Source organism: Taudactylus pleione, unplaced genomic scaffold (genome assembly GCF_031769625.1).
Source record: "Taudactylus pleione unplaced genomic scaffold, aTauple2 ptg000186l, whole genome shotgun sequence".
NCBI lineage: Eukaryota > Metazoa > Chordata > Amphibia > Anura > Myobatrachidae > Taudactylus > Taudactylus pleione.
Window position 1 is genome coordinate 2,089,900 of NW_028284588.1, and position 122,601 is coordinate 2,212,500.

Genomic DNA, 122,601 nt, shown 5'->3' on the forward strand with positions numbered 1-122,601 from the left:
AATCAAATTTGTCAATCAAAAACCACCACCAAAAACAAAACACAAAAAATTAAAATAAAAAAGGAACACAAAAACCACCACCACAAAAAATTTTAAACACAAAAAACAAACACCAAAAAGAAAGGAACACAAAAAGAACCACCAAAAAGAAATGAACACAAAAAACAAACACCAAAAAGAAAGTAACACAAAAAAGAACCACCAAAAAGAAATGAATACAAAAAACAAACACCAAAAAGAAAGGAACACAAAAAAACCAACCCCCCCCAAAAAAGTAAATAAACCCCCCCCCAAAATAAAAAAACTCACACAAGAACCTCTCAAACAACACACACAAGCACCTCTCAAACAACACACACAAGCACCTCTCAATCAACTTCAAACAAGCACCTCTCAATCAACACACACAAGCACCTCTCAAACAACACACACAAGCACCTCTCAATCAACTTTAAACAAGCACCTCTCAAACAACACACATAAGCACCTCTCAATCAACTTCAAACAAGCACCTCTCAATCAACACACACAAGCACCTCTCAAACAACACACACAAGCACCTCTCAATCAACTGCAAACTATTTAAGTACTATCAAACACCTACTGCACCACCAAACACTCCAACTACAACCCACAAGTAAGGGAACATTTGGCTTTGCCTTAAATAAAGAAACCAAACCCCAATTATTGAAACATGCAGGAAAGGTGTGCATTTGTAGTTAGGGAAATAAGGATGCACAGGTAACCAATCCAGGGATGCGCTCACATCTAGCACAACCCATGCAGTGATTACGGAATGCAGGAAAGGTGTGCATTTGTAGTTAGGGAAATAAGGATGCATGGGTAACCAATCCAGGGATGCGCTCACATCTAGCACAACCCACGCAGTGATTACGGAATGCAGGAAAGGTGTGCATTTGTAGTTAGGTAATTAAGGATGCACGGGTAACCAATCCAGGATGCGCTCACATCTAGCGCAACCCACGCAGTGATTACGGAATGCAGCAAAGGTGTGCATTTGTAGTTAGGGAAATAAGGATGCACGTGTAACCTATCCAGGGATGCGCTCACATCTAGCACAACCCACGCAGTGATTACGGAATGCAGGAAAGGTGTGCATTTGTAGTTAGGGAAATAAGGATGCACGGGTGACCAATCCAGGGATGCGATCACATCTATAAAAAAGTCTGCACAAGCAGTATTATTCATGCTCTCTCACAGGTTAGCAGAATGTCAACCGAGGAGCATGGTGATCAGAGGCCAACAGAGCCAGGTAAGAGCAAATCACATTTTTTACACAACACAAGAACTGGTCATATTTCCCTAAAAAAAAATAATTTTTTTTTTACTATTTTAAAAATTGTTGTAGGTGCTGGGAATCAAAGTCCACCAGTAGAGGAGGAGGAGGTGGGCCCAAGCAGGCCAAGGCCAAGAAACCCTCCATTTTCACGGATCGAGTTTGAGACATTGGTGACCATGACAATGGAGAACCTAGTCAATGCACCCATAAATATGGGGGCTGGAGCCAAAGACAGGATTTGGGAGGAGATATCCAGGGCTGTTAAGTGTGTGGGGATAACCTACAGAACACAGAAAGTCGTAAAAAAACGGTAAGAAAATGATATTGTGAGTGTACTGAAGTCCAAAGCTTGATCTTATTTAAAAAAACTAACACTTTAAATTTCAAAAATAACATTGACAGCTGGGCGGATTTCAAGTACCAACTGAAGAGGAAGCTACGGAGTAGGGTGGACCATGCTGTGGGGACAGGTGGTGGTCCCATCCCTGAGGAGCTGGCCTTGACAAGGTTGGAGACGTTGGCTCAGGGATGCATGACGGAAGAGGAGATAGTCGGTGTGTCCACTATGGACACTGACATGGCCGACTTCAATGCTCCACATGTGCAAGAAGGTAATTTAATTTTGTTAGACAAAAAGTATAAAGCTGAAACATCTTTGGGTTTTTTGGGGGGAAAAACAAATAACATTTTTTTTTTTATATTCCAGACTCAGAGGAGGTAGTGCCTGCTCCTGAGGTCAGGTCTGGGTCCAGCACAGATGGAGACTCTGCAGGGGAGGATCCAAGTACTCCATATGGGGTCCCTGTGCAGTCTACTCCAGGGCAACCATCAGCCCGAGCAGTGCCTCTCCTCTCCAGGTTGGTCTCCCAAACTCAGGATAACACATGTGTTCTTCTGAGGATGGAGACCACTCTAGTGAGGGTGGCGGTGGCCCTGGAGACCATTGCTGGGGCCCTAGATCGTTTGGCCAATACCCAGGAGCAGGCCAACCCACCTGCCATGATGGAGCGAGACTCCCTTCCTCCCAGGACCACCACCTCTGGCAGCCCAACAGCCACCCCCGCAAGTATGGAGAGCCCTATGCCTAGGCCAGAGGAAATCCCATCTACCTCTGGCAAGGCCAGTCGGCGTGTTACACGCCAGTTGGCTGTCCGTAGCTTACCTCTTCCTCCGAGCTGGCCCAAACGACGCAAGTAACCCTTGCCTGTAATTCCGCCCTCACCTGTTGTCCAGTCCCCATATTTCTTGTCACCAATGTCTCAAGCTCTTTTATTTTTTTTAACAAAAAATGTTTTTTTTTTTTTTTTTTTAACATTATTTTAATTATATACAACTGTTGCCTAAACAATTATTATTTACATTGTGATGAAAGGCAAATTTCAACAAAATAAAAAAAATTCATACCAAAAATGTCTATCTTTAACTATATCAATGTATACAAGGTTTAAAAAGTGTGGTATCTGAAAAGGCTGCTACGCAAAACACAATGCTAGATGTTTTAAAAACTGTTTTATCCAAAAACTGTTTCAAAAGCACAAATAAACATTTGTGTTACGAATTCCCTAATCCACACGCAAGTGAAATGAGTTACAAGGTAATTAGCAGTGTTAATAGTTACAATGCAGCAATCTTAGCTGCTTGGTTTGTGTGGTTCCAAATCGAAACATCGCAGGTAACATCAGATTAATGATTGTACTGTTGTGGCTTACGGACGCTTCTTGCCTACCTTAGCCTGGACGATCAGCCTGTTTGTAGAGTGACGTTTTCATGCATCCGCAATTCTTGGTCGTACGAAGCACTCCCCTAAAATGCCTGGAAACGCTGAAGAACGCCTCCGTTTCCAGACTCCCACAAACGGTCTTTCCTGTCAATCAACTTTATCAATCCACTTCCCAGTCTACTCCAGGGACCCTGTGCAGTTGCCCTGGAGTAGACTGCACAGGGTCCCCTTATGGAGTACTTGGATCCTCCCCTGCAGAGTCTCCATCTGTGCTGGACTCAGACCTGACCTCAGGAGCAGGCACTACCTCCTCTGAGTCTGGAATATAAAAAAAAAATGTTATTTGTTTTTCCCCCCAAAAAAACCAAAGACGTTTCAGCTTTATACTTTTTGTTTAACAAAATTAAATTACCTTCTTGCACATGTGGAGCATTGAAGTCGGCCATGTCGGTGTCCATAGTGGACACGCCGACTATCTCCTCTTCCATCACACATCCCTGAGCCAACGTCTCCAACCTTGTGGAAGCCCTACGACCCAGTGTCGGAAGCCCTATGACCCACAGTATTTTTGATCGGTAGAGCTCGTACACACATGCGCACTGCTAGCCGTGCGCAGGCGCAGAAAGAAAAACATCGTATGCGTATGACCGTGCGGCCGCAACGACCGACTCTGAATGAGGTCCAGAGTATCGTATATCCACATTGGAGGATTGTAGTGCTCATGTTCCTCCTTTGTATCTTGGATGGCAGTGTGCCAGCAAAAACTTACTGATATTGAAGAGGCGCCACCACCGCAATAATATTAATTTAGTTTGCTTGTCTGAGAAAGCAGCAGGTGCTAATCCTGAGCATTTCCTGGAATCCTGGTTAACTACTGCTTTTGGACGTGACACCATTACTCCACAGTTTGCTATTAAACGCAATCACTGTATACCAACTCAGCCTTTTCCTCCAAGGTTTACACTAAGAACATTTATTGCAAAATGTCTGCATTATAAAGACCAGGATGCAAGTTGCATTTTTTCAATATTTCTCTGCTGAGGTCCAAAAGTCCCATTCCCAGTTTATTCAAATAAAGAGACATCTGCATTACCTCTAGCTTACCTACTCCATGCTATTTCCTGCTCATTCACAGGTGGTTTTCAGGAGGCCATACTCACTTCTTTTACTCTTCTCATGAGGCAGCAACATAGCTTCATCTGCAGTCCCATGGCCAGGGTGCCCTATCAGACTATGGGTTCTATTTATCAAGCAGTGAAAAGCATGTAGAAGTGGACCAGTGGAGAAGTTGCCCATAGCAACCAATCAGCTCCTACCTATTATTATATAGACTGTACTTGATAAATGCTACTTCAGAGCTGATTGGTTGCTATGGGCAATTGCTCCACACTTTTCACTGCTTGATAAATAGACCCCTGAGGGGCAGCTGTATAAAGCTCTTGGAAGTGATAAAGTGGAGAGTGATAAATGAACAACCAATAAGCTCCCGCCTTTCATTTTTAAAACATAGCTTGTAACATGACAGTTAGGGACTGAGTGGCTTTGTTTATCACTCTCCACTTTATCACTTTCCAGAGCTTCATGCATCTGCCCCTGACTCTTGTGTACTGTACTTAAGTATTATCCTTATTTGCTCTTTAATGCTGCCTCTTTGTGAGACTACAGGTTCTATGAACTATAATTGATTATTTTATTACTGCTATGCCCAGATGTTCACCGGTATTCCATAATCCACTACCCTGTGCTCTCTATTATGCTGTTAGATTATCCTATGTTCTGTTTGTTTATTTCGTCAGTTAGGATATTTCTTTTTTTGTCATTGGGAGTTTCTGAGTTAACTTTAGGGTAAATGGGTGTAGTTGCCCCCTCCTTAAAGGTTGTTTAAAGTATTGGGTAGTTTAGATTAAGGGATTTATTTACTGGTAGGGTATAGGCATACCTCTTTGGATGTTGGTGTGAGGGATGGTGGATGCAAGATTTTCTTTCATGTCTGTTTTGTTGCTTTACATGTTTTTATAATTAAAAATGTTGGATGGGAATTTTGGCTTCTGTAGAATGGTTAGCAGAGCATATTATCCCTTTTATTACAGGGGAGAGGGTGTTGTGGCCGTTACTTCCCATTTATCTGCTTCTATCTCAAAGTTGAAGGTTCTATCTTGGAAACTTTGGGGTCTGAACGATACTGTTAAGCATTACTTAGTTCTCCAGCAGGTCAAGGCCCAAACCCCACGTATAGTTTGTTTATTAGATACCCACTTGGTAGGCAGCAGGAACCTTTTTCAGTGAGTGGACTGGACTTTCCACTCCACCTTCTACTCCAATTCTGAGGTGTCCCTGTTTTAATTCATCCAAGTGCTTTGTTTGTCATATAGTACAGGTGGATCCTCTGGGCCACTTTGTTTACCTTTCAGGCACCATTCATGCTTCCCCTCTTGTCTTACTGGCTATGTATATCACTCCCTCTTTTATTTGTGATGTTCTCTATAAATGCTGTGAGTGTCTTACTGATTTTACTGCTGTTCCTGTTATATGTATTGATGATTTTAATTCAGTGTTAGACAAGGCTTTGGATAGATGGAGGGAAGATGCTAGATCCCCTGGTGGTAAGCCTTCCTCCTTCTCTTGCTTGATCTTGGAGATAAGTTTGATAGATGCTTGATAGAGGTGCCCAAATATCCAGTGTTACTCCTGTTTTCATTGTCTCAATGCATATTTCAGGATTGATATGGCCTTAGTCTATCTGGGCCTGATTCAGAACCGCTCGTAAGTGGCCGCTCGTTCGCTCCGAACGATGTTCGCACAACTGCGCATGCGTATGGGTTGTAATAGCATACGTGAACCAGTCATTGCGGTCGGAAATTGTGTGCTCGCAAAATAGCGAATGCCTGCTAATTTGAGTGACAGAATGAGGCGTTTGTGGGTGGTAACAGGGGAAGGTGCTTGAAAACGGGGAGTGGAGATCCGAACGCAGGCGTGCCTAACGGTCAAAACGGGCATTTTAAGGGTGTGCATAATTAACAAAGCAGCATCATCGACCACGTCACTTGGTTGTCTTTTAGCCTGAACTGCTCGCATGATTGCGGAAGGAAAATGCTACCACAAGCACTGCGAGCAGTTCAGACACCTTTCGATGTACTCGATTAATCTAATAAATAGCGGAGATGACGTAGGATGCGAGCGGCCAGGGGGCGTTTTTAAAAAAATAGCGAGCGCATGTTTCGTTCGCTCATTCAGACATAGAGGCGTCAACAGACCGCAAAGAGCGAGCACTCTATTTAAATATCCGGCCCCTTTTTCTGAATGAGTGAGCGCAAATAGCGTCCGGCTCTAAATCAGGTGTCTGGGACCACTCTCCTCTGCTGCTGGCACTGAACCTACACTTTATGTCAGATAGAGACCTGTAATGATAGCCTCAAACTCCTACATAAGTAGAAATTGGCTAGAGGGAATATCCCTCGGCCAATTCATAAGGCACAGGAGAAATTGTTCTGAAAACAGGGTATTTGAGGAACAATTGAATGAAATGTCTAAAAAAAATTTCAAGTAAAGACTATTCCAGTGAATATATTAGTAAGACTAAAGAGAAAATGTAAAATATTGAAATAAAACAGTTGTTAATACCTAAAGTGACTAATAACTTTGACTGGGCTTTTATATCTCAATATGGACCATACTATAGAAAAAGAATGACCTGAAGAAAACTGGCATTTATTAAAACAGGATCCTATATTAAAAAATAGGATTTTGGATCATCCAACCTTCATACTGTATATAGAAAATCTGTAAACTTCATAAATAAATTAATAAGAAGTGCATTGCCAGATACAACTGTAAGAAGTAGCGTGCGCACTCCTGGTTTTCACAGATATGTGATGTGCTGGATGTGAAGGACAGTAAAATCTAATGCTAATTATGTGGGTAAAACCACTAGAGCTTCTAAACATGCTTGGCTGAACATATTTACAATATAAGCAGGGGGTATGGCAACCACACAGTTTCCCATTTTAAAACCACACTTAGATGTTGCAATAAAGAATTTTTGGGGGATGCAGTCCATCCAAAATACTTGGAGATCCATAGATCTGGAAATATGGCTTTCCAGAGTAGAAATTAAGTGAATCTATGCATTAAAAATACTCACACCCCAAAGTCTTAATGGGGATTTCAAACTAAAGTGGTTTTTAGAGTAATTGATAAAATTATGAGCATCCTTATGTATTTACTGCAAATCATGGATATATGTTGCTTAGTCATTTTAATTGTTGTATACTTTTTTATGTTTATTTGTATAATTATCCATGGAACGGAACCTCATTTTGAAATAACAGCCGGCATAAAAGCCAGAACATTTTCAGGAATCAATACGGCTTTTGAAACAGAATATCCACTCGAAACACACAAAGCAGACGCAAGTGACTACTGCAGGGATATTGGAAACCACAATATTTATGTTCTGCCAGATGTGATACTTCTTTTTAACATCTATGATGTGGTAGGTGAACCACCTTGAACTGCATGACCCTGCTGTGATTCCTTGGTTATTGATATGCTTGTACATTTATGTTTTATATGAGTGCATAATGTATTTTCCAGTAAATTAGTTTTAGGAACAATTGAACTATTATTTCGATTCTCACTGTTTATACATCAATCTGGAGAAACAATAAGAACATGCCACATTTGATCCAGTGGTCCATTTGATGTTGATAGACCTTGTGAAACTGCCTGTTATACAACTGTCCAATAAGGGAAAACCCATGGGGGAAGGGATTTCTATCCCCCTTCATTTCACCTATTATTAATGGCTTGTGGGATCTAAGAAACATCTTTCTATTTCTCCAGTACAAGAGGATTTTGAATTTCAATTGTTATACATACATGTTTTTTTTTATTTGTGTTTTTTTCACAGGTAAACTATTGAGAATATGTTGAGTGCCTAAAAAATTAGAACTCATTACTATATATACTACACGTACTTTAAAGGCATTTTTTGAGGTACCCTGATTTCCCACATTGCACATCTTAAGGTTTTTCAGAGGAAGGAGGCAGATTTTGAACGTAGATGACAAGCACTTGAGGATGTTTATACTGGTATTGGCCTTCCGGTATATAGTGTTGAATGACTAATTTTCTGCTGGATAAATTGAACCGTTGCCTTCTCTTCTCATGATTGTTATTTGCAGGTGGACCAAGCTGGTAGATTTATGGCTTACATGGCTATGGCAGATGCTGTTCTGGGCTGTTCATGTGGACACCCCATTCCTTGCTGCTGTGTTTCACACCCACTTTGTTTATGTTAATAGGTCTTGGGCCCACTATTCCCCTTCCGAATTGCGATCCTACCCTGACCAAATTATCCTTCTGACCCTGTCCAGTTCTAGTAAACTGTATCTGTAAGCTGTATCTCCAGAAGAAGTTGAGGATGCTATTAAGTCTTTCCCTTTGCATAAAGCGTCAGGGGTTGATGGGCTTTTCCACCTGGGATTCTTTGTCTCTTGGAGGTATTTGCAGCCCTCTTAGAAGTGGGTTATCTTCCCTCATCTATAGCTGAAGCTTTAATAGAGGTTATCCCTAAACTGGGCTTATCAAGACTATTATCTTCCCATTTCTATATTATCAACTGATGTCAAATTCTTGCCAAAGTTTTAGCTCTGAGATTGAACAATGTCATACCTGAATTTATTCATCCCGATCAAATTGGTTTCATGCCTGGGAGGTCAACTGCTATTAACCTCTGACACCTTTACACCTATCTACAGGTGGAGATGGTTGATGCCTTGCTTGTGTCCTTGGAAGCAGCATTCTTTTATGTTGATAGGGCTGCTCATTATCCCCATTATTGTTTGCAACTGAGCCGTTAGCTTGTGAAAAAAGTCATATGACCACGCTCGAGTAAAAAACAGCTTATTTATAAAATCAATATGGTGTAATTGGTGAATAAGCACTAAGAAAATATCTAATGTAATTATGTCAAATGGATAATATAGTATTAAGAAGGTAAGTAAAAATAAATAAACTCAGATAATATAAAATATAAAAATGGAGGTAAAATATTTAATCTAAAAAGAAGTGAAAGATAAAAGTCAAAAAGCTATAAATAAATGCTATGGTGAGTTAAAAAACTAACACTAATCGAACCTGAAAAGAAAACAGTTAGCAATGGAGTATCAGTATTTAATGTAAATAGCTCTCTTTGAGAGTCCTGATGGGGCCAGCCATATGCAGATGTTACAACCTAACTGCCCCTACCTTACCGCTGTTGAAGTCTTCTTAGCAGCAGGCTGGGGAGCGGTGTCGGATCTCCCTCTATCGGTGCCTTCCTCTACACTGCGTCTCCGGTGTGCCTGGCCAGACGGCCGATGGTGACGTCACCGGAGCAGGCAGAGACTCAGCAGGGGTGAGTGGCTGCAGGTGCGATGTTTCTCCAGGATCTCCTTTATGTCTCCACTTCTTTGTGTGAATTTTATTATATTTAATGTAAATATCAAAGTCCAGGAAAGTCTTTACTTGTTGTTGTAGTGAATTCCAGGTTGATGTTGTTATTATTGATATATTTAATGAGTTTTTGCAGGCTTTCGTCAGATCCTTCCTCCAAAAGTTTGGGACAGGCACCTTTTGCACCTAGTTACGTGAATCTGTTCCTTTCCAAATGGGAGGACCAATGTATCTGGAAGGATACAAACAGAACATTATTTGCTGGAAGAGATATATAGATGATATCTTCTTTATCTGCGAAGGACCTGACGAAAGCCTGCAAAAATTCAATATATCAATAATAACATCATCAACCTGGAATTCACTACAAAAACAAGCAAAGACTCAGTAACTTTCCTGGACCTTGAGATTTACATTAAAAATAATAAAATTCACACAAAGACAGATATAAAAGTGGAGGCAGAAAGGAGATCCTGGAGAAACATCCCACCCGCAGTCACTCACCCCTGCTGAGTACCAGCCCACTCCGGTGATGGCACTATTGACTGTCTGGCCAGGCACACCAGAGATATGGCAAAGAGGAAGGCACCGATAGAGGGAGACCCAACACCGCTCCCCAGCCTGCTGCTAAGAAGAGTTCAACAGTGGTAAGCTAGGGACAGTTAGGTTGTAACATCTACATATGGCTGGCCCCACCAGGAGACTCCTCCACCAATTCTCAAAGAGAGCTATTTACATTAAATACCATTACTCCATTGCTAACTTTTTTCTTTTCAGGTACCATCAGTGTTAGTGCTTTGTTTTTTTAACTCACCATAGCGTTATTTATTTATAGTTTTTTATCTTTCACTTCTTTTTAGATTAAATGTTTTACCTCCATTTTTATTCTTTATATTACCTGATTTTATTTATTTTTATGACCCTTCTTATTACTATATTATCCATTTGACATAATTACATTAGATTTTTTTATTGGTGCTTATTCACCAATTACACATTAGCTTGTGCTATCAGGGCTTCCCACAAGATCTCTGGATTGATGGTTTCTGGTTGTGAAGACAAAATTGCTCTGTTTGCTGATGATGTTGTTCTTAACATGCATGAAACATTCTTTACCATCTCTTTTGGAAAAGGCAGACCTTTTTGGATCCATTTTGGGTTAGGATTAACTATGACAAATCTGTAGTCTTCCCCTTCTCCCTACTGTCCCCATGCCAGCTTCCTGTGCTCTCCCCCTGTGTTGGTGTAAATACCTCAGTTATGTAATAAGTGAATCTGGTTAAAATGGTTACCCAACCTAAGTTTTTATATGTGTTACAGCATCCTTCAGTTTATCTTCCCTTACCCCTTTTTGTTACTATTACCAATATGTAACCTCTTTTATATGGAGACACAAGTGGGCTTGTATAGCCTCTAAAATGCTATGTAGGGTTCAGGATGAGTGGGGTGTGGTCCTGCCTGATATGTGGCATTTTTACCTTGCTGCCTAGCTTGTGCATCTGTTCTACTGTGTTGTTCCTCTAGATCAAGGGGATACATGAGGGCATACTTGAGTGGGCTGCATTAGCGTATACTCCATTACAATTTCTACTACTTTCTCTAACCCAAACGCGTAGAGTTTGGCTGGTGGCTGTGAGGATCCTGTGGGAGTCTGCGGTTGACTCTGCTCTTTATTATGAGCCAACTCTGCCTTTGCTTAGCTTTGCTCCTTAGAAGGGAAATCTTTGTAGATGACTTATAAGGTGGATGCTCTGGGACAGTTATATCAGAATGGTAGTTTATACTCCTTGCTCAGATGTCACTGACTTTTGACACCCCCTTCCTTTTGATCTGGCGGATTCCCTGAAGTCATATTTACAACTGTATGTTAATAACCTCCTAGTCTTAGCTAGAGTATGTATCACCCAAACTTGGAGGCCTCCACAAGCTCCCTCCTTTACTTCCTGGGATTCCTTTGTTAATGTTACATTTATGTATCTCAAATGACAATGTCCTCTCAAATTTTACTGGGTCTGGGCCCTTGACTCTCCCTCTGCTGGCTTTTAATATCATACTTCTATTATGCTTTTTGGGTGTCTCCGCTGCCTCGCTATGCCTGCCTTCTGTGAATATACAATTCAGCAGTTTTCAGATGCTTATTTCTCCTATATTACAGTATTTTTCTCCAACTCCTGTAATCTCGTCCATACCCAGTGTGATGCTGTTCTGTGTCTATTTATTGTCATGCTTATCTTAATATTTTAATAGATTTTAATATGTTTAGTTAATTTTAGTGTTACTATTTTTAATTTGTTCAAACCTGAATCTCAATATAAACACTCAATTAAAGAAAATAGTAATAACCAGATTATGCTAAGAATTTTCTTCAAATAAAGCAACATATGACTAACAATGAATGCATTAAAAATGGCAAAAAGTAAAAAAAACTAAAAAAAACCCCTAGAAAATAATGCCTTTTAACCATCAGTCTTGATGGTATAAAACAAATATATTTTGGTCATCAAGTTGCGAGAATCCGCACAGGAAAGTGTGTAGATTGTTTAGATTGTTAGTGGGTAAATAACCTCTAGTTTAACGTTATTTAACCAATGTGCCATGGCACAACAGTGGTTTCCAAGAGTGCCGCCAGAGAAGTGCCGCCAAAGATGCCCACAGTTGAACTCCTAACTTTGGGCCCGGGCAGCGCTGGGCTCTTCCAGATGGCTCAGCTGCTGCCTGGTCCGTGACCAATAGAGACACATACAGTGCTCACTGCTGAGCAGTGAGTGTGATAGTTTGCACCCACTTCTGCTGCTGAAGGACAGGGAGCTCCTTTCTTTACCATGGACACATAGGAGCAAATGTGTACTATTTTGTTTTCTGTGGGGACCAGTGTAATTGTTGTTTTTATGTGAGGACAATGTGTATTATTTTGCGTTCTGTGGGAACAATGTGTATTATTTTGCGTTCTGTGGGAACAATGTGTTTTATTTTGCTTTTGTGGGGGACATTGTGAATGTTTTTTTTATGTGGGGGCCAATTATTTTGCTTTGTGTGGGGGACAATGTGATTGTTTTTTTTTATGTGGGGCCAATGTGTTTTATTTTGTTTTCTGCAGGAGCCAATGTGATTGTCTTCTTCTGTGGGGGCCAGTGTATGTGATTTTTTTTTCCCTTTGGGGACCAATGTGCGTGTAATTCTCCGTGGGGGACTGATGATGTCCCTTGACAATTTTAAAATCTTGTTCGTGTGCACGAGTTGAAGAAAGTTAAAAACTACTACTCTAGTTCCTCCTCTGTAATTAGTACATCAAAGATATAAATAGATAGGGGAACCGTTCCCTGTTGATCAATGAAAACACAGCAGTATTTAATTTAGATATGTCAAATAATCCCCATTAGGTTTCATAGTGGGAGTTGTAGTGTAATAATGAAACTAGCATACATTTCTCGGCAGAATTAATTCTGTAAGTCAATCTTCCCTTGCTGATGTAAAGTTGTTAGTAAATGGGTTAAAAATTTGTATATAGATGTATAGGTTATCGTTTCTAAAGCAGAATGATCTGTGTAGTATCTGAGATCTGGGTGGAGGTTGGATCTCTGCAGTTATGTCTCAGGCAGTTCTGAAGATAGAGGGCCTGATTCAACAAGGATCTCAATTGCAAAGCAGCATGCAGGCAGCTTTGCAATTGCGATACTTACTATTATGCAAATGTAGCAGGAGGTGTATGACACCCCCTGCTGCATTTGTTATCCCAACACTGCGACAGAGGTCACAGGCTGGGATCATCATCACAACCATCGGCGGTCGAGATGATGGATGGCGCTGGGGCCTCTGGCCAGCTGTGTAAGCCAACACCTTACTCAGGCTGGCCAGCTTACGAGCCCAGAACACTGCATTCATCAATGCAGATCCTGGGCTGGCCACTCCTGGAAAATGGGGTGGACACGCCCCCATTTCTGTGAATGACATCCACTCCCTAAATGCCTTTGCCTGTTTGACAGGCAGGAGCATGCAAGGGTCTGCGTATGACTATGCAGGACCCATTCTGCAAACTCGCAGAATAAATCCTGTGCACGGCCATATTCCTGATAATCAGGAATCTGTGATCAGCAGTGCACATGTGTGCACAACTGAATCAGGCCCAGAGACCACTGTTTGAGTTTGAACTCTATCTGAATCTCCTGAGGTAGTGTCTTAGGGGTATATTTACTAAATTGTGGGTTTTTAGAAGTGGAGTTGATGCCGATAGCAACCATTCGGATTCTAGCTATTATCTTCTAGAAGTTTCTAGATGGATGTTATTAGAATGTATTTGGTTGCTATTGGCATCATCTCCACTTCTAAAAACCTGCACTTTGGTAAATATACCCCTTAATGCAAATCGCAGACACATTAATTGGGGTCTGTAAAAAGTGCTGGTTTAGGTCAATGGGAGGTAAGAGCAACAAGAGCAGGGTACCAGCTAACACATTCCATCATATGCAACAGCTTTCTCATAGACAACAGTGGTATTTGTGTTACTGTGGGATTTAAAAAGTCTTAATAATCACTGAAAAATCCTCTACCACTGTCCATAGTGTTAAGTTTGTTAGGTAGACAAGATTAAGATCAGTCAAAAAATGACCGCCAAAGGAGATATGACTTCTATTAAATATACAATATACAAAGAATAAATTGTAATGAAATAGACTAATTTTTAGGATGGACCTGGGGAAAATGGTATCCACATTTGAGGCAGTGGATTTTGTACAGTTTTATTCACAGGCATTCCAGATCAAACGGATTTTGAAAAGCAACAGGTCTCTTTTAGCGCTTGACCAGTGGCTGAAAGACAAAAAAAAATTCTCAACAGGGGTTGCCTCACCTCCATTTGAGGCTTGGATGGTAGTGATGCAGATTCCAGCCTTGGTGGGCGGGGAACCGTTGTATGACAATTTGGACTACAGGTTCAACTTACTGGAGATCAGAATGATTTTACACAGTAATATTCAGATGCCAGTAATGGCAAGTAAGATCAATTAAGGTTCACATAAAAAATGCCACAGCTTACATTGATAACCAAGCGAGCACCAACAGTGAACTGGCCATGAGTAAGCAAGATGAGCAAATCAAGCATTGGTTGGAGCAAAACTTTCAAGCCATCGTAGTGGTAAGGAAGCAGCTTCCTCAGCAGATAAACCCTTTTTAACAGCTGGGGACAACCATATGTCAACCTGATGGTATCTTGGTTGAACCACTAGTTAGAGTTCTCCTCCAGCATCATGGTTCTGCAGGTGTTTCTGATAGATGTCCTGTTGGTTCTTTGGAGGTATTGCCTGAAATACCATTTCCCTCTGGTAACAGTGCTTCCATAGGTCTCGAAGAATGTAAGGAGAGAAGATGTTACAGTGTTTCGAGAAACAGTGGACTTGCCAAGACTATCATTATCAATCGACCAGTGTGGAGTTTGACTCGATCTCTTAAATCAGTGCCTCTTTGATCTTCAGAAATTACCTCGCCTGGCTTAAAAGATGTAGTTGTTGAAGCAACGATACTAACAGCTAGAGGCTTTTCTGACAATATAGGGCCTGATTCAGAGCCGGATGCTATTTGCGGTCGTTCGTTCTGAAAAAAAGGGTGGCTATACAAATGAATAGTTCGCTCTTTGCGGTCTGTTCACGCCTCTAGGTCTGAACGAGCAAACAAAACTGGCGGTCGATTTTTGTGGTCGCATCCTACGTCATGTCCGCTATTTATTAGATTAATCGAGTACATCGACCAACGTATGAACTGCTCGCTATTCTTGTGGTTGGCTTTTCCTACCGCAATCATGCGAGCAGTTCTGACTATAAAATAACCCAGTGACATGGTCAATGATGCTGCTGTATTAAAAACGCCCATAAAACGCCCATTTTGACCTTTAAGCACGCCTGCGTTCGGATCTCCACTCCCCGTTTTCAAGCACCTTCCCCTGTTACCACCCACATATGCCTCCTCCTGTCACTCAAAATAGCAGGCATTCGCTATTTAGCAAACAAACGATTTTCGGCCGCACTGACTGGTTTGCGCATGCGTATTACTATCCGTACGCATGCGCAGTTGGGCAAACATTGCTCAGAACGAACGAGCGGCCGCTTACGAGCGGATCTGAATCAGGCCCATAGTTCAGACCATGCTCAATGCTCGAAAACATGTTACAGCCAGGACTTTCCAAACTGCTTCATTTGGACCAGTTGCTGCTGTTTTGCAAGATGGTATGAAAAGGGATGGAAATCTCCAGCACTCAACCCTTTCAGTTTTCTGTCACTGAAAACTGACTCTATTTCATGAAGAGCAGACTTTCTTACAGGGAATGATGCTAGTTCAGCTTCCATACATAGTCAGGTGCATAAATATTGGGAAATTGACAGAATTTTCATATTTTGTCCTCTATTCACCACCACAATGGCTTTGAAATGAAACAAACAAGATGTGCTTTACCTGCAGACTTTCAGATTTAATTTGAGGGTAATTACATCCAAATCAGGTGAACGGTGTAGGAATTACATCGGTTTCTATATGTGCCTCCCACTTTTTAAGGGGCCAAAAGTAATGGGACAAACAAAACAATCCTAAATCTAACTTTCACTTTTTAATACTTTGTTGCAAATCCTTTGCAGGCAATTACAGCCTGAAGTCTGGAACGCATAAACATCACCAGACGCTGGGTTTCATCCCTGGTGATGCTCTGCCAGGCCTCTACTACAAATGTCTTCAGTTCCTGCTTGTTCTTGGGGCATTTTCCCTTCAGTTTTGTCTTCATCAAGTGAAATGCATGCTCAATCAGATTCAGGTCAGGGGATTGACTTGGCCATTGCATAACATTTCACTTTTTAGCCTTAAAAAACTCTTTGGTTGCTTTTGCAGTATGCTTCGGGTCATTGTCCATCTGCACTGTGAAGCGCCGTCCAATGAGTTCTGAAGCATTTGACTGAATATGAGCATATAATATTACATGAAACACTTCAGAATTCATTCTGCTGCTTTTGTCAGCAGTCACATCATCAATAAATACAAGGGAACCAGTTCCATTGGCAGCCATACATGTCCACGCCATGACACTACCACCACCATGCTTCAGTGATGAGGTGATATGTTTTGGATCATGAGCAGTTCCTTTCCTTCTCTTCTCTTCCCATCACTCTGGTACAAGTTGATCTTTGTCTCATCTGTCCATAGGATGTTGTTCCAGAACTGTAATGTCTTTTTTAGATGTTGTTTGGCAAACTCTAATCTGGTCTTCCTGTTTTTGTGGCTCACCAATGGTTTGCATCTTGTGCTGAACCCTCTATAGTCACTCTTGTGAAGTCTTCTCTTGATTGTTGACTTTGACACATATACATCTACCTCCTGGAGAGTGTTCTTGATTTGGCCAACTGTTGTGAAGGGGTTTTTCTTCACCAGGGAAATAATTCTTTTGTTATCCACCACAGTTGTTTCCCATGGTCTTCCGGGTCTTTTGGTGTTGCTGAGCTCTCTGGTGCATTCTTTCTTTTTAAGAATGTTCCAAACAGTTGATTTGGCCACACCTAATGTTTTTGCTATCTCTCTGATGAGTTTGTTTTGATTTTTCAGCCTAATGATGGCTTGCTTCACTGATAGTGACAGCTCTTTGGATCTCATATTGAGAGTTGACAGCAACTGATTCCAAATGCAAATGTCACACCTAGAATCAACTCCAGACCTTTTACCTGCTTAATTGATAATGAAATAACGAGGGAATAGCCCACACCTGTCCATGAAATAGCTTTTGAGTTGATAGTCCCATTACTTTTGGCGCCTTAAAAAGTGGGAGGCACATATTGAAACTGATGTAATTCCTACACTGTTCACCCGATTTGGATGTAATTACCCGCAAATTAAATCTGAAAGTCTGCAGTTAAAGCACATCTTGTTTGTTTATTTTCAAAACCATTGTGGTGGTGAATAGAGGCCAAAATATGAAAATTCTGTCAATGTCCCAATATTTATGGACCTGACTGTATTTTCCTATAACTTCTTCAGATCTCAACCTGGTACTAATGGCTCTACAGCACCATCCTTTCGATCTGTTGAATTCAGTAGTGTTTGGTTTAGTTTCCTAGAAGGTTCCTTCAGGTTAGCTAGGTCCATCTTGGAGAGTTTCAGAATTTGAGTATCTAGCTGGTTGGTCTCCTTTCCTCATTTAACATTATGACTGGACTTTGATAGAACTAAGCCTTTTTTTTAGCCAAAAGTGTTCTCTCTGGTTTAATAGAATCATCTTTGTCTCTGGATGAAAGGAGCTCTCTTTCTTTTTAGGACATTTCTGTGCTTTGCAGAGGAATAAGGATGCACAGGATAGATGACCTGTTTATACTGTACACTGCCCATCAGAGAGGTGGACCTGCTTCCAAACAGACTATTGCCAGGTAGATTCATTTAGTGATTTGTCTGGCATCCCTTTGTGTATGTTTGTTTCTGAACCTATGAGATTCCACCAGATTAGTGGTTACATCATTGGTGTCAAGACACAGGTCCTCTGCTGAGTACTTGTGCTTGGTAGCCACCTGGCCATCACTGGATACCAAGCACAGGTTTCACACTATTTCACCCAGTGATGAAAACATTGGACATATTGTGCTGTGCATCATGACTTATGTACCCTCCCTTTGAAAAAACTTTGGGACATCCCCATATTTCTTTCTCCAGTATCCTAAAATGGATGAACAGAGAAAATTGGATTTTTTTTGTACTTACGTTAAATCCTTTTTCTCGTATTCCATTTGGGCACACATGGGACACCCTCCCTTTTTATGTTACTGTTAACTTTATTAGGATTTTTCTCCTCACTGGAGAACAGTGTTTTTCTCTGCTCCCTTTCATTCTCTACTCCTGTCCTTTCCTTTGGGGCTTTGTGGAGGAAAAACAGCAACAGATTCAACTTTAGATTATTCAAAATTCTTATTTTAATTTTTATTGCCTTGAAACTTGCCATGCAGCACCGAGCAACTGTTCTATGTGGACATGCCAAATTTCAGCTCATGTCCAGTACCTTTTGGTGTGTAGCCCCTCAAACACCATGCCCCCATCACAAAATTATAATGTCAGAATGCTTATTCAATAGTACACACAGACTAGGCACTAATGAATCTAATATCCGTCAGACATCAAATTCAAAAACACACTACTACGGACTGCAGCTAACTAAAATGAGTAGCTGACCTTCATAAAAAATAAAACAGATAAACTAGAGACAACTAAGGAGCGCTGTTCAAAGGCAGTGGATATTTTAAAAACAAATTTATTATAGTCAAAACAATTTTTGTATGAATAAATATACAGTATATTGATTATTAATACCAAACTTATGATCATCTGCAAATATCTTAAGAGATCTTCATACATAAATACCTGCAAGTAAAAATATTGAATAGACACAGCACCTACATTGAAGAATCATAGACAGGCTTAATCAGCACTTCTTAGTATAGTTTTATTTCAGTCAGAAATCAGGACAGCTGGTCATATCTAAAACCACTAAACTTTTAGGGGTAAATTTACTAAAGTGAGAGTTTTTAGAAGTGAGTTTTAAAAGTGATGTTGCCCATAGCAACCAATCAGATTCTACTTAACATTTAACTAGCACCTTCTAGAAGATAATATCTAGAATGTGATTGGTTGCTATGGGCAACATCACTTTTAAAACTCACTTCTAAAAACTCTCACTTTAGTAATTTAACCCTTATAGTTTACCATTTGATAGTGCAAAAGTCAGTTGTCTGCAGATTCATTTGTTAGATGAATAAAAAGCAAGTCAGCAGGTGATTAGTGTTAATTCCAACAGTAAAAAGTCACTCTCTTCACTTAGCTGCACTGCTCAAAGCAAATAACCTCCAATAGGTCTTATCAAGGCAATAAATATTTGTTAATATAGGGACAGATTCAGCAGGGATTGCAATTGCAACTGCATACACAGATCGGCCGATGGTGTATGCACCACAGTGTGCGTGAGCAGGTTAGAATTGTGATCACACTGCAATCATGCATGCAGATAGAAAGCCATTGAGTGAGTAACGGGACTTCAGCATTTGGGTGGTGATGACAGCAGGGCCGGCCCAAGCCTAATTTTTTTGGTAAGCAGAAAAAGATTTTGTCGTACCACCACAGAATAATCATGACTATCTGTTCTTTTGTAAGGCCTGTCTCAGACAGGCTTGTGTTGATAAAGGGAAGGCGGCGCTAAGATGAGCTGTGTGTAGGGTGATTTGCAGGTCAACCAAAACACAGGGCCTGATTCAGACCCGGTCGCGAGTGCTGAGCGCTCGCAAACGGGTCGATGTTTGGCCACTGGGCATGCACACGACAGAGCCAGCTCCGTCGTGCGCATGCATGAGACCCGGCTAGCAACGGGTGCTCCGTCGCTCTGGGTCTCGCACCAAAGGGTGAGTGACAAAGGTGAGTGACAGCTCGCCACGTTTGGTGGGCGGGCCGGAGGGGTGGCCAGCCAAACAGAGGCATTCCCAATGGAATGCTTGCCATTTGGGGGTGGCCCCACTGACATCACCAGTGATGTCAGTGGGAGAGCTTCTGGCTCTGTCAGAGCCGAAAGCTCTCTGGGACTTGCTGCCACAAGACCCTACCACAAGGGTCTCGTCGCAAGCCCGATGAGACCATCAACCTGAGACCATCAACCTGGCCACTCGCTATAGCTGTGGGTGGTCACCCACAGCTATGCGAGCGGCCAGGAGGCGGCTCCAAAAAAAAAAAATCTCCTGATTAAGAACAAGCGCTCTGAATCAGGCCCACAGTGTCTTCAAAAATTGTATTGCGATCACTGCGGTTGGTACACAGCCCCGGCCATAAGTGTCGGGGTATGACATGCCCCATTTACAAAATGTGCGTTGGAAGTTTTGCGGGGCATTTGTGTTATATACAAAACATTAAACCTGTGGATACTACAAAAAATATTTTTTTTAATGATTTCGAATGTATGCAGGAGACGGGTCTACACATACCAAATTACTGTTACGCATTAACACTAGCGTATGAACAATCCTGGGAGTTTCAGAGCATTGCTTGTATCGAAGAATTTGTAAAAACATTCATGAGACCCAAATTTGAGGGGTACACATCCATAGCCCATAATGCCGGGCGTTATGATGGGTACTTTGTAATGCTCCAGCTGATTAAGGACAAATGTAAAACCGATGTGCTGGCGCAAGGCGGTAAACTCATGTGCATAATGGTGCTTGATTTAAAGATAAGATTTAACGACTCTTTAAATTTCTTGCCCATGCATCTCAGTCATTTACCAAAAGTAATGGGGTTTGAGTACTCAAAAGGACATTTCCCAAATTTTTTTAACACTGCCGCCAACCAAAATTATATAGGCGTCATGCTGGATACTCAGCATTTCGGCATGCAATATATGATGGAATCAGAGTTGGTTGAATTCAAAGAGTGGTATGAGAAATACAAGCATAAGCCATTTAACTTCCATGATGAACTTAAACGCTATTGCAAGGAGGATATGGTAATATTACAGAGGGCTTATAAGACGTTCCAAGATCCCGTTTTATCAATGACTGAACAGGATGTTGTTGTATATAAGAAAAAGGGCCCGGTCATTGTTAAGAGGCACGTTGCCCCTTTCAACTGGCCACATTAGCATCAGTTTGCATGGTCATGTTCCGATGTAAATTTTTTAATTTAATAGGAAAACACGTTGGCGCTTGTACCAGGCGATAACTATCACAAGACTCAGAAGCGTTACTCAACACCGACCATACATTGGCTAATGTACATAGCGCATACAGAGGGCGTAGACATAAGACACGCATTACAAGGGGGTGAGAAGAAAGTCGGTAGCTACTGCCTGGACGGTTATGCCATTATCAATGGTGTACAAATGGTGTTTGAGTTCCAAGGTTGTTTTTATCACGGTTGTAGTGCTTGTTACAACGCCGATGATGAAAACAAAGTGACTCAAACGACCTACAGACAGTTGAGTCACAAGACGCAGGTGAGAATGAACTTTCTTAAATTGTGTGGCTTTCATGTGCGTGTTATGTGGGAGTGCGAATGGAAAATTTTTTTACAAGAGGATGCGCATCTACAAAAGTTTAAGGGCAAAGACTTGCCCGAACCCATGGACCCACGAACTGCGCTTTACGGCGGCCTTACAAACACCATAAAGCTGTATCACAAAACGCAACAGGACGAGCGCATACACTACTATGATTTTACCAGTCTGTACCCATTTGTCAACTAAACCAAATCATATCCTGTAAAACACCCCAGGATCATTTATAAAGATTTTGGCAATATCACAACATATTTTGGTATCGCTAAAGTAAGGATTTTTCTTTCCGGTTCTACCGGTTAAAATGCTCGGTAAAGTAATGTTTCCTTTATGTTGCACATGCGCCGAATCACGACAGGCAGAGCCGTGCAAACATGAGGATGAGGAATGAGCCCTCGTCGGTACGTGGTGTACCGTAGAGTTAAATTTAGCCATTGACAAGGGTTACAAAGTGTGTAAAATCTATGAGGTGTGGTATTTTGATAATCAATCTGATAATTTATTTTCAGGGTACATTAAATTACACCTCAGGGACAAACAAGAGGCGTCCGGTTATCCCGAATGGTGTACAGACTCTGAGAAACGCCAAGCGTATATAGATGCCTATAAAAAAAAATTAAGGGGTGTCTTTATGACTGGATCATATTCATATCAATCCTGCTAAACGCCATATATCAAAACTATTTTTGAACTCATTGTGGGGAAAATTTGCCCACAGACATAACTTGCCCAACACAGCGATAGTATCAGACCCCGACAAACTTTTTGAATATGCGTTTTTGCCCCACTATGTGGTGTCTGCTTTAGACTTCATAGATGCCGTGATGGTAAATTGAAATATGCCAAAGATCATTATACCAACTCGCATATTTATAATATTGTTATAGCTGCAATAACAACTGCATATGCCCATATTGAGCTGTACAATGTGCTGGATAGGCTGCAAGAGCGTGGTCTTTACCACGATACAGACTCTCTAATTTTTTTCAGCAGGCCCGGTGATTGGAATCCGCCATTGGGTGATTATCTAGGCAAGCTGACTAACGAAATCCCGGCTGGTGCGCACATAACAGAGTTTGTCTCAGCGGGGCCCAAGTCATACAGATATCGCTTAAATAACGGGAAGACCAATTTAAAAGTTAAAGGAATCACGCTCAACATTGATAATGCGCAACATGTCAACTTTGACAGCCTGAAAGAACTGGTCTTAGATTATCCTTTAAACCCCGAAGGCGACGACCAGAAAAAAATTGTGATTTGCCAGCCCGGTACAGTGCGCTTTAAAAGGAATTTGCAGATTGAAACGCGAGTGCTGCAGAAAACGCAAAAGTGCGTTTACACTAAACGGAGGCTTACAGATAACTTCACAATGCTTCAGTTTGGGTTTTAAGATGGATATCAGGCTGCAACATCCCTTTTCATGTATTTTAGCAGGCCCCTCCAATTCGGGTAAAAGTTATTTTGTGAAAATGTTGTTGCACAATTCTGTCGCACGTTCCCGATAATATTGTTTGGTTTTACGCTTGCTGGCAATCAATGTATGATCATCTGCTGCACGATTACCCCGGTATGCATTTTTTAGAGGGCCTACCTGAGACTTTTAACGGTTACCAATTTTTTCCCCCCGGTTAATTTAGCTGTGGTTGATGATCTGATGGAGTTGGCTTAGTAATAATTTGGAGATTGAGAAAGCTTTCACAAAGTATGTACACCATAGAAATCTCAGTATCATGTACTTTGTGCAAAATGTGTTTTGTCAGGGTAAAAAGAGCAGAACTATACATTTAAATACACAATACATGGTTCTTTTAAAAATTCCTAGGGATAAATTGCAAGTGACGACGCTGGCTAGGCAGATGTATCCCGTTAAATCGATGTTTTTTTGGAGGCTTTTGAAGATGCGACCAGTGCTCCTTATGGGTATTTACTGGTTGATTTAAGAAAAAACATGCTTGATGAGTACCATTTAGGATTCAGGATATTCCCACCCGGATACACCGGTAGTGTACGTCTTTAAAAAGCATACTTCTAAAAAGCTGTAATTCTACAACTTTTAGTCATTCACCATAGAGCCACCATTAGCAAGCATGTCAGCGTGTTTATGTCGTAAGTGGGCGCTTTTAAAAGCGTTAAAAAAGGCGACACCGACTCCATTGAATGCAATTTTATCCACGGCTTCAAACGATTTGGTGACGTCCATTTGTGAGATTGTGCTCAACATGGTAAAAGGTAAAATACCGTTGTCAAGACAGTTGAATTACCTTAAAAAGAAGTTCAACCTTATAAAATTGCTTTGTAATAAGAAATGCACCATTGGAAAAAGAAGCGGTTGGTGAAACAGTCCGGCGGATTTATTGGCTCGTTGCTTGGTTTTGCTATACCGTTAATAACGGGGCTTCTGACTAATCGTTGATGGAATACACTGAGAAAATGTATATGGTGCCTCAGCAGCAGATAGAGCGCTTGTGCTACAAACCCGGGTAACTATAATATACGTAAAACAGCGGTGCAAGGCCTAGATGCAAAAATCATAAGCATACTACAGAATAATGATTTATCGGCATATAAGGCTAAACAATTCACAGCCGCTTTGCAGAAATATCTGGTGTTGAGTAAACAGTCTGAGAGATGTCAACTTTAACTCTCTTAATGCCCAAAAAGCCAGCTGTTCCTCAAACGACTAACTCTGGTCAGTCAGACGGTTCTGACCCCGTTTATCAAGAAGTTTTGGATGGTGATAATGACAGGTATAGGAAAAACAGTGAGATACTTTTGAGTAAAATGACCGGGTCTAAACACATCACAAACTAGAACGTTAAAGGCGAGTTTCTGTATAAAGGTAACACTGTACAGGGTTCCAACATGCTGGATTTAATAAGAAGCATCAAGCAAAGCCACAGCGTGTTGAGCCATAAAATGCCTAATGGCTGGGCCGAGATTATGCAAGTCATGGCGGAATTAAATATACCGTCCACCGTGGTTGACAATGCGTCCAATAGGCTGCACCTAGACCATGTAAAGGCAGAAACATATACCAATGGTGATGGCTATTTATCAACGCCACCGGCGCTACAATTGCATAAAAAAAGACGCTTAAATGTTTTAAGCACCCCCTGGATAACAACGACTCACAGTTACTTAATGCCTAGGGAAAGAACTGTAGAAATGTTTCAGGATTCACTGTGGTTGAGTCTATAATCTATTTGTATTGTATATTGTTTTTAAGCATCTGTATTGTAATAAAGTTTAAAAATGTTTGTTTATTATAGCAATGAATTATTGTACATAAAACGCTTCAAACGTCGTTCTGATTACAATTGCTATGATATTGCAACGACGATGTATCTGTAAATATACTCTTTATGTTACAATAAAATATGTTTATGATTTAGAACAGCCTGTTTTGTTCTTTGTTTCTGATCTGTGTTTATGGAAGAAGCTCACAACAACATAATGTTTAAAACCATTGTTTATTATAGTTATGTAACATTGTACATAAAATGTTTCAAACGCAGGGATGATTACAAGTTACACATTTCTGTATACATTTATCCGTATAGCGGCTTAAACAATGCCTTTTCGGGAGACGCCTTACAAACACTGCAACTAAACGGTCATTACATTTTGTATCATTACTAAATCGGACAGAATTTCCTTATATTTGTAGTTTTTACACATCAAAAATATAAAGTAAATACAATATTGTCCGCATACAACGCTTGAAAAGCCTTGGTTGTTTTGATGACAAATGCTTTTTGAATTAAAATGTAAAAACTTTATGATATTCTTTGGGAAAAAAACGCTGTCCAGCACAAGTCCATAAGAATCAAAGAAATAACAAATCCCCGCTTCATTACAATAGACGGCCAAACAGTGTTCACCGGGCTTTCCGCTACTGTGCTTATTGATTACGAATGTACAGAGGTAATGCGTCAGTTTCTCGGTAGGCAACATATCACACGCATAGTTTCCTTTAAAATAATGGTGCGTGCTTGGTTCTGCGTACAGAATACAATTTATTTGTAGCGTTTTCATTTTCTTTTTAATCACGTAATGATAATCGTTAAAAGATTTGATAAAATATTAAAATAGTTTCTTTCACTTATAGGTAATCATACAGCACATCGCGCCTTTGATTAATCTCAATGATATTATCAAATAGAGCATAAATGATCTAGTTGACTGTATGATCCAACGCTTCTGCGAAGCAGAATTTGGCGCGTAGATTTCCCATTCTTATCAGGGAAAGGTGTTCTCCGCACTCCTGCTTCTGCGACAGATCAAAAGCAAATAGCGTGTAGCTGTTGAGGTACTCTTCACGGTCGACCAGTATTCCGGCATCAGAGTTCTGCTTATTTGTGATCTGTATGAGCGACATATACTCTCTTACAGCATTACCATGTTCAAAGTCTGGTTGAAATGGTTTTGCTGGGTGCTGAATTCCATACAGATAAAGGGATGCAAAGTTCACATTTTTATGTTCAAAACAAAGGGGGTTCCGATCAAGGGCTCCTGAAAATGCTTAGTTGTCCACAAACCCAACTATGACCGTTTTCAGCACTTGACCTAAAAATAGATTTTCTATATTAAATACTCTACTGCCTACGGGTACGCTGTAAATTTTCATTCCGACGCGGCCAATCGCGTATTTTGTGTTGACATTTAGCAGGGCGTGCGCGTGCTCAATCTGCACGGCCAGTGAGCCCTGCACTCTTTTCACAAACAGTGACGCTGCGATGATCTGTATTTTAAAGGCATCCGCTTCAGCAGACATTAAACAGAATGAGTCTTCATTTCTGAAGAGCTTAATCTTCAGGTCAACGGCGTTTAAAATTAGTTTGTTGGTGGAAATGGTCAGTGAAGCGGTCCTAGAAATTCAACCATGCGACTCCTGCGCATTTTCTGAAACCAGTATTCGGCCCATACAGCACCTTGTTATTATGTTCTTCAGCCACATCTTTGCAAAATAAACCTGTGGTGTGCTTTGTTGACAATTCGTTGGAGAAATAATTCAATATAGTCTCAATGTACGCGCCGTAGGCGTAAAGATTGTTGGATTGTGATATGAGCCTGTCGCCCAAAGTAACATCCACTTGGCTGAATAAAATCGCTATGGGGTAATTAATAAGGGTGACCCATGCTCCTTGGGCTATCGCCGTGTTATCGGTTCGTACGATTTTACACGTCACATACAGCAGGGTGCTGTTCAGATCATAGTATTGTTCGCCGCTGGCCGCTCTATGAAATTCAAGCGGCGCTGTGTCGGATAATGCTGCTAAAGGTTGAGCATTGACGTATAGACTTTTCCTTATGCTAGCTTGTGTCGGGGGCACGTCAAATAGATCCAGCTCTGTTTTTGCACATTCGACGGACTCGGAGTGTATGAAAGACATGTTGTTTTAAAAATATCACCAACACCGCGCTTCGGTTTTCTCTTCTTCTTCTTTAAGTTGCGTTGTCTCCGGATTTTATTTATAAAGGGGATGCCCAAGGAGGAAGTGCTATCGTGTGCTTCTGTTTTCTTTTAGACACACCTTTTTTGTATATATTATCCCTGAACCATCTTGATTGGTTTAGGTCGCCTCGTGTATTTTATTCACAACGGCCTTTGTGGCTTCTCCAATAACATCTTTTGCGATATTACGCTCTGCAGTCTTCACGTGCAGTTTAGCTAACTCTAGACCTCTCCGTAAAAGAGGCACTGCTTTTCTGAAAAGGCTTCGAAAAATGCAGCCTAAACTGCATCCGTACATGTAAGCGCTGCTGTGAAAACCAGGTAATCCATTACCGGCTTGCGTTTTATAATATTGCGTGTAGAGCGCCGGATCGCCATAATTTTTAACAGCGACCATTCTATATGATTAATAAAAATTGTTTTTGCGATGTCAAGTGTCATTTTACGATCGCTTTCCCAAACTTAAATGCTATGTTCTCCATCGGTTTGTTCTTTATCTCTACGGTAATCGTTTCAAAATGCGCATTGCACAAAGGTACGTAATCAGGCTTCTCATATCGAATTATGACCATTTCGTTGTTATGACCCTTAATTTCAACAATACGTAGCAAAGGTACATAGCTATCATGGACCCTCTTGTGTTCGATAATGTCTGTGTACACATACAGCGTATATTGTCCTCCGTTGATGTCAGCGCATGGCTTTAAAAGCCTAATTTTAGGTTGTAAACCCCATTATTCTTGTAAGCTTAACTCTGGCTGTGAGCTGGTACATCGGCTTATTGTGGAAGGATACGGCGCATTTGAGGGGATTGTACCATAGTTTTAACCCTCCATCCAGTTTATGACGATCAATTTCAGCACTGAATGCTTCGAGTAGCGCATCGATTGTTTCATAAAAACCAGGTTTAATGCACACCCTCGTGACATCCGTGTTCGGCCCATCCCACCTTATTTTCAACACACAAACGCATATATCAATTGTATTCCATGTGTGCGAGTGTTGTATTTCTGTAAGAGCTACATCTCATTCGCCTCTTAAGTGTATCGACTTTGCAAATTTTGTTGTATAGTTAGAAATCTGATTTTGCAGGAATGTGTCCGCTGAGGCGTTGCTGGGCAATGACATGTAGAATGGCTTGTCATCTATCTCTCTTTGTTTAGAGCGTGATGCGCTTTATATATCTTTTATCTCAGATGCTGCGACCCAACTGTTAAATTTTGCGGGGTAACCACGCCACTTGACCAACGCATATTTCCGACCACCAACCGTCTTATTTTTAAAAATCTTTTCCACTTTGTAAATTCTGTTATAGTTTTTGGGAATGTTTTGAAGTTCTTCGGGGTAAAAACTGCCTGTTATAACTTTGCAGTACAGATCAGCCAATGTATAAAGCACCTTAAGTCTATTAGTGTTCACATCCTGTATGATGAATATTTCCTCAGAATAATTGTGTTCATAGCCTTTCTGAAATAGATCCTTATATTTGAAGATGCGTACGTGCTCACCGACGGCTAATCGAGGCTGTATTTTATTAGTTTTAAAGTATTCATCATACATCGTCTTAAAAATACTCACAGCATTAGAGGCATTCACATCACACGGTGCACACTTAATCATTCTGATACATGTTATTATAGCTGTATATGAAGTCCTGTAAAACATCTATATATCTGTAAGTATTCTGCGCTGTGAAATAGCGCCACATCCGTGTTTTTAAAGTCCTGTTGAATCTTTCTATAGCCCCTGCCTTCACATCATTATTGGTTGTAAAATTATGTATATCGTATTTTTCAAACAGTTTTTCTAGGATTTTGTTTAGAAACTCTTTACAGCGGTCGGTTTGCAGCTTCTTTGGTATACTGAAATATTTTTTCAAAAGCATTAGCGACGGTTGCAGCATTCTTAGATGTTAGGCTTACAGCCCACGGCCTCTTACGGAATATATTGATAATTAATATATACTTAAAACCATTGTTGTACTCTGCAAGGTCTATGAGCGATACCAAGTCGCATTGCCATTGCTGATTTATATCCGATACACATATCATATTAATTTTATAGTTTTTCCTAGCTGGTTTATGTAACTGTCGAAGCTGGATTATTGGCTGAGACAAGATCAGTTTAAAATTGAATCGCAGCGACACCATCTTGCGACTGGCCGCAAGACGCCATTTTTCGAATGGCCGCCTAAGCGCCATTTTAGATAAACTCACACTTTAGTACATGTGGCGATAATACTATTAGCATCATGCGATTGCATCTGTGACCATCGCCATAAGTTACGGCGATTCACCAAAAGCCCATTTCATGACTTTACGTAGTTTGGGTGCTCTGGATAAAGTGTATATTATTATAATTCTCCTAAAGGATATATTGCATTAGCTAAACAGAGCAAATGGCCACGTGATAACTAGCCTGTGTAGACAAGCTTCCTGAATATAACGTCTGCTCTCACTCCAGGTGGCCCTGCTTGAATACACACCTTACATTAGCAGGCTTCCTGCAATAAAATACCTTCAAAGCCAAGAGTGTTATCTTAGGTTTGGGTCTTGTAGCTGGGCTAATTAGCATCTACACAAGAGTCTGGGAGAACAAAGGACTTTAGTTTTGAGCCTGGGAAGGGTGGGGGCTGCTGAGAGAGGGGGGCGTGGAACTATAAGGCTCAGCATTCCACACTGCTAGGTGTTCACTTGGTTTAAGTGAGATCTAAGTGCACCATTTCTCATACACACATTAACATGCACAATTGCGCTGGTAACTAATCGCATATTAGCAAATGCATAAGATCCTATATGAAAATGCTGTTCATTAGCTTTATGCGCATGCATCTGCTCCAAGTTAACTAGCGTCTTTACATCAAACCCCACATACTCACACATTACATATTCACATACAAGGTTCCATAAGCTTTAAGGTATAAGATTTAAGTTTGTGCATTTAGTATATATGCTGTGAAATAAAGATTATTTGGTAACTAAGGTTTTATACATGCTAAGTAAGCCGTGTTTGGTTTTGTACTGATGCGTACTCTTTCAACAGAATTCCGGTATTATCGGTGTGGAGATCCCATCATGCATTCTCAACTTATGGACCGCAGAGACTTCTAGCAACAAAATGTATATTATATGAACAACTGTTAGAATGTTGCATGGGGCGGGAAACCAGAGACCCTCAGTTGTTGGAGGCTGGGTTGTGTCTATTTGAATCAGCCTGTTAAATGCTCTGTAACAGATGCATCCCCCTTGAGGACCAATGGCATCAGCAATAAACTTCTCTATTGTGTTGTCTATTTCTGGGGGGTATAAATATGTGTGCTCCAACACTGGGTCTTAGTCTTCGTGCTGAATGCTGATTGAAGGGTTTCTTGCTGATGCCTAACATCCGGTCCGGAAGCACTGCGTATGTATACTGTACTTTGGTCTGTATAATTCCTTTGCGCCGAATTGTGTATGGATCAATAGCGTGTAACTGACTGTACTTTTACTTGAATAATACTTTGTGCTTTGGAACCAGACGTTCCAAGTCTGGAGTCTTTATTTACTGTATAAACTGCGTACGCAAATTAGCGTCATCCTTAGAAGGTATAGGCAGGATATTAGAAGGTATAGGAAGGAGTGTATAGAGGTTCTAATCCAGTATCATTGTAACGTATACGCATCTTGTTTTTGCATCCATTTTTTAATTTCCGTTCTTTTAAACGCGCCTTTATCGGCCTTATAATGTTTATCAAAACCGCTATACATGCTGGGGTTCAATACCGTGTAAGACGCCTTTTTCATCACTTTTTTCGGTTAGCGGCGTGGCATGATGCACTGGTTCTTTTGTTTGTAGCCATAGCAGACTGCTAGATAAAGATTTATTCACTTTTATAGATATCTCTCTTGAATCGAATAACAATATTCAGTGCTTGTAACCCTATTTTATAAACCAACACATTATTGGGACACCATAACATCTTACTGATGATGCTTCATCTAACAACGTTCATTACACAGCATGCTTTTTATTTCCTGATTAAACAGCAACAACTTTCGAGGGAAAACTCATTTACATAACATGTTATATAAAACACTATAGCAGTTATATAACATTTTATATAAAACCCTATCAAAAAGATATAAACTCAAATAAAATGTATATTCATTTAATATTAAACGCTATAAATTCATATAAAATGAAATCAAACACTATCAAAAGGGGAGGAAAAGTGGGAGTGCCAGGAGGAGGGGTTTGGGACATGGTTGGGGGCGTGGTACCTGTCAAATTAAGTTTCACGAAAAAGGGTTCTCTATCTACTATGACGACATCCTAAACATAACCCACACCGATAAAACCCCTTTGATTTATGGTTGACATTATTTTTATTTTCCGTAATGCATTCCTCAATAAAGTTGTACTCAATGACGTAGCCTTTCTATATATACATTTTGGTTTGGTTGGAATTAGGGAGCCAATAATTGAATCCTTCTTTAAAATGCTCTGGTGTTTTTTCAAGGTTTTTTCAATTGTCTTGTGTTGACAACTATATGTCGTAATAAACCCCCAATCATAAGGCTTATACTCCTTAGTTTGTTTAACCCTAGGTTTGTCCTCCAGAAGTTTTTCTCTGGGAATTTAATCAATATCCTTGATAACTTTTTCAATTAGGTCGGGTTTGTACCCACATGCTAAAAATCTATTTTGAAATTCTATAGCCTGTAACTTGTAGTTGTCATTTTTGGTGCAATTATGTTTAAGACATCTCAATTGACTCCCTGGAATCGAAGTTTAACCAATGTTGATGGCGACAACTGTCAACTTGGATGTACAATTGTGAGTTGGTTGGCTTAGTGTAATTCATATTATTTATAGTTTATCATGTATCATCCGGGACATGCAGGAACATGGGCTCTGAAAGGAGCCTGTCCCTGCAATGTTTTCAGAGGCCTGCCAGCCAGTGCAGGGGGTGGTGCGCATGTGCTGTCCCGTGGACTGCACATGCACATCCGCCATAGCCAGAGAGGGTTGCAGCGGATCTCTTTGCCAGCTAATAGTGCGTGCTGTAGCCCATAGGCTACAGCAGCTAATGTCATCCACAGATGGCGTTAGCTGCGGGGACCAATAACTGGAATGAATTCATTCCGGACATTGGTACATTTGGCAGCATTGCATCCCTCATAGAAACCTATAGAGGATGCGGCTGCCAGTGGTAATGGAGGGGTCCCTGCTTAATACATATGGGGGATACTTAGTATTTGAGCTAAACCCTAGAAAATGGGTGTTTACGGAGATTTTACCTAAAATACACTTTGATAAATGGGGTCCCCAATGTTTTAACAGTTGAATTTATTTTAATTAGTTGATATGTTTTTAATGTGTTCTTTTTAAATTTGAGTTTAATGTTTTACCAGTTGAATTATTTTAATTAGTTGATATGTTTTTAATGTTCTAAAAGAAGAGATATGGTAAGAACTTACCTTTGTTATCTCTCTTTTTATGAAGTCCATAGGGTCCACAGGATACCTTGGGGTATAGGCGATGATGGGAATCATTGGGCGCCACTTAAATCTGTCCTCCCAGGATGCACCGCGCCCTCTCCTATACTCCGCCCCCAGGCCAAGGCACCTCAGTTACAAAACAAGCCATAGGCCAGAGGAGGAGAAAAAGAGATTAAAATCTGGAACATGTGAGAATCACATTTTCACACAGGAGATGGAAAACCGGTGACCAGAGTGAAGCCCATCTGAAGCACAGGTGTGACAGGTTGGGAGTCCTGTGGACCGTATGGACTTCATAGAAGAAAGATAACAAAAGTAAGTTCCTACCATATATCTTCTTTTATACATCAGGATCCATAGGATACCTTGGGGATGTCCCAAAGCAGTCCCCTTTAAGGGTGGGGATGCTCCTCTGCTGAAAGGAGAATCCACTGCCCAAGGGAAGCATTCTGAGAGGTGAAAGTATTAAAAGCATAATACCTCACAAAGGTATGGATAGAAGACCATGTGGCCACCTTGCAAAGCTGAACAGCTGAGGTTCCATGGCAAGCTGCCCACGAAGGACCCATAGACCAAGTAGTATGAGCAGTAACAGAGGGCAGTACTGGAAGGCCCTCATGAGTGTAAGCATGCCAATCCACCTAGCCAAAGTTTGCTTATTGGCTGGCCATCCCTTCTTGTGGAATCCATAAAGTAGAAACATGGAGTCTGACTTCCGAAGGGTACTGGTACGCTCCACATAAATACTGAGAGCACGTACCACATCCAATGAGGCCTCACCTGCTGAGATGTCTGGAGAATTAAAGGCTGGTACTATAATTTCCTCATTAATGTGGAAACTAGACACCACCTTAGGAAAGATCCCAGGGCGAGTCTGAAGCACCACCCTGTCCTGGTGAAAAATCAAAGGTTGACAAGAAAGAGCCCCCAAAGTTTGACACCCTTCAGGTGCAAGCAATAGCCAGAAGAAATACAGTCTTAGCGCTGTAAGCCATTTGAAATCCACTGAGCTCAGTGGTTCAAATGAAGGTCCTTGCAGAGCCCTTAGGACCACAGCCAAATCCCAAGGAGCCACTGGAGGGACAAAGGGAGGCTGAATGCAAAGGACACCTTGCATAAAAGTGTGGACATCAGAGAGAGGAGCAATCCTATGCTGGAACCACACCGATAGGGCAGAGACATGAACTTTCAATGAGGCAAGGTGGAGACCGTGATCTAAACCTTGCTGCAGGAAAGCCAAAAGTCTGGATATGCGAAACACTTGGGGATCATAACCTCTGGGACGACACCAATCAAAGTAGTTATGCCACACCTCGTGGTAAATCCTGGCAGAAGCAGGTTTCCGAGCTCTGAGCATGGTGTTAACCACAGAGCTGGAAAAACCCTTGGACCTTAGGAGGGATATCTCAAGAGCCACGCCGCCAGAGGTCTGGGTAAAGTCAAGGACCTTGAGACAACAGGTCCAGACATTGAGGCAACATCAACGGAGTGCTGATGGAGAGACACTGAAGATCAGAATACCAGTGACGTCTGGGCCATGCTGGAGCCACCAGCAGGATCGTGCCTCCTTCTTGCTTGAACTTCCGAAGTACTTGAGGAAGAAGGGAGACTGGAGGAAACAGGTACGCAAACTGGAAGGTCCACTCGACTGACAGAGCATCCACTAGGAGAGCCTTGGCGTCTCTTGTTCTGGACCCATACATTGGCAGTTTGAGATTGTATCGGGAGGCCATGAGGTCTACCTCTGGAAGGCCCCACTTGTCCATGAGGAGCTGAAACACTTCTTGGTAAAGAGACCATTCCCTGGATGCACGTCATGACGGCTGAGGAAATACGCTTCCAAATTGAGTAATCCTGGTATGAACACTGCCAATATGGCTGGGAGATTGCCTTCTTCCCAAGTCAGAATGCGTGACACCTCTGTCATTGCTGCCTGACTTTGCATTCCGCCATGACGGTTGATGTAAGCCACCGTCGTGGCGTTGTCTGACTGAACCTGCACGGGCTTTCCATGAAGAATTAGTCTGGCCTGTTGCAAGGCTCTAAAGACCGCCCAAAGTTCCAATATGCTTCTGCTGTCCACCTTTCTTGAAAGAAGTGTGGACCTGTCGCTGCGCCCCAACCCCAGAGACAGGCGTCCGTTGTCAGGAGGACCCAGTCCGGAATCAAAAAGGGGTGCCCCTTGGTGAGATGACCCATCTGAAGCCACCAAGCAAGAGACAGACGCACCTCTGGAGAGAGCACCATCATTTGTGCTTTTATCGATGGGGTAATCCGTCCCACCTGCAGAGGATCAAGCTCTGCAGAGACTGGGAGTGAAACTGGGCATACTCCACCATGTCGAATGTCGAAACCATGGAGCCCAGTAATTGCTTTGTTGAGTGAATGTACACTCGGCAACTGTGTAGGCTCTTGCATACCCACGTCTGCAAATTGGAGATCTTGTCTGTCATCAGAAACATCCTTTGTTGTTGAGAATCCAGTAGAGCCCCGAGATGGAGCATCCTCTGGGAAGGAGTTAGGGAGGACTTCTTCCAGTTGATCAGCCAGCTGTGAGTCTGCAGTACAGAGATCGTAAGCTGTAGATGGTGAAGTACCTCTTGAGACCTGGCTAGCAGCAGAAGGTCATCCAGGTAGGGTAACAGGCGGACTCCATACAGCCACAGATGGGCTGCCATTACAGCCATAATTTTCATAAACACCCGAGGTGCAGTAGAAAGGCCAAACAGCAGGGCCTGAAACTGGAATTGATGTTGTAGTACGGCAATACTGAGAAAACGCTGGTGAGCCGAAGCAATCGGAATATGCAGGTATACATCCTGAATATCCAGATACACCATAAAATCCCCAGGTTCCATAGCCTGTGTAAATGTTTCATTTAGAACCAAAACACCCTGAGGAATTTGTTCAGGGACTTGAGGTTGAGGATAGGCAGAAATGAACCATTCGGTTTTTGAACCAGAAAGAGGTTTGAATAATAACGGGACAGGCACTATGACCCCTGCTTGCAGCAAAGAGTGTACCACTTCCTGGATTTGGATGGCCTTGTCCCAGTTTGACTGGAGGCCTGTGCTGAAGAACTGATGGGGAGGCCTTCTGCGAAAAGAGAGGGTGTACCCGTGAGAGACCACTTCTCTTACCCAAGTGTCTATAGTGGTTTGACACCAGCACTGGGTGACCTGAAGAAGTTGGCCTCCCACCCTGGGGTCCCCCATGGAGGATCCCATCCCATCAGGCTGAGGGCTTATCGTCAGACTTGGCAGCCAGACGTCTAGTACTCCATGCCTGCTTCTTGGGCTTGGTAACCTTTTTGGTGCCTGACAGCCTAGGGAAGGACTGAATTAACATCTGCTTGGTCATACCATAGGGGGAAACATCTAAGAAAGTTAAAGGAGACAATGTGTAGTAATATTTAAAACCACCAGGATATTGACAATCAAGATGGATTAACTGCTTTAGATTAGTAAACCCAACTCACTTCTTTATATTCAAGATGGAAATATGAAGAAGATTGAATATAAAGAAGTGAGTTGGGTATGTTAATCTCCTAAAGAAGATCACCTATAACCTTTATTTCGAGTATAAAGATACCTTTTAGTACATTTACTCCCCACTAATGATGTGAGTAGGCTATGACAGATTAATCTAAAGCAGTTATCTCTCTATATTATAAACAAGGGATGTATTATTTTTTTAAATATAGTTTTTTTATTAATTTTTCAAAATATTATGTCGTACATCTTACATATGTAGAAGATACATTACTAAAAACAGTAATATGAAATAGAAAGCATTATAAGGAATAATCTTCATATTCTCACGCCAGTAACGATAATAATAATGCCATCTAGGGATTTAGATATCCAATAAACAGTCATTATATTGTGACATACCTGGCTAACAGCCTTAATACAGGCGTTTCTTAACATATATAAATTGTACATATAAAATATTACAAAAAAGAAGAGAAAAAATACAAAAAAGAATGAAACAATATATAGTATGTACTTCAATGTAGCAATGATGGGAGGGGAATAGGGGAATGACAAGGAAGGAAAACATATAGGGGTAAAGGGGGGGATGTTCAGTAGTTTTGCGAGTTAGGTTTGAATTCATACACCATCTGAGGTGATTAGGAGTCAATACAGTATGAGATATTTGGAGGATACAGCCTACCTATCAGAGTATTGCGACATTGGGTATCTGTCAATCCGTAGTCAGCCGTTTTATTATTAACCAATCCATATCTTCAAATATTTTAGAGATGTGGTTTTGAGTTGAGGTGTCTAAAGTGTTTATATATCTTTCCCATTTTGTATAAAAATTTCTGACATTTTTGTTAACATCTGGGAGTGTGGAACGCCTGTCAAAATAAATCAACTGTAACATTTTCTGTTTGAGTTCGCACAAGGATGGGGTAGATTTTGATGTCCAATGGATCAGTATTAATTTTTTTGCTAGGGTGACCATAATCGTGAATTCCAGTTTCTAAACATAAGCATGCTAATGAATCAGGATGCACGTTGATTGAAAATATGGAATTAATGAAATTAACAACCTTGTTCCAAAATTTTTTGATTTTACCACAGTGCCACATACAATGCATAAAATTAGCTGAAAGCACTTTGCATTTTAAACAGGTACTGGTTTCTTCCTGTGACATATATTTACGCTGTGCAGGGGATAAATATGCTCTGTGGATAGTGCGTATGTGTACTTCCTGTAAATATGCAGATTGTAGTCTTCTAAGAGTACTATCATAGTGTGAGGTCAAGTCTGAAATTGAGGTTAATTGAGGGATATCATCCTTCCATCTATCTCCCAGATGATCCCATTGTTTATGGGGTAGATGTGTTAAAAGGTGGGGATATAAGTATTTAGTTCTATAGGAATTACTTTTGAGAAATTGCAATAGGGATATTAGAAGATCTCTTGGTCAAGGAGGGAGGGGCAATAGAAAGGGAGGAGATATAATGCCTAGCTTGCAAATACATATAGAAGCATTGATTTGGGATGTGATATAATTGTTGAAGCTCGCTGAAGGAGATCAGATTGCCTCCAGGATCAAATACCTTGAAGGCACATGTGAGACCCCTGTTTCTCCAAAGCAGAAAGTTAGAATTGGATAAGGAGGGAGTGAATGCAAGATTGCCCCAAAGCGGAACATATGGAGAGGAGAGATAATGTCTGTTAAGCTTTTTGTTAATAGATATCCAGGGTAAATAGGTGTCTTGAAATATAATGTGTTGTTGAATATGGGGTGGGATGTCTGATTTTTTGGTGCGCAATAGGGAGCTTGGTGAAAAAGGGGCAAAAAGATTTCTGTCCAATTGGCGATCTGTATATGTATTTTTTTCCAGTAGCCCGTCACCGATGTACCTGAAGAAAACTGATAGTGAATAGGATGTTAGATCTGGGGCGCCTAAACCACCATTAGAACGAGTTGCTGTTAGTTTTTTCCATGCAATTCTGGGAGTTTGTTCTGCCAAACAAAGTGGGAAATAAGATTATGGAGTTTGGAAATGTCAAATTTTGTTAGTGAGATAGGCAACATTTGTATAATATAGAAAATTTTGGGAAATATTATACTTTTGACAACCGCTAAGCGGCCCAGGAGTGATAATGGGAGGGATCTCCAGCTATCTATCAGATCAGATAGTTTGGTCATTAGAGGGGTAAAATTTGCCTTGTAAAGGATTGACAAATTTGAGGTTATGTTAACACCTAAATATCGGAATTGTGATTGAGTGAATTTAAAAGGGAGCATATTTAAGATAGAAGTGGAAAGATTATGAGGTCCAATTATAAAGAGGATTTTAGATTTGGTAACATTAATCCTGTATCCGGAGATATCGTCAAATGACGCGATAATGTCCATGACTGCCGTAAGAGAGTGCTCGGGATCAGTCAGAAATAGGAGCATATCGTCTGCAAAGAGGGATATGCGAAGATCACTATCACCAATTGAAATTCCCCATATATTTCCTGAGGAGCGGGTTGCAATTGCTAATGGCTCTATCGCTATGTCAAATAAGAGAGGGGATAAGGGGCATCCCTGTCAAGTACCTCTGTATATCTGGAAAGGGGAGGAAATATATCCATTACATGAGACTTGGGAGTGAGAGGAGGAATATAGAGTACAGGGAAGGTCAATGAAAAGAAGTGGGAATCAAAATTTTTGCAATGTTGTGAAGAGATGAGGCCATAGTATGAGATCAAAAGCCTTTTCAGCGTCTAGGGATATTATAGCACTAGGTTCAGATTCGGGGTGAGAATTAATATGTTGGATAGCCGATATTACTCTCCTGACATTTACCACTGAATGTCTACCCGGTATAAATCCTGTCTGATCAGGGTGAATAATATGTGGTAGGATAATCTTCAATCTCTCAGACAGGATTTTTGTAAATAATTTGTAATCAACATTCAGAAGAGATATGGGTCTGTATGAGCTGGGTGAAGAGAGGTCTCTCCCTGGCTTGGGGAGAACTTTTATTATTACAGAGTTAAAATATAAAGGTATAGTATTAGACTGCATAATATTATTGAAAAAGGAAGTTAAAGGGAGGACTATTTTAGGTGTTAATAATTTGTAAAATTCTCCTGATAGGCCATCTGGGCCCGGAGCTTTAGTTGGTTTAAGTTGTTGGATTGCTTTCGTAACCTCTTCTTCAGTGATTGGCATTAGCAGGAGATTTCCAAATCAGAAGGAATTTTTGGAATATCACTCCATGGGATGCCTGTGTGGTGCAGTAGGGGTGTAGGGGAGCAATGTTCCTCAGTGGGAGGAGGTGGGGTAGGGGAGGGGGTGGAAGGGGTGAAAATGGAAGTATCGCTACTGGGTGAAAGTGAGAGTAGAGTATAGAGATTGATAAAATTATTTCATGACATCAGTGATCTGACTACTGGATTGTGTGAGAGTGTCATCTGGGAGTTTTAGGGGGTGGACCACCATTGGAGGGCAGGTACCAGTGAGAATATTAGTGAGTAATTTGCAAGTTTTGTTACCGAATTTATGAAATTTGTAATTTATATTGTAGATATATCTATCACCTTTTGTTTTAAGAAATTAATCGAAGTGAAGTTTAGCAGTTTGGTAATCGTGTTTCGTAGAAGTGTTAGGGCGTATCTTAAATTGTTGATATGTAGTTGTAAGCTCTTGCTGGAGCTTCAGGTAGGTGTCTGAGTAGTGTTTAAGTAGGGATGAGACATAAGAAATGATATTACCCCGAAGGACAGCATTGGAAGTTTGCCAGTAGAGTGCAGGGTTAGATTCGGCAAAAGATATATTATTCATCCTGTATTCTTCCATTGAAGTCTCTAATGCTTTGCAGAATTTTAATGATTGAGCTAAGTGTGAGGGAAAGCGCCATTACTTATAAGTACTCTTGTCTACTGATAATTGCAATAGAAACCAGACCAGTGCATGGTCTGAGAGGAATACAGGTTCTATATTAGAGGAGAGAACTCTAGGGAAAAGAACTTCTGAAATGAATGTGTAATCTATCCTAGATAGAGTGTGATGCGCCGCTGAGAGGCATGTATACTCTCTTCCAATTGGATTAAGTGTTCTCCATATGTCTAAAATATGAAGTTTCTTGGAGAAAAGAGGGACTCCTAATTTTGGGAGTGAGGATGGGCCCGATGTATTTTGTGATTTATCTAGATATTGAGAAGAAATGAGATTAAGGTTCCCACAAACTATTAAAGAGGCAGGATCAAAGAGCATTAGTTTGACCAACAGAGATCTAAAAAAGGACCTTTGGTATATGTTGGGGGCATATATATTGCATAGAGTAAATTTAGTGGTTTGTAGTTTCACCTCAGCTATTACATATCTGCCGCCTAGATCTGCATCAATGGATAGGATTTCTATTTGCATGTGTTTTTTTGCCAGAATCACTACGCCTCTGGATTTAGAGTTATAGGGGGCGGCCGCCACCAGAGACCAATTTAACATTTGTAATTTCTTAATCTCATCTTGGACAAGATGGGTTTCTTGTAAAAAGGCTAAATCTATACCTTGTTTGTTTAGGTACATGAGGACTTTACGTCTTTTGACCGGTGAATTAATACCTCCGACATTAAACGTGCCTATTTTAACCTTATCCATAAGCTAAAGAGCTGTTAGACATAAAAGCCTACAATTACTGAATCTAGATTCAAAGAAATAGGGTTGGGATAGAACAAAGGGGAAGAGACAAAACAAGACAGATTCTAAGGGGGGGACATGAGCAGAGAGCACCGAGAATTGGCGCAACAAATAAAAGAAATATAGACTTCAGGTAAGTCAACTGAATACCTATGTGGTAAACCATAACTGTCGGTATGAGCTGATCTATCGACTGCATTCCGGCCACAAATGTTGAATTTAACTGAGAGGTACCATCGGTGATGTCAAATGAAAAATCATGACCAGAGTATAGGGTAGTCCTGGTAATTCCAAGCGTGTTAACAATAGAATATAAAATACAAAAAAGTAAAAAATATTTTTACATTTCTCTTATCAAGAGAAATTATAGCATGTAACATTAACATTGGATGGGTAATACAAAAAACAGAACCCCATGGGTCAAACCTAAGCAGCAGGACCTATACGGGGAGGTTTTGCAGGATAGTTGTGCAGGATGAGGGCATGAGGAGACTCTCAGGTGGTCTGATCCTGATGATCAGATATGTCATGATTTAAATCATGAAATTTCTCTTTCAAGTAGGTATCTGCGGCAGCAGGATCTGTGAAATCTTGATATGCACCATCTTCAAATATACGGAGTTTCACTGGATATATAAGGGCGAACTTGAATTTGTTCTGAGATAACACTTTGCACGCTGGAGCAAATGCCTTCCGGGCTTTAGATAGTTCAGCTGAAAAGTCTTGAAAAATATAAATGCGATGTCCTTCCCAAATGAGAGGAATCTTCTTGCGAGAGGCTGACCAAATGATAGATTTGTGTACATAGTTTAAGCATTTGAACAAAGTGACCCTTGGATGAGAGGATGAATTAGAAGGTGCCTGTCCCACCCTATGCACTCTCTCTATGACCAGATCTGCGCATTATCTTTCTATTTCCAGTAATGCTGGCAGAGTATTGTGTACAAAGTGTGCGAGGGAAGAGTTTTTAACAGATTCCGGAATGCCGACCACCCTTATGTTATTGCGGCGGGACCTGTTTTCTAGGTCTTCAATTTTGTTCCATAACTGGAAGTTTTCCTTTTGCTGTTTATGCACGGAGTGTGTAAGGAGAGAAATATCATGGGAATTTGCCTCAATTTTTTCCTCAGCCTCTGTTACTTTAACAGAGAGATGCTGAAGTTGGTCTGTGATGTCAGTCACTGCTTGATGTAAGAGCGGGGCCATAGCTGTTTTAATGGCCTCCACGAGGTCACCATATGTAATGGGGGAATCTAAAGCCCTTTGTACCTGTGGGGTGTCAGCGTGATCCACCAGAGAAGCTGCCGACTTCTTAGCTGCTGGAGACACAGCCGTTGTCTCAGCGTCTGGCGCCATGTTGGGATCGGCGCGTCGCTTCTCCTGTCTCTGGTATAGCTACGGCGGGGGTTGTTTCAGAAGCTGCTGCTGAGCCAGGTACTTATCCATGCCTGTCACAAGAGGCAATGATCAATTGCCGAGTTGTTATGGAGGCTGGAGGTGCAGCCGAGAGAAGGAATAAGCCAAGTTATCAGCGGAGACCAGCTACAGAGCTGCTCACTCTGTCATACCGGAACCGGAAGTCAGGGATGTATTATCAAATATAATTTTATTAGCGATGGAGGTTTAGTCTATTCCAATTCTGTATTGTATTTTATTGTTGTGAATTGTGGTGAGATACTTTTGGAATACTGACAGAACTTTTGGAAGCTTGTTCGTGTGCCCTATTAATTATCTCCTCGTAGGTTTTACTTTATATATTAGGGAAGGACTGAGCCTTAGGTTTTTTCTGGGGACAATAGGGCCAAAAGGACGAGGTCCCAGACCTCAAGGTAGCAGGAGCCGAGGAGAGACTGGCAGATTTTGCAGCTGCCAAAGTGTCCACAATTTTATCTAAAGCCAAACCAAACAAGACTTGACTGTTGTAAGGTAAACACTCCAGCCATTTCTTAGATTCAGCATCCGCTCTCCAAGAGCGTAACCATAGAGAGCGATGTGCTGAAATAGCAGCAGCTGAAATCCTGGATATTAAGAGGATGATGTCTAAAGCAGCCTCATACTTGCTCACTGGTAGCATCTGAGTGAAACGATGCCTCCAGAGAATCCGCCCATCGTTTCCTGGCTCTGGCAATCCAGCAGATGGCCATGGCCGGCCTGGAGGCCCCTCCTGAAAGGGAATAAATGGACTTTAAGCATACTTCCACTTTCCTGTCCAAAACATCTTTCAAAGAGGACATGGACGGCATGGGCAGAGTCACACTCTTAACCAGGTGTGTCACATGCAAATCCACCTGAGGAGGAGTCTAGAATTTAGAGAAATAATCCCCCGCAAAGGGATAAGCATGAGCCAGACGTCTTTGAGGCTAGAAGCGCTTCCCAGGAAATTTCCAAGCCTCCTCCAAATGATCCACTAGTTGATCAGACAGAGGAAATATTGCAGCAGTACCCTTAACATCCTTGAAAAAGGCTTGTTTGGACTTATGATCTCATTCAGAGCCGCTCGCAAGCGCTGTGCGCTCACTAGCGGCCCGATGTTTGCGCACTGTGCATGCACCATGTCATTTTGCGAACCCCATAGCGACTGAACTTCAGTCGCTCAGCGGGGCTCACACTGGATGCGCAAACATTGGCTCTGAATGAGCTCCTTAGTTGCTGGAGGTTCCCTGTCCTCAATCACCATGACCACACGTACCGCCTGTATTAGGCCGGAGACATATATTTTTGACTTAGGCTCTACGTCCCAATGGGGAGTTTCAGAGTCAGACATGTCATGAATCTCACCATCATCCGACATCATGTCATCATCATAATGAGAAGACTCAGACGACAGTAGTGGTCTCTTAGCAGGTCGAAGCGGTGATTTACTCAGTAAAATCTCTGTCAGGTTTTGCATCGTGGTAGACAGAGAATTTACTCAAATAGGCTCCGGAGAAACATGAGGAGGTGCTGTCTGCTGAGGGAGGCCTTGCGCCACCATTATCTGCTGGGTAACCCCTGTACGGGAGATGGGACCACTGCCTGCTGTGTTAACCCCAACTGGAGAAATGCAGGGGGAGCCGCCGAACGTCCCACAATGTTTTGTAATGCCTGTGCAAAACAAAGCCAGGGAGGTTCCTGCACAGAGGTAGAGACAGTAGGTGGACCTGAGAGGGCATAACATGTTGCGCATAAGCCCCCAGTAACCACATCCCCTTCCCCTATTCCTGCCTTACATTTGGAGAAGGAAAGCAGGACAGGGGCAACATTTTGCACAGACTCATCACTACCAGACATGTTAAGGATGGCATGCACACTGTATGTGACCCACCACACAGAAACAAAAGTTGCAACTGTGAGGTAAATTCTCACCCTGACAGCACTGGTACCGTGAGGGCTGGTGAGAAGAGGAGGTATAGGGAAAGTAAAATGGCTGACAGAGGAAAGAAAGTACAGTCAGACAGCGCTAGTATAAGTCACACACATTGCAGAAGAATTCCACCTGCACTAATGGCACTACCATCAACTAAACAGACACAGAGGGCCCGATTCAGACCCGTTCACTAAGCAGCAAGCGCACACTATGGGCGATTGTCACCAGTCTGCACATGCGGCAAAATACACATGCACGAACCAGTCACTGCTTCCGGGAATCATGCGCTCGTAGTACATAGACTGGATGCTACTTTAAGTGACAGTGCCGTTTTTGGGTTGTAACAGGGGAATGTGCTTGTGAACGCAGGCGTGTCTGGATGTCTTAACGGCATTTTATGGGTGTGCATAATTAGCATGGAGGCGTCATTGTACAAGTCACTTGGTTGTATTTCAGCCTGCAGTGATTGCAGTGCTTGCGGTAGGGTAGGGTCGACCTCAAGGGCAGCGAACAGCTCTGATGGCTCTCAATAGTTCTGATTAATCATACACTTCCTGGAGATGACTTGTGTTAAGAAAAAAAAGTGGGCATCTTTAGACCGGCGTGCATTCGTTCTGCTGTCACCCTCTAAGACATAGAGGGCGTCCTTACACAAGACAGTGCGATCGTGGTATTTGCATACCTGGCCCCTTTTGGCTGCGAGAGAGCGCAGCTTAGCGTCTGGGTCTGAATCGATCCCAGAGTCTGATAGGAATAGTGCTACATACACTGAACTTCTTGAAAAGAGGTATGCAGGGGGATCCAGGCTCCGCATCACTGATGAGACCAGAGCTAGTGCCAGAGAAAATGGCCGCTGGAGAGCTCAGAGCAGGTGGACCCAGGGGAGGAGCGCTGTCACAGCCCACCAGACCACAGTGGAAAGGCGCTGTATGCAGTGGGGGACGAGCCGGCTGTAAGACAGGGAAGGCATCCTCCCCTGGCCTGCAATTAACCCCTGGAGCATTCCCAAAAACTCCAGCCCCGATGTCCCTGGTGGTCTAGTAGAAGCGCAAAACTCAGTGCCTGGCTCCACTCGCGGCCGTCCCCAGGGAGCCCCCAACCCGGGAGACAAAATGGACTGTGTATCAGCGGACATCCACTGTGGGCGCCTGCTGCTTACCTGAATCTCCCGTCGTGCCTGGCCACAGTCCAGGGATCCTACGGGTTCCCGTTGGACTGTCCGTGCTGTCCACTACTGAAGACAGAAGAAAGCAATCTTCTGGGGCTGTTTTAGCCCCCTCTGTGCAGTGACCCGACTCCGGCCGGGCACCTACGAAACTGAGGTGCCTTGGCCTGGGGGCAAGTTATAGGAGAGGGCCCCAGTGCATCCTGGGAGAACAGATTTAACTGTGTGGTGCCCGATGACTCCCATCATCGCCTATACCTCAAGGTATCCTGTGGATCCCTATGGACCCTGATGTAGAAATACATTTTTAAACCTGTGTCAGTTTATTTTCATAGTACATTTTTTTTATTTAAACAATTGGGGGACAACTTGCATTGTGCTACACTGTCATAGCATTGGCTGGGGCAATGGGTACATTGCGGGTGTGGTGTATATTAACCATTGATGGGCTAGTACGTTGGTGGCATAGGGTACATTGGGGGTGCAGTGGCTAATACACAGTGGGGGTGCAGTGGTTATTTTGCATTGGTGGGGCAGGGGTTAATACACATTGGTGGGGCTGGGGTTAATATGCATTGGTGGGGCAGGGGTTAATATACTTTGGGGGTGCAGTGGTTAGTACACATTGGGATGCAGTATTTAATACACATTGGTGGGACAAGGGTTAATATGCATTGTGGGGCAGGGGTAAATACACATTGGAGGTGCGGTGGTTAATACACATTGGTGGGGCTGGGGTTAATACACATTGGGGGTGCAGTGGTTAATATGCATTGGTGGGGCAGTGGTTAATATGCATTGGTGGGACAGTGGTTAATACACATTGGGGGTGTAGTGTTATTATGCAGTGGTGGTGTAGGGCTTATATGCATTGAGGGTGCAGGGGTACATAGGTGGTTCAGGGTGTACTTAGTAGAATACAGGCGATTACTCACTTTTTATATTTAAACCTCCGCAAGAGACGATGCTGCTGCTGCTTCTCTTCACTCCATCGTCTGTCACAAAATGGAAGAGGGGAGTGGCCAGGGACATCGTAAATCGCACATTGCAATCATACATCAAGCAAAACACTGTACGATGTGTGTCACATCCTACACTATAGGTCGAAATCTTACTGCAGGTTCAGTCGATCTGTGATGCCGATACACGATGCCGGGGATGCACATTGCCATCTTAATCGTACTGGAATACGCCACCTTTTTACACGTTTGGTCATTACGAATGATCGAAAATGGCCAAAACCGTGTAAAAAAATCACTCGAATTTTGCTGAAGCGAAGTGAGTTTACAAAAAACAAACCTCGATTCTTAGTAAATTTACCCCTAAGTATCTTACCACAGACTTGGTGTGGAGTTTGCATGACAAGATATGGAAACATACATTTTATCCTGGAGCAGAGACCTGACTATTGTCACTTCTGTGGACTGCTTGTTGCATACTTATGATGCTACTCTTACATTTTTTTGCTGCTCCTGGCTACAAGAGGTACACATCAAAACTATTAATAGAGCATATTTCTCACAGGCTCGCAGGAGCTTTATGGTGCAATAGGTGACGGGTGATTGCTTAAAATATAGGTGCCCGAATGCTACGTTTTTTCATAATTTCTGGACATGCCCTAAGAGCGCAAAGTTCTGGGGTAAGGTAATGATCTTGATTAACGCTGTTTTTCACCTGAAACATTATAGTGATCCCCTGGCCTTATTATGTGCTAAATTCACAAACTGGAACTTGGGCCCTCATAAATCTCGCATGGTCCCATTACTGACTGTCATTGTCACAGTTGCTAAAAACTAATTTTATGTGCTTGGACCTCCCCTTCTCCTCCTTTTTTGGGAATGGTTAAGACTATTATGCTCCAGACCCTGTATTATGATAGACGAGCAGTTTTCCCTGCACTGGAAGCAGGGGATACATCCTTTTATAAAAAATGGGGTGCATATATTGAATCACTCGACTCCTCTACACAAGCTCAGATTTTGAAGGTGTTTGAGACTACCTCATGGTATTTACTCAGTTATCTTGAATGATACATAAATTCCTATGTATTATATTTCCTTTTGATCAATTGTAAACCTGGATGTTCCTATATATAGTAGGGGTGAGCGGGTTCGGATTTCTGAAATCCGAACCCCCCCGAGCCCCCCCGATCCGAGTCCGATCCGAGTCAGGCTCGACTTTTCCCGCCTGACTCGGATCTGAAATCGAGGCAAAACGTCATCATCCCGCCTTCCGAGTCTCGCGGGTTTTGGATCCTATATAAGGTACCCGCGTCGGCGCCATTTTCTCACTCGGCTGTGGACAGTGAAGAGGGAGGGTGGGAGTTAGGGCTGTGTAGTGTAGTGTAGTGTAGTGTAGTGTAGTGCTGCTGTTGTCCACTACTTCAAAGTCCATAGGGGCTGGCTGTGTTGTGCTGTGCTGCTGTTGTTAATAGGGGCTGTGTCCACTACTTCAAAGTCCATAGGGGCTGGCTGGACTGTGTTGTGCAGTCAGTTCTCCATAGGGGCTGTGTCCACTCCAAAGTCCTGTGCAGTGTCCCAGTCCTAAAGGAGTGCTGTAGTGTTGTCCAGGGGGTGCTCTGTCCATCAGGGGTGCTCCCCCCAAGTGCTAAAAAAATAATATATTTTCTGTGTTTGTGAATTGTGTGCGCAGTAGCCGCACGTGCATCAACAAAGTAGTGCCAAGCGTGCGCCTGTGTCATAAGTAAAGGGCCGGCTGGCTTGACCGTTAAAGGGTGCTGTAACCCCCAAAGTACACTCCAGTCCAAACCAAAAAAAAAATTATTTTCTGTGTTTGTGAATTGTGTGCGCAGTAGCCGCACGTGCATCAACAAAGTAGTGCCAAGCGTGCGCCTGTGTCATAAGTAAAGGGCCGGCTGGCTTGACCGTTAAAGGGTGCTGTAACCCCCGAAAGTACACTCCAGTCCAAACCAAAAAAAAATTATTTTCTGTGTTTGTGAATTGTGTGCGCAGTAGCCGCACGTGCATCAACAAAGTAGTGCCAAGCGTGCGCCTGTGTCATAAGTAAAGGGCCGGCTGGCTTGACCGTTAAAGGGTGCTGTAACCCCCGAAAGTACACTCCAGTCCAAACCAAAAAAAAATTATTTTCTGTGTTTGTGAATTGTGTGCGCAGTAGCCGCACGTGCATCAACAAAGTAGTGCCAAGCGTGCGCCTGTGTCATAAGTAAAGGGCCGGCTGGCTTGACCGTTAAGGGTGCTGTAACCCCCGAAAGTACACTCCAGTCCAAACCAAAAAAAAAATTATTTTCTGTGTTTGTGAATTGTGTGCGCAGTAGCCGCACGTGCATCAATAAAGTAGTGCCAAGCGTGCGCCTGTGTCATAAGTAAAGGGCCGGCTGGCTTGACCGTTAAAGGGTGCTGTAACCCACAAAGTACACTCCAGTCCAAACCAAAAAAAAAATTATTTTCTGTGTTTAGCCGCACGTATATATCAAATCGATATAACATAAATGGAGGACCAAACTTTCTCTGATAAAAATAAAATAGAGAAAGATCAAGAACCACTTCCTCCTAGTGCTGAAGCTGCTGCCACTAGTCATGACACAGACGATAACATGCCATCAACGTCGTCTGCCAAGGCCGATGCCCAATGTCATAGTAGAGGGCACATACAATCCCAAATGGCAAAGTTCAGGAAAATGACCTTGAAAAAGACATTTAAATCAGCTGAAGAGAAACGTAAACTTGCCAATATGCCATTTACGACACGGAGTGGCAAGGAACGGCTAAGGTCGATCCCTAGTATGTTCATGACTAGTGGTTCAGCTTCACATGACGATGGAAGCCCTCCTCCCACTAAAAAAATCAAAAGAGTTAAGCTGGCAAAAGCACAGCGAAGAACTGTGCTTTCTAAGAAGATATCACAAATCCCCAAGGAGAGTCCAAGTGTGGTGGTGGTTGCGATGCCTGACCTTCCCAGCACTGGACGGGAAGAGGTGGCTCTTTCCACCATTTGCACGCCCCCTGCAAGTGCTGAAAGGAGCACCCACAGTCCACTTGCTGATATGCAAATTGAAGATGTCACTGTTGAAGTACAACAGGATGAGGATACTGGTGTAGCTGGCGCTGAGGAGGAAGTTGGCGAGGAGGATTCTGATGGTGATGTGGTTTGTTTAAATCAGGCTCCGGGGGAGACAGTTGTTGTCCGTGGGATGAAAAAGCCCATCACGGTCATGCCTGGGCAGAAGACCAAACATTCCACCTCTTTGGTCTGGCAATATTTCTATCCAAATCCGGACAACAACTGTCTTGCCATATGTACCATATGTAAAGGTGAAATAAGTAGGGGTAGGGACGTCAACCACCTAGGAACATCCTCCCTTATACGGCACCTGCAGCGCGTTCATAAAAAGTTACTGTCAAGTTCAGAAACTTTGGCTAAGACCGTAAGCAGTCCAGGGACACCTAAATCCTGTTGTCCTGTTGTATCCAAGCGCCTGCAAACCACACCGTCAACTCCCTCCTCGTCAATTTCCTCCTTAGTCAGGATCGGAAGTAGTCCTGCAGGCCATGTCACTGGCATGACTGACTCTCCTATCCGGGATTCCTCTGGAGGATCCTGCATTGCTACGCCTACTGCTGCCGCTGCTGCTGTTGCTGCTGCTGGGAGTCGTTCATCATCCCAGAGAGGAAGTAGGAACACCACTACTTTTACTAAACAATTGACCCTCCAACAGTCCTTAGCGAGGAGGATGAAGTACGACAGCAGTCATCCTGAAGCAAAACGTATAACTGAGGCCTTGACTGCTATGTTGGTGTTAGACGTGCCTCCGGTATCCGCCATTAGTGCAGTGGGATTTAGACAATTGATGGAGGTAGTGTGTCCCCGGTTCCAAATCCCGTCTAGATTCCACTTCACTAGGCAGGCGATACCGAGACTGTACAGAAACGTCAGAAAAAGTGTCCTCAGTGTCCTGAAAAATGCCGTTGTACACAATGTCCACTTAACCACGGACATGTGGACAAGTGGAACAGGGCAGACTAAGGACTATATGACTGTGACAGCCCACTGGGTAGATGTATCACCTTACACAGCAACAGCAGCAGCGTCACCAGTAGCAGCATCTCAGAAATGCCAGCTCGTTACAAGGCAGGCTACGCTGTGTATCACCGGTTTCAGTAAGAGGCACACCGCCGACAACCTCTTAGAGAAACTGAGGGAAATCATCGCCCAGTGGCTTACCCCACTTAGACTCTCCTGGGGATTTGTGATATCTGACAACGCCACCAATATTGTGCGGGCATTACATCTGGGCAAATTCCAGCACGTCCCATGTTTTGCTCACACAATAAACTTGGTGGTGCAGAATTTTCTGAAAAGCGACAGGGGCGTGCAGGAGACGCTTTGGGTGGCCCGAAAAATTTCTGCCCACTTTTGCCATTCAGCGACTGCGTGCCGAAGACTGGAGCGCCAGCAAACACTCTTGAACCTGCCCCGCCATCACCTGAAGCAAGAGGTTGTGACGCGGTGGAACTCAACCCTCTATATGCTTCAGAGGATGGAGGAGCAGCAAAAGGCCATACAAGCCTATACATCCACCTATGACATAGGCAAAGGAGGGGGTATGCACCTGACTCAAGCGCAGTGGAGAATGATTTCCGTGTTGTGCAAGGTTCTCCAGCCCTTCGAACTTGCCACACGTGAAGTCAGTTCAGACACTGCCAGCTTGAGTCAGGTCATTCCCCTCATCAGGCTTTTGCAGAAGCAGCTGGAGAAAGTGAAGGAGGAGCTAAGACGGAGCGATTCCGCTCGGCATGTGGGACTTGTGGATGAAGCCCTTCATTCGCTTTGCCAGGATTCCAGGGTGGTCAATCTGTTGAAATCAGACCACTACGTTTTGGCCACCGTGCTCGATCCTAGGTTTAAAGCCTATGTGGTGTCTCTCTTTCCGGCCGACACAAGCCTGCAGAGGTGCAAAGACCTGCTGGTGAACACACTGTCAGCTGAAGCGGAACGTGACACGTCAACGGCTCCTTCTTCATTTTCTCCTGCAACTGGGGCTGCCAGGAAAAAACTTAGGTATCCTAAGCAACCCGCTGGCGGTGATGCAGGGCAGGCAGGACCAAGTTTGGACATCTGGTCCGGACTGAAGGACCTGGCAACAATTTCTGACATGTCTACTGTCACTGCATATGATACTGTCACCATTGACAGAATGGTGGAGGATTACATCGGTGACAGCATCCAAGTAGGCATGGCAGACAGTCCATACCTGTACTGGCAGGAAAAAGAGGCAATTTGGAGGCCCCTGTACAAACTGGCTCTATTTTACCTGAGTTGCCCCCCCTCCAGTGTGTACTCCGAAAGAGTGTTTAGTGCAGCCGGGAACCTTGTCAGCGAAAGGCGTAGGAGGTTGCTTCCACAGAATGTGGAGAAGATGATGTTCATCAAAATGAATTATCAGCTCTTCCAGGGAGACCAGCCTCCAGAAGGTACAGAGGGACCTGTGGTGGTGGATTCAAGTGGGGACGAGTTAATACTTTGTGAGGATGAGGATGTACACACTGAAGAGGGTGAGGAATCGGTGGATGAGGAGGATGAGGATGACATCTTGCCTCCATAGAGCCAGTTTGTGCAGGGACACATTAATTGCCAGCTTGTTTTGTGGGGGCCCAAACGAACCAATCATTTCAGCCACAGTTGTGTGGCAGACCCTGGCGCTGAAATGATTGGTTTGTTAAAGTGTGCATGTCCTGTTTATACAACATAAGGGTGGGTGGGAGGGCCCAAGGACAATTCCATCTTGCACCTCTTTTTTTTCTTTGCATTATGTACAGTTTGGGGCCTAGTTTTTCAAACTGCCATCCTGTCTGCCACTGCAGTTTCACGCCTAGATGGGTCACGTGTTTGTGCCGCCCACTCGTGTCGCTTAGCATAGTCATCCAGCTACCTCGGTGCAACGTTTTGGACATAAAAACACTATTGTGAGGTGTGAGGTGTTCAGAATAGACTGGAAATGAGTGGAAATTAAGGTTATTGAGGTTAATAATAGCATAGGAGCAGAAAAACCTACAAATTCTGTGATTTTAGCTGTTTTTATGCTTTTTTAAAAAAAAATACAGATCCAAAACACAAAACCCAGAACCCAAAACACGGAAGGGTGGTTTTGGCAAAACCAATCCAGATCCAAAACACGAAGAAAGATCCAGATCCAAAACCAAAACACGAAAAGTGGCCGGTGCACACCCCTAATATATAGTATGTTTGCTCAGGGGACATGCTCTGTACATCACCCTGATATTGTCCACATATTCTCTCCTCATTGATTCTACTGCGGCGCTGCCTTTCTTACTTTCTCCCCCCCCCCTCCTTTGTTCTAATATTTTTATTTTTTGTTGTTATTTTTATGTTTTGATCCAGATATTCATATGTACTGTTTTACTTTTCTTTGGAAATTATAATATTGTCCATGGGTTATTTTTGTAGTGTTATACAACTATTATTCAAACTGGGACTATAGTTCTACCTCCCTAATGTATTTTTAGCAGCTGAATCTACACACCAGTTTGCTTTTTCCATGTTACCTTTGTATATATTGCACATTGTAATTTACTGTTATTGATATCTGCCTGTAACATTTTCTTTTTTTTCTATCACTTGATACTTGAAAATCGAAAATAAACAGATCTTTAAAAAAAAAATTATTTTTCTCTGATTCATGCTGGGGGACACTGGAAAATGGAGTTGTAGAAGGGACTGCAGGAGCTGACACTTAACTAACTAATCTTGTAGCTTTAACACTAAGCTCCGTCCCTCTGCAAACCCATGATGTCAGTACAACTTCAAAAGTGCCTGGTAAGGAGAAACTGTTATAACCCAAAAAAAAACAGAATGCAACACTGAGCATGAGGGAGAGAATGCATTGTCCCCCAGCATGAATCAGAGAAAATTATTCAATGGTAAGTACACAAAAATCCTCTTTTCTCTTTCTTCAATGCTGTGGGACTCTGGACCATGGGACATTCAACAGCCGCCCCCAGGAGATGGAACGCTCAAGATGTATGACCGCAGAACTGTATGCCTGAAGTGGATGTCGCCAGAGGCTAAAACATGAAACCTGTAAAACCGAGCGAATGTGTAGACAGAGGACCAGGTAATTGCACAGCAGACCTGTTCAGCCGAGGCAGACCTGTTCAGTCGAGGCCCCGTGGCGTGCTGCCCAGAAGGTTGCCACTGCCCGAGTAGAATGAGCCGACACCTTGGCAGGTGCCGGTCGCCCCGCATCTGAATAGGCCTCAGATATGACAGAGTGGATCCAACGTGCAATGGTCTGCTTCGTAGCTGGCCAGCCACATTTCTGAGCATCGTAGAGAACCAGTAGGGAATCTGAATGATGGAGGGCAGAAGTTCTGTCCAAGTAGATCTGCAGGGACCAGACGACGTCCAACAGAGCCAGATCGTCCCGGTCCCGGGAAGTCTCCGATGGGGAAAACACAGGAAAGACAATTTCCTGGTTCAAATGGAAAGCCGAAACAACCTTCAGTTGGAATGAAGGAAATGTTCAGAGAACTGCCCAATCATCGTGGAAAAATGAGGAATGGCGGTTTGCAAGACAAGGCCCCCAACTCGGAAACCCGCCGCCAAGTTGAGGCAACGGCCATAAGGAAAACCAATTTCCACGTGATGTATTTAAGGTCCATGGAATCCAAAGGCTCAAAGGGAGCTTGCTTAAGACTAAGGTAGGATCCCATGGAGCCACTGGCGGCTAAAACAGAGGTTGAACCCCCGCAACACCCCTTGCAAAAAGATCCAAACCTCTGGCAGAAGGGCCAGGAGCCGCTGAAAATAAATAGAAAGAGACAAAATCTGCACTTTCAGGGAGTGAAGCCGCAAAATGGCCCACAAACCTCCCTGAAGAAAAGCTAGAAAATGCGTAAGGTGAAATTGGGTGTGTGAACCTCGCGCACAAGATGTAGATCTTCCAGAACATGCTGTAATTGCGCAACAAAACCGGTTTCCAGGCCTGCAACATGGGGCCTAATTCAGCTTTAGGAATAGAGTACTGTATAGCAAGTAACTGTGAACCTGGACAAACCATATTGCAATGCAAGGGAGCAAATACATACATTTTTTTGCATATGGGGTAAATACTGACTGCTTTTGCATGTAACCCACAAATGCTGGACAAATTTATTTTTATAATGCAATTTAGATTTCGGTTTGGACACACCAACATTCCCTGGATCACCAGTCGGAGAGATTCCATGCAGAAAAAGTCCACCCACAGTCTGGTGTTCAAGGCCCGTAGATTCAAGATCGGGCGATAGGTGCTATTGGGCTTCCGAACAATAAAGAGGTTTGGGGAGAATTCCTTACCAACACTGGAACCAGAAAATAACTCCTTCCGAAAGCAGAGAACTGATAGCCTGGTCCAAGGCCCCCCTCTTCTCTGTGTCCCGGGGAGGAGAAGATGCGAAAAAGCCATTGCGGCGGCGAACCCCTGTGGTCGATGACATATCCTCGGAACACAATGCCCTGCACCCAGGCATTGATCATCTATGCCGCTCTCTGGTCCCTGAACTGGAACAGGAGTCCGCCTACCCCCGACAGGACCGGGTGGGCAGATACCCCATCAGGCGCTAGGCTTCTCAGGAGCTTTGGCTCCCTGTGGTTACAAAAAAACCTTCCCAAGGACCTGAACCCCTGCTGGGGAAAAAACGGTCTTGGGCAGACTGACTTCAAGTAAACGGTCCCCCTCAAAAGGAGGAGCAAAGAGCACGAAACCGTGGTCCCCGCTGTTTTTGGGCTACCACGGAGCCTGGGCACCCCAGGTAGCCTCGGCAATAATGGTGTCTAACTCAGTGCCAAACAGAACCCTTCCCCGCCAATAAGGAGAGATTGCAAGATTGGATTTGGCGTACGCATCCCATGCACCAAAGCTCCCTCCGAGCCAAGACGGCCGTAGCCGAATCCCTGGAGGCCACCTGAGAGCTGTCCGGGGTTGGCATCACACACATATTAGGCCACCCGCGAAGCTGTTCTATGAAATCCAGTAAATCTAGCATCTCTGGACAAGTCACTCTGAAGACCAGCAACTATTTTGTCGGCCCACATCTCCATGGCACGAGCAACCCACGCTGAGGCCAGCAAAGGGCGAATAAAGACCCCAGGGCCAATAAAATTGGACTTAAGGCAACCTTCCAATTTCTTATCCAGTGGATCCTTGAAGGACGTCGAACCCTGAACCGGAAGCGCAGTGTGCTTAGCCAAACGTGCCACTGCCACATCAACCTTGGGAGGTTGCACCCACTTGGTGATATGGTCTGGCGGAAGTGAGTAAAGGAGCACAAACTTGCGATGTACGGAGAACTTCTTATCTGGGGTCTTCCACAGGATCTGAGAGATCCGAGGAAGCAGGGAAAGTAACCATCTTCTTGCACCTACACTTGAACGGTCCCACCGCTTGCGCTTGGCTGTCCAAGTCCAGCGACTGCAGCACCACCGTATTAAAGTCTTCCACACCTTGACCCAAAGAGGACTCCAGATCTGCCCCCTCGGGGATAAACTCCCCCTCCAGAAGTTCAGCCTCCCATTCTTCGGAATCCAAAACACCCCCTGGAAGAAAGACGCTTATGTGCCTCGCGCAGCTTAAGAACTGTTCAATTTAAAAGGAAACTTTCTCGAATCCCGCTTTTCACTCCATGGTACAAAGCCAGGGTGGGTCAGGTTCCGGCTGGGGGACTACCCCGTCTGCTGCTGGCGATCCAGTTCCATGTATGGCAGAAACAGGCACGGCAGCCCGACAAGCCTGTTCCTTCAGCTGAAGCAGCATAAACTGCACAAAGTCGACGAGTGATCACCCCATCGCCTGTGCCCATGCTGGCTTGTCCGGGCAGATGCAGTGCCACCTGATGCCTGCACGGCACTAGGCCCCAACCGCTAGTCTGTGGACAGTGGGCCTGATTCAGAGCCGGACGCTCTGACCAGAGCGCTCGCTCTGAATCAGGGCCCTCCTACTTAAAAATGGAGCGGCCTCTTGGACGCTCGCATAGCTGTGGGTGACCACCCACAGCTTATGCGAGCGTCCATGATGATGGTCACGATGGTCAAGACCATCGCGACCATCAGGCTTGCGATGAGACTCTGCGGTAGGGTCTCGCTGCCGCAAGCCCTGGAGTGATTTTGGCTCTATCAGAGCCAAAATCACTCCCACTGACATCACTAGTGATGTCAATGGGGCCGGACCCAGACGGTAGGCGTTCCCATGGGAACGCCTCCGTCTGGCAGCCACGCCCCCAGAACACCCACCAAAGGGGGCATGCTGTCGCTCACCATCAACAACATGCCCCCTTTGGTGCGAGACCCGGAGCGACAGCTTGGCTGTCGCTATCCAGGTCTCGCGCATGCGCAGGATGGGGCTCCCTCCATCGTGCGCATGCGCATTTTGGTACCATCGACCCACTTGCAAGTGTCCTGCGCTCGCGAGCGGGTCTGAATGAAACCCAGTGTCCTTGAGTCCAACTGTCTACACGGTAACTTTACATTACACTGGGCACAAGTAAAGTATAACGCCATAGTGGTGGACTTAGCCCTGACAGATATTGCTTTGTCTGTCATAGTTGCCACACGGTCCTGCAAAAGAAGACATGGACGCAGGTAGCCAGTAAAAACAGATGTCACTGGGAAACTGTACAAATTCCACACAGACAATTATAAAATACAAATACTTAGCCTTTCTAGGAAAGGCTATTAGTAGCAGAGTAGATGAGCTTGTGGACCCTTTGTGCTTCAATCTTCACCAGCAGAGGTGGCTGCTTCAGGCCTGTAGCATCCTATGCAGCCAAATAACCTGTACCATTGGCTGCTGTGTAGCAGGGGAGAGAGCAGCGCGGATAGGCTCCACCCCCTGCATTGTGCTACCGGCCTCCGTCTATCAAGTGTTACTCCACCCCCTGGGGAAAACACTTGGTATAACCTGTTGACAGGCAGCCTGTGTATGGCACGCACCCTGTAGGAGCCGCCCTCAGAAAGCCCAGCTAGATGGCGCCGCCATCCTGGCCAGTGCTGAAGCCCTGCACCCTCTACCAGGTTGCGTGTGCACATTGTCCCGTGCCCAGACGGTCTCTGATGAGACCATAGTGTTATGGAGGGTGCCGCCGGTCAGCGCATCCCTCCTGACGTCCAACAGAGCCCGACAAGCTGCAGCTCCAGCAACCGTTGCACTCTCACTGTAGCTTAAATAAGAAAGTAACAGATATATTTACAAATAAAAAAATAATAATCCCTAGCTACAATCCAAAACGTGCCTAACTCCACGGCACTTAAACTACACTGAGGTCATGGGGTTACAGAGGGGAGAAACTTACTGTTAAAGCTACAGGTTTAGTTAGTTAACTACTTGCCTGGCACAGTCGTATCAGATATGACCATACCAGAGTGGGCTTTCCCTGACATGGTCGTATCTGACACGACCAGTGAGAAACACACAGTGGGTGGCTTGCTGGAAATTAACTTCCAGCAGCCGCCCACTTCAGAGGGACCTGCCAGTCCCTCTACACTTGCGGCTCCCCCTCCTTTGTGTCCCGATCACTGCTGGCCACAGTGATCGGGCCCTGGCGGCACCCCCCTAGAAGCAGCAACCACGGCTAATGTAGCCGCGGCTACTGCTGTGACCCGATCACTGTGGCCAGCAGTGATCGGGCAGCCGGACCATCAGAAGCAGTAGCGGCGGCTCTGGTAGCCGCCGCCGCTGCTATGTCTCTGGGCCGCTAGTGGGACACCCACCCGCTGCGGCTCTGGAACACAGTGATCAGTTAGATCACTGTGTACGAGCAGCAGCAGCGGAGGCTCTGGTAGCCACTGCCACTGCTATATCTCCGGGCCGCTCACGGGTGTCCCACCTGCTTCGGCTCCGGAACAGTGATCAGTGAGATCACTGTGCAGCAGCAGCGGCGGCTCTGGTAGCCGCCGCTTTTGCTATGTCTCCGGGCTGCTAGCGGGACACCCACCCGCTGCGGCTCCGGAATATAGTCACTGTGATCAATGAGATCACTGAGTAGGAGCAGCAGCAGCGGCTCTGATAGCTGCAGCTGCTGCCATGTCCTCGGCCGCCCCCGCCCACTCTTTTCCGGCCTCAGCTCCGCCTCCCCAAGTGCCCCGATCACTGCTGGCCACAGTGATCGGGCAATATATATATATATATATTTACAGTTGTAAAAAAAAAAAAAAAAATATATATATATATATATATATAGCAAATAAATCCAGGGGTGCACTCACCAGTCTTCATACAGAAAAATATTTATTGCGTCCACAAAAACACATAGCAGCATCAACGTTTCGGTCCCATGTTTGGACCTTTGTCAAGATACATTTCAAAGTAGCAAGCACCCTATTATATACCCACCCTCATCTTAAGACCCACCCTCTAATTACCTTAATGAATCACCTATGCTGCACCTATCAAGATGCAACAAATATCAAAGTGCACATAAGTGAACTGCAGTATAGGGCATAACTCTAGCAATTCCTACCTTTATAATGCAAAAGACCCCCTAGCGTCTGACACTGTCCTCCGAGTGTTACTGAAACATCGTGGTAGCGTGCGCTCCACCACCATAAACATCTTGTCTGTGGAGCGCGCAGCATCTCATCCCCTTGGCAACCAATGACTACTTCCTAAATACACGTCCGTAAACACAGCTATCTCCTGCGCACTTAACATAATGGGGTGTGTTAACTAACTACTTCCCCATTGGCTACCACTCTCACAGCCTAGTTCGTAACAAAGCTAGGGAAATATACATATCCACACACCCGAGTGTGAGAAAACTAGTCCATATAGTCAGTGTCTTGTCAATGCATATCTATATAGGTAGATTCATAAAGGCAATTAGCGGGTCATAACAGCATGAAATATACATACAGACAAACAACATATAAACACAGAGACAATTAAACATAAAACTAATTATATGGTCATGGACTAATAGACAGAGCCAAAAAATTGAAAAAAACTACAAAAAATGTAAAAAAGAAAAAAAAAAAAAATCCATAACCATGATGACATTATTTCTGATGGTGCACCCCATTGTATATTCAATTAAGGAAAACTCCATAGTGTATGGCATCATTTAGTCCACGAGGAGATATTGTACCCAATTTGTGTGTCCACATAGCTTCTTTCTGCAGCAATATTTTTGCCCTATCGCCACCCCTTCTCAACGGGGTACACGATCAATCAGCATACATTTAAGAGCTGCCAGGGGATGGTGTGCCTCAAAGAAATGTCTGGCCACAGGTTTGTCCGAGACTCCATTGGGTAAGGCTGCTCTAATAGTCGATCTGTGGTTCGGCATCCTCTCACGGAATGGCCTTATCTCTTAAACGAAATTTACCAATATCCCAGTTCCTACGGGTACTTCGGAATAATTCAGACTCATTAACAACAGAGATACAGTTGAGAGAAATGTATGAGAGATTTATCCAAAGGGGATATGATGACAAAAACATCAATATTTGCCTTGAGAAAGCGAAAAGTATTTTTCAAAAGGGAAATCTTTGTAGACGGCATGACCCAAATCCTTTCGTCATCACGACGATGTTTGACACCGCAGGACCGGCGGTGCGTAGTGCGATACAGAAACATTGGCATGTGGTCGCCTCAGATCCAGGACTAAGAGAACAACTACCCAAGAAACCGCTAATAAGTTATAAACGGAGTCGAAACCTGAAGGATATATTGATGAGACCAGATCTGGATAGCAGGCAAAATGCCCAGGGTTGGCTACAACAACCAAAATTAGGTTGTTTTCGTTGTATTAATTGCACAACTTGCAGGAGTATGTCCGTGGGACAATTTTTTCATCATCCTCATACTGGGCGTAAGATCTTCATTAAACATCGACTGACCTGCACTTCTGACCATGTGGTATACCTGCTGATATGCCCCTGTTCTTTATACTATGTGGGCAAGACGATAAGGCCATTCCGTGAGAGGATGGCGAACCACAGATCGACTATTAGAGCAGCCTTATCCAATGGAGTCTCGGACAAACCTGTGGCCAGACATTTCTTTGAGGCACACCATCCCCTGGCAGCTCTTAAATGTATGCTGATTGATCGTGTACCCCCGTTGAGAAGGAGTGGCGATAGGGCAAAAATGATGCTGCAGAAAGAAGCTATGTGGACACACAAATCTCCTCATGGACTAAATGATGCCATACACTATGGAGTTTTCCTTAATTGAATATACAATGGGGTGCACCATCAGAAATAATTTCATCATGGTTATGGATTTTTTTATTTTTTTGTAGTTTTTTTAAATTTTTTGGCTCTGTCTATTAGTCTATGACCATATAATTAGTCTTATGTTTAATTGTCTCTGTGTTTATATGTTGTTTGTCTGTATATTTCATGCGGTTATGACCCGCTAATTGCCTTTATGAATCTACCTATCTAGATATGCATTGACAAGACACTGACTATATGGACTAGTTTTCTCACACTCGGGTGTGGATATGTATATTTCCCCAGCTTTGTTACGAACTAGGCTGTGAGAGTGGTAGCCAATGGGGAATTAGTTAGTTAACACACCCCATTATGTTAAGTGCAGACGTGTATGTAGGAAGTAGTCATTGGTTGCCAAGGGGATGAGAAGCTGTGCGCTCCACAGACAGGATGTTTATGGTGGTGGAGCGCACGCTACCACGATGTCTCAGTAACACTCGGAGGACAGTGTCAGACGCTAGGGGGTCTTTTGCATTATAAACGTAGGAATTGCCAGAGTTATGCCCTATACTGCTGTTCACTTATGTGCACTTTGATATTTGTTGCATCTTGATAGGTGCAGCATAGGTGATTCATTAAGGTAATTAGAGGGTGGGTCTTAAGATGAGGGTGGGTATATAATAGGGTGCTTGTTACTTTGAAATGTATCTTGACAAAGGTCCAAACATGGGACCGAAACGTTGATGCTGCTATGTGTTTTTGTGGACGCAATAAATATTTTTCTGTATGAAGACTGGTGAGTGCACCCCTGGATTTATTTGCTTTTTAAATTACATTTTTTTGCCCTATTTGGGTAGACATCCCAGCACATTGTGGATCTTAGACGTGAGTGTGGACCAACTTGGAGACTATAAATATATATATATATATATACACACATATGTATGTATATATATACAGTCAGGTGCATAAATATTGGGACGTTGACAGATTTTTCATATTTTGGCCTCTATTCACCACCACAATGGCTTTGAAATGAAACAAACAAGATGTGCTTTAACTGCAGACTTTCAGATTTAATTTGAGGGTAATTACATCCAAATCAGGTGAACGGTGTAGGAATTACAACGGTTTCTATATGTGCATCCCACTTTTTAAGGGGCCAAAAGTAATGGGACTAGCAACTCAAAAGCTATTTCATGGACAGGTGTGGGCTATTCCCTCGTTATTTCATTATCAATTAAGCAGGTAAAAGGTCTGGAGTTAATTCTAGGTGTGACATTTGCATTTGGAATCAGTTGCTGTCGACTCTCAATATGAGATCCAAAGAGCTGTCACTATCAGTGAAGCAAGCCATCATTAGGCTGAAAAATCAAAACAAACCCATCAGAGAGATAGCAAAAACATTAGGTGTGGCCAAATCAACTGTTTGGAACATTCTTAAAAAGAAAGAACGCACCGGAGAGCTCAGCAACACCAAAAGACCCGGAAGACCACGGAAAACAACTGTGGTGGATGACAGAAGAATTATTTCCCTGGTGAAGAAAAACCCCTTTACAACAGTTGGCCAAATCAAGAACACTCTCCAGGAGGTAGGTGTATATGTGTCAAAGTCAACAATCAAGAGAAGACTTCACAAGAGTGAATATAGAGGGTTCACCACAAGATGTAAACCATTGGTGAGCCTCAAAAAAGGAAGACCAGATTAGAGTTTGCCAAACAACATCTAAAAAAGCCATTACAGTTCTGGAACAACATCCTATGGACATATGAGACAAAGATCAACTTGTACCAGAGTGATGGGAAGAGAAGAGTATGTAGAAGGAAAGGAACTGCTCATGAACCAAAACATACCACCTCATCAGTGAAGCATGGTGGTGGTAGTGTCATGGCGTGGGCATGTATGGCTGCCATTGGAACTGGTTCCCTTGTATTTATTGATGATGTGACTGCTGACAAAAGCAGCAGAATGAATTCTGAAGTGTTTCAGGCAATATTATATGCTCATATTCAGTCAAATGCTTCAGAACTCATTGGACGGCGCTTCACAGTGCAGATGGACAATGACCCAAAGCATACTGCAAAAGCAACCAAAGAGTTTTTTAAGGCTAAAAAGTGGAATGTTATGCAATGGCCAAGTCAATCCCCTGACCTGAATCCGATTAAGCATGCATTTCACTTGATGAAGACAAAACTGAAGTGAAAATGCCCCAAGAACAAGTAGGAACTGAAGACATTTGCAGTAGAGGCCTGGCAGAGCATCACCAGGGATGAAACCCAGCGTCTGGTGATGTCTATGCTTTCCAGACTTCAGGCTGTAATTGCCTGATTTGCAACAAAGTATTAAAAAGTGAAAGTTAGATTTAGGCTTGTTTAGTTTGTCCCATTACTTTTGGCCCCTTAAAAAGTTGGAGGCACATATAGAAACCGTTGTAATTCCTACACCGTTCACCTGATTTGGATGTAATTACCCTCAAATTAAATCTGAAAGTCTGTAGTTAAAGCACATCTTGTTTGTTTCATTTCAAAGCCATTGTGGTGGTGAATAGAGGCCAAAATATGAAAATTCGGTCAATGTCCCAATATTTATGCACCTGACTGTATATACATATACATATTGTGTGTGTATATATATATATATATATGTGTGTGTATATATATATATATACACACACACATATGTATATATATACACATATGTATGTATACACATATATATATATACATATGTTATTTGTATATATATGCATATATATACATATGTGTATATATGTATATATATACATACATATGTTGTGTGTGTGTGTGTATATATACATATATATAAAATGTGTGTGTATATACACGTGTTTATATATATATATAATATATATGTGTGTGTGTGTATATATATATATATATACACACACACACACACACACGTGTGTGTGTAAGAAGCAGTTATATATATATATATATATATATATATATATATATATCTCGATGGATATTGCAGAGCCTCTGATTAGGGATGGCAACCGACCATCGATGGTTTACAAACCATCGATGGTCTGGCTGAAAACAAGTGGTTTGTCATTGCTGGTGGCCATCAATGTTGCACCATCGATGGTAACCCTCAATAAATGTTTGGGAAACATCGGCAGTTGTGGTCTACACGATCTCCTCGACCAATCGCGAAACAATTGATGGCTTCTAACGATGGTTGAACCATCGATGCTACAGCCATCAATGGCCATCACTACAGTATAACATAAAAATTGCTATTTTTATGTTATACTGTGTTTTAAAAAAAATATTTTTTTCAAATAAAATAGTGATGGATAAGTTTAAAATTATGTTCGTGACCTAATTCAATCATAAAAGAAACCGACAATTTTGGAGCGGTTTTTGGAAAAAGAATTTGTCAGTTAAGTGGCTAAGTGCCAGCTCCTGCAGTCCCAGGTACAACCCTATGGTCTAGTGTCCCCACGCATTACTTGCTCCCATTTACGGTTACAGGACTTTCTTCGGGCTGCACCCACTCTATGGAATGCCTTACCACACACAATAAGACTTACCTCTACTCTTCAATCCTTCAAGCGTTCCCTGAAAACTCACCTCTTCAGACAAGCTTATCAGATTCCAGAACCGACCACATAACCTTCATAGCTTCCATGTCTTATCACATCCCCTCTCACAGTCCACACATAACCTCACATATTGTCTTTCTTTCACATACTCCTGACATTTTGCCGACATTCCTATGTGACTGGATCATGCAGCCCACCAAGAAACTCTGCATTCTGGCCAGACCAAATTGCAATATATATAGCACCTATCCTTGTGTATCAATGCCTGTTTCCCTATAGATTGTAAGCTTGCAAGCAGGGCCCTCTTACCTCTATGTCTGTCTGTTATTACCCTGTTTTGTTCTATCAATGTTTCCAATTGTAAAGCGCAACGGAATATGCTGCGCTATATAAGAAACTGTTAATAAATAAATAAATAAATAGTGTCCCCCAACATCGAAGAAAGAGAAAATGGGAACAATTTGTTTTTCAGAATTAAGAAAATAGCAAAATACAGAAGTTGAGGTGGCATGTCGGTCTACCAGTCCCATTTTCTAAACATCAAATTTAAAAAGAAAGTACAATTTCGCCCAATACAAAGATGTCTGCCGAATGCTTCACACCCATAGTGTATGATGTCACTGCAGCCAGACTGCTATTAGTTACTGCTTCCTATTTCACCAGTTTCCTCTTAATGTCCTACTCGGTACCCGTAGCGGCGTCACTAGCAGCAGTACGGGCAGTTATAGGAGCCCTCTTCCTCTACACGTGTTAACTGCTGGGGCTCAGTGACCCCGCCAGCCTAGTAACTGCAGTCCCCGCCCCCCTGTTACTGAGGTGAGTACGTAGCGCTAGGTGTTGCTGTGTGGTACCCTGAGCTCACACGTGTCACCCACCCTGTGCCCTCTCTCTCAGCAGCAGTAGTGCGAGTCCATCCCGGACCACACCAGTCCCTCTGCAGCCATACTCACACGGCGCTGCGTCAGTGGTGTCTGCCAGGTGATGGGGCGCAGGAACCGGCGCAACCGTCAGAGGGACCAGCGCCCTGCAGTGCAGCGCACCCCGGCAGAGGAGGAGGAGCGGCGCCGGGCTTGGGAGCAGGCGGTAAGTGCGACTCTGGGGAGAATTACTTCTAGCTTCACAGTAACAACTTTAGGAGGCAGCGCTGAGGAGCAGCGGGGATGTGAAATGACAGAAGTTGTGCTTGCCCAGCGGCGGTAATACAGTCCTGCTTTACACTAGTGTTACTGTCCATTTGTGGTGTTTCAATGTCATATTTATGAATGATTGGGTTTTCAGATCTGATGCTTATAATTTCTTATTTCTACAATGAGTAATTATCAACGCGATTTACCATTGAAAATGTAGCAACCCTGTCTCGTATAGGAATTGTGTGATAGGTATCCCTTAATGGTTATTGTTAATGCCATCTAAAGATGGTGCTGTAATACACACGCAGTCTCTCACCCTAGAGAGAGGAATGTTGCAGCTATATATAGTTTATATTGCGGATTCTGCAGTGCTTAACTGACAGTGGACCTGATTCAGACCCTCTCGCTAGGATGCGAACGCTCGTAGCTATCCGATATTTGGAATCTGTGCTTGCATTGCAATGCGCGAACCACTGCGAAAGATCGTGAAGCATTCGCTTGCCCGGCATAGACAGCCCAACTGAATGAGTGACAGGAGAAGCTGTTTGTGGGTGGTAACAGGGACAGGCCACTAGAAATGGGGGAGTGGAGGTGCGAACGCAGGCATGCCTGAGTGTGTCAATGCCGTTTCAGAGGTGTACATAATTTAGAGGCAGCATCATAGTACACGTCACTTGGTTGAATTTCACACTGAAGTGATCACAGTGCTTGTGGTAAGTGCTGCGATTGCATCCGATGGTGCTCGATTTACCATTGGTTTCATGCACTTCCAGGAGATGAAGTGGGCGTCTTATGAATGGCTGGTGGGCATTCACAAAGTGATCGCACGCCAAGACATAGTGGGCATGCTAATGCCTTGCCGTGCGATCGCCTGCCTTGCTGGGCGTGTGCATTGGATTTGCATACACAGGGTGTGAGCCAACGCATCTAGCAAGCGGGTCTGCATGACCTCCAGTATTCGTAGAACGTAATGAAAGCTGCATGCAAAACTTAAAACGGTGCCAAAAAATACTTTTCTAGACTTTGACAATCATTAAAATGCTTATGGAAATGATACCATGTTCAGACAGCATTAACTTTCAAAGTTGAAGGGGTCAATTCGTGGAGAAGTACATGAATACCCGCAATTGAATTGACACCATAACAGACACACTAGCAAGAATGTTTTGGTGGTAACGTTTAATGTATTTTATGGCTTATATGTGTTTGTGTCTCTAAGGCGTGGGAAGGTGGCTATGCTGAAATCATCAAAGAAAACAAACTTTTTGAACACTATTACCAAGAACTGAAGATTGTACCAGAGGGAGAGTGGGAGCAGTTTATGTCTGCTCTCAGGGAGCCTCTCCCTGCCACAATCAGAATCACTGGATACAAAAGGTACATGCAGCTTTTCAGTGCTGCTTGGCTAAGATGAACATAGGAACTACAGTGCAGTTTTGTTTTTTAATGTTCCAGCACAATAACTGTTGGTGCTTTGGCTCTGAATATTGCAGCTTCTGGCATCTGATGGTTGGCAAAAGTAAGGGCTGATAGATCCTTTGCTTGGGCTTATTCTGGGTACATACTATATGATGTGTGACCTAGTGACAGTGCGATGCGATGTAACAATACATTGCGCATGCTGTACACATTGCACTTTCCGGTGTACGACAATGTGCTGTGTCGTTTCATGCTGTGTGCAACTGCAGCACGTCGTTCATTGCATCATCCCAACTGCCAGGCAGATGGGATGATGCAATGAGTGACAGATTGGGCATACACACTATATGATGTGTGCAATATATCGCAGTCTGTGATGGAATGATATATCTCAAGGCACATACACACTTAACGATTCGCTCCATGAATGTGCAGCCCAGTCTATGTTAAAGCGCAGCATGTTTGGCCTTCCAACCTTGAAGGGGACCTAACATTACCCTTAATTTCAAGACTGGCAAAAACAGCCCCAATAAAGACTAACACCTTTACCTCATAAACCCCAATGTGTCCACATACCCCTCATTTGATACCATATTCCACTCTGACTTCCCATAAAATGTCCTCACATGTACTCTGAAACTTCTCTACATGTCACTCAGAACTTCCCATATACTATTCACATTCCTACTAGACCATGCCACTTGCACCTGCACAACATATCTATAAATACTTACCTGCCCGTATGGAGGCTGCATATGAAGGTGAAAGATGATGTGGTGCAGATTACACTGCTGTTACTACTTTTTTGATTCATTGTGCTGTGTAACCTCTGTGTATACAGATGAGGTAATGGGATATGGAGGCTGGCAGCTCCTATTTAGTCTTATTCTCTGCTGTTACAAAGCACACAGAAAGTGAGATAGTATGCACAGAGCTGGGGGACACCATTTAGTGTTAGGCCAGTAGTGCCAACTGCTGGGTTACAAGGTGTGGGGAATGAGCCAAACAAGTGCTTTATAGAATTCTGTTATTTATCAGTACATGCGGTATATTTTCACAAATATTCCATGTCTGAAAATGTTTAATGGGAAAGCTTTAATTCTATTACCTCAGAAAATCAGTGTTAGATACTTTTGTAATGTTGCATAAATATACTGTAATATTGGCTGTAGCAATGGTTATTAAGAACAGATGATTGTACCTATGGAAGTTTGTGCTTTTATTTGTATTTAGTCATGCCAAAGAAATACTACATTGTCTGAAGGAAAAGTACTTCAAAGAACTACAAGATATAGAGGTTGATGGTCAGAAGATAGAAGCTCCCCAGCCGCTCAGCTGGTAAGAAACATTTCTGTCAGGTAGTTTGCTATCTCGTCCCACATAATAATAATTTTAATTATTTTTTTTCTTTTTCTTAAAGATGCTAATTTCTTATATAATTTTGAATGTTTTGTTAACTTTCCTGCTTTCTTACTTAGATAAATAAGCCTACTTAAATATAATAAACTTGCCCGTATAAAATGATGCTAATGTGGCAACTTGTGAGGTGGAAACTACAGGAAATGTCAATGAGCACTGAAAAACCTATTACAGGTTGAGTCTCCCATATCCAAATATTCCGAAATACTAAAATTTTTTGGCATGACTGAGATAATGAAATCTTTTGATTTTTTTTTTTTATTTTTTTTTTTTTTTTGATGGTTCAATGTACACAAACTTTGTCTAAGACCCAAATTATAAAAAATATTGTATACAATTGCCTTCAGGCTGTGTGTATAAGGTGTATATGAAACATAAATGAATTTCATGTATGTGCACAAACTTTGAGTCACAAAATTATTGAATATATTGTATACAATTACCTGTAGGCTGTATGTATAAGGTGTATATAACACAAATGCATTCTGTGTGTATATTTGGGCCCTATTCCCAAGATATTTCATTATGGTATGCAAATATTCCAAAATATGGAATATTCCGTTATCCAAAATACCCAAGCATTTTGGATATGGGAGACTGAACCTGTACTTCACATTCTCCTCCATTTGTAATTTATTATAATCTAATGAGCTCTTTGCAATGAATTTAATAAAAAAAAAAAAACGCACAAAAAAAAATTCCAACTAAACTGTGTTTCCAGGTCATCTTTTCTTAATTGGAGAATATACGTTAAGAGAGTCCATCTCTTTTTACTTTTATTAGTGCGCTGCCGTAAAATTTGGGGGGTGTGAGATATGAACTCTGAACCACTTGAAACATTTGCTTCTCTCCCCAGGTACCCTGATGAGCTCGCCTGGCACACAAATCTGAGCAGAAAGATAATCCGCAAGTCCCCAGAGCTTGAAAAGTTTCATCAGTTTCTTGTTCACGAGACTGAATCGGTATGTAGCTGTATTTAATCAGATGCTTGACTTTTTGTTTTACACTCTTTTTTTTCTGTTCTTTTTATGAGTTGTAGAGCTGTAATTGCTTAAAATTCTCATTAGTGTAATCAGTTTTGTGAACTTATGTGAAAATTTGTCATATACCTTGTCAACAAGCAAACTTATTAAAGGTTCCTTTTGGTTCACTTTTTGAACTCTGTGATCACCCTGCTTCTTATATGTACTCTGCACAACTTTGTATGTTGCTATATAAAAATAATAAAGGATGGGCTAGTGTTATGTTTGTGCTCTTTATTTTTTTATTTAACCCTTTTGCTGGGAATGACAAGTCCCACTCTTCATCCGCACGTGTACTAAAACTGTGGATGATGGTGGGACTCGTCATCCTCTTTAAAGAGTAGGGGTAAAAAAAATAAAACTAACCTTCCCCACGGTCCAGATGACCAATGGGGACACTAGCAGCTGCCACGTCTTCAACTCTGAGCTGTATAAAAAAAAATTAGAATAAATAAGTTGGGGGGAACTTAAGTCCCTCACCCTCCTCCACCATATAAGTTACAAAGATGGGGTCACCCTTGTTTGAAGATCTCTCCCCAACCTGGCATCCGTAAAATCAGGGGTCTCCTACTAGCTATTTGGTGATTACCAAACAATTATCTTATATAGGTGATGGGCACTACGTGACACCAGCAACTGTGTTGGCACCCATGTTTGAAAGAGAGGAGTCCACTCTTTCAAATTATGTGGCACACTAGTAGCTGTTGCAGACAATATTACCCTGTACTATGGAAAACAGAGTTTTCCGATTATGGGAGGGAGGGCACTCGCGCCTAAAATTACATCTGTAAATGTAGTGTCACCTATATATAAATTAGGGGAATCCACTCTTTCAAAATATGTTCCTCCTTGGCAGCTGTTGTCTGGTGATCACCAGACAGTATCACCCAGCTCTACAGGATTTCTTTTTTTTTTTTTTCCATAGATGGGGAACATTGTGCTCCCCTTCAATCTCCACCATACTGGCCCGCACACACATGTGGAACCCTGGTCTTAAAAGAGGGAGGTCTAATCTGTCACTGCCTGCGCCTCCTTAGTAGTTATTGTCTGATGGTCACCAAACAATGAAACGGTACACGCAAAAATCTAATTTTCCAAAGATCTATAGCCCATATCAACCCCATCTTGTCACATAAAAAAAAGTGGTCCCTCATTTAATGCAGTAGGTTGTCCATATTCTCACAACACATAGGAAGCAGATAAATTGAGACAGTGGAGGAAAAAAAAAAAAACTCCAGGCAACTAAGGGGTTAAAGTGATGTATTCAGAATGACTAAATTAAACAAAGTGGTTTTCAATGCTCTCATAGGTATTAAAGCATTTTGTATTTTAAAAAGTGCCATTTTGTTACATTATTAATTTTTAATAAAACAATGGTTTGGGTATGCCAGGTTTTTTTTTTTTTTTTTTCCTCTAAAAATAGTTTTTTCATTTGCAACGATTTGCCTATGGTGAACTTTTGTTCTGTAGCTGATATTTAATTTTATTTATAAGCAGTATGGCTCTTATCACATGGTAACCTATGCAATGCATTTTCACTGCTAAATAAGTTTTCTTTTAATTCACTGAGCATTTATAATTTGAATGTGTAGCCTTTAATCTAGGTTGTTTTCTTAATTAGGTTATGTAGAAGAATGATTGATATTTTGTACTAAGTTTGTTGTTTGTATTGTTACCCACTAATGTGTTCCAGGGCAATATCAGTCGTCAAGAGGCAGTTAGTATGATCCCACCTGTTCTTCTGAATGTCCTGCCACATCACAAGGTGAGATACAGTTAATTTACGAGAGATAGATTTAGCTTTACATTTGAAGTTCCTTTTTCCAGGGCCATCCGGTCAAGGTCCACTCGGGTAATGCTACCCCTACATAAATCATCAAGCTGACACAAGGAGCCAGCAAGCAATGCAGAAAGTGAGCAGAATCTTGCGGTGGACTAAACTGTTTCTCTCAACCCTGACAGCAGTTTACATCCCTGGGGTAGATAACTGGGGGACAGATTATCTCAGCAATCAAGACATCCACCCCGAGGAGTGGTCCATTCACCAGGAAGTATTCCATCAACTGGTGAATTGTTGAAGTCTTCTATCTATAGACCTGATGGCCTCACGGCTCAACTAGAAACTTCCCTGCTACCGTTCCAGGACTCAAGATCCGGGTGTGCACTATCTATTCCTTGGACCTTCCCACTGACGTATGTCTTCCTCCTCAATATTCCCTTCTACCTCAAGTGATTCGCAAATTGAAACAGGACGGATGGACCTCCATTCTCGTAGCTCCAAATTGGGCGTGGCATGCCGATCTCGCATGCCTGTTGATAGTTGCTCTGTGGTGGTTTTCTCTCCCAGGGCCCTTGCCTTCTTCCAGATCTAGAACGTCTGACTTTGAGTGGCTGTTAAGACAGCCCTCCTGAGGGCCAGAGGTTTTTCGAATGCTGTGATCAGTGACTTGCAGAAATTAAAACCGGAAATTTTTCTGTATGCCTAAAATTTTGTTTTTCTTACAGACAGGTTTAGAATTGGGCCTTTGTCATCTCTGAAAGTCCAAATTTCTGTACTTTCACTTTATTTTCAGAGACGCTTGGAGACTATTCTGGCAATTCAGACCTTTTTATAAGGGTCCTTCATATTCAGCCCGCGTTTGTGCCTCCACTCGAGCCATGAGATTTGGTCTTGGTTCTCTGGGCTTTACAACGTTCTACCTTTTGAGCCTTTGGTGTCTGTGGAACTCAAATGGCTTCTGAGGAATACTGTTTTTCCTTTTGGCCATTTCTTCGGCCGTCCAGTTTCAGAAGTGTGCTTTATCACGTAGATCCCCGTTCCTGATTTTTCATTCAGACTGGGCATTTTACAAATTACTCACTCTTTTTCCTTCTGAAGGTGGTCTCCAAAGTTCATACATATGTGTCCACATATATCTATCCTCCTTTCGTGTTAAACAGCCCTTCTGCGACTCTGTAGCGCCAACTGTCTTTTTGTGCAACTTTTTCCCTTTAAAATGCATCTTATTCGCAAAGCAAATAGGATGCACGAGCAGCTTATGCTGTTTAAAATATGCCTATATTCTGTGTGCGGCTGTATCTGCATGTGAAATGCTACGTTAGTGTCACAGCCGCTGACACTAACGTAGCATTTTGAGGCCTCCTGGGCTGCTTGGCTTGGGACTTCGCCAGAGCAGATTTGCAGGGCCGACACTTGGTCCTTGAGTCACACTTTTTTTTTTTTATTCTTTTCTACCGGTTTGGCTCCTTTGCATCCAAAGAGGCTGGTTTTGGACGAAGGAGGGTCCTCAGCAGCTCAGAAGCGTTCCCTACGTTAGTGGACCGCTTTGGGAAGTCCCCCATGGATGAGCGAGAAGGCAAGATTTTGGTTCTTAAATGGTAAATCTGTTCTCTGATGCCATTGGGAACACTGGACGCCCTCCTGTTCGCTTCTGGTTTTTCTGGGTTGTGTTTAAGTTTTGCGTGCAAGGTCACCTGAACCTCATGTGTGAATGTGTTTGTGTACCTGGTTTCTCCTTCTGCTCTTCTCTCCTCGGCCTTTGATAGATATAAACTGACTTTTCTGTGCAGGGGTGGGGTTTAAGGGAGGAGGAGCCTGAGATGCACTAAATGTTAACACCTTAGTGTCCAGACTCCTCCTGCACCAGCTATACCCATGGGCTCTCCAGTGCCCCCCATGGCATCAAAGAAACAGATATAACAGGTAAGAACCAAAATCTTGTGTTTGCACCATCCACCTGTTCAATTTTTTACCAAGATGCCCAGTCCACGCTGAGGGAAAGAAAACTCACACCATGATGCTGCCACCCTGATGTTTCTCTGTTGTGTTGGTGTTTGCTGAAGCATGGTCAGTGTTAAGTTTGTGCCTAATATAGAGTTTTGAATTTGGGTCTAAAAAGTTCCAAATTTGTCTACTCTTACCACAGAGCCTTATCCCACATTTTTGCTGGTTACTCTGTTTTCTGGCAAACTCCAGACCTGCTTTAAGGTGTTATTGTTGTTTTTTTTTTCTTCAGTAATCGCTTCTCTCTAGTCGATCTACTATACAGGCCAGTTGTATGCAGAGCTCTTGATTTGGGTGATTGGTGCCCCTTCACTCCAGCCTAAGCCATTGAACTCTGTAGCTCCTTCAAAGTGATAGTTTGCCTCTGGCGTCTCTCACAAGTCTCCTCCTTGCTCTGGGACTGAGTTTTGAGGGATGGCCTTGTCTAGGCAGTGCCTGTATGATATGGTGGGGCTTCCATTGCCTGACAACTGATCCCACAGTGGTCACAAGGATATTCAAGCACTTGGATATTATTTTATTATCATCAATTATTTATATGCGCCACAAGTGTTCCGCAGCACCTTACAAAGTACGTAAACAGGTTTATTTACAGTGACTTACAGTACAATACAATACAGGACATGGATAATATACATTGCTACATTTGTGACCATAACACCCAGATAAGAACAATGCAAAGCAACCAAGTGTTAGGTGCCCTAGTAGAGAGTAAGAAGTAGATGAAAGTAGAGTAAGGAGAGAAGCACAAGAGGGGAGAGGGCCCTGCTCCTAAGAGCTTACATTCTAAAGGGGAGGGACAGACAAACAGGTGTGACACAGATGGGGTAGGCAGGGAGGAAGGAGTATGTAGCAGCAACTAATTTTGTAGCTTTTCCTATCTTGCCCGTGTCTGACTTTCATTTTCTAAGAATGCTCTGGTCTTAATTTTCACAGCTTTCCTTTTAGATTCACTGTATAACCAATGGAATTTGAATTTAGGTTTTCTATCCATTAAACCTGACCTTGATATTGTTAGGGCGGTATTTTTCATCCGTGTAAACTTGGAGATGCCACGGCACAGGGGCTGTATAATTATGCCAGCAGCATTGTTCTGTTTTTGAGCCTACTGTCTCACAATAATGTCAAACAATATGTAGGAGTGTCACCTGTAATATAGTCAAATCTGACTCTTAAGTGGGCTGAATATGCGTGTAAGTATATCTAGACAAAAAGGTACAATATTAAAAACAAATACTGTAGAATTAACTAAGTGGAAAGAAAACTGCTCTTTTGCCTAATGTAGTTATATAATAACTTAGAAACCACAAGTTACACCTGTCTCTATCTTGCCTAGATCTTGGATATGTGTGCAGCCCCAGGATCTAAAACAAAGCAAATTATTGAAATGTTGCATGCAGATATGGACGTTCCATTTCCTGGTATGTTCAGTTTGTAATTAGGATTCCCTGTTGATTGTTTCATAGTCTAAATTATTACATTGTTTGTCCATATTTCTGTGTGTGTGTGTGTGTGTATATATATATATATATTATAAATTTCCAGATTTTCTGCTAAATACCATTGCCACATACAGTTACTAACCAATGGTGTGCGTCTTTTCTATAACAATATATTAGCGGTGTGATCTTGAATACTGCTCTCCTGTGATATACTTATAACTGTGCTTATTGTTCTGGACCTTGACTGTATTGAGCGTATGTACTCAAACCTCCCATGTAAAGCATTTTTTAGGAAGAATAATCTTTTGTGCAGAAACCCAAGAGACTAAATAGTGTAGACACCATAATTTTTCAAAGGCCAGTTAGTAGCATCTACCGTTTAAATCGTTGTGTTCATCTTTAGTGTGTGTTTGAGTCTATAGAAATATTATAGAAAAAAATATCCGGATACAAAAAGTAAATGCTGTTTGCATGGGGGAAATGTAAAAGCTAATAGATATTTTACATTTATCATATGGGAATAAATATGGAATGTAAGTTTATTCCCCCATAGAAAAATTGGAATGCAAAGAATTACTAATTAAATCAGTATAGTCTGTATAAAAGATCTATACTAAAATATAATTTTAAATAAAGTCCGTATAAAATTGTAACCTTTGTCAGTAATATTGTCTAACAGATTCTTAGGGGTCCATTTATCATTCTATGATAAATGGATTAAATGATATTCTTAGGGGTCCATTTATCATTCTACCGGTGTGACCGGTACCCTGGCCAGAAACCAACTGGACCACCTCGCGTTGGTTGGGGTGTCCGACTGTATAACCGGACAAATATATATAAAATTCATTGGTCTGTTTGTTTATTTAAGATGTTGAGAATGAAGTCTATTCTGCTATCAAATATCTGAAAATATATAGTAGATGTTTGTTTAAAAATGGTGCAAGTCTGTTTCATCATAATTAATAAAGTTGGATGTTGAATTAACTTTTTTTTTCTCTGCCCAATGTTAATATTGGACTTTTAGGGAGAGCTTTCGTATTACCTTTCTTGCACCCCTTCCCCCTAATCCCCCCCGCCCCTCGTTCGCTTCACAAGTGAACTATAAAAGGGTTATTTCTAATAAAAATGTTACGGTGTACCCATGGCAATATTATAGTCATCTGTTTTACTGAACATTTTATTGAAAGTTTGTAAGTACGTGTTTTAATTAAAACTTCATGAAGGTGTTATGTCAACTCAATTACTGTCTGCAATGGAGAAAGTGTACACGTCTTGAATGGTACTAGTATTGACTTTGATGTGCCTTTTTAATTTTTTATCTTAGAGGGCTTTGTCATTGCCAATGATGTGGACAATAAGCGCTGTTACCTGTTAGTCCACCAAGCTAAACAATTGAATAGTCCTTGTGTTATGGTTGTGAACCACGATGCATCCAGCATCCCCCGGCTCCTGGTTGAAAACAGTGGTGCTCGAGAAGTGCTGTTCTATGACAGGATACTGTGTGATGTGCCATGCAGGTAATTATCTTTGTGGTCATGTACGGTGTGAAATTACTACTTTTGTTTTTTATTTACTGATTTGAAAACTGTCTTGCACAAGAATAAATGAAAACGAATTGAAGAAAAACTCTATTGAATGTTATGTAAACTTGTATATTGTAGTGTTGCTTCTAGGGTGGCTCTCAGACAGGGGCACTTTGCTGCATGCCAGAAAAGGATGCGTAGGTGCTAGAAAAGGAGGCGTGTCCTTGAAACGCACCCATGTTTCATCACTGTAGGGGGCGTGCCTAGAATGCACGGAGATGCTGGGCTGCACCCAAGCTCTTCCAGAGTATGAATAGATGCTGTGCGCAGAGCTGACAGCCGGAGTGAGCTGAGCCAGCTCTACAGCTGTCGGTGTGTCTATCCTAGCAGGACGCTTGAAAAGGGGCACAGCGCATTTTGACTTCTAAAAAAGGGGCAGCCTAGCGGGTACACAAATATTGGTTAGTATTTTCATATTTTAGTTTAAAAATAAATAAATAAATAATGCTTTAGCAAACTGATGAAGGTTTTAATGAAGAGGTTATGCGTTTGACTAGCTCGTTCTCCCTTACATATTAAAGAGCACTAGGACAAAGCATTAAATCTAATGGAATTCTTCTGTTTTAAGTAAATTACAGCATGCAAAAACTGTGTAGTGGTTAGCATTGCTACAGTGGTGAGTTTACAAGGGCTCTTATCTGTATGTAGCATGTATGTTCTCTCCCAGATTGTGTGGATTGCCTCAGGGTACTCCATTTTATATGAATGTTTACATCTGCTGGATTATTCAGGGAATGTGCTAATATTCTGCGATACAATGACCTCTCCACATATTGCTGCCAACTTGTTGGTGAGGGAAGTGCTACTTGTTATATGTGCACTGTGATGATGTCAGGAGGGGTTAGGCAATATGTTATAGACCAGTGTTTGACAGACAGCATGGAGTAGTAATGTGATGCTTCTATAGAACTTGTGCATGGAGATTTGGCATCAAAAACTATTTCTATATGTAAAGGTGGGTACACATTAGACAATATTTCGCCAAAGCTGATCAGGCCGACATATTGTCAAAATCTCCTAATGTGTACCCTCTGTCAGGCTATGCACGCTTTCGTTTGGTCTTCTGTCACATCGTCAGGTCAGTCCTACATGCAGCTCAATCTGACAATGCGATGCGGCTGATTCTGACACTGTCGGGCACTAGATCGTCTAATGTGTACTTGGCCGCCCAAACTGTTGGCCAGTCCCCCGTCCAGTCATCCATCGCATCGCTGGGTACACACCGTTTAGAGCCAAGAACTGTAAAGCTGGGTACACACTAAAGTGTAATGTTACATTCTGGCAAAAAAGTTAAATTTTAACAGGGACCTGCAATCAGGGTAGGCAGGTTGTCTTGCTCCTGAGATTTGATATAAAAATGATTAGAATAATGCAAACGAGATATTTATAACTTATAAACATCTTTTGTTTATTGTAGTAATTTTTATAGTTAACACTCAACAGCTTTGTGGCGCTCTCTGGGGTATGCAGTAGGGAAGCCACCGGTACCGATATGCCAACGCCTGTCATTAGACATACGCCGGGAGCCCGACGCCCGGCATCCTGATCACAGGGGCACCGAGTGCGGATAGCCGTGGGGGGAGGAGGGTTAGGTTTAGGGTTCCCATGGGGGACTTAGGGCTAGGCACCTCCCCAGGGGGTTAGGTCTAGGCTAGGGGAAGGGGGGGGCACTCCCGGGGGGGACTTAGGGTTAGGCACTCCCCCCGGGGGACTTAGGTTTAGGAACTTAGAGGGGGCATTAGGGTTAGGCACTGGGGGGGGAAGGTTAGGGTTAGGCACCCCTAAGGGAGGGTTAGGGGATATAATTAGGTTAGTATATACTTACCTTTGATGATTGGGATTTCCTCCTCTGCCGGGATGCCGCTGTCCGGATTACATGTGCATACTCAAGCAACGTATGGACTAAAAGTTGTGGGTGAGATCAGTGTCATTTCTACTGAACAGAAATAAATTTTCTGTATTTTGTATTCTTTGGTACAATCATTTTATGTACATGTATAAATTTGTATATTTTTGATATCTAGACGATTGCTATACTTTTGTTTTTATAATTTTTATGTTCTAACATTTCTAGCACTACTTTTTGTTTGTGTATATGTATTGGTAGGGAGTGACTATCCCGCTTTTAGTAGCTGCTTGGGCAACATACTCATATCCGCGCCTGTGCAGCATCAGTTGGTGCTTTTTTCTGTTTTGTCGTTTCTGTATAGTCAAACACTGATTGCAGAGCTGGGGGTGGGGCCACACCACGGGCAGTAAGCTGCACAGAAAAAGAGCTTAAATAGACATGCCTCTGAGTATGGGGGGCGTGCCTTGAGTATTGATGGACACCTTGGATGTGTCATGTGACCAGGAAGTGTTTAGTGATCAGAGCTCAGTCAGCTGCAGCAAGAGGAGACACTGATGCAGGTAGGAGAATCAATGGACACTGAAGCTTAGTGTAGTGAGGGGAGAGTTACAGTGAGTAGGGGGTGAGACAGGCTTCGAGCACTTAGACCCATCTCCATGTCTGCCTCCCCAGCCATTGACCTCACCACACGTCACTGCATTTTAAATGTAAGATTTGGCTATATGTGATGCATTAAAGTGTGGCTTTGCAGTTTGTACTTGCTGCAGATTTTGGGCCTGTTTTATGCATGAGCTCCTGATAATTTGACTATAACCTCTTACGAGCAGGGAAATTATCACCCTACACTATACTTGTCTCCAGTGTGCTCTGTCAGTGTTTGATGTTTTCTGTCTGACCTTCCCAGAATACTTGGCCATTGAGGGCTAATATTATTAACATACCTCAATATTTCACTGTTTCCATTATGAGTTTCTACATGCAGTTTATTAGACAGAACAGTACTGAAGAAATAAGATATATTATGTGGTATACTTCACATCAGAGTATTTTTTATAAAATATTACAAATGTCTACAGCAATTAAGAATGTAGCATGTTCTGTGTGTTGATGCTTGCTTGTTGTCCACTGTTGCCAACTTCAGCTCTTTCCTTCACCTTCCCACTCCACTCCAACCCTCCTCCATCTCTGCCCTCGATGGTCATCTTGGATGTGAAATAGTTGACATCTCATCCCTCCTCTCCCTTCGCTAGGAATGAAGTCTGTGTTCTCCTCATTCTGAACATATCACTCCACTACTTGGACCCTGTTCCTTTTCATCTTCATTCTCTCTCTCTCCTGGAGCATGCTCTCATCTTACTCCTATTTTCAACCTGTCCATCTCATCCGGTAATGTCACCCCTGATTCCACCAAAACCCTTAACCACGCACTGAATGTCTGCCCACTTGATTACTGTAACCTCCTAGCTAGTCTCATACCCATCTTTTTCCACTTTTAGTCTATCATGAATGCTACTAAAGTCTAATAAATCTGGGACAAGTTTGGGCACGCTAACCAAGACCTTAGAAGGCTTTAGCTGCTTTACGCGGCTAAACACGGTCTATTTAGGTACGAAAAAAAACAATTGAATATCACACCATTAGTTTAGAGGGGGGGGATCTGGTGCACATAAACACCCTCAGCCACTTGCTTCACTGGCTCCTCATCCTTCTCAGAAAACAGTTCAAACTCCTCACTCTGTCAACTCCTACATCGCCAACCTCGTTTCTGTACATTCTCTCCAGCTTCTCCAGATTGTCAGCTCCACTCTCTTTACCTACACTTGCTCGCCTCCCAAGATTTCTCCCATTCTGTCCCACTCCTCTTTAACTCATTTCCCTCATCAAATCAGTCTCAACAGCTTCAAATGTTCACGTAACACTCACTCAAGTCTGCCATCCTTCCTCCTAAATTCCACTCTTCTCTCCTCCCAATGTCTTTCACTTTTCCTCACTTTACCTTTCATCTGTTCATTCCTCCACTTAGTATGTAAGGAATCGGTATGAAATACCGCCGGCCGCATGGCACAAAAGACGCTCAGCACTTCCGAGCCATGGCATGGCGTGACTAAGAAGGGCTGTTTAACGCGCAAGGAGGCTAGTGTATAAGGACACATTTGTAGATTATTCAAGGTGGACATGTTTGTTAGTACAACTTTTTGTGTATTCTGATATCAGGTATGTTATTCCTTGCTCTATTTGTAAGAATGACCATGAGCAAAGTGACATTTCATGTATGTAATGCATTGGTTTTTACAAAAATGACATGCATATTGGCACCATTTTAGTGCAGCTGTGATAGTCATGTTGCTTATTCTAGAGCTGAGCAAACTGTAATGTATGTATTGTATTCAATCTTATTACCAAGGCTGCCACAGTAATTTATCTTTGTGCATTCGTTTTAGGTGTAGTCTGGTAGCATTTTGGAAGCCGTGTTTTAGTGGTTTAATTTTCTTAAAATTAAGAATTTTCTTTGACACAGTAAAGAGAACTTGATATTAAATGAATTGCTTTTAGGCCTGCCTTCTATGCTTATCTTGTTACCCAATTGTTGCAGTGGTGATGGGACTTTGAGGAAGAACATTGATGTTTGGAAGAAGTGGACAACATTAAACAGTTTGCAGCTGCATGGGTAAGGAGCATTGTATGTGTATTCCTTAGATCTGCTTTATTTCTACTTCAGGGTCCATAGGGGGTCCACAGGGTTGACCTTGGGGTATAGGTTGGGGAACCAAATCCGGGCACCACGCAGTTAAAGCTTTCAGCTCCCAGGATGCCCTGGGTCCACTCTCCTTATAACCCCGCCCCCCCAGCCAGAGGCACCTCAGTTTAAGTTAGTGCCCGGCTGGAGTCGGGTCACCGTTAGTGCAGTGGGGGCTGAGTAGCAGCCCCATAGCTTTATTTTTTTCTAAGAACAAAGTTTTTTTTATTTTTACTTTGGAATTTTAGAGCGGCAGCGTCTGACCGTCCATAGGACATCCAAGCTGCCGCTCCGTCACCCCACCGGCGCTGAGACGCCAGTACAGATCTGGGGATCTCAGCGGGACCCCAGAGTCTATACTAGAGCCGGACTCTGCGGGCGCCCAGGACTGCTGCCGGATCCACGGGGAGCAGGAAAGGTTGCGGGTCACCACTTGCGGTGATCCGCGCTTTCAAATGCAGTCCTGTACCTCCGGTCTGTCCCCAGAGACCGGAGGTGCCGGCAGTGGTGGCGGGCCCCCCCATACCCCGTGTGTCCACTAGACCACCGGGGACTTGGCAATCGGCGCTGGGAGCCACCTTCCCGGGGGTTAATAGCCGGCCAGGGGAGGCAGCCTTCCCTGTTACAGCGGCTCCTCAGCTCAGCGCATCTTTCAGTGTCCGTAGTCTGGCGTCGCTGAGCTTCCTCCGCAGGCCGCGCTGCTTCTGAGGTCTCCAGAGGCCATCTTCTCTGTGGTGCAGCGTCAGATCTCCGGAGATGGCGTTTGGCTCAGTCCCCCTGCGTACCTCACCATTAGGTGAGTGTACACAGCGCTATAGCCTTCCCAGACACTGAATCTGGGTAGTTGAATGTAGCAACATAGTGCAGTATATTATGTCTTGCTTATGTATGTATGTGTATAGATTGTCTGCATTGTATGTGACTTATGCTAGTGCTGACTGTACTTTATCCTTTCACCTTTATATGTGAGGTTTGTCACATACTGTTGCATGCTGCACGTTGCCATATTTTAGGTGGTACTCTGTATTGCATACGCTGAAAATGGGTCCCTGCAGCTAATTTTAGCATCAGTCAGGACCAGCATAGCGCTGCTTGATTCTGACAAGGAGAGCGTGATACTGCACCCATTTTTACTATCCTGCAAGTCATGTGCTGTACGGAGGATTTGACTCATAAAGGGTTATGTATGTGGCGCCATCTGGTGCCGGGCCCCTTACACGACCCCCTTGGGCAGTTTGTTTCTTGGGATCCTCTCAATTGCGGATCGCCGGGCGGTCCCCTTTGTTGTAACTCACTTGGGGTTACTTCTCCATACTGCCCTTTTCGTATCAGGGTATCTCGCAGTTTCTTGCACTTTACTCCTGTGACACAGACTATCGCTCCTTGCAGGTGTTTTTCACAGTACATGATTTCCCCCTGGTGCCACAACGGTCTGTCATTCGCCTTGCAGGGATTACCATAACAGCCACCCTGGGTGGATGTCGTTTTTCTACGAAACGCAAAATGGCGTGGTATACGCCCTGTGGTTACTTCCAAGTTGGCTCTGCCGTGAACTGGATGCTGTTTTGGGCTCTTTCCCTCTTACACGGGGGGGAGCCTATTTCAAGTATTTTTATCCATGCTTTGGGGCTGGTAGCAGGTCCATTCTGGTTAGAGAGAATGTTGATCCTGCACCTGTATCTTGCACCCTAACGGGCCTTCGGGTTCCCTGTTTCTGTCTAGCTGGTGGATCGCATGGCGGGACTCTGGCTGTTGCCAGATACGAGGTATTACAACAGCGTTCGGCCTCCTGTCCCAAACTCCCTGAGGGTCATCACGAGCCCCTCCTGGGGTGGATTGGCATGTTACTCATCTGATTACAGACGTTACTACGCCTTATATTCCTGCGTGGTCAGATTCTACGGATCCGTAGGTGGTAACTCAGCCCCTGAAAGCGAGTATACTGATTTCAGGCAGTTACTCGTCCTACCATGGCTATTGCATGGTTGGTTGATACTACTGCATACTGGGCTGGTGCATTTGTGACATTTTTTTCTCCTCAATCATGTCTGGGGTTCAAATGTCTTTGGTCGCTCACATACTGTATGCTGTTGTCGTATGTGGTTGGATACCAGTCTCCTAATTTTCAGAGTTCCGGCTGCGACTGTAACCGCTGTACTACGCTATGGCTGAGCTCTGGGAATGCAGAGGTGCAGATACCATCTACAGGGAAGATCTTGTTTGGTCCTGACCTTAAAAAGATTGTAGTTTTACTAACGACACGTTTACCGCCTTTGGCTACTCCCACTACAGGGCCTCAGACTAAATCTGTTATGTCTTTTGGTCCTCACAGTCAGCCTAAAGGCCTGTTTCTTCTTAGGCTGTCGGCCTCTACAAGGGCCACCATATCCAGTACTGAGCAGACCTGGACTTCCAGCCGACCCTGCTTCTGAACCTAAGGATAATTCTTCAGCCTAACGGGACAGGTCTACAACTGGGGGATTCCAAAGTGAGCTACTGACTTTCTCAGTGCGCCCACTGCTGGTGTCAAGTCGCCACGGCTGCATAGGTAGGAGTGGTACTCTCTCACGGGTACGCCCTCTCATTGCTCAGGCGGCCTCTTTACAGGTGGTGGTGCGCGAGCCCTTCTTCAGACCCGAACAGGGCCTTACATATCCAGAAAGCTATACAGTCTTTGCGGTAAGCAGAGCTAGTTAGGCCATCCCCACGAGGGACTGGTTGTTCTGCTTTCTTTCTGGTGCAGTGGCTGAATTCTCTTTGGCCTATTCTCTGTTTCAATTCCCTGCACCAGTTTCTAAAGGTACATATAGAGACCTCTCATCAGCATGGGCTCAGGTTTGCTGTGCCACAGCACCACTTGCAATTTTTCGGGCTCTGCCTTTTGGGACTGTCCTCAGCCCCACGGGGGTTTACCAGCTTTATGGATTTTCTGACTGTTCACCAGTTCAGTATATCCGACTGCTCCAGTATCTGGACGACCTCCTGCTCTTAGGAGGATGACCGAAGTACTCTACAGCCAGGTCAGAATTACCGTGGCTTCATCAGGGGAAAAAGTCCTCCATGCATCCCTCTCAGGGTATTCTTCATCTGGGAGCCCTGCTGGATTCTCAGAAATCTTGAGAATTTTTTTTTTTTTTTTTGGGCATACGACAGGATCTCCACTGCTTGACTAGGAGTATGCGGATGTCTATGTGGTCGACATATGTCAGTACACTCTGGGATGCGTGGTCAAATATCCTGAGTGTCGGCTTTTGCATGGGTGGAATGGGCATAGTTCTATTCCAGGCCTTTCCATAATTGGCTCCTCTCAAGATGGAACGAGTTTTTCCCGTCGGATCACTGTTCAAACGACGATGCTCTCTCCGGAGGCGTGTCGGTCTCTGTCCGGTTGGCTATGGCCATCTCGTCCAGGGTATTCTTTTGCTACGAACAGTGTCTGGTTCGCATTTGTTTCAGTACAGTTCGACATCTGTCGATTCTGCCCTACCAATTAACTTGTTGGAACTTTAGGCTGTCTTGGGCCTCCACTGGCATTACACGTATTTTAGGGTAAACCTCAAAAAGGTCAGTCCGACAATGTTACGACAGTGACTTCCATCTTGCCAACACTGTTCATTGGCTTTCAATGACAGAATTGTCTCACATTCTGACATAGGCCAAGGGTCTCCTCCAGGCCATCTCTGCAGCGTTCAGTCTAGGAGCTCTCCATTGGGAAGCGGGCTTCCTCAGCCGTCACTAGGTCCATCCCGGGGACTAGTCTCTTCTCCAAGAGAGGTTTCGTCTCCTGGTGAGCAGAGGGGGCCTCCCTGAGGTGATCCTCATGGCCTTCTGACTTTATCACACACTACCAGTGATACGGTCCAGCACTAGGGGTTTTGAAGCAACCTTCAGTGACTGTCGGTGAAGTGGTCCTTCCACTTTGTGTACCTGGGTCCTCTGGTCTCCTTTCTTCCTCGAGGTCTTCGGAAGCTTCATTTGAGACGGAGATGCTTTCCTGCTGGTGGCTCCTGATTGCCCCAGATGTCAGCGGTACTTGGATTTTCGGAATTTCCCCACAGATACTCCATTCCTGATGCTTCACTATCCGGACCTGTTGTCTCAGGATCCTTGTGTGGCCCTGGACCGTTTTGTCTTTGACTACGTCACTACGGGGGTCCTACGGCTTCCCTGGCTTTGTCATCAGAGCACATAGATCAGCTTTTGCTGGGACCTTCCACAGGCTGTGGCAGGCTTAATTCTTATGGTATCGTACCTGTCGTTACGATCCTCCGGCGTTCAGGATTTCCAGATATTCTGGCATTCCTTCCAGCTGGCTTGGGTTTCACCGTCCGCTTGGCAAATAAAACGTACCAAGAAAGACTAAAAGGTCTTAATATGTATAGTTTGGAGCAGAGAATGGAAAGGGGGGACATCATAGAAAAATTCAAATATATAAAGGGTTTCAACAAGGTAAAGGAAGGAGACATTCTTCAAAGAAAGAGAAGTATTAGAATAAGAGGACATTTGAGGAAAAGTTACTTCACACAAAAGGTAGTGGACAAGTGGAATAGCCTACTATCAGAGGTGGTAGAGGCTAAGACAGTAGAGCAATTTAAACATGCATGGGATAAGGATATCCTTCAGAAGAAGTAAGCATCAATAAGGGTTGAGGTAACAATATGTTTAAAAATGGGGCAGACTAGATGGGCCAAGTGGTTCTTATCTGCCGTCAAATTCTATGTTTGGACTGGGTTGGGTCTGATTTATAAATGTATGTTTGGGAACGAGGCACACTGGGCTGACAGCCCACTCCTCTCTGGGTACACATTTTTAACTTTTTTGCCTTCCAATCTTCCTTTGGCAGAACAATCCTCCCAGCCGCAGTCTTGTTCTTTTGTTCTATGTGTGTGTTCATACAGCAAACTCTATGTTAATTTATTAATGCCTTCAGCTGATATCTGTATAGCTACGACTGGCAGCATGCTGTGTTCTGCAAAAAAAATCTTTTGAAATCTACTGTATTGCAAATTGTTGTTAACCTTCATTTTGTTTTTACTAGGTTACAGATTAGGATTGCTACCCGTGGTGTTGAACAGCTGGCAGAAGGGGGAAGGATGGTGTATTCAACGTGTTCTTTGAATCCTATTGAGGATGAAGCCGTTATAGCCTCCCTGCTGGAGAAAAGTGAAGGCAAGGCCATGTGTTCTCAGACAATGACACACATTTGTTGTTCTGCTTCCAGTAATTTCAATGTACTAGAAAAACCTTTTTAATGTATTTGCTGTAATGAGCAGAACATTTTACTAATACTTCAGTAATATAGTAGCTCAGTAATTGCATCAGTACTATTAAATAGGCCAGCTGTGTATATTCTAGAAGACAAAAGGAAAAAAACTATCATCTTCCCTTAAAGTGAACCTGTCACTTAGGTCCGTATTCAATTTGGTTTCGCCTCATTGAAAAAGTTCCGCCTACCCGACTTTTCACTGCCTTTGTGTGTTTTGGAGGCGTAAACTTTTTCGTGCGCGATCCCGATTTCCCCCTTATTCAATACCCAAACGGGTGAAAACGGGACCCGGTGAATGTGAAACAGGCGAAAAGTGCAGGATGAATTGGGGGAATCACTTTGTACCCCAGAAAAAGATGGGCTGACTTCGGAAATCATTAGGGTAGTTTAGTATTAGCCCTAATTTATTGAACTAGTTAGGGTACTTAAGTGGTGGTGATTGCTTGCGATTAGCGTCTAGGTAAAAGTGGTGAATGGTATAAAGCAGCATTTTTGGGAGAAAATAAGTAGTCCCATCAAATATGGGGTAATTGAAAATGGGTACTAGCATATTTTTGTCTCCAAAGTGAAGTTTTAGAAAAAGTGATATTCCTCCGTCATATAAGAACCTGAAATCCCAAAAACACTTGGCCCCTTCTTAGAGCACCTCCAGAAGCTAATTTTGCTAGTTTTTGAAGTTGTCCCCCCATTTTTTTAATTTTCACCCCAAATTTCAAGGGTGTTTTTTGGGGGGTGTTCTGGGAATTATTTTTTTGGGGGTGAAATGTTCTTTGGGGGGGGGGGGTGTACCAAGGTTTCAACATCTGCACCCCAAAATATAGATTTTGCACTTTTTTTTTTTTTTTCTCCAACCTATTTTGCCTATTTCAATGCATTGACTTTTCGCATTGGCGAAAATGGACTGGAATTGAATACAGGGATACATTTTCAGGCTAAATTTTCACCAACAAACGGGCGAAAACGGCTTTTCGCTCCTAATTGAATATGGACCTTAGTCATAGACTTCAGCTTTTGTAATGACATTGGAAAAATAAAACCACAAGGAGGAAATTAGACTTGCATAAATAACCACCAGTGTGCTCTCTTTACAGGACGGAGTAGTAATACAATGTGCTTGGTTTTCTCTTAGGTTCTCTTGAGCTTGCTGATGTGTCATCTGTGCTTCCTGGCTTAAAGTGGATGCCTGGAATCACCCACTGGAAGGTGACTTTATTATTGCTTCTGTATGTTCTTTGCTCAGACTATTCAAACCAACAACAACCTCTCCAAAGGTATCTCTTTCTATTTTGTAGGTAATGACAAAAGAAGGCCAATGGTTTGACAATTTTACAGATGTGCCCACAAAAAGACATACGCAGATTCGGCCAACTATGTTTCCTCTGGGTGAGGAAAAAATGAAAGCGCTGAATATACACCGCTGGTAAGGTAGCAGTTTTTGCACTGTTCATAGAAATATATAAACTTTCTTCTTTCGTGCAATGTCTTTTACCGGGCAGTATGAATCAAGTGGTTAGTGTATCCGATGGTGGAGAGGTTTTTGCTGAAGAAGTGAGGAGGTTTTTTTTTACAAATTTGCTTGAAGGATGAGAAACTTGCCCAGCAAAACATGAAAGCTGCTGAAATAACAGTAGTTTGGGGTGGATCTAGCCGCTGAGGAAAGGAAAGTGCTAGATTGGTAAAGTGTTTTACTGGAGGGAAAGTTGTTTTACTTGCTGGTGGTGCAATATTTGAGGGGAAATGGGAACATTATTATCTAGGTTGGGATAATGCAAGTGTTTAGAAAAGGAGAGAGAAGCTTTGGCTTTATTTTGAGAATTTATAATGTCAAGTTTCTGGACTGCTTATGACCCCACCCCTCACAGTTGGACAGTGGAGTTAGCTGATCAGTTAATGTGCCGCCCACATAACCTTGTTTTTATTGATCTACTAAAGACAACATTAATGGCTTATCCTACATTGGCATAACACTCACCTTGTGTTCATAAACCGTGTGGTACATGTATACTGCAGTGTAAGTACATTGTATAAGGAACACATTGCAGACCCCATCCACCAGGTACAAATGCTCTGCTCCTGGTCTTCCCACCTAAGTTATAATTGCAGCCACTTGTGTTGAACTAATTAATTGAAGAGACAGGTGTTTCAACACAGGTGGCTGCAATCCTAAATTAAGAAGTCCAGGAGCAGAGCATTTTGTACCTGATGGAACTGGTCATGTTGGAGGGTCTGACATTGGATATCTGTGTCTTGCTGGTTACACTGCATCATTTTCTAGTGGCTACCATTTGTTAGGGCCATATGCTTGGTATAGGATAGATTTTCTCACTGCTGTATCGGTCTAGACCAGAGGTTTCCAAACTCTGTCCTCAAGGCACCCTAACAGTCCAGGTTTTAAGTAGAGATGTGCGGGTTCAGATTTACTCAGTTCTTTTTGCCACATAGCGCAAATTCGGATTAGTTCCAGATTATTTTATTGGCTATCTAAAACACTTGACAGCTGGATAGCCAATATGATGCCGTATTTGAGATCCGAACATATCCGAGTAAAACCGACCGCACATCTCTAGTTTTAAGGCACAGGTGATCTAATTTAATACTTCAGTCAATTTGATTTAATCAACTGTGCTCAATCCATAGATATCCTTAAAACCAGGACTGTTATGGTGCCTTGGGGACAGAGTTTGGGAACCACTGATCTTGACCAACCCTACAAAAGTTGCTGCTGTGACGGTTTGGATGTACTTTTGGTCAAGTTAAATGTTCTCCTTTTTGTTTATGTATGAGTTTGGAATATGTATTAAGTAAGAAAGTGTTAGCGATTCTTTTCCCCACAAGCAGTACAAATTACGTTTTCTAGCTTGGTCTCCATGAGGGGAAAAAAAATATCTCTTGCCATTTGGTACACAAAATATTTGCCAAATAATTTCTGAAGAGTTATGTCCTAAACAATATTACATTTGTGTTCCGTTTTCTTTTTTATTGTGAAGCCTGATGTGATTTGTTAATGGTTTATTCACATTTTTATTAAAATATCTTGTTTTGCCTAACAGCCTGAGGATATTGCCACATCACCAGAACACGGGAGGTTTCTTTGTAGCAGTGCTGATAAAAAAGGCTCCTATGCCTTGGAACAAGAGACAACCAAAGGTAAATTTTCTACACAAGAATAGCATTGGTTGTGAAATACCAGTGTTTGTCTTGGTGTCATTAAGTATCTTCATCTGTTTGTCGGGCACATACCTAATGGGGATTAGTTCTTCACAGCAGTTTGATTGTGGTAATTGAAAGACCATTATCAATAGGGTCACATTCTGTCTGCAGTAGGGGCCACATGGTGAGTAAAGCCCTACATTGTAAGAAACAGGGTACTAGATAAACTTCTCCCCTTCTCCTCTAGGAGGGGGGGGTGGTGTGTGTTTTTTTTTTTTTTCCACCTAGGCCTAGGGAATGCTTGCATCTGGGTTATGTATAGTGAAGGGCAGAGTCAGACACTAGCTAATTGAAAACTGGAACTAGATATATAGGTCCTAGCTTTTAGTTAGATTTTATTTCTTTTATTTCAATGTTTTGAATTTGGGTGCTTAGTTCCTGCAGACAGACAAGCACCAACAGAGTGGGAGTTATATAGATTAGAAGGTTTGTCTGAACCAGTATCCCACTCTTTTCCGCAGGCAAAAAAGTGATATTTGTTACAAAGTATAAAAAAAAATCTTGTTGCCATTATATGCTGCTTCCCGGCACACTGCTTTTGAGCAGATTGGCCGGGGCTTATTTTTACTCACAGTATACTGTAAAGCCGGCTTATCTCGCACCTTCATGGGCTGCTCAGCACCACACTGCTTCAATCCTTGGGGGGTTTACCTTTTGGACCACTGAAAGGGTTACAGAAGCAGCAACAAGCAAGGAGAAGAGGGGCTTTGCTGGGTTCCAGGACGCCGCTGCGTGTGCATGCGGACTGCGGTGACTTTATTAGGCCAGCCACAAGTAGTTTTCCAGGGATCGGTGTCTCTTCTTCCTCTCGTACTCTGAAAGTTCAAGCAGGAAGGAGACAGGCTCCTACTGGTGGGTCCACCATGGCCGAGGAGGCACAGTTACTCAGACCTTCAGAGTCTGTTGGTAGACACTCCGTGGCTGTTACCTCAATGTCGGGACCTGTTGTCACAGGGTATCTGCCTTCATCCGGATCTGGGTCAATTTGCTTTGACGGCATGGCTCTTGAGGCATCCCTCCTAAGGTCGAAGGGCTTCTCTGGTGTGGTAGTTAACACCTTGATGAGTGCATGGAAGCCAGCCTCTGCCAGGGTTTACCACAGAGTGTGGCACTCCTACTTTCAGTGGTGCACCTCTAGAGGGTATGATCCTCGGACGTTTAGGATTTCCAGGATACTGGCTTTCCTCCAGGCAGGCCTGGACCTAGGACTCTGCCTGGCTTCACTTGAAGGTACAAGTCTCGGCCCTGTCAGTGTGGTTTCAGAGATGGATTGCGACTCTGCAGGATGTGCGCACCTTTTTACAAGGTGTGCTGCGGATTCATCCACTCTTTGTGCCTTCGGTGGAGCCTTGGGATTTGGCGATTGTCCTTCTGGTCTTGCAGGGGCCCGCCTTTTGAACCACTGGGATCAGTGGATTTGAAATAGCTTACGTTTAAGACCATCTTCCTTCTGGCCATTGCTTCGGATAGAAGAATGTCAGATTTGGGGGCCCTTTCGTGTCGCTCTCCATAACTGGTGTTCATCCAGGACAGGGCAGTGCTTCGAACTCGCCCTGGTTTCCTTCCTAAGGTGGTGACAAGTTTCCACATTAATGAGGAAATTGTGGTTCCGACCTTTCTTGGGCCGGGTGTTTCAGCAGGTAAGGGGTCTTTGGATGTGGTGCGAGCCCTCCGAATTTATGTGGACCATTCTGGGTCCTACAGGAAGTCAGACTCCCTCTTTGTCCTTTTTGGGTTCCATAAAAAGGGTTGGCCTGTCACTAAGCAGACTTTGGCACGATGGCTTTGTCTGACTATTTCGGAGGCCTCCTCTAGAGAGGGCTTTCCAGCTCCACCTTCTGTATCTGCTCATTCTACGAGGTCCGTGGGCCCTTCGTGGGCAGCCTGGCGTGGTGCCTCGGCTGTACAGCTTTGTAAGGTGGCCACCTGGTCTTCAGTCCAGACCTTTTGTGAGGTATTATTCATTTGATACCTTCATCTCTCAGGATGCTTCCTTTGGGCAGCGGGTCCTCCTTTCTGTACAGGAGCGTACCCACCCTTAAAGGGACTGCTTTGGGACATCCCCAAGGTCACCTGTGGACCCCAAGGAACCCAAAGTAGAAAAGAGGAGATATGGTAAGAACTAACCTTTTATCTCCCTTTCTACGATGTCCTTAGGGTCCACAGGGCACCCGCCCTTGCGCCCTGTACAGTAACTAGGGTGTTGTGTGGTCTACAGTCTGTCTCCTTCCTAGCGAGAATGTGATTTTTGTATGTTCCAGACTTCTTTCTCTCTCACAGTACTCTCCTCCGTCCTCTGGCTTGCTACTAAACTGAGTAATGCCCTGGAGGCGCGGGGTATGGAGTGGGACCAGTGCATCCTGGGGGAAAGAAATTAACTGCATTGTGCTCGATGCCTACGTCATCACCTATACCCCAAGGTCACCTTTGGACCCTAAGGACCTTGTAGAAAGGGAGATAACAAAGGTAAATTCTTACCATATCTCCTCTTTTTTTGATTAATACAAGCTGCTGCAAAGTCACAGCAGCTGAAGTCTGGATAGAATCCATAGCAGGCACTGGGGGATGGAGGCTGACAGCTAAGACAGTAAAACTGGGATTATTACTATTGTGTATTTAACCTGGTGTTCTGGGCTTATAAATATAAGCATATTTACTGCACTGTTTTTTCTGAAAGTTGGGCAGTAACCTACATAGGTGTGTAACATTTTTATTTTACCTTTGGTTTATTGGCCAGGGTTTTTTTGCATATAAACAGATGGGTAAATAAGATTCTTGATTAACCTCTCCTTCTTTCTTTCTATTCATTCAGGGCTACACTTTTTTTTTTTTTTTTATATGGGAATTTAGGTAGCTATCTGTTTGGAGTAGACTTGTCTGTCTTTCTCAGTATGGATTAGCCAGACAAGGGTTCCCAAAAAAAATAGGGATCAGTCAGATTCAGGAATTTCTATGTTTATAGATGTGGTCAGGGAAACTCTGCAGTTACAGGAGGCAGCTATGCCAGAGACAGATACTTTACTCAAAGGGGGAGATTCAATTCAGAGTTCTTTCTATAACTCCAGGAGGAAGCTCCCGGAGCTATTCAATTGAGCGTGCTGTTAGGTTGACTAAAGGATTTCTCCTTGCACCAACTGAAGTGCCAGCCGCAAGGTTGTTTTCCGGCTTAGCGCAGCGCTAACAGGCTCGCGGCTGGCACTTTAGTCGGAAAATGGCGGTTCTTGTAACTAAACACCCTGCTTTAGTATCGAGAACCATCTTTCTCAGACTTAAGTGATTATAGTCAGACTAGTATTGAATAGCTCTGGGACCAACATCCTGGCGCTATTAACATCCCGAATTGAATTGCCCCCAATGCTTTAGAGTAATCTACAACGTTTTTCTTCCTATAAACTCAGAATTATATGCTGGATACTTTAGCATAAAAACAAGAGATCTGGTAAGAACTTACCTTTGTTATCTCTGTTTCTATGAAGTCCATAGGGTCCACAGGGTTGACCTTGGGGTATAGCTGGATCTGGATCCACGGGCACCACGCAGTTAAAGCTTAAGCTGCTCCCAGGATGCACTTGGGTCCATCCTCCTCTATACCCCGCCCCCGAGCCACAGCACCTCAGTTAGTAAGCAGCTAAGGCCGGAGGAGGAGACTAAACAGAGAGAAGGAAGACTGGAACACACAAGAAACCATACTCACAGAAATGGGAGACGGAAAAACCGGTGACCAGCCACACAGCCCATTTGAAGCCAGGTGCGTCAGGGCGGGCGCCCTGTGGACCCTATGGACTTCGTAGAAACAGAGCTAACAAAGGTAAGTTCTTACCATATCTCTTGTTTTCTACTTCAGGGTCCACAGGGTTGACCTTGGGGATGTCCCAAAGCAATTCAACTAAGGGCGGGGACGCTCCTGTGCTGAAAGGAGCACCCGGCGCCCGAAGGATGCATCCTGAGAGGCAAAGGTGTCAAACGCATAGAACCTCAAAAACGTTTGAATTGAAGACCAAGTGGCCGCCTTACACAGCTGAACAGCAGAGGCGCCACGTCTAGCAGCCCAAGAGGGACCCACAGAACGAGTGGAATGAGCCTTAACAGAGGCTGGTACAGGTAAACCCTCCTGTGCATAAGCCTCACAAATAACTGAACGAAGCCAACGGGCTAACGTTTGCTTGTTGGCAGACCAACCCCTCTTGTGAAAACCGAAGAGGACAAACAATGAATCAGACTTCCTAACCGAAGCAGTCCGGTCCACATAGATTCTAAGCGCCCGGACTACATCTAAGGAAGCCTCACCAGCTGAAAGATCAGGTGACTGAAAAACTGGCACAACTAGTTCCTGATTAATGTGGAATTTTGAGACCACTTTGGGCAAAAACTCAGGACAAGTGCGGAGCACCACTCTGTCCTCGTGAAAAATCAGAAAAGGAGGGCGACAGGAAAGCGCCCCCAACTCAGACACCCTCCTGGCAGAAGCAATCGCCAGGAGAAAAACAGTCTTAAACGTCAGCCACTTGAGTTCCACCGACTCAAGCGGCTCAAAAGGAGGACCCTGCAAGACACGTAGCACTACCGACAAGTCCCAAGGAGGCACGAAGGGAGGCTGGATCCTGAGAACACCCTGGAAAAAGGTGTGAACATCTGGCAGTGTGGCAATCCGTCGTTGAAACCACACGGACAAAGCAGACACATGAACCTTCAGAGAGGCAAGGCGTAAGCTAAGGTCCAAACCCGATTGAAGGAACTCCAAGATTCTGGAAGCCCGGAACACTTGTGGATCATAGCTTCTGGGTTCACACCACTGAAAGTAAGTGCGCCACACCCTGTGGTAAATCCGTGCGGAAGCAGGCTTGTGTGTCCTAAGCATGGTACCAATGACCGAACTGGAGAACCCCTAGACCTCAAGACTGCTGTCTCAAGAGCCACGCCGTCAAAGACAGCCGACCCAGATCCGGGTAAAGGCAGGGCCCTTGAGACAACAGGTCCCGACGCTGAGGAAGAAGGTACGGAGCGTCGATGGAGAGACACCTCAGATCGGAGTACCAAGGATGTCTGGGCCACGCCGGAGCTACCAGCACGAGCGTGCCGCCGTCCTGCTTGAATTTCCGCAGAACCCGAGGAAGTAGGGATATCGGAGGAAACAGATACGCCAGGTGAAACGTCCATTTCACCGACAGTGCGTCTACCAGACAGGCGTCTGCATCTCTTGTCCTTGACCCGTAAACGGGCAACTTGTGATTGTGACTGGAGGCCATCAAGTCCAGCTCCGGCAGCCCCCACCTGTCCACGAGTAGCTGAAACACCTCTGGGTGAAGCGACCATTCCCCGGGATGCACGTCGTGACGGCTGAGGAAGTCCGCCTCCCAATTGAGGACTCCGGGAACGAAGACTGCCGAGATCGCTGGAATGTGACACTCCACTCAAGCAAGGATGTGAGACACCTCCGACATCGCTGCCCGATTGCGAGTTCCTCCTTGGCGGTTGATATATGCCACCGTTGTGGCGTTGTCGGACTTCACCTGAACCGCCCTTCCGTGAAGAGCAGCGCCGGACGACTGCAGGGCCCTGTATACTGCCCGCAGTTCCAGAATGTTGATGGGAAGAAGTGCTTCTTCCGCAGACCAACGACCCTGAAGCGACAACGAGCCGGTCACTGCCCCCCAACCCTGGAGAATGGCATCCGTCGTGAGCAGGACCCAGTCCGGGATCCAAAAGGGGCGCCCCTCGACCAGATGAGCTGTCTGAAGCCACCAAGCCAAAGACTGCCGAACCTCTGGGGACAACACCAGCATCTGAGAGCGGATTCGGTGAGGTAACCCGTTCCATTCCGATAGAATCAGCCCCTGCAGGGGCCGGGAATGGAACTGGGCAAATTCCACCATGTCGAATGTCGACACCATGGAGCCCAGAACTCTTAGCCGAATGGACCGACAGGCGGCAACTGCTCATGCAACTGTGTATCCGCAGCTGTAGGGAGGAGACCTTCTCCGAGGTCAGGAAGATCCTTTGCTGACGAGAATCCAGCAGGGCTCCCAAATGAACCATCCGCTGAGATGGAATCAGGGAGGACTTTTTCCAATTTATCAGCCACCCGTGCGCTTGCAGACAAGCGATCGTCAGGTGGAGATGCTGAAGCAGTACCTCCGGGGAGCTCGCCAGCAACAGGAGGTCGTCCAGATACTGCAGCAGCCGTACTTTCTGGTTCCGATTATGTGCGGCCATGACTGCCATAATCTTTGTGAATACCCTCAGTGCCGTGGAGATGCCAAAGGGTAGTGCCCGGAACTGATAGTGGTGTTGAAGGATAGCGAACCGCAGATGCCGCTGGTGCGAAGGTGCTATCGGAACATGGAGGTAGGCGTCCTGGATATCCAGGGACACCATGTAATCCCCAGGCTCCATCGCCAGAATGATGGAACGTAACGTTTCCATCCTGAACTTGGGAACCCTGAGGAATTTGTTCAGAGACTTCAAGTTGAGGATAGGGCGATGAGAACCATTGGGTTTCTGCACCAGAAACAGAGAAGAATAGTACCCCGTCCCTCGTTGTAATTGAGGAACGGGAACAATGACCCCTGCTTTCAGCAAGGACTCTATATAGCTTCCTGAATCTGTAAAGTCTTGGTCTTATCCTGAGAAGGACTCGTGCAGAAAAACTGGTGGGGCGGTCTGTGCCGAAAAGACAGGGCGTACCCCTGGGAGACCAGAGGGAGGCCCGTCCCATCAGGCAGAAGGTTTATCTTCCTGTTTGGAAGAAGGGCGCCTGGCACTCCAGGCCTGCTTCTTGGGCTTAGAAGCGGCCTTGGTCGCCGACTGCCTCGGGAAGGACTGACCTTTGGCCTTGCCCTGAACCCGAAAGGACCGAAAGGCAGAGCTCCGTACCTTGGTAGGTGCAGAAGCCGAAGGGAGGAAGGCAGATTTAGATTTAGCCAGAGTATCCACTATTTTGTCCAAGTCCGGACCAAATAGCAGTTCTCCATTAAAAGGCAAGGCCTCCAGGCCCTTCTTTGAATCAGAGTCCACTCTCCAGGACCTCAGCCATAAGGATCGGCGGGCAGACACCGTTGCAGCCGATACCCGAGAAGTCAGCAGACTAGCATCCAAAGAGGCTTCTCCGGTGTAGGAAGCAGCGTCCCTCATCTGTCCCACCAACGCCCTCTGGACATCCAGAGCGTCGTCCGGAAAGGTATCCTCCAAGGCGTTGGCCCATCCCTCAATGGCCTTGGCCACCCAGGAGATGGCCATGGACGGTCGGGCCACTGCACCTGAGAGGGAGTAAATAGACTTCAAGCAAGTCTCCACTTTCCTGTCCGTGGGATCCTTCAGCGAGGATATAGACGGCAATGGCAAAGTAGCGCTCCGTATTAAACTGGTGATGTGAGAATCCACCGCCGGTGAAGTTTCCCATTTCTTACAATGTGCCTCAGGAAAGGGATGCCCTGGAAGGCATGTAAGTCTGCAACATAGACTGAAAAGCCGAAGACGCGGCCGCCAAATTTTGTACGGAGCTGGAGAGCACATCCACCCAGGGTGGAGGAGCCGCCAGAGGGGCCTGGAAAGGCACCACAGACTGCTGCGTCACCGGGGAAGCCTGTACATACATAGTCTGTTGGTCCTTATGCGGGGTTGCCTGAGACCCTGGGGGGCTGCGCAATAAGTTCGGAACACCCGGGGAATGGGAGACGGTCGGCTGGGACAACGCCCTAGCAGGATCCGCAGTCGGTACTGACAGACGGTCTGCAATAGAGGCCAGCACCTGAGAAAACATCGCCCATGATGGCTCCTGCGCTATAGGAGGTTGTGAGGGGCCAGGAATCACCTGGCACCGACTACACAGGCCATCCAGTGACAAAACCTCCTTATCCACTCCTGCAGAACAGCATCCACAGGAGACCAACACCGGAGCCACGGAGTGCTCAATCTCCTCGACCGACATGACAAAATATATTTTACAAATATATCTGGCAACAGAGCCGAATCAAGCGCACTCACCAGTGTGCTGAACAACAACCCACAATATGGTACTGTGTAGCACACAACTGTATGTGACGGACCTCACAAATACGTGATTTATATAGGTGAGGTCTGTAGAAACGCCCCTCCCCCACACACCTGTAGGGCTTGTAGGAGAAGGAAAGGGATAGGTATAAGCTGACAGTAAGTAGAAATAAGCACAGACAGGCAGCACTAACAAGTCACATACCATGCAGAGAAGTATACTCACTGCACCTTTCCACTACAATCACCCTCCCAGATTCAGTGTCTGGGAGGGCTATAGCGTTGTGTACACCTGTCCTTGATCGGGGGAGAGGTACACCGAGGGACCGGTCCTCGTGCTCCCTGAGAGATCTGCGCTGCCACGAGAAAATGTCCCCCAGAGACCTCAGAGGAGGAGTGGCCGAGTAACTGCAGCTCAGCGATGCCAGACTACGAGCTGAAAGGCGCGCTGAGCTGAGGGGAGGAGCCGCTAGACAGGGAAGGCTTCCTCCCCTGGCTAGCCATAAACCCCCGGGTTGCCGGCATCCCGCTTGGCAAGAATTAACCCTGGTGGTCTAGTGGACTGACTGGGTATTCCTCATCAGAGGGGGAGCCTGCCGCCACCGCTAGCGGTCCCCGGTCTGTCCCCTAGGACCGGGGGCAAAGGACTGCATATTCTGGTAAGACCCGCGAGCCGTCGCTAATCTGTGACTCGCGGCTTACCTTGTCCCCGGCATCTCCGGCAGCAGTCCAGGGAGGTACCCAGAGTCCGGCTAGTACAGACTCTGGCCTCCCGCCGCGATACTGGCGTCGCGGCGCCAGCGGGGAATAAGAGCGGCAGCGTGGGCGTCTGCACAGACAGCCCTTCGCTGCCACTGAAGAGCCAAGTTATAAGAAAAAAAATCTAACAGGCTCTTTTTTTTTTTTTTTTTAAATAACGCTTTTGGGGGCTGCTCCTGCAGCCCCCCTGCGCAGGGTGAACCGACTCCGGCAGGGCACCAACTAAAACTGAGGTGCTGTGGCTCGGGGGCGGGGTATAGAGGAGGATGGACCCAAGTGCATCCTGGGAGCAGCTAAAGCTTTAACTGCGTGGTACCCGTGGATCCAGATCCAGCTTATACCCCAAGGTCAACCCTGTGGACCCCTATGGACCCTGTAGTAGAAATCTAGTGTAATCTGCTGAACTTTCCTGGATATACAGCGGGTAAAATAAGTATTAAACACATTAAAACATTTTTCTCAGTAAATATATTTGTAATGGGGCCTTTTGTAATGAAATGTTCACCAAATGTCAGCAACAACCCATGCAATCCACACTTGCAAAGAAATCAAACCATAGATGTCCATACATTTAAGTTATGTGAAATTACACAGAGAAAAAGTATTAAACTCTTACTGAAATTTATTTAATACTTTGTCATAGCCAACAAAGGCTTTTGTATGGCTTCAAGATGGCTCCTGTATGGAGAATATAGTCACATGCATTGCTTAGGTATGATTTTGGCCCATTCTTCCACACAAACCGTCTTTAAATCTTGAAGCTTCCGTGGATCTCTTCTATGAACTCTGATCTTTAGTTCTCCATAGATTTTCAATTCAGATGATTGGCTGGGCCATTCTAGCAGCTTTATTTTCTTTCTCTGAATCCTATTGAGTGTGTATAGGCCATGGTGGTTGAGTTAATTACTTATTGCTTTCTTTGAAAAACTGTACCTGCTAATTCGAGGTCTTTCTGAAGCTCTCCACAAGTGGTCCTTGGCTCTTGGACAACTCTGATAATTCTTTTCACTCCTCTGTCAGAAATCTTGCGAGGAGCATCTGGTCGTGGCCGGTTTATGGTGAAATGATGTTCTTTCCACTTCCAGATTATGGCCCCAACAGTGCTCACTGGAACATTCAGAAGTTTAGAAATCCTTCTGTAACCAATGCCATCAGTACGTTTTACAACAATAAGGTTGCGAAGGTCGAGAGAGCTCTTTGCTTTTATTCATCATGAGATGTTTCTTGTGACACCTTGGAAATGAGACACCTTTTTATAGGCCATCAGTTGGGATTGAACCATTTTACATTAATTTGCACTGACAAAGGGCAGGATTGCTTTCTAATTACTGATAGATTTCAGCTGGTATCTTTGCTTGCACCTCCCTTCATGTGTTAAGTACTTTTTCCCTGTGTCATTTTACATTATTACATATAACTACATTTATGGTTTATTTCTTTGCATATGTGGATTGCATGGGTGGTTGCTGACATTTGGTGAAAATTTCATTACAATAGCCACAAATATATTTACTGAGAAAAATGTTAATGTGTTCAATACTTATTTTATCCACTGTATAATACACAGACCGTTTAAGCAGAGACTAAATCATGACTAGTTCAAACTTATTTTAAAGAAATATTAAAGAAGTTACTATTATTTTTAAATTTAGACTTACTGTAAAATCTGAATTCATTACCTGAGGCTGTTTAAACTATCTTCCAAACTATTCAAAAGTTTTTTGGTGGATCACCCTTACTGGTCTATCTTGTTGTTGTACTTGGTCTAATGAACAAAACTGCCCTTTGTATCTCGCCTACACTACTTCTACCAGAATTCTATCAAATTAAGTTCTTCATAGTCCTTGAGGTCACACATTATTACGTACACTATTTGTTTTCACACAGGTTTCCTATGTTCTGATAATCTGAAGCTGCCATTAATCAGATTTATAACTCACTGGTATGGTGAGTTATAAAGGTGTTAGCATAATAGCAGGGATGGTGGAATGTAGGTAGAGTAATTGGGACTGAATCATCAGAAAATGTTTAGTTTATTTTTGTTTTAGAATGCTGTGTGCAAAATGACCTGAAATACGGATCCGCTTTCTTTGCAGCTACAGCGCAGACCCCCTGCTCCTGTGCCAGTTGTTACAGAAGTTGTTGAAAATGTCACAGAAACAACAAGTGAGACAGCACAGTGTACAGAAAATGTGGAAATTAAGGATAAAGGCACCACACCTTGCAGCAATCCTGAAGCTGATTCCTCTAAAGACAGTGTGTGCGGGTAAGTTATAAACTGCATAAACTTGCCATGGTTGCAGTTTTGCGTTGCGTGCTTTATCCTCTATCTCAGTGGTATCAAACTCTGACCCTCAAGCTGCAATACAACTACACATCCCAGCATGCAGTGCCACAGTTTTGCTATTAGGGAATTCTAAAACTCTGGCCGGGCATGCTGGGATATGTAGCCCCACAAAAGCTGAAGGGCCCAAATTTTACCACTGCTCTAGCTTATTTTGCTTTACATTATTGATCATTTTTATATTTCATCCCTCTTTGTGATCAAGGCCTCCACCATTCAAAAAAATGAAGTTGTTTGGGTTTAAGGAAGATCCATTTGTTTTTCTGTCAGAGGATGACCCAATATTTATTCCAATACAGTAAGTAGATTTCCATATATATAACTGAAATCCTCAAATGTCTTTTCAATTAGTTGGTTGTTGTGGGAACTTTAAGTTACATACTATGGACCTTATTCAGACCCGCTCGCAAGCGGGACGATGTTTAGGCCCTGCGCACGCACAGCGGCCGCAAGCCCCTGAGCGCGAGAAATTCTCTCGCTCCGGAGCTCACTACAAAAGGGGCGGCTGTCGATGTTGATCGACAGCGCGATCAACATTGACCAAAATCGGTCCTGATTAGTATGCAAAGTTGGCACATACCCTAAACACTTAAGGTGCGTACACACTGGGCGATCAGGAAAGACAATATGATTATGACATCGTAATCGTACCGTCGTTCCTGAGCACCTGTAGTGTCTGCACTGAATGATCAGTGCAGGCACAGTCCATCATTCCTGAACATGCCAATCTGTCGCTATCGGCAGATTGGCCTGCATGTTCAGGCGATGGACAATGTTGGAAATGACCAGCGGGAGCACGCTGGTCGCTTCTGACTTAAAAGTGGACGATTTCTGCTTGATTACTTAGCGCTTGCACGATTACGATGTTGTAATCGTGCAATCGCTCAGTAATATCGTCCAGTGTGTACACACCTTTTAAAGCTTTTGCTGTGAAAGCTGTTTCTGCATAAATATTGAATCTTTACCTGTTAATATTTTGTAAACAGCATAATTTAATTGTTTTTTGTCACAAACACAATGTCTAATGGAAAACAAATTTTGAATTTCAGTGCTTGGAATGAAAAATATCACACACCAAAATATCAACTAATTTTATTAAATAAAACCTACGCTAAGTATATTTTTAGATTTATCAATGACTTATTCAATTTGGATGCCATATTCAATTTGGATGTGAAAAGTCTGAATTGGCTATCGATAAATTATTGCCGATGACGTCATTTTCGCATGTTTCTATTATCCCCGTATTCAATTACAAAGACTTTTTGCAAAGTTCGAAAAGTCTTTATCTTTCACCATGTTTTACATGGCGAAAAAAAGTGCAGAATTGGGATTTAGGGGTGCAGGCTTAAAAAAAAATTGCCTGCACCCCTGGGAATTGCCCATAAAAACGAAATGTGTCCAAAAAAAAGAATAGGGACACCCCAAAAAAGATTTCAATTTTGGGGTAAAAATATGGGAAACAAGTTTTTATCTAATGAAATAAATTAAGGGGGTGTACCCAAGTATGTGCCATACACCTGGCGCATACTTGGGTGTGGGTGGGTGGGTGGGTGCGACAGGTGTTTTTTTTTTTTTTTTTTTTCAGAGTAACTTTAGGGACTTAAAAAAAATGCTTGTACCTATTTTCATGTACCCCAAATTTGATGGGACAAGTTCATTTAAGGAAAAAAAAAACCTAAGTACTATTCTTCACCACTTCATTGCCGCAAAAAAGCACCTGCCGCGGCTATTGGAAACTCTGACTTCCTTCAACAGGCAAAAATTGGGCTACCCATAATTATCCCCCATGACTGGACATCTTTAGTGGGGTCCCAGGCACATTTCCAAAAAATTCCCGTTTTTTTTTTTTCGTAGACCCAAATTCGCCTGGTCCCGTTTTCACTCCTTTTAAATTGAATACGTGGATAAGCGGGCACACGTCCGATACTTTATCCCCACTCTAACCTCCGATGTGGAGCGAAAAGTTCAGCAAGAACTTGTCGCTCCCTAATTGAATACGGGCCTTATTCTAAGGAAAGCGGCTACTGCTGATTTGTAGTAATGTGCGCTTTTGTGTATTTGTAGCAAGCTATCTTTAACAATGTGCAAACCTGATGGAAGATGGTTCTTTAAATTATCAATTATGGATGAACACAGTGAGCCTTGTGTTAAACAGGTGTTATTAACCGGCGTTTTCTATGGTGTCCTCTCAGATCCATGACTGTCTGTATTTGAATCATTTTTGTAAGGCACTGTCCCATGTTACTTCACTTCACTATTTTTCTCATGTTGTGTTATAGTTGTGCACATTTATTGTGGGTGATGGGTCTGACTATCAGACTAAAGAAGCCAATCCCTGTTTTTGTTGGCATGTCAAGAAATCATGACTGCACTCTAATGCATTAAATTATTTGGAAATCCGTTTTGTTTTATCAGTAACCTTAAACCACAGGATGCAAAGAAACTTCTATTACACCAGTGGTATTTTGTGATTATTGTTCATCCATGGCAGTAGATTAAAATTACAAAACAGTGATGTAATAGACCTTGGCATAATAACATTTCTGGATATGAACAGTCTACAGTGAACTGGAAATCTGCCCAGTAATTTTTGTAATTCAACTGTGATGTGGAGGAATTATTACAAGGTGTCTCTACCCAAATTGCATGTTTTTACTATTAATTTAGACTGGCATAGCGATGTAAAATAAAAATAAACCAACAGCTCCTGTTTTGTTTCTGTATTCAGGTTGTGTCACCTTTTAACCTGCTATACACCGATCAGCCATTAAAACCACCTACCTAATATTCTGTAGGTCCTCCTTGTGCTGCCAAAACAGCTCTGACCCGTCAAGGCATCAACATTACAAATCCTATGAAGGTGTCCTGTGGTGTATGATACCAAGACATTAACAGCAAAACATTTAAGTCCCATGGCTGGAACTTGTTTTCCAGTACATCCCACAGATTCCCAATCTGATTTTAGATCTGGGGAATTTGGAGGCCAAGTTAACAATTTGAACTCCTGTTCCATAAAACTTTCCTGAACAATTTTTGCAGTGTGGCAGGGAACATTATCCTGCTGAAAGAGGTCACTGCCATCAGGGAATACTGTTGCCATGAAGGGGTGTACATGGTCTGCAACAATGTTATGCAATTTGTGCTTCAGTAGTTTTTCTACGGGATAGGATCAGACGGACTAGCATTCGCTCCCCACGTGCGTCACAAAGCCTTGGCCACCCATGCAGGATGTTCACCTGTTATTTCCTGGACCACTTTTGATAGGTACAAACCACTGTATACCTGGAAAACCCCACAAGACCTGCTGTTTTGGAAATGCTCTGACCCAGTAGTCTAATCATCACAATTTGGCTCTTCTCAAAGTTGCTCAAGATATGATATGAGGGTACTCACCAATAGAAAATACTTTTTTGATTGAATCATAAATCACAGAAACACCAGTTGACATTTTGGTCCTGGCACAAACTTGCCAATTAAACAGACATTTTTCTACTGATTGTGTAATTATATATGGTTGTCTTGAAATTTGTAAATGTTATTTGAAATGCAAAACTATTACTGAAGACTACCTTATTAACTTTTGTGTTTAATGGAGAACTACAGAACGATATTTACTTTATTGTAAAGTTATCCGGACATCTGATTGGATTGCCTGTAATTAGACGCAGAAGGGGTTGTGACTTACACACCTTTAAATCATTTAGTTATGCCAAATTCCTGCCTGGGTGCATTTTTATGGAATGCTTGATTTCTTTGTTGTTGGCAGAAAATTCTATGCGTTAGATCCATCTTTTCCAAAGAAGAATCTCTTGACGCGCACCCAAGAAGGGAAGAAGAAACAACTATACATGGTCTCCAAGGAACTGAGAAATGTGCTACTATATAACAGCGAAAAGATGAAGGTACTGGCTTTTTTTTTTTTTTCTCCCCCATTAACTATTAGTCTCAAAAATGTCATGTATTTATCATGCTGTTATAAGATTTTTTTTTTTTTTATTTTTTTTTTTAATATTCCAAAATAAATGTGGATATCAGCAATTGTTCAGTCTCCCGTTATCAATATATGGTTCTATTGAAATACTATAATTACAATCCACTATTGTGTAATAGTAGGAGCAATCTAGCACTAAGGCAGATCTAACCTACAGTGCCTACTAGTGCGTTTTCAGTGGCATTCCCCAGTGTATGCTCCAGGGAAGGAAATGGAAGATACTATTAGAATTTCTTTCCATTGGGTGCATTTCTCTAAATCCATGGGCAAAAAAAAAAAGTAACTTTGCACCAGGGGCTCTGGCCACTTTTGTAACTGGGATCGTCTCACCTTGACAATACAAAATACCAGGTTTGGAAGTCTCCACCATAATGGAACAAGAAATTAATTAAAATAGTCCATTAGTAGGGAAAAGGGGGATATCTTGCCCTGAGACACTTACAGCTCTATATGGTCTTTCACAATAGTCTCCTATCCACTGCAGAATGACTGCAAAGAAATGCTATCAGAATAATGATAGTAATCTGATACATTTTCCTATTTAATCTCCATCCAGTGCTGGTTGATAGAGGAGTTGTACTTGATACCACCACATTAGCTCTGTTTAAGTGGACTAAAATAGTTAGCAGCCGCATAACATGGCTTCTCTTTTGTGTATGTATAGGAACTAATAGTGTAATCTAGTGAGAAAATGATCCGAAATGCCTGCTTGGCATTGCTAAGAATGCTTTTGTATAAATCTGCTTGTACATGGAAAAGACAAAATTTCTAACTGTTTTATATGGCTTTTCTGGCACCTGAAACAGTTGAACTCCAAATTATCTAGTAGTTTAGTGAATAAAAGAAATGTCTTTCTGCTAATAGATACAGCACATTTGAGTTAAATGCAACCGTTCAGCACAGTCGTCCTTTAAAGGCACATGAACTTCAAAAATGTTCTAATGCTTACTGTTTTATTATACCTTGTAGGTAGATTTTAAAGTAGAAAAAATGAAGGCAGTTTCCCTACCTTTCCTTTCTTTGTCATATATTGGGCCACTTCCATGCCCACGATGATGTATCAGACTCGTTGTCATTACGTTTTTAATAGATTATTAGATTGAGCTATGCAAAAGGGATAAAGTAGAAGAAGGCAAATAATGGAACTGTACTAAATGAGATCTGCAATAATACTAGTTGTTATGGAAATTCATAATCCTATAACTAAAATTTCTACTTCAGGGTCCATAGGGTATCCACAGGATACCTTGGGGTATAGGTGTGACGTCAGTCGCAGGGCACCAAAGAGTTAAGCTTTCAGCCTCCCAGGATGCACTAGGTCCCCCTCCTATACCCCGCCCCCGAGCCAAGGCACCTCAGTTTAGTTTGGTGCCCGGCCGGAGTCGGGTGCACCTGTTGGAGTGGGGGCTAGAAGAGCCCCTGAAGCTTATTCTTCATGCAGCTGTGGCTGCACAACTGGATGAACAGCATGGACAGTCAGTCCTGACGTCCATGCTGTCTTCCCTACACCTCGCCGGTACCAGAACGCCGGTACTGATCCGGGGATGCTGGTGGGCGTCTGGGGTCACAGCTAGCGGTGACCCCAGATGCTCCGGACCATGGCCGGATTCAAGGGGGACAGAGGTAAGCAGCGGGGTCCCGCGGTGGGTCCCCGCTGATCACATGGTCCTAAGTCCCCAGGCAGGGGGCTCCCTGGGGACTGGCTGCAGCGTGGAGCCAGGCGACCAACCTGCGCTTCCACTACCCCCTGGGACAGCGGACCGCAGCAGAGCGGTAGCGCTGCGGCGTCCCAGGGGTTAAATGCATGCCAGGGGAGCGCGCCTTCCCTGTCTCACAGCCGGCGCCTCCCCCGCTGCACACAGCCCTCTCTGCATGCTGCCGACTGGTCCTGTGTCAGCGCTCCTCCCCCAGGCCAGCCTCCTCTCTGCTCCTCGGCGGCCATCTTCTCCAGAACGCATGGTGAACGCTGCTGGAAGCGCTGGACGGAAGCATCGTGGTCTGGGTCCCCCCGCATACCTCTCCTCCGCTGTGGTCAGGTCTGTGTATGCAGCGCTGTGTCCTACCAGGCCCTGTGTCTGTGTAGTTGAGTGATCAGCGCTGTTAGTGCAGGAATTGTTATTTTTCTGCATTGTATGTGACTGTGCTAGCGCTGCTGCCTGTAATCTTTTCTTCTCTAAACTGTCAGCTTTATTACTGTCCCTGTTCTTTCTGCTAAAGCCCTTGCGGTGCGGTGCTGCAGGGTGGTCTCTCGCCTATTTAATACTTAATTGGTGAGAGAGGTCACATACGTGGTGCCATCATGTCTGAAAGTGATTTTCCCCTCCGGCTACAGTGTACCACGTGCAAAGTACCGTTAGCGGAGGGGGAGGGTAGCGCGGAGGGCCTTTGCCGGCAGTGTTTGTCCATGGCGCGGCCTATTACGGTTACAGCACCGGTACAGGAGCCGCCCTGGGCTTGTTTCGCTCAGGCGTTAACAGCTTTAGTGGGCCAGTTAGCTCCGCAGCCCGCGTTTACTCCGATGGGTTTGTCCCAGCAGTCTGTGGTGTCGTCACCCATGCAGGGGTTCCCACGACAATTGGTGGTACCCCACAGTCTCCCTATTTCCCCGCTCCCGGGTTCTCAGGAGCCAGCGTGGGTTAACTCCCTGACGAGTTCTGTACAGCACTTGTCGGATGTGTTGCAAGGGGAGTCTGTGATGCGGTCTCATAAAAGGCCGGTGGCGTCTCTGTCCGCTCCTTATGAGGATGACGAAGGGACGTCTGATGATGGGGAGATTCTAGATCCTTACGATCAGGAACCTCTCCATACTAAGGATGCTGATGCTAAGTCCAAAGTATATATTCCTGGACTTATTCGGGCGGTCCGCACAGCCTTGGTGATTGAGGACGAAGTTCCCCCAGCGGCTAAATCTAAGTATGCCTTTTTCAAAGATGTGAAGGGCGATGCCACAGTCTTTCCTCTTTCGGGTCAGTTGGTGGACCATTTAGAGGAGGCGTGGAAACAACCTGGCAAAAGATACCAGCCGCAGAGACGCCTGGCGGTGGCTTATCCGTTCGCGGATAATTATTTTGCGAAGTGGGAATCCCCTCCACAGGTGGATTCTCACGTGACCCGTCTTGTCCGTAGTGCCACATTGCCGATGCCATCCATGTCCTCCCTTAAGGATGCTACGGACCGCAAGGTAGAAATCTGCCTGAAGTCCGCTTATTCCCTTGCAGGGGGGGCAGCACGGCCGGCTATGGCCATTTGCTGGGTTGCCAGAGCGATGGAGCGCTGGGCGGATTCATTAGAGGCTTCTTTTGAATCCGACTGTCCGGCCGATCAGGCGGAGTTGATTGGCAATCTCCGTGATTCGGCCACCTACATCAACGAGGCGGCTCTAGACATTAGTACTCTGGTGTCTAGAATTTCTTCAGCAGCGGTAGCTGCTCGTCGCACCTTGTGGCTGCGATCCTGGAAGGCGGACGCAGATTCCAAGAAAGGTCTGGAAGCGTTGCCGTTTACCGGAGAAGTTCTCTTCGGTCCGGATCTGGATAAGATTGTGGCCACGCTGGCGGCAGCCAAATCTGCCTGTCTCCCGTCGGCCGCTGCTCCTTCTGGTTCGGGACCATCGTCCTTTCGGTCATCTAGGGCCCAGGGCAGGCCCAAACCACAGTCGTTTCCTCGACAGGCTGGCCCTAAGAAATCGGTCAAGCCCCGGAAGCAGGCATGGAGTACCAGACGTCCGGCCCCCAAGCCAGATGACAAGCCTGCGGCCTGACGGTCCGGGCCTCCCTTTGGGGGATCCCAGGGTGGGAGGCCGCCTGCTACAGTTCGCCCAGTGTTGGTCGACCACTACGACAGACACTTGGGTTCTGGAGGTGGTTTCCCACGGATACGCCCTCTCCTTCCGGCACAGACCCTCGCTTCTTCACCATGGGTCTCCCATCAGACCGGAACAAGGCTACGGAGCTGCGGAAGGTATTGCACACTATGCTCCAGGCTGGAGTTATAGTGGCGGTTCCATTCTCCCAGAGGGGCCAGGGTTTCTATTCAAATCTATTTTTGGTACAGAAACCCAATGGGTCATATCGTCCGATTCTCAACCTCAAAGCACTCAACAAGTCTTTGCGGGTCCCGAAGTTTCGGATGGAGACCCTACGGTCCATCATTCTGGCGCTGGAACCTGGGGACTACTTGGTGTCATTGGACATACAGGACGCTTACCTGCATGTCCCTATTCTTTGGCGCCATCAACAGTTCCTCAGGTTTGCAATCAGCAGCGACCACTTCCAGTTTCGGGCGTTACCTTTTGGCCTGGCAACAGCACCACGTGTTTTCACCAAGGTGATGGCGGTCATGGCGGCTTCTCTGCGGCTGCAGGGAGTCCGCATGTTGCCGTATTTGGACGACCTGTTATTGGTGGCAGGATCTCCAGAGCTCCTGTTACGCCACTTGGACCTGACCATTGCACTGCTGCAACGGCACGGCTGGCTAATCAACTGGCAGAAGTCCACTCTAATCCCGTCTCGGAGGATTCTGCATCTTGGAGCCTTATTGGACTCGGGACAGCAAAGGATCTTCGTGACGGAGGACAAGATCTCTGCTTTACAGTCAAGGGTGCGCAGTTGTCTGCACAGCCGCCGGGTGTCCTTACACTCGGCGATGAGGTTACTGGGCTCCATGGTGTCGGTGTTCGACATGGTGGAATACGCCCAGTTTCACTCCAGACCTCTGCAGCACCTGATCCTGTCCAAGTGGAACGGGCTGACTCAGTCTCTGAAGTCCCAGACGATTGTGCTCACCCAGGAGGTTCGCCTGTCCCTTACGTGGTGGTTACAGACGACCCACCTCAACAAGGGACGTCCGTTCTGGGTTCCAAATTTGGTCCTGTTGACAACGGACGCCAGTCTTCGGGGCTGGGGAGCAGTTTCGGGTCCACACTTGTTCCAGGGCAGGTGGACGCCGACAGAAGCGGAGCTTCCAATAAATATCTTGGAACTCCGTGCGGTCTTCAATGCTCTCCAGCAGGCACAGCGGTTTCTCCAGGGTCGCCCGGTGCAGGTCCAATCAGACAACGCTACCACCGTGGCCTACATAAACAGGCAAGGAGGAACTCGCAGTCGGGCGGCTCTCGTAGAGGTCTCTCGGATCCTGGTTTGGGCGGAGCGCAATCTTCCGGCCATATCAGCGGTCTTCATCCCGGGAGTGCTCAATTGGGAGGCGGACTTTCTAAGTCGCCAGGACGTTCATCCGGGGGAATGGTCCCTGCACCCGGACGTTTTTCAACTACTGGTGGACAGGTGGGGTCTTCCAGAAATCGACCTCATGGCGTCCCGGCACAACAACAAGTTGCCGGTGTACGGGTCTCGCACAAGAGACGAAGGGGCGTCTCTGGTGGATGCTCTGTCCGTCCGGTGGACGTTCCGGTTCGCATACCTGTTCCCTCCGGTCTCCCTTCTTCCACGGGTAATCCGGAAATTCAAACAGGAAGGAGGGACGCTCCTGTTGATAGCTCCCGCGTGGCCCAGACGGCACTGGTTCTCAGACCTTCAGGGTCTGTCCGTGGACATTCCTCTGCGGTTGCCGCTACGACCGGACCTTCTGTCTCAGGGTCCTTGCCTTCACCCGGACCTGACTCGGCTGTCTTTGACGGCGTGGCTGTTGAGACGGCCATGCTGAGGTCCCGGGGGTTTTCCAGCTCTGTGGTGCGGACCATGTTACGAGCTCGGAAACAGTCTTCCGCGAGGATATACCATCGCGTGTGGCATACGTTCTTCCAGTGGTGTCGACCGAGAGGTTATGCACCGCGGGAGTTTCGTCTGTCTCGGATTCTCGCCTTCCTGCAAGCGGGACTAGATCATGGGCTTCGCCTTGCTTCTTTGAAGGTACAGGTTTCGGCCCTATCTGTCTGGTTTCACCGTAGGATTGCTACAATCCCGGATGTGCGCACCTTTATGCAGGGTGTTCTCCGCATTCAGCCGCCCTTTGTTCCACCTGTGGCGCCTTGGGATTTGGCTGTGGTCCTGAGGGCTCTCCAAGGACCGCCGTTTGAACCACTGGGCTCAGTGGATCTTAAATGGCTAACAGCTAAGACTGTTTTCCTTCTGGCCATTGCTTCGGCCAGACGTGTTTCTGAGTTAGGGGCTCTTTCTTGTAGACCCCCTTTCTTGGTTTTTTATGGGAACAGGGCAGTGCTCCGCACTCGGCCCGAGTTTCTTCCCAAAGTTGTTTCCCAGTTTCATATTAACGAGGAAATAGTTGTTCCGGCCTTTAACTCACCGGGTCTTTCCGTGGGTGAGGCCTCTTTGGATGTTGTGCGGGCCTTAAGGACTTATGTTGACCGCACTTCTTCGTTTAGGAAGTCGGACGCTTTGTTTGTCCTCTTTGGCTTCCGTAAAAAGGGTTGGCCTGCTTCAAAGCAAACTTTGGCAGCCTGGATCCGTATGGCTATTTCTGAAGCTTATCTTCATGAAGGCCTACCTGTCCCTCCTTCTCTGAAGGCTCATTCCACTAGGTCTGTGGGTCCTTCGTGGGCAGCTCGACGTGGTGCCTCGGCAGTTCAGATCTGCAAGGCTGCTACGTGGTCTTCTGTCCATACCTTCGTGAGGTATTACAGGTTTGACACCTTCGCCTCTCAGGATGCTTCCTTCGGGCGGCGGATTCTCCTTTCTGCACAGGAGCGTCCTCACCCTTAAAGGATACTGCTTTGGGACATCCCCAAGGTATCCTGTGGATACCCTATGGACCCTGAAGTAGAAAATATGAGATATGGTAAGAACTTACCCTTGTTATCTCTATTTCTACGAAGTCCATAGGGTTCCACAGGACTCCCGCCCTGTCGCACCTGTGCTGCAGATGGGCTTTGCTCTGGTCACCGGTTTTCCGTCTCCCTCTGGTGAGAATGTGATTCTTGTATGTGTCCAGATCTTTGTTCTCTCTCTTCCTTCTCCTCCTCCGGCCTATGGCTTGGTAACTAACCTGAGGTGCCTTGGCTCGGGGGCGGGGTATAGGAGGGGGACCTAGTGCATCCTGGGAGGCTGAAAGCTTAACTCTTTGGTGCCCTGCGACTGACGTCACACCTATACCCCAAGGTATCCTGTGGAACCCTATGGACTTCGTAGAAATAGAGATAACAAGGGTAAGTTCTTACCATATCTCATATTATTTTATACCAGAGGTTCCCAAACTTTGCCATTACAGTCCAGGTTTTAAGGATAGTCCAAATGGTTAAATCAAATTGTTTAAGGTACTAATTAAGTCACCTGTGCTAAAGCATGAATATCCTTAAAACGTGGACTGTAATGTCGGCATTTGAAACCTCTGCTTTATACAGTCATGTCCTAATATATCTGTATTAGACAAATACAAAGGGACAAATTTAAAATAAAGAATTAGTCCTTTTATAAAATATACTCAAGATAGTTGAAGATTACATTGATGAGACTCATAGAAATGTTTTTCTTTTTCCCCTCCATCTGTCTGGACCTCATGGTTTCCAACATCTTCAGCCAATAGTCCTAGTACAAACAGGTGCAGCTAGGATAATTCATGAGCTAGGAGCAAGTATACACCTGGTAATCCATATTCAGAGAATGATGTCCTGAACTTTGTATTGTCTTGTTTCCATTCAGAATGACCAAATTAAACTTTTCATTATAAGAGAGTAAAGAGCCCTTATCACAATACAAATAACATGTAGTATTTCATCTTTTAACTAAACTTTGACATGTTTTTCATATCTAGTTAAAATTTACTTTTTTAAGCTTACATGATCTCCCATTATGTGACCAGAAAGCGAGAGAACTAATTTACTACTTACAGCTTCTGGTCGTTTTCATGCATTATAGTAGATAACGTTATTTTGTTCATATTGGCAGGTAATCAATACTGGTATAAAAGTGCTCTGCCGAAATAATGATGGGGAACAGTATGGCTGTGCTTACAGGCTTGCACAAGAGGTAACTTTTTGTTGACTACATTGTCCCAAAATGGATCTGGATGCATAGTATCCTAGTTTTGTTTGGTACAAATATAAAAATGTATTGAGCTAAAAAAGTACACTGTTTTATATAGAATTTTAATGTAAGACTATTGATAGAGAAGCCCTGCCTTTTTTTCAGCAGTATGTATGCTCTTTAAATCGTGTGCATTCTGAGCTGTCTGATCATTAATATTGTGTGTAATGGGTTAGCATTTTTATCCTCTCTACTAATGTCTGCAGGGCATTTATACAATTTATCCATTCATCAATTCAAGAGTTGTAACCGTATCAGTGGAAGACATCAAGGTTCTGCTTACCCAGGAAAATCCTTTCCTAAGTAAATTTAGTAACGAGATACAAAAGCAGACTAAAGATTTAGGTAAGTAAAAAAATAAATGCTTGTTACATGTAGTACGTAGGGGTGAACACTGTAAATTAGTGCACATAGACCGTAATATCGCGATAGCACCTCATACATATGTGTCTTTATGCACCTATCCTTATTGCGCCATATGGCAAGAGATGTCCGCTGTGGTACGAGTAGTGTAGCAATTCTTGTGCTTGTATCCTGAATTTTGAGTCTTAATTCACTAGTAATGTACTAAGGGTAAGTAATTGTTGTCGGAAAGGAATTTGTATAAAGTAGCAGCAGATCTGTTATTTGGTGTGATTTGAGGATGGGTGTATGTGGACTAGTTGAAGTCTGTACAAATATGGAGATTACTAAACTTATGGAGCATACACACAGTCAGATTTGTCAGATGAACGTTTACCAAAAATTTGAACGATTTTTGACTGCATTAAAATGAATGGAATCGTCCAAGTCTGACTGCAAACACATCAGATGTCAGATATCGTTATCTGACCATCGGGAACGTTCATCATCCATAGTTCAGGTATGTCAGATTTTCCTTCAGATATGAACGATTTAACTATTTTTTTTTTTAAATTATCATCGTTCAGATCTGAAGAAAACTATGACAGTGTGTATGCACCATAAGGCCGGGTTCACAGACCAATTCCCGACCATTTTTCCTAAAAATATGAAATTTAGGAAAAATTGGTCGTGCTCTGGAGCTGCAAAATAAAACTCCTACCCTTAATCGAAGAACAATAATCCTGCTCCTGCAGGAAAAACCCAGCAGGTGTGATATTTTTGCTATTCTCGTGCCTAATTGAATACTCCCCCAAATCTTACCTTCATGCTGCATATATGAAAAAATTTTGCTGTTTAAACAGAGATTCCGGGTTCATTATTTTTAGTGTTCAAGAGGATACATGAAATAAACTGTCATGTCTCTTTGAAAACCTAAGAACGCAAAGATTCTGTAAAGTTCAGGATATTGTTTAATAAATTCTTGCTCCCGTCTGTCCATACTTGGCTGTTACATAACACATTGGATTCGGAAGCTTAATAACACTGCAGCAGAAGGCTGAGGGATTAAAAGGACAGACAAAATCTGTTTCATTTTCTTCAACATGCCACATACTGCCTTTCAGCTCAAGTGTTGTCATTGTGCCAACCTCTATTTTATAATCACAATGAACTCTAATTGCAATTTTACTTATCTATTCATGTACTCATAATAGTGTACATATATTTGTTTAGAACATTTTAATTTTCCTACTCTGAATAGTTTGTGTTGGCTAGAGCAGGACTGCACTATAAATACATAAGGTTGGTTAAGTTAAACAATTCGTTTTTTTTGGTTTCAGCTATGGGAAGTATCATCCTACAATATGAACCTGATCCACAGTGAGTATATTTAATCATATATTGCAATGAGCAGTTTACTTTGACAAAACATGTATAGGTGGGGTTAATGAGCCTTAGAGCTGCTTTTTTTTTTTTTTTTTTTTTTTTTTTGTCATTCCCTAGTAAGCTGCTTGACTTCTGTCAGTATTATTAATTTACTTTCTATGCTTCATTATAAAGGTGTGTGTGTGTATACATAAATTTATTATTTTATTTTTTTAACATGTAGTCTAGCATACATTAATCAACCATAACATTAAAACCAGTGATAGGTGAAGTGAATAACATATCTAGTTTTCTACTTCAGGTTACATAGGGGGTCCACAGGGATGACCTTGGGGTATAGCTGGATCTGGATCCACGGGCAACACGCAGTTAAAGCTTTTGCTGCTCCCAGGATGCACTGGGCCCATCCTCCTCTATATCCCGCCCCAGCCACCTCAGTTGGTAAGTAGCCAAGGCCATAGGAGGGAAAAAACAGAGCAGGAAGACTGGAACACAAAAGAACCATACTCACAGAAAGGGAGACCAAAAACCGCGCAACGGCAGTACAGATCTGGGGATCGCGGCGGGACCCCAGAGTCTGTACTAGCTTGGGCTCTGGGCTCTCCCACGACTGCTGCCAGAGCATCGGGGATAAGGTAAGCCGCGGGTCACTGCTTGCGGTGACCCGCATGTACAAATGCAGGCCTCCGGTCTCTGTGGACGGACCAGAGGCGCTAGCAGTGGCGATGGACTCCCCCTCTCCGGAGGCATACCCCGCGGGACCACTAGACCTCCAGGGAATTATGCGGGAGCCAGCGTCCCTGGGGTTAATCCTTAGCCAGGGGAGGCAGCCTTCCCTGTTTAGCGGCTCCTCCCCTCAGCTCAGCGCGCCATTCCACTTAAGTCTGGCGACACTGAGCTGCTTATTCCTGCGGCCACTCCTCCTCTGAGATCTCCGGTGGCCATCTTTTCTCCGGTGGCAGCGCAGATCTCGCGGGCAGTGTGCGGTCGGTCCCCCTGTGTGCCTCTCCCCTGCTAAAGGTCAGTGTACACAGCACTATAGCCCTCCCAGACACTGCACCTTGTCACTACAATCAACCGCCCAGATTGTTAGTATTAACTTTCTGCATCGTATGTGACAGTAGCTAGTGCTGACTGTCTGGGCTTTATTTCTCCTTACTGTCAGTCTATGACTATCCCTTTCTTCTCATAGAGCCATGACAGGTGTGTGTGGGAAGGGCTTTTTTTGGATCTCACTTATACCCCTTTCAGACATACGACCCGTGAAATTTCCTGCTCAGACCCGGGAATTTCTCCTGTGCAAATTCTCGGGTATTTGGTCGAGACCCCCCTTTCACACTGCAGTGTCTACCCGAGAAATTCCCAGGTAGACCCCTTTCAGACATAAACCAGGTTTTTAGTTTTAAATATTACCTGCCTCTCCTCTGCTCTTCCTAACCTATCCCCTCTCTGGCTGCCGCTGATGATGTCATCATCATGCAGCAGGCAGCCGTCCAATCGAAGTGCAGCCTCTATTAAATAGTTAATTTAATAACTTCCATCTATAATATAATAACTCCTATCTACCTTGGTGGTCCAGCGGGAGTTTTTGGCGGCCCACTGTGGCTGCGAACCACCGGCGGTCTCCAGCGCCGGTGTGAGGACCCGGCCATGGTTGCTGACTCAGTTGTCAGCACCACAGCCACTGGCGCGGGGGGTGGTGAGCAGCAGTGCTGAGCGTCCTATAGGACGCTCTGCGCTGTCGATGTAAAAGCTGCTTGGTGTAGCCCGGGAGTAGTAAATTCCCGAGTAGCACCATTCAGACAGAAGCAGGGTATTTTCCCGGGAAAAACCCTGGTCTATTGCAGGGGCGGCTACCCGTGAACGTGTTCCCGGGTAGGTACCCTTCAGACAGACGCGGCTACCCGGGAATTTGGCTGAGGCAGGCCACATTCCCGGGATTCTCAAGATGTCTGAAAGGGGTATTATATAAATTCATGTATTTGTGAGGTCGCTCACATACTGTGGTGTGCTACACTGTGCCATATTTGTGGGCTTGTGTGCTGCATACTTGTGGGTGCGCCAAGTGTACATTCTCAGCTTCCCTGTTGTGTTTGCTATATATATTTGTGTGTGTGTATATGTATGTATGTGTGTGTGTGATATATATATATATATATATATATATATATATCATGTCTGATGAGGAAGTTGAGCGCTCTACGGCTCCCACTCTGCTCTCCTGCATACGCTGGAGGATTTATCACAGGATGGGCTGTGTGTGAGGTGCCGTCAGTTACCTGGTCCCTCTAAACCCCCAACTTCGGGACAGCATCCTCCTTCGGCAGTGTTTTCTCAGGTGCTGGCTTCCATCGCGGACCGTCTGGCGGTCCCGACTGCTCTCCCCCATAGGGGGTTACCCCAAACAGCAATCCCCCCTTCTCCGGGTGTACCGCAATTATTGCAGTCTCCCCTTGGGCCTTGGACTGTTCATCCATATGCGGGGCTCCCTATGTATGTTCAGTCTCCTCCAATGACGCAGCAGTCCGTCATTCCCTTCCAGAGTCTCCCGCAAGCGGGTTAACCACCTTGCGTGGATGTGTTCTCCAATTCAATCCAGAGTTTGGCGGCCTCATCTTCAGCCTTTCAAACCATGTTGCGTAGTGACAAGCCTCACAAGGCGCCAAAACGTTATGTCATCCCAGTCTGCGCAGCTATCAGAATCTGAGGCGTCCTCGGATGAGGGGGAATTGCATGAGGACTCTGATTCGGATTCCCCTGCCCCGGAAGTGGTGACGAAATCTTCCATTAATGTGCGGGCGGAGTGGTCCATTCTTGATATAGAGGATGATGCTCCGGACCCTAAGTCCAAGTGTCCAAATTTTAAACAGGCAAAAGTGACTTTGGCTGTTTTTCGTCTCTGACCAGCTGACTGATCATATGGCGGAGGCCTGGCAGTCGCCTAGTAAGAGGTTCCAGCCGCAGAAACGTTTTGCAGGAAACTGATAACTAGATGCTAGTCATTGCAAAAAGTGGGAAACCCCGCTTGCGGTGGATTCCCGTTTTACTCGCTTAATTAAGAATGCCACCTTGCCTATGCCGTCCATTTCTTCCCTAAAGCATCCCATGGACAGGAAAGGCAGATTTTCTCCATTTCAAATTTATGCTCTCATCCTATAGTGTTGCTCTCTCCCTCTAAACAGTCATATTTCAAGATCCTCATCTCCTCTGTCTAATCCCCAGCGTCTCTTCACCACTTTTAACTCCCTCCTTCGCCCACCCCCTCCTTGCTCTCTGCCCTTGACATTGCTACCTACTTTACATCTAAAATTGATTCCATATGTCAGGAGATCATATCCAACCAGTCTCCCAGCTCTCCACCTCCTCCTTTCCCAGATCACCCTTCCCCATCAACTTTACCAACTCTAACATCCTTCACCCCTGTATCTGAGGAGGAAGTCATGGCCCTCATCCGGTCCTCCGCCCCCCCCCCCCCCTTCCACCTCCCCTCTTGATCCTATCCCCTCCCGCCTCCTCCGCTTCCTCTCTTTCTGCCTGCTTCCATCTTGCCCACTTCATTAACCTCTCTCTCATCAGGCACTGTTCCTTCTGCATTCAAACCTACCCTTGATCCTAACCTTCTTTCTAACTACCGACCCATCTCTCTCCTCCCTTTTGCCTCCAAACACATTGAGCAGGTTGTCTACAAACGCCTTACCACTTCTCTTTCCTCCCACTCCCTCCTTGACCCTTTTCAATCCGGCTTCTATTCTCTCCACTCCACTGAATCTGCCCTCACGAAAGTCAGCAACGACCTCCTTGCTGCCAAATCCAAAGGCCACTACTCTGCTCATTCTACTCTCTGCTGCTTTTGACACTGTGGACCACCCTCTCCTGCTGCATATCCTTCACTCCCTTGGTCTACGTGACACTACCCTCTCCTGGCTGTCATCCTACCTCTGACCGATCTTTCTCAGTTTCCTCTCATGACTCCTCTCGCCCCCCCCCCCACAGCCTCTTACAGTAGGTGTTCCCCAGGGTTCTGTTCTTGGACCTCTCCTATTCTCCCTCTATACTTCCTTTCTAGGTGAACTCATCCGCTCTTTTGACCTCCATTATCTTCTCTATGCTCATGATACTCAAATCTACCTTTCCTCCCCTGATCTCTCCCCCTCTCTTCTGACTCGTATCTCCAACTGTCTCTCTGCTATCTCTTCCTGGATGTCCCAGCGATTTCTTAAACTTAATATGTCTAAGACAGAGCTGATTGTCTTCCCACCCTCCCACATAACCTCACTTCCCACTATTTCTTTATCAATTGATGGAATAGCTATCTCATCTAGTCCCAAGGTGTGCTGTCTTGGAGTTATCCTGGACTCATCCCTCTCCTTCAAACCACATATCTAGAACTTGTCACAGTCCTGTCGTTTCCATCTCAAAAATATTTCTAAGATCAGACCCTATCTCAACCAGGGTGCTACTAAAACCCTCATACACTCACTGGTCATCTCCAGATTGGACTACTGTAACTTCCTCCTATCTGGCCTCCACAAATCCCATCTTTCTCCTCTCTAGTCTATCCTTAATGCTGCTGCACGGCTTATCTTCCTCTCCAAACACACTGCATCTGCCTCCCCTCTCCTACAAGCCCTCCACTGGCTCCCCTTCCTTTTTAGAACCCAATTTAAGGTTCTCACGCTCACTTACAAAACCCTCACCCAATCTTCTCCCATATATCTCTGATCTCATCTCCCTTATCTCTCCTCTCCGCTCTCTTCGTTCAACTAATGCATGCCGCCTTTCATGCCAGCTGATTACTTCCTCCCACTCCCGCCTCCAAGACGTTGCCCGCGCTGCTCCCCACCTCTGGAACTCTCTCCCACTCCCCATCAGACTCTCCACCTCTTTGCAATCCTTCAAACGGGCTCTTAAGACCAACTACTTCATCAAAGCCTTCCAGCTATCTTTCTAACTCCCTGCTACATGCTCCTTCCTCCCCATCTACCCCATCTGTGTCACCCCTGTTTGTCTTCCCCTCCCTTTTAGAATGTAAGCTCTTACAAGCAGGGCCTTCTACCCTCTTGTGCTTCTCCCTACTTTAGTTTCATCTACTTCTTACCACTAGGGCACCTAACACTTGGTTGCTTATGCTCTGTTGCTTATCTGGGTGTTATGGTCGCTAATGTAGCAATATATATTATCCATGTCCTGTAGTGTATTGTTCTGTAAGTCTGTTGTCTACAACTTATTTATGTTCTTTGTAAGGTGCTGCGGAACATTTGTGGCGCAATATAAATGATGATAATAATATATCCCTATACCTCTACAGGTCAGAGCTGTTTTGGTGGCACAAAGGTGTCCTACACACTTAGGCAGGTGGTTTTAGTGTTATGGCTGGTCAGTGTATATTTTAAATGTTCTCCCTTAAGTATAAAAATTAATTTGCATTATAATGTAAAACATTACTATTTTGCCTCATAATCCTAGTATTAAAATTGTTATTGATTTCTAGGAAACCTGACGCACTTCAGTGCCCAATTGTGCTGTGTGGCTGGCGAGGGAAAACCTCAATCCGTTCTTTTGTGCCAAAGAATGAGAGAATGCATTACCTGAGAATGATGGGGGTGGAAGTGTTTAAGGAGAAGAAGGAAAATGCAGAAAATGAATCTGCAAAACCAGAAGCCGTGCTTAACCCATCGGAGCTTAAGGAGATGGACATTGATTGTGTGGAGGAGAAGGGGGAAGAACTGTCAGAGAATAAGTCTATCGGGGCTGGGGACATTAAAGGAAATAGTGAGTCCTCTGATTTGGTTAAAGTAAAGCAGGATTGTGCAGCAGCGTGTCTGGAAGAATCTGCCACAAAGTGCACAGATAGTGGTAACAATGTTCAGGGTTAGCTGTCAGCGGACTGTTGTAACCTGTGATCTTCTATGATTGCAACTTTCTGCAACCAGTGATCTTGTATGGTTGTGACTTTCTGCTTTTATGTAATAAGTATATAATTTTTTTTTTTTTTTTTTGTTTCGTTGTATTTTAAGTATTGCTAACATTTTGACTTCAAAGATCAAGACCTGTGTGTTTTTTTGTTTTTGTTTTTTTTCTTTTAATTTAACTTGTAATGTATATCCAACGTGGATGATGGAATTTTTTTTTTCTTTTTTAATAAAGTTCTTAATTGTTGGTTGTTCAAATTTATTTAGACCTTTATAGAATTTCCCAACTATTTTTACAGTTGTAACATATCAGCTATTGTATTGATTTTTAATATGGGACATAAAAGATGTATTCAAGTTTAACTGCAGCTACTTCCAGAAGTCTGTTAATTGACAATTGATTTAAGCACTTCACCATCTGGCCTGGCATTCTATGTATAACCTTTTTAATAAAGTGTTACAAATGACGGGAAATGCAATTTCATATGCTTAACTACTATAGGAATTAGACTGATATCATTTAATTTGTTTTATATAAAGGGTTTAACTATAAATTAAATTAGAATATCTGAAAACCTCATAAATCATATGTAATGTATGGCACCTTCATATACAATGTTACATGGAATAAATGCCAAGTTTATTTTAATTGGTGGTTCGTAAACTATTGACTGAATACAAGGTTTACAAAATTTTGCCCATACTAGGCTTCTGTTACATAGCTATAATACTACCATGTAATTAGAGCATTACAATCAGCTCTATGTAATAAAAGTATCACATTTAAGAAATCTAACTATTTATTGAAAGGATACATACAATTACTGTAAGTTTGTGGGGAAAAAAGTAATGTTAATAGTGTAGCAGGGCTGAATCTGCTTGTCTGCTGTACAATTGATGATTGTTGCCAGCCACACCTGTTAATATGAAAATCTGCACAAACGTTTTTATTTCTGTTTTGGGGTAGCACTGCTAATTAAAAAGGCAAGTAGAATGAAATCCGTATTAGTATTGAAATATCTAGTGTTGGAAATCCTGTAATATCACTTTTGGAATATAAAAATGTATTTCCTCTCCAAACAGAGGGCATAGTCATTTTGACCAGCCAGAGGATCTGAGATAAATGGGTGGACTACTACTTTTCGCCTCCAATAATCAAATGCTGTCAACGGTGGGATAATTACTGATCCACCAAAATACGCAATTCACCTGTGCATGATTAATTAAATCCTGAAAGCATGACTTTGCAGGGGGGGGGGGGGGGTGTTTGAAGACTGGACTTGAAAAGCATGGCATTAGCTATAGAGCAGCTAAAGTATAGTCATAAACTTTAGTGAGCTTTGGGTATCTTCTTCAGTGGAATACAGTAGAGAAAGGGGCCCATTGTGTATGCAGAGAAAAGGTCTAAGCCTTGCACTCCAGGGAGCTACTAGAATGAATGTATGCCCATTGATAATAACTGTTCTACCAAAGCATGATGTTCTTGTGAGCATATCCACGCACTTTATGCACTTTATGCAGACTTGAGCATTCACAACCAATATGCTGAGCTGCACAGGTTAGAAGGAGCTGTATAACTTTGTGTAAAGTCACCTGAACACTGGTGGGCTGATTTCTGTAAAACTTGAGTACAAGGAGCTCAGAAGCAAGAGGAAGTTTCAAGGAGTGAACGGATCTTGTGTTGGTATCTTTAGCATTGCAAAAAAATTATAAAACTGCACTAAATATGTTGCTTAAAGATTTTGGTCAGATTGAGGGGGATATTTAATGAACATAATTATCTAATTTTTCAGCATAAAAACAGGAAAATGTGATTGTTTTCTTCATATTTAAGTGCAGTGAAAACTTTGGAGGAATCTGTTTTCTCTAACTTTTCACAGTTTATTGAAATTACAGTTTCTGCCATTGTGACCAATGGCACTGTTCTCCAGATCATATTTATATAACTGTGTTTGGAGATAAATGTCTAATTTTTTTTTTTTCAGACAAACTTATCTCCGTCTGCAGATGGTGTTATCTCATCTCCCGTGATTAGTTTCTCATGTCAGATGGATGTTGATTCAGGGACTACCTTCTTTGTCATGATTCTTTGCTTCCTTGGTTCCTCCCCTCAGCCTTGCTTGTTAGCCTGTGTTAGTTTGCATAGCTGATAGAAGTTCTTGTTTTGTCGAGTGCAGGTAATGTGTGATGAATGTGAAATTAGTAATTTTTTTTTGTGAAGAAGGTATGATGTGAATGCTGTCATCAGATACTTGGTAAAATATTGGTCATGGGTTTATCCCAATTTATTACTTTCTCTTTTCTGATGTAAAATTGTGTTAAGGGGTGTATTTATTAATAGTCCTTGAACTGCTGGGATTTGTATATTTCTACTTCAGGGTCCACAGGGTTGACCTTGGGGTATAGCTGGATCTAGTTCCATGGGCACCACGCAGTTAAAGCTTTTGCTGCTCCCAGGATGCACTGGGTCCATCCTCCTCTATACCCCGAGCCACAGGCACCTCAAGTTTTTAGTTGGTGCCCGGCCGGACTCGGGTCACCCTTAGAGCAGGGGGGCTGCTTAGCAGCCCCTAAGCTTATTTTTAATTTTTAAAATTTTTAATTTTAAACACTCTTCAGAGCGGCAGCATCAGACTGTCCATTGGAAGTCCAAGCTTCCGCTTCTACACCCTGCTGGCGCCGCGACACCAGTACAGATCTGTGGATCGCGGCGGGACCCCAGAGTCTGTACTAGCCGGGCTCTGGGGACTCCCACGACTGCTGCCGGAGTGCCGAGGATCAGGAAAGCCGCTGGTCACAGTTTGCAGTGACCCGCATGTATATGCAGTTGCATGCCTCCGGTCTCTGGGGACAGACCGGAGGCGCTAGCAGTGGCGGCGGGCTCCCTCTCTCCGGAGGTATATCCCGCGGGACCACTAGACCACCAAGAAATAATGCCAGCAGCGGGGGCTAGCGTCCCTGGAGTTAATTGCTAGCCAGGGGAGGCAGCCTTCCCTGTCTAGTGGCTCCTCCCCTCAGCGCGCCTTTCTGCTCTGGCGACGCTGAGCTGCATTCCTCCTGCGGCCACTCCTCCTCTGAGGTCTCCGGCGGCCATCTTCTCTGGCAGCATCACCGATCTCCCAGGCAGCGCGTGGACCGGTCCCCCTTTGTACCTCTCCCC

At 44.0% G+C, this 122,601-nt stretch overlaps 1 protein-coding gene across 2 annotated transcripts; it reads left to right on the forward strand.

Annotated features, from left to right (window-relative positions):
- The first annotated feature begins 64,544 nt into the window (after positions 1-64,544).
- Positions 64,545-120,159, forward strand: NSUN2 (NOP2/Sun RNA methyltransferase 2). Of its 2 annotated transcripts, none has more exons than XM_088476335.1 (20): positions 64,545-64,670; positions 64,749-64,937; positions 66,204-66,361; positions 67,637-67,741; positions 68,679-68,784; positions 70,538-70,609; positions 73,965-74,049; positions 75,398-75,590; positions 80,099-80,173; positions 85,281-85,411; positions 86,638-86,711; positions 86,801-86,928; positions 88,559-88,655; positions 99,563-99,732; positions 100,016-100,108; positions 103,580-103,715; positions 111,664-111,744; positions 112,008-112,146; positions 113,484-113,523; positions 119,021-120,159. In XM_088476335.1, the coding sequence occupies exons 2-20, from the start codon at positions 64,836-64,838 to the stop codon at positions 119,403-119,405; spliced, it is 2,370 nt and encodes a 789-aa protein (XP_088332461.1). In that variant the 5' UTR covers positions 64,545-64,670; positions 64,749-64,835; the 3' UTR covers positions 119,406-120,159. The 2 variants fall into 2 exon arrangements, with proteins under 2 accessions (XP_088332461.1, XP_088332460.1); XM_088476334.1 differs by having other exon boundaries at positions 64,752-64,937.
- Positions 120,160-122,601: the final 2,442 nt, after the last annotated feature.

Excerpts from the sequence above, each read along its gene's own strand:
- NSUN2 (XM_088476335.1), top strand. The coding sequence starts at position 64,836 with ATGGGGCGCAGGAACCGGCGCAACCGTCAGAGGGACCAGCGCCCTGCA. Across the intron at positions 99,733-100,015 it reads TCTAAAGACAGTGTGTGCGG|GCCTCCACCATTCAAAAAAA; the intron begins GTAAGTTATAAA and ends TTTGTGATCAAG. Across the intron at positions 112,147-113,483 it reads AAAGCAGACTAAAGATTTAG|CTATGGGAAGTATCATCCTA; the intron begins GTAAGTAAAAAA and ends TTTTGGTTTCAG.